The 123,147-nt window shown below is 47.6% G+C and overlaps 4 protein-coding genes and 1 pseudogene across 4 annotated transcripts; 1 reads left to right on the forward strand and 4 right to left on the reverse strand.

Moving 5' to 3' along the window:
* Positions 1 to 6,247: 6,247 nt before the first annotated feature.
* On the reverse strand, positions 6,248 to 7,207 carry LOC136497881 (uncharacterized). The gene is made up of 2 exons (XM_066493761.1): positions 7,078 to 7,207; positions 6,248 to 7,000 (listed from the first exon to the last, which is right to left on the reverse strand). The coding sequence occupies exon 2, from the start codon at positions 6,826 to 6,828 to the stop codon at positions 6,565 to 6,567; it is 264 nt and encodes an 87-aa protein (XP_066349858.1). The 5' UTR covers positions 6,829 to 7,000; positions 7,078 to 7,207; the 3' UTR covers positions 6,248 to 6,564.
* A 3,609-nt stretch (positions 7,208 to 10,816) lies between these two features.
* Positions 10,817 to 41,458, reverse strand: LOC136496969 (wall-associated receptor kinase 1-like; annotated as a pseudogene).
* A 2,370-nt stretch (positions 41,459 to 43,828) lies between these two features.
* LOC136496968 (probable inactive receptor kinase At5g67200) lies at positions 43,829 to 52,357 on the reverse strand. The gene is made up of 2 exons (XM_066492750.1): positions 50,700 to 52,357; positions 43,829 to 44,789 (listed from the first exon to the last, which is right to left on the reverse strand). The coding sequence occupies exons 1-2, from the start codon at positions 52,249 to 52,251 to the stop codon at positions 44,230 to 44,232; spliced, it is 2,112 nt and encodes a 703-aa protein (XP_066348847.1). The 5' UTR covers positions 52,252 to 52,357; the 3' UTR covers positions 43,829 to 44,229.
* Positions 52,358 to 70,201: 17,844 nt separating this feature from the next.
* Positions 70,202 to 71,904, forward strand: LOC136496982 (protein IRX15-LIKE-like). The gene has a single exon (XM_066492765.1). The coding sequence runs from the start codon at positions 70,533 to 70,535 to the stop codon at positions 71,511 to 71,513; it is 981 nt and encodes a 326-aa protein (XP_066348862.1). The 5' UTR covers positions 70,202 to 70,532; the 3' UTR covers positions 71,514 to 71,904.
* Positions 71,905 to 82,992: 11,088 nt separating this feature from the next.
* On the reverse strand, positions 82,993 to 87,160 carry LOC136497757 (oryzain alpha chain-like). Its single transcript, XM_066493612.1, has 5 exons — positions 86,601 to 87,160; positions 84,963 to 85,198; positions 84,733 to 84,873; positions 83,532 to 83,981; positions 82,993 to 83,427 (listed from the first exon to the last, which is right to left on the reverse strand). Exons 1-5 carry the CDS (start codon positions 87,058 to 87,060, stop codon positions 83,323 to 83,325), a joined length of 1,392 nt encoding a protein of 463 aa, XP_066349709.1. The 5' UTR covers positions 87,061 to 87,160; the 3' UTR covers positions 82,993 to 83,322.
* Positions 87,161 to 123,147: the final 35,987 nt, after the last annotated feature.

Consider the following 123,147-nt stretch of genomic DNA (forward strand, 5'->3'; position numbering starts at 1 on the left):
CACACAAATTATAAATCGCCTGCAGACGGCTGGGGTGAATATTAGGTGCCGTTTGGTTGGGGGTCTGTGGCCCGTTACCCGTTCACGCCGTAATATGTTTGCGCTCCTTGCTGTTTGGTTCGCATACTCAGTAACTGATAACACCGTGACCCATTACGAGCCTATGAAATATAATTACCACCCACCACCTGGCGCTAACCGATCCCGTCGCCTGGCTCCCTTGCGTGGTTGCGAAACAAACAAATCAAGGTTTCCATTGTCTGGAACCACTAGCGCCGTATACAGATCCCATTTGCATTACGTTTATATTACGGCCTTGAAACCTAGTAGTCAGGTAGCATTAGACTTTGTTCAGATGCATGTGTATCCACCGTAATCCACGTGTGTTGGCGTGTAATGAAATAGAATTTAGTTCAATTTTACTTGGACACACGTAGATTGACATGGATACATAAGCGTCCAGACACAACCTTAATGGGTAGTAGATAGGAAGGAGACAGACAGTTGCAGATTTGCAGTGCAGGGGCTATATATGGAGGAATTCATCAGATCAGATATTTGCACTGTGTCTTCCGTCCCCACAACGGCAAGGCCACCACACAAGTGACAAGTTGGTGGTGGAGACATCGGGCATCATATCAAATTCAAGCCAACCTGCTCGACAGGCAAAACCGCAAAAGCATCGACCTCGCGTGCATTCCCTGAGCAGTGAGCGCCCACCCAATCATACATTCATATACGGCACGCATGGTCGTTTCGCAGCGTTGTTCGATCTGCTTCTAGTGCCTCCATGGAGTGGATGTGCCGAGTGCCAACTGCCGACCCCTCCCGCCGCGAGGAGCCGCTCTTTCATTTTGCCTCCCTTTGGCTTTCCGGATAGATGGTGATTAATTATCCTTGAAGCCTTAACTGGGTGATCTCTTTAGACTAACAAGCTGTTCGACTGATAGTTTTTACGGCTGATAATAAGCTGGCTGATGCTATTTTGTCGTGAGAGTAAAACATTACCATGATAAGCCGGGCTGATAATAAGTTGCGTGTCTACGAGGGTCCGACTCATCATTCTGAACTACTGAAGCGTCAAACTGGTTTCTACTTTTATATGTTTTAGAGTTTTAATTTGCCTGCATTAGGTAGACAGAGCTATACCTGATCTGTGAGTTTTGCATAGAGTATATGTTTCCACTAGTATGTGCTGGTGCTTTGTCAAAGAGAAACAGTACAGTTTGTACGTGTGCGAAGCATCAAGAGATCGTAGGGGCGGTCGATAATGACGAGGAATGTTGGCCCTTTGGCTGTCGGTGAGTCTGCATCGTGCTGCATCGGCAGCATTGCTCGTCCAGTTGTGCTGCACGCGAGCCTCTTTATGACGTACTTGTTGTGTTTTAGCTAGGGCCCAGAAATTTAAGGATCTAATTTATTTATTTAGGAAGGAATTAAACAGCATCGCCCTATAAACTACGTAAAAAAAAATTAGTTTTATTATGGTGCTCGCGATTCTAAATTCTAGTTCAACTCATTTTTACCTTAACTGAAACTAAACTTCCATCAATATCAGCAATTTAGTTTGTTGGAAATAAATTAAACTGACGTCATCAAAGTTCAAATAAATATGCTATCAAGACCTATTTCATATATAGAGAATTTATTAAAGCAAATATATCGTGATGTGTTTATTATAAACAAATTTAGAGAAATATGACTTGTGGAAGTGGAATACATCTAGAAAAACACGAGTACTAATGTTAGGTCGAGACTTGAACACAACTGAGCAGCTTCCTCCAGCTAATCCAAAAGCCGAAACGCATAAATAACTGTGGCGTGCAAGTACTTAGCTGATACGTACTCCTATACCACAACATACAACTGAACTGTACTTTCTTCCCTTTTTGTTTATTAAGAAAAAAAATGAAGCGTATTAGTACAGCAAAGTACAGTACGACGAAGGAAAAAATAATGGGAATGCCGATTTTTCCTTTGTTGCCACTTGCCGATAGTACGTTGATGGTGATGGCGGTGTTGCCTCCTGCGGGGCTGCGACCTGCGAGCCGGCAATCCTTGCTGGCACGCCCTGCCCCGTTGTCAACACGCCATTCGGGGAGCCGTCGCCTTCAGTGCCGCCACAGACCTACAGGACACGCTCACCGCGCTGAAAATGGTTTCCAGCGGGTATCGTCGCGGGTTCCGAAGAAATACTGTTTGGGTGATTTATGTGAGAAAAAAATACTATTTTAATTAAAAATTTATAATCATTTACGATGAGTCACAGCCAAACGAACAGGCTGAACAATCGTCCGATGAAAGGGACGGTGACGTGCTTGGCCTGTAGAGCGTTGCGTTGCGTTGCGGTCCGCAACGCTGCCGAGTCGACGTCGAACCTGCCCGGCCGTATCCGATCATCACGGCACAGAGTTTCAGTGATTTGAAAAAGGAAACCTTCCCACGCCTAATGATGCTTCGTTGAGTGACCCGCACGTAATTACTGTCAGGACTCTGGACCCCACATTTACCAGATGGGCCTAGCGGGCCAAGGGCCAGGGGCCAGTGGGCCAGTCTGTCGGCCCTTGAACAAAGGAGACCAGCTAGCATGCGCTGATCCTAGAAAAAGGGTAACATTCTTTATTCTATCAACAACCCAGCTAGCGCCGCTTTTCCGTGAACTAACCATCTTTTTTTCCTTTTCTTGTGTTTGGTTTGCATCCTGACCAAAACCAGGCGCAATTAGTTTTTATTTGCGATGATTATTTGCCTGCCGGTGATTCCATGAGTTTTATTTTATTTTATTTACTTGCCTTCTAGTGTCTCCATACGGTGATTATTTGCCTACCGGATATGAATCGCGTGAGTGTTTTGGTCCTGTCGGGTAGATGTTGACAATCCATATGTTTTAGTTGTAATGTCTAGAAACACATTCATTATGGTAATGAATCTGAAATAAAAGCTAGGCTTGGAGCTTGTTGTCTGAGAGTTACGATAAACTTCAGTTGCCTCAAAGGCTAAAAATTTATTGCTATGCATCGAATTGAATTTATCCATGCTCTACCTTGCCTAAAACATGTATACTCGGACTTATAATATCCTAGCCCGCATGAGGCATGGCAACAATTTATTTTTTGGAAAAAAAATATTTGTTGTCAACACGCAACGCGAAGGACGACGAATGAGATTTGGATCACGATCATGATCATTGCAGGTGATATTCCAATAAATTACTTTCTCTTCCCATAATTCTCTTCCCATTTTATTCCATTTTATTTACTTGTCTTCCAGTGTCTCCATGTGGTGATTATTTACCTGCCGGTGATTCCGTGAGTGTCGGTACAGAAAGTGACCAACTAGTAAATATTTGTAGTTTTGTTGTACGTTGTAATCGGAGGTGGCCTAGCACTCAATGACAGTGGGGTTACAAAAGAGAGAGAGAGAGAGAGAGAGAGAGAGAGAGAGAGAGATGGGGTGTCCGATCGGTCTGGTCGGAAGGGCCGAGATCGACAGGAGCTATGCTATGAACGAAGTGTCCAAGTGTGTGCTTGAGGGGTTGCGAGTTATCGATCTAATGAATCTGGACTTAAAGAAGTCGACTTGGGTTAACTGCTTGTGTTTTGGAGGGAGCACATCCCCTTTTATATAAGAAGGGGATGGCTTTAAAAGTGAAAGAGAGAGAGAGTACGGACGTTTCTAAGCCTTGTTGCCCACGTCGACGGGGACAGGATAATGGTGGGCACCCGCAATACTGTTGATGTTACTGCAAAATGTCAGGTACATGTGGCAGGTTGAGCTGCTTTCTTCAAGACTGGAGGACGTTGGTACCGGCAAAAATGCTGTCTCGCCGACTGGAGGCATGGCTTTACCACATTCACCTGGTACGGTGAATTCCGGCGCCCACAATACTGTTGATGCCCAGAGGCACATGGGGGGTCTTACTGTATGGGTGTTTTGACCGGCGCCTACAATACTGTAGAGGTAAACGTTGGCGCCTACAATACTGTTTATAGCAGGGCGGTTGTAAAGTACTGTTCCACAGGGTATGGTCCCTGGTGCCGTGGTTTGACTTGCGAGCCCCGTCTTGCCTTCCTTCGTACGCCTTCTGGTTCTTTCCGAGCGGGCGTCCCCGGTTGGATGGCCCCAATCAGTTCTGGCGCGCCAGTCGGAGAATAGCGATGGGCAGGGTTTTCTATGAACCCCGGTCGGAGACACGGGGTCAGAGGCGGTCCTCGGGTTAGGCTTTCCGAGTGGAGGCCGTGCGAAGGTGGCCGGGGCCTGACGCTAGCGCTCCGATCGGAGAGGCCATTCGGAGTTGGCCTGAGCCTGAGCTAGTGCTCCAGTAGGAAAGATGGACCGAAGGCGGCCAGGGCCTGAAGCGAGTGCTCCGGTCTGTTGAATTTAGACTCTCGGGCCGGTCTAGAAGAAAAAAAAAGACCATCCTCCTAGGCCGAGCCCTGGCGTGGAAGCCGGTCTCCGAGGGACTCCGGGTTTATGAACCCACAGTGAGTTTTATTCTATTTTATTTACTTATCTTTCAGTGTCTCCATGCGGTGATTATTTGCCTGCCGAATATGGTTCGCATGAGTATTTTGGTCCTACGTAGACATTGATGATCACTATGTTTTGGTATAATATAAGAGGGAAAAGTCTACTTAACCCCACCACCTATCATACTTGGTCTACTTCATCCCCCAACTATGAAACCGTCTGTTTTACCCCCTGAACTATCTAAAACCGTCTGTTTTACCCCCTGGGCGGTTTTCAGCGGCGGTTTTGCTACAGTAACATCGAGTTTGCTACAGTAACGGTGGCTTTGCTGCAGTGCCCGTGGTTTTGAATTTCCTTCTTTTTATTTATTTTCGGCGAATTTTTGAAAAATCATAGAAAAATCATAAAATAAAAAATCTAATTTTATTGGACTCCACATGAGTAGATCTACACAGTGAATATATAATACGGTATGCTTTAGTACAATTTTTTTTGTAGCTTTAGATTAATTGAAAAATCCAATTTTGTCTGTAATTAATTAGAATTTATCTATAACTAAGTTATACATAGTCCAATGAGTACGAAATTTTTACTATAGTTCAAGCATACAATAATTAGCGTACCATAAAAATTTCACCACAATTGGACCATAGAAGCTGCAGCTATGAATTATTCCAATTAATTACAGACAAAATTAGATTTTCCAATTAATCTAAGGCTACAATAAAAATTTTGTACTAAAGTACACCGTATTATATATTCACTATGTAGATCTACTCATGTGGAGTCCAATAAAATTAGATTTTTCATTTTATGATTTTTCTATGATTTACTATGATTTTTAAAAAATTCACCGAAAATAAAAAAATTCAAAACGCAGGTACTGTAGCAAACCCGCTGTTACTGTAGCAAAACCGCCGCTAAAAAAACCCCAGGGGGTAAAACAGATGGTTTTAGATAGTTCAGGGGGTAAAACAGACGGTTTCATAGTTGGAGGGTGAAGTAGATCAAGTATGATAGGTAGAGGGTTAAGTAGACTTTTTCCAATATAAGAGACAACCCAGCTGGCGCCACTTTTCCGTGAACTAACCATCTTTTTTTTTTTTGCTTGTGTTTGGTTTGCATCCTGATCAAAACCAGGCGCAATTAGTTTTTTTTTAAAAAAAAAACAGGCGCAATTGATATAGCAAAACTAGGAATAGATGCGGCCAACAAATCGTGAAATCTGCATTGGTCGTTGGAAAGAAAATCGCGAGTGACATCCAGAGGCTACCTACGTCGTCCCCCCCCCTCCCCCCCCCCCCCCCCCCCCCACCCCCACCCCCACACACACACACACACAAAAACACTCTCTCTAAATCTTGTCCAAATCAAATTATCTTATCCTCAATTCGATTTATTACAAATAATATGCGTATTTATAATTGTATATAGAGTGAAAATATAATTCCACTCAGTATATTAATATTTGGTCAAACTTGAAAAAATGGATTAAAATTATATAGTATTTTTAGGTGAAGGTAGTACTGGTACACGTACTCGTACAAGACAATGGACAGTGGGCAATGGTGGCCACTGTCTGACTGTCATTCGACGCATGCGATTTGTACGCTTAGTTGGCGACGAATAAAACGTCCCAACGCCTGCGCAGGTAATCCTTGATCTTGTTGTTTTCTCCTTAATTGAGCGGGTACGGCATTCATAGCGTTTATGTGAACTTTGTTCATTTCTCCACAAAATATCGGCATTCTGTGGTTGCAAGAAAGAGAACAAACTAACATAACGGTAAGCTCGATGCCGATTAAAATGGGTTTGTTCTTCAGTTACAGATGAGCATTACAAAATTTACCACACGGAGCTCCTCAATGCTCAATCTTGAGATGCTAGCAAGTACAAGCTACTAAGCACCGAAAAGCAGCAAAAAGAACAGCGAAGGAAAAAAAAAAAGAAACAAACGGAGATAACAGATCCTAGCTATAGCTACACACAGGTGGAAAACGAGCCCCACACGCGCGCCGCCCTTGCAGCGGCGGCGCCGGCGGCAGGCTGTGCACGCCCGCCGCCGATACTGGCCGCTCTCGGCTCAGCAGTCTCTCAGTCCGAGAGGGTTAGCATCGTGGCGTTGCGGAGGTACTCGTCGAGGGCCCTCCGGCTGCCGCTGTCGCGTCGGTGTCGCCGGACGGTGGCGCGCAGGCGGCCCGCGTGCGAGACGAGGGCGTCGTAGAAGGCGGCGCAGGCCTCGGGCAGGTGGCGAGCCAGCGGCAGCCAGAGGTTGAGCGGCCACAGCAGCGGCGCCGACACCTGGAACACCTGCAGGAAGCCCCTCGCCGCCACGAACGCCAGCAGGTGGATCCCCATCGACGACGACTGGACCGACGGGCGACGTACGGTTCCAATCCAATCGAATCCTCGCCGCCGCACGCACGCGCACCTGTACGTCTTGCTCGCGGCAGCTAGCGACGAGACGCCGACCTGATGAGCTCAGCTGGTGGTGGACGAGAGAGAAATCCTGTGGGGGTGGGGCGCCGTCCTGCTCCTCCTCAGCTGGTCAGCTCGCTGGTTAAGTAAAGTAAAGGACGGCGACGCTCGGACGGTGCTGTCACTTACTAGCCGGTGGCGCCCGGGACGGGAAGGACGAGGAGGTTGGATTGTGCGGCCGGCGGGTGCGGCCTTCCCCAGTTGCGAGCGCCGACGAGCGACTAGTTGTTGGGTTAATAATGGGCATTTCTGTAGGCACGGGATCTTTCTTCGCGAGATCTGCAGATAAGGGTCTATGTCATGAGGGACGGACGACGGGGCGACGGATGCACTGTCACTGCAGTGCGATCACTGCTTGCGTTGCGTCCGTGGACCCCGGGTGGGGGCTACTGTGCCTGGTGGTGGGACCTACATGCTTCTTTTGCTTGCGAAAACGTCCTTTTTATTTTATTAGTAGGAAGTTTGTGTAGTGACCGGGCCAGTTGCGCCTGCATGGCCAGTCAGGGCGTTCCATAATTGAAAGCTTTCGTACGTATAGCTTGGACTTTTTGTATATTGGATGGAGGTCAGTCCCAAAAATGTGGCAGCAGTGCTCAATTGGAGGGTGTCCAAGTGCAGCTAGATAAAGGATTTCACTTTGAAGTTTCAAAGGCACAGTTCATGAGATTCCGGGACGGGACAACTTTTCTGGGCCCTGTTGGGATCGAAGGGGGGAAAGTGTATGGAAAGTTTTAAGATGTGGCAGCAGTGTTCAATTGGAGGGTGTCCAGGTAGCTGTTTGGATGAAAGGGTCTGGCGTTTCTACTCCTCTGAGTGAAAAGGTTCTGTCTCCATCATTTTTTTTTCACACGAAAAAAATGCAGACAGTGAAAGCGAAGGGAAGAATCTTCGGCCCCGTCAATATTTCCGAAAAAGATCCTGCGGCTCCGTCTCTGCTCTTAATCGAAGAGCTTTCTCACTGTTGCTCTCATCGGTCCAGTCCAAGAGAATATCGAAATCCAATGCTGCTTTCAGTAACTAATGAATGATGATCGCTCTCTGGTGAACCTGTTCGTTTCGCTAAAATTTGACTTATGCTAATGCTTGTACTAAAATGTTACGAGTGGAAAATAATGTTCGTTCGCTGAAAAGTACTGCAGACTGACAATTGCTCTAATTACGGCTTCGAGCGCTGATTTTCCTTTGACCCAAACAGCATACTTCTTTCAATCCTATTGTTTTAAAGTCCTGTAGGGTTTTACTTACTCCCTCACGTTCCTTTGTTTTAGATATTTATGTTGTATAACAAGCACTTACTTCGCAATCTTTACTCTACTGAGCAGCAGAAATCACGAGCCCTGCATCTGAGCTCCAGTTAAGTTAAGCTTCCGGCGAGCTCCGGCCTTCGCAGTTCGCAGGATCACGGCAGAATTACTGAATTAGGAAGGAAACCCTTGGTTACGGGCCCTGTTTTATGGGCTCGTTGACACTGCAACAGCTTCACAAACGCAGCTTGCTGCTTGGGCCAGTAAAAGTCTGTGTGTGGGCACAGTTTCCTAACTAGAGCCCAAAGGTCCAACATACTCGGGGGCCCATCAGCGGTCCAGAATCGGTGGTCGGTACTGTATACACAATGTGCGAGGAGCAAACGCACACTGGATGACAATTGACAAAGGAAGGCAATGGCAACGACGACGACGCTGCAACAGAAAACTAGCGACCACATGGAGTACCGACCTAGCCACTAAAATATCCTTGCGGCAAGTTTCAGAGAAACGCTGTGCAATTGCTGTCCATTTAGGAATCAGGAGGCGCCGATGTCCCATAAAAAGAGCAAAAGAAGACAGTCTTACAAGCAAGATTCAAGAAACAGAAAAGGAAAGAAAGAAGATGAGCAAAACAAGAAAAATCACAAAAGGTTATGAATCCATATTTCAAATGGTGGAAGAGATTTGTTCTTAGCCCTATGAATCCAAAGGGAAAGCTCCTTAGTGAAGGTCGCTTCGCATTCTTCCAGATTGTAACATGTGGTAATTTCTAGCAATCACTACTACAGAATGGACTTGTTGTCCCGGACGGTAACAGCATTTAGTCCCGGTTACCGCGCCGGGACAACGATTCCGGGACTAAAGGTGGAACCTTCAGTCCCGGGTCATTGAGCCGGAACTAAAGACGGACCTTTAGTCCCGGTTGGTGTTACCAACCGGGACTAAAGACCCTCCAGCCGAGCAAACCTGGTGCACCCTTTAGTCCCAGTTGGTAATCCCAACCAGGACTAAAGGTTCACCCTTTAGTCCCGGTTGGTAGGTTCCTTTTCTTTTTCTTTTTTTTTGTTTAATTTGTTTTCAGTTCAGTTACACATATTTGTTTAATATATAATATGTTTTTATGTACTTATTCTACGCTGCTAATATAAATACACACACGCATATAATTATATCTAATTACGTGATCATCTCGGCGAGCATTTCTCCACCGGACGACACCGTACTTGGCCAAGGAAGAGCTCCGATTCTACGAGGAAGGCAACACGGTCTTCCACGACCGTTGCCGCTCTCCCTCGTAGAATCAAAGATCCTCCTTGACGTCCATTACCGCTCGGCAGAGAACATGCTCGCCGAGCTGAACACGGTCCGCAAATTCAACTAGTACGGATTTTCTACAATTTTCTAACTATTTTCTAAGTTTTTTATTTCATGGAAAAATTAATTCTAAAAAATAAAAGGCATGATTTCTAAGTATTTCATTTCATGAAAAAAATAATTCTAAGTGACCTGCTCGATATCGGCGAGCTCGCGGGCGTTTAGGTTGCCGAGGATAGTAACATTTGTAGATGACATTTGTAGGTCTGAAGTTATTAAATATCCATCAAATTATAGCTCAAAAACATGTTTCAATAAATAACCATCTGTACTATTTGACCTTGCTTACGTGATCATCTCGGCCAGCATTTCTCCACCGGACGGCACCGTACTTGACCAAGGAAGAGCTCCGATTCTACGAGAAAGGGAACACGGTCTTCCACGACCGTTGCCGCTCTTCCTCGTAGAATCAAAGCTTCTCCTTGACGTCCGTTACCGCTCGGCAGAGAACATGTTGGCCGAGCTGAACACGGTCCGCAAGTTCAACTAGTACGGATTTTCTATAATTTTCTAACTATTTTCTAAGTTTTTCATTTCATGAAAAAATTAATTCTAAGATCACGTAAGCCGCCGGGGACGATGATGGCGCGTGCTCTAGCGAAGACGAGCGAGGCGTGATTTTGATGAACTAATTTAACTTTTGTTTATCCAAACATATATGCAAATCATCATGTGATTTTGAGCTAAAAATGACATATAAAATCGTAATAAAGTCCAACATATAAAGTTACACATGCATCTACATCGCAAAATGAGACAAGCTACTGATAAAACATAAGAGGATTAAGTTTGTTACCTCCAAAATCGAAGAGCAACACCAATGGAGGGGGAGAGAGCAAGAACAACAGCAAGCTGAAGAACAGAGGCAGTGAGTTTGAATGGAATGGCTCGGGCTCGGGGAGGAAGAAATGAGCTGGATTATAGGCAGGGATAATTAGTCCCGGTTAGGGGGCCAAACCGGGACTAAAGATTAATCTTTATTCCCGGGGCATAATCCAAACCGGGACTAAAAGCTTTAGTCACGGCTGGTATTACCAGCCGGGACTAAAGGTTAGTCCCGGTTGGTAATACCAGCCGGGACCAAAGATCCCTGACCCGCGGACGACCGTTGGGCAGGAACCTTTAGTCCCAGTTGGTATTACCAACCGGGACTAAAGGGTCCTTTAGTCTTGAGATTAAAAAATGTCGAGGCTAATGCCAAATTGGGACATCGTTCTAAAGTCTGTTCTCTGGTAGTGAATCCACAATCATCTTGGAATTTCAGATGATTGTATGAACTCTTTCTCCAAGCTGTATAGTCTAGTGCCTTCGTTGCCATTGCTTCCGTTATATGACAAATCTTGTATAGCATTTTGACTTGTCATCCGAGAATTGGGGAGGACCTTTGATCCTTGTAGATCTTCAAGCGTTCTCTCGACTTGCCTCATGGTAGGCCTTTCTTCACCTTTTATGCTTAAGCATGCTCTTTGTGAGCGCTGCAACCACCTTGATGTCTTCAGTATTTCCCTCTTCAACAATATGAGGATCTAGAATATCACATAAGCGATTGTCTCTCATTATTGACACAATGTGCGAAGCTAGGCTTGTAACTTCTGATGACGGAGTTGAGAAAACCGGTTTAACCCTTGTTAGAAGTTCCGCTAAGATGACACCAAAGCTATAAACATCGCTCTTTTCTGTAAGTCGACTAATATGGAAGCAGCACTATGTAAATATGCAATGGCCCTAGAAGTTTCCAGTGCAATCCTCAGTCTGTCTTTCCATGACAAAAGATTTTCACTTTGCTCATGGATATGATATGACAGAGTTCCATTTGATATAAACTCATAAACTAGTAAAGGAACTTCGCTCTCAAGGCAACAATCGAAGAGCTTCACCCTATTTCTCTGATTAGTTTGTGAAAGTATGACAACTTCATTTATGAATTGATCAATTTCCCTCTGAACTGCAATTTTAGACTTCTTGATGGCCACAATACAGAAGGGTAGGCCTGGTGCAGTGGTGAGAGCTGTCTAACTGAATCACCAGGTTGCGGGTTCGAAGCAGCCTCTTCGCAGATTTTGCGGGAGAAGGCTTGCCTTGGTTTTTTTTTCCTTTCTCAACCCCTACTCATGTGGGAGCCTCCGGCACTGGGTCTGCTCTTTTTTTTATGGCCACAATACGTTGATCAGCTAAGATGCCCTTAAAGATTATGCCATGTCCTCCGCCGCCGAGGATGCGATTATGGTCGAATTTATTGGTTGCTTGCTCTAGTTCTTGTAATCCGAAAATCTTCATATTCTCAGTTATGTCTCTGTTTGATGAGATTAAGAAGCAATCCATGGTTCCTCTTGAAAATCGTTCGTCTCAGCTTCTTGATTCTTTGTTGCTTGAGTGTATTGGTGATTTTTGCAACACCGAGAAGCGAAAACAGCAGTGGCGAATCTAGGATTTTGTCTAAGGGTATACCGTTCAAAATTTTTCGTATACAATTCGGTAGATCTATTTCAGTAATTTGGTAATAATTGTAAAATTGACAACATGATTCGGTGTATATGCACTAAATAACACAATAAGACTTAAATTCATGGATTAAGTTCAAACCATCCACTAAGTATAGTATAAATAGTTCAAATGCCATACCGATAATTGAAATAAGGCATAAAAGAGAGCCGAAGACTTACAATGCTATTCTTATGACTATTTTATTCGACGCTTTCGAAGGGACATAAATGTCTTGATTATATCATCTTCATCAACTTCAAAGAAAATATTCCGTTCAATGAAAGTGACTAGACAATCATCCAAAAGACTATCTCTCATCTTATTTCTTAACTTTATTTTCACAAAACCATTGCAGAAAATACCCTTTCAACACTTGTCCTTGACGCAGGTAGAAGCAATACCAATTTGAGGAGCTCATAAACCATATCATACAATTTGTACCTCTTTGTTTCAACAAGCTTAACTGAGAGATCAACAATATTGTCTAGACCTTTGAAGCTATCATCCTGTCTCATGCCATCAATATAATTATGTAGCTACAATTCAAGTTTCAGCAAATTACTATTCGAGAACTCTTTTGGGTAGAACTCAGCTAGTCTACGTAGCTTCTGTGCATCAAAAGAAGCAAATGACTTAGAAGGACTGAATGCCGACATACAAGACAGCAACTCCATATTAATCTCGTCAAACCGCTTTTCAAGTTCTTGACTTATTTGATCAATGATATCAATATATACTTGTTGGGTATCTTAGAATGGGGTACCCCGAGCGAACAATCAAAGGGGTCACTTAAGTCCCATAAAAAACAAAGCTGGAAGGTAAGCCGTGGACCCCTCGCCCGCCACGTCCTAGACCACCAGGCCCTCCGCCTTGCCTCGAGCCTCGCGCAGGAGGTCTCGGCGTCCTGATGCAATCTCCGCCTCGCGTGAGGCTCTCCACGGAAGGCCTCGGTAGGGAACACGATCTTCGCTTTGCGCGAGGCTCTCCACGGAAGGCCTCGGCAGGGGGTGCCTTCTCCGTATCGCGCGAGGCTTCTCACGAAAGGCCTCAGCAAGGAGTCCAATCTCTGTCCCGCGCGAGGCTCCGATCTCCATCCCGCGCGAGGCTCCACTCTCCGTCTCGCGCGAGGCCTCATTCCCCGTATCGCGCGAGACCAGCTTATCCATAGTCCATCGCCCCCGCCTCGGCCGGTCTTCCCGATAGCACGTCATGTCTCATTAATACTTCAACCACTCCCGCAATCTCAGCCGGACGATGGCTCGATGCCACAGAATGGCCGACAGGACCTGAGGTCGCATCAATGCCGTACCGGCTGGGACAGGGCACGGCGGGGATTACCAGCCACTGTGTTCTGGCCCTGTGCCCACAATCAGTGCCCACACTGCACTGTGCCCCGTGATCCCCACCTCGAAAACAATGCGACATGGACAACTTGGCCCGGGTTATCATCGCCTCCAAGCCGGCGCACCAGGTCAGCCGCCCACTTGGGGCCTCAGCACTGTGCACTAAGGTCTCGGCTATCTCGGGGTTTGTGCCCACTGAGACCTCCCACTACGGTGCAGCCTCGACACCAACCAAGCCTCGGCCTCGCGCATAATCCGTCCACACCAGCTTGCACGTCCACCGCTGCACCCACTCCGAGGCAGTCCCAGGGCTCTCACGATGCACAGGATCGGATGGGACTGGCACGCCGCCCTAGTGCTCCAAGGACGGACCACTCCGACGACCACGCCGCCACAGGAACAGGCCACAGGGCTCGGACATGCCACCCCTATTGGCACGATGTCGCACAGTTAACATATGTACTGCCCTTGTCTTCCCTTCAACTATAAAAGGAGAGGACTTGGGCCACTTAGAAAAGACGAAAAAGAGGAACACATTGTAACACACGCACACATCCTAGTCGCCTGAGAGCAACGTCTCAGACGACCCACACGACACCTTGCCGAGACCTGGGACTAGCTCCCTCTCTCCCCTAGCTTGTAACCCCCTACTACGAGCACTCCGGTGTAAGGAATACAAGATCGATCTCTCAGACTGGACGTAGGGCATCGATTGCCTGAACCAGTATAAACCTTGTGTCTCTTTGCATCACCATCCGGGATTAGGGGCACGTAGTTCTAATTCACTGGTTGATTGAGGACCCCCCGGTCCGAAACACCGACAGTTGGCACGCTAGGTAGGGGCCTCTGCGTGTCAATTTCATCATCCCAGCAGGTCCCGGATGGCAGACCCCGTACGACCATTGCGTCTCGGCACGGTGGTTTGGTTTGGGAGCCTAGAGTTCATGTCCCTAGGGCATGAGTACGACATGGTACTCCTCACTCCTCGAGCCCCACCAACCGACGATGAAGTCACGCATCGGCAGCCTAGGCGCAGGCGGCGCCCGGGCGGCCGCTCTCGCCACGCTCGCCAGGCATGACGCGAGCAAGACCACCCCGACGCTACACGAATCCGAGGCAGCACGCCGCTCCCCGCTGATATCCTACGACCAGCTGTTGGCATAGGGTCCCTGGCTGGGGACCTATCTAGCCTGAGCTTGGACAAAGAAAAATCGCTGGTGGCGCGCGGTGATGCCCAATCGTCAAGATCCGCTCCACCACTCCCTGAGGAGCCGATCCCGGTGGAGCAGAGTCGGGCGATGGCACCGTCCCCATTCCCCTTTGGGTTGAGAAATGCCGCCGCCTCTCACACCTATGCTTACACTGCCGCTCACGAGGATCCCTCGGAACGCCGCCAGCGTTTCGCCCTCGACTTTGGCACCACCGAGTCGACCCACGCCTATGCCGATTCCTCGGAGGAGGACGAGGCATGGGCTGGGGCAGATTTCTCCGGACTCTGTGACCCTAAAACCATGCGCCGCTTCTTGACCGCAAGCGATTACTGCTTCGGCTACTCCGACTCCGACGACGAAGGCACCTACGACCCCACTCGCGAGTGTTTTCACGTCGGCCTTGGGATGCCGAGAGTGGGTGAGGAGGATCAAGGGGCAGGTAGCCATTCCCCACTTCGCCCAGGTGCGGGCGCCGCCACGCCTCCACGCATTGTCTCGCCGGGTGTGGTTCACCAGCAAAAAGTTCCTGGCGTTTTACGACGACCACCACATCCGTGTGGCCTGGTCGGCCATAGGACACCCAAGGACCAATGGCCAAGTAGAGCGTGCCAATGGCATGATCCTACAAGGCCTCAAGTCGAGGATTCACAACTGGTTGAAAAAGTTTGGCAAGAAATGGCTCGGCGAACTCTCGCCGGTCATCTGGAGCCTAAGGAACACTCCAAGCCGAGCCACGAGGTTCACGCCTTTTTTCCTGGTCTATGGGGTCGAGGCCATCCTCCCCACCGACTTGGAATATGGTTCCCCGAGGCTACAAGCCTATAACGAACAAAGTAACCGCACCACCCGAGAGGACGCCCTTGATCAACTGGAGGAAGCCCGAGATGTCGCGCTACTACACTCGGCCAAATACCAGCAGAGCCTATGGCGCTATCAGGCCCAACGTGTCCGAGGCTAAAACTTGAAGGTAGGTGACCTAGTGTTGAGGCTAGCACAGAGCAACAAGGGTCGCCACAAGCTGACCCCGCCATGGGAAAGACCGTACATCATCGCCCAAGTACTGAAGCCTGGGACCTACAAGCTGGCCAACGAGAAGGGCGAAGTCTTCACCAACGCTTGGAACATAGAACAGCTACGTCACTTTTATCCCTAAATTTCCAAGCATTGTATATGTCATTTCTCGAAATACAATTAAAAAGCGTTCTTTAGTTGGTCTAATTTTTCAAGAAACCCCCCGAGCCCATCGTAGGTCTCGGCAGTACAATAACACGACAAGGGAGACTTGGCTCTGCCTTGGCAGAACCAAGCCTCCCTCGGGGGCTAGATGGGGGACTCCCCCCTAGGTCCCACGCACCATTCTTCAGTTGTTTTTCGCAAAAATTCCTACGCCAAGACTCTTGCAGGCCCTGACGAATTAGTTGTAAAAACTCTTCAGACCAAGGTCTATTTCCTAAAGCAAGAGGCCGGTAGAGTCACGAGACGGCCTACACCTCTGGGCTACGGCACTCCCTCACTACCTCTCGCTCAAGGGATGGCTTAGGCCCCAAGGGGGGTGTTTTGTAAACGAAATCTGATCAGGAGCAACAGAGGGCAGAGGCTCGGAAACATAAGAAAAATAACTAAGAAACACAAATACTTCAAAAATAAAGGCCTCGATGGCCACAAGCATTACGATACAAAAAAATAACCCCTACTCTATTTTTACATAGCCCCCGGGGCCCAGATCAAGGCTTAGGGCCTTCAGCACCGGCAGATGGTAAGGGAGGAACCACCTCCTCTTCGAAGAGCATCGCCAGCGCCGTGCCAGGGCCTTTCGCCGCCTCCATCAGCTTCGTGACCACCACGTCTGCCTCCTCGTCATCATCAGGCAGGACATACCTATCGCTGATGGACGGGAGGTCGATGCCGACGTAGTGAGAAGAGATGACGGCTAGCGCACGCTTGACACCCGTGTGTAGCGCTCCTCGAAGCTGCTCGCGCATCTGGTTGCTCAGCGCGACGGCTCCCCAGGGAGCTGCTTGACTAAACCCCCTCAACCTCTAAGGCCTCGCAGGTGGAAAGGGCAACACGCTTCAGCGCCTCGTGCTCCCCGATCTCGGTCTCGAGCACCGTCTGCACCGCGCTGGAAGCCTCGGTGGCCCGAGTAACCTCCGCCTCTGACTCTGCACCATGGAAAATGGAATAAGGTCGAGCGAGGGAGAAAACAACCTAAGTTAGGAGCGAAAACCCATGGAACTCACCCTTGGCTTTCTGCTCCCAGCGTCGGGTCTCGACCTGACAGGCCTCAGTTTTCTCCTTCCAGCGTAGGGCCTCGGCCCTGGAAGCCTCGGCCTCCTCCTTCAAGCGCTGGGCCTCGATCCGAGAAGCCTCGGCCGCCCTAGAAGCTTCACTCCCCAGCTCTGCGTCACACAAGGGAGTTAGGGAGCGAACATAAGAAAAAGAAAACAAAATGAGGGGACTAAAACTCACCCTCGACCGCCCCCTCCAAACCACAGCCTCGGTCCGCGAGGACTCAGCTGCAGCAAGGGCCTCATCCAAGGCACCTTTCGTCAGCTGGTGCGCCCTCTGTTCTGCCCCCAGCTGCCCCGCGAGATCCGTGGCCGAGGCCATAGCTTCAACGGCTCGGCCCCTGAAGGCATCCCGATCTCTGACCACGCGGGTGAGCTCCTCCTCCAACTCCTTCGCCCGCGCCGCCAGAGGGGCGAGCTGCGTCTGGGCTGTGGCCGCCTCGGCCTTCGTGTTGGCACAATGAAGGCGGAGGTCCTCTACCTTCGCGCTCCACGCCGACAGGAGCTCATTGGCGCCGGCAAGAAGGCCCTTCTGCTGCTGAAGCTGGTCCCAGACGCCCCTCTCCCGCTGGAGAAAGACCGACTTCCCAAACGACCGGGTCTCGAGCTCCTGGGGAAGCAGAATGAGGGTCATTGGTTGCAACAAAACCAGAAAAGGACAACGTCGCGCGAGAAAGGAAAACACGAACCTGGGCGACTCCGGGTAGTTCATCGGCCACCACGGACAGGGCCATCCATAGCGACCGCTCCGCCAGCTGGTGGTATTGCTCAAAGGTGCCCCAGCACCCGCCTTCGGCTGCGTCCTCAAGGGCAAATAGAGGCTCCCCCTTAGGGTCGTCCCGGCTCCGCCACAGTACCCGCGGGTGATCCCACCCGCGAGGCTCGAGCCGTTCCCGCACGAGGGCCGAGTTTCCCTCATCCAAGACCGGCACCGACTGTTCCATGACACCGGCATCCTCGGCGTCGACCACCTCCTGTGCCCGAGAAGTATCGTCGGAGGAGATCGGATAGACCTCCGCCTCCCGGGCGCTCTCTCGCAACAATGGTGACCCCTAAACCAAGGGCGCGTCTAAGGCCTCCGCCGCCTTCATCTCCGCCTCCTGGACAGATGGCCTTGCCACCATTACGATGGCCTTGGTGGCCTTAGGGGCTCCAACCTCCACCATCGTGGCCTCGGAGGACGCAGAAACAACGACCGCGGCCACTGCGGTCTCAGCGGTCTTACGTGCCCTATCCTTCGTCGCCTCAGCCTTGGAGACCCCGAGGGCCTCGGCAACCAAGGGCACGCCGACCCCATCCGACTTGTGAGCCTCGCCCCCATGGGGTGGAGGCGCTCCCTCCCTCGTCCGTGTAGGGGTTGCCTCGGCATCGGCAACCCCTCCTTGGGCGGCCGGCTCCTTCGGGTCGACCCTCGCCGACGCCGCGCCGTGTTGGATAGCGGCTTGGGCCTCTGCCACCCAGTGGGTGGAGGAGCCAGGGCTCGCCTTGAGTGCCTTAAGGGGCACCAAGGGGAGCTCATCCGCAGGCCGCTTTCGACAAAAGAAAAATAACCTATAGGGTCAGCACGAGACCAAAAAAGCGAACGAAAGGCACTATGACCCTACCAAAAATACACTTACCTTGAATGGGGCGGCAACCGCTTTGCCACGGCAAACCTCGTCCACAACGGTGGAGGCGGCGGCAGAGGCGGCACCTCTGTATCCATCGGTGCCGGTCGGTCCTCGATGGACCCCGGCGCCCCTTCGGTCCTCTGTAGGGGCGGTGGCGTCGCCTCCACCGCCGCTTGTTCCACCACGGCCGTCGAGCCCAGCGGGCTGACGGCACGCTTGCCCAACACCCGCGCCTCGGGTGTGTCGGCCTTGGCCCCAGAATCGGCAACCGCCGACCCCGGGTCCGCTTCTCCTCCCCTTCTTGGGAGTGCCGGGCTGCTTGCCAACGCCCCGAGCACCACCTCCACTACGTCAGGAAGGTGGTCCAGGCGACCTCGCCCCACCTCACCCCCGTCATCCCCGTCCGAGGCCTCCGTCGACAGCGACGTCGACGAGGATTCCTCCAGTGGGTGACCCTCCTTCCTTTGTTGACGGCGGTGCTTATCTAGCTCCTCGCGCGCGAGGAGTTGCTTCATGCGTTTCGCCGCCTTGGCGTCTTTCTGTTTTTTCTATGTGTCGGCATGCACGCGGTTGATCACCCACCACCTCACACCCTCGGGAACGGGCGGAGGAGTGGAGCGCACGTCCCTCATCCCCTGCAGGAACGATGAAACACCGCATAAGGAAACAAGGGGTAAGGGGAGATTGAGGAGGCTTAGAGGCTACAACGACACACGACTTACCAGCGAAAGGAACCCCCACGACGGCCGCATCGCGATAGGGGTCAAGTTGCCACCCCTCAGCTTCGCCTCTACCGTCTCCCCCACCCGACGAAGAATTTCCTCATCGGAAAGGGTAGAGGAGGACATCCGGGTGCCCTCAATGGGCTCACCCGGCTTCATCTCGAACAGCCGCCGATGTCGAGCCATCAGCGGTAGCACCCTCTGGTGGTGGAAGGTGGCCATGACCACAGCCATGGTGAGACTGTGGCCCCGTAGCCTCGCTAGCCCCTCCAGAAGCGGCTACAGCTTGGGCTAGTCGTCCTTCAGGACGCTGTACTTCCACCTCTCCGGGCAACTCCCCACAATCCACCCAGTGTAGGGGGGAAGTCCTCCATCGTTGTTGCGGAGGTATAACTAACTCGTGTACCACCGGCGATTGGAGGACGCGAGTTGGGCCAGGATGTAGAGGTGCAGGCGGTCCTGACGCACTTGGAGGGTGCAGCCGCCGGCTCTCATCGCCTTCCTCTTACTCGACGTGCTCGTTGGCTTGGTAGTATGCCCCGCCCGGAATAGGTGGAGCCACAACTCCCAATGGGGAGCAATCCCCAAATACCCCTCGCAGACGACAACAAAGATAGCCGCCTGGGTGATGGAGTTAGGATTGAAGTTGTGGAGCTCCACGCCGTAGTAGTACGGGAGCGCCCGCATGAACCGGTCCACCGGGACGCCGAGGCCGCGCTTGTGAAAGGAGACGAAACTCACGACATAGCCATCATGAGGCCTTGGCTCCGGCTCACCGTACTAAGCAATCCACTCTGGGGTCTGTCACTGGGCGAAGGAGTCCACCGTCGACAAGTGACTGAAGCATCTCCTCGATGACGTTCGACGGGTCCCAGGGGTCCGCCTCGACAACAATGATGTCGCCGGCCATGGGTGCGATGGAGCAATTAGGTGCGGCGGTGAGTTTTTTCTCTCTCTCTCCCATGCTCTCGCTTTTTTCTCGCTTTCTCCCTAGGCTCGCTCTTCTCTCCTCTTCTTCCTGGCACCCGATGCTCTAGCGGTGGCTCGATGGAGGCAATGCTAATGCAGGCAAGGTAAGACGAGGAGGGGCGGGACCCTTCGGGTATTTATGTAGGGAGGAGGTGAAACAAACGGGGGATGAAATCGGAGAGGTTTTCCCCCCGATCCAGCACAGTTAACCACGAACCGATTTCGTCGGCCCACGCGCCCACGCCTCCCGCATTAAATGCGAGGACAGTTATGTCCCATCCACCATGTCACGCTCGGCCACTATGGTAGCAGGCATCATTTCGCCTCCCCATGAAACCGCCTCAAAAGGTGCGCCACCCGTTGCTAAGCCAATAGGGAAGATATTCCCCGCAACCTATTCCTTTCGTATGAAGGAACCATGCTCTGAGCCTATTACGATCTAGGGGTTCGAAGGCTGGGCCCCAAAGGGTTTTGATAGCCGCCCTAGGATAACAGAGTCAGGGACGACCGTGGGTGAGCCTATATAGGGCCGAGGCCCAAGCAAGCGAAATGCTTGGAACGCCCAAAGTCATGTCCAAGATCGGTAGGAAAGTCTCCGAATGGGATCCCACCGTAGGGAGGCACCGAGCCACCGAGGCCCAGCGAATGGCCTCGGCACCCACTAGAGACATCCTCTGGTACTCTTGGAGTGTGTCTCTAGACCGCTAGCCGTCCCCTAGCGAACGAGGTTCGGGCCTCCACTCGGACTACCCGATAACAGCTCACCGGAAGTGCCACCGCTCATGCCCACCAAGGGTAGCGAGGCACATTCCACCCCTCCTTCCGAGCAAAAAGGAAGCGTGAGGGTCACACAAAAAGTCAGGGGAACCCCCGATGGCCTTCTTGTTCTATGCAGAGGCTAGGGGGCTCTTTCTGCAACCTTGCCAAGACCCAGCGACCCCGGCTCGCACTCAAAGGGGCTCGGCAAAACAAACCCTCCTTCCGAGCAAAAAGGAAGTGTGAGGGTTGTACAAAAAGACAGGGAGCTCCTGACGGCCCTCTCACCCTATGCAGAGGCTAGGGGGCTCTTCCTGCAAATACGCCGAGACCCCACAACCCAGGCTCGCGCCCAAAAGGGGCCTCGACAAACAAACCCTCATGTGCGAGGGGCGTATAAAAAGCCAGGGGAACTCCCGACGGCCCTCTCACTCCACGCAGAGGCTAGGGGCTCTTCCTACAACTTCTGCTGAGATAGACACACGTTTTTGAGCCTTGCCAACTCTCCTAAACCCTCTCTTAGTGAGTGTATGATCCAAATTGCAAAATCAATTTGTGGGTTGAGAAAGAATTTGAAAAAGAGAGCAAGCCACCACTTGAGCACTTGTGCATATTGTCAATCTCGTGATTCGCATTTGTTACTCTTGGACTCTTCGGTCCTAGATGGCTAGGCGTAGCCGGAGAGCAACCGAGAGATTGTGGTTGCTTCAGAAAGTTTGTAACGGTCGATTCCGCCGCCTCGGAATCAAATTAGTGGAAGGAGGAAAAGGAGTTGGAAAAGACTTCGGCTAGAGTGACCTTCGTGGTACCCTCTAGGGCTGACCTTCGCTGGGTCGCCCGCAGCCCCCCTCAATGGAGAGTAGGACTCAAACGAGTCCGAACTTTGGTAAAACAAATATCGTGTCTCAATTCGCATTTCATTTGATATTTGTGTTGCTCTAGCTATTCTGCAGGTTCTCTGTGTATTTTGTCATCTCCATCAGGTGCCTGCAGTTTGGTTTGAAGATAGAAATCGAAAGGAGCAAGTTCGGGGCTGATCTGCAGAAATCATGTATACCGAACACGTCCGGTATTCATACCGGACACGTTCGGTATTTCCTGCCTGCACTGAAAATATTTATTCTCTATTCTAACTTGGTGTTGCAGGGTTGTAGCTTCTAGATATATTGTTTATACCTTGTTTACTTTATGGCTAACTTGTGAGGGGTGGTAGTACTCTTAATTTGGAGTTTCCATTTTGGAACTCCCCTTTCTAATTGTTTCCGCTTTTAAAGGTGTTAATTTTCAGAAATGCCTATTCACCCCCCTCTAGGCGGCATCCTAGGTCCTTTCAATTGGTATCAGAGAAAGGTTCTCACCTGAAGCTTCACCGCCGTGAGAAAAGGATGTCGACGCCTATCGAGTTGGAGCCGGTGCTTCTCCAAAATGATGGTTCAAACTTTCTACCTTGGTCAATTCATGTACTCAATGCTTTTAGACATATTAGTCCTATTGTTGAGTATATTGTGTTTGCAAGCATACCTCTTCCTATAGTTGATTGGAGCAACTATAAGAATTTATCAAAAGAGGAAGAGATATGCGTGCAACTCAATGCTCAAGCTATTAATATCATTTTGAGTACATTGAGTGCAGAGGTTCAAGATGAGGCAATATTCAATGGACAACCACCTCCGAAGAGTGCTCATCTCATTTGGACCAAACTCGTTGAGTTATATGGAGAATCCAAATGCGATGATGCACTTGAGGTCGAGTCAATGGAAAGTATGTCCATTGTGTCTTCATGCAGCAAAGAAGCCTCACAAGACCTCATGAGCACCGAGCCAGAGCAAGAAGTGCAAGCAGCACATGACGTGCTGTCTGCCTGCACATACCGGACGTGTCCGGTATGCCTACCAGACGTGTCTGGTATGGCCGAGGCAGCAGACCAGCAAGCAGCTGTTTGCAGCGATGCTCAAGCCCGATGGCGACCAAGTGATGAGTCAACCTCAGTATCTCATGATACTCATCACTTGTGTCTCATGGCCAAGAAAAGCAAGAAGAAGAATAACAAGAAAGATCAAGAAAAGGAGAAAGCACAAGTAGATGATCAAGATAAGAGTGATGTTAAAATTGAAGACAACTACAACCTTGATCATCTCAACCATAAAGACAAGTTCATCATCATGAAGATAGTTGAAAAGAATGATGAGCTTGAAGAAGAGATTGAGAAGCAAGAGCAATCGCTTCAAAATCAAGAAAAGTTTCTCATCTCCAAATTGCAAGAGCTAAAGGCAATAAATGAGAGGTATGAAAAATTATCAATTGAGCATGCTTTAGTTACTAACTCCTCTTCTAGTGTTTCACAACTAGAGAAGGAAAACTTTGAGCTCAAGGCAAGGCTAGATGAACTATCAAGCAAGTATAATGAGCTACAAGCAAATTATGTTCATCTAAAGTGCTCTCATGAGGAAGTAGTAGAATCAAGCATCATGCTTGAGGTGGCTCATGAGGTTGTGATTACATCGGTAAAATTCTCTCAACCTCTCATACATCCGCTCACTAGTACACCATCTCAATTAAATATTTCTTGTACTAATAAATGTGCTACTCAAGCAAGCCAATCTTCGATTGAGCTAAATCTTATAGAAAACATAGAGCTCAAAGAAGAAGTGCAAAGATTAAAGAAAGATGTGATTCGGTTGAAGGGTAAGGAGAAAGCACAACCTTCTCAAGATAACTGTGATAACATGATGAAGAAGCTTGAGAAGGGTTCAAACCTTGCTTCCTCCAAAGCCCAACAAAAGAATTACATCTCAAGCAAGGCCAACACAACCAAGAGCAAGAAACATGGAAAAAGGATGTGCTATGATTGTGGATTGTATGGACATGAGTGGGCTATGTGTCCACACAAGAGTTGGGCCGACAAGGTTGAAGCCGCCAATCAAAAGGCTTCTACCAAGGAGGCCAAGCAAATGAAGAGTCATGGACAAAGTGCTTGTCTCATGAGCAAGAAAGTGGGGCATCCTACCAAGAAATGCTCAATGTACAAAGAAGCAAGAAAGAAAGCCCAAATTGCAACTAGAAGATGCTATGGGTGCAATGAGATGGGCCACAAGGTTGATGGATGTCCATACAAGCAAAACAAGCATAGAGCAAACAAAGGTCGCATATGCTATGCTTGTGGAAGAAAGGGGCATCTAAGCTATGATTGCCCAAATGGTAACATCCCTAAGCCGAACACATTTGTTTATGATAATATGCTTAGGAAGACCACAAATGGAATTAGCACTAGCAAGGTGATGTGTTCATCACAAACTAGTACTAAGGCCATTTAGGTGCCTAAGCACTTGTTGACTAACCCAAAAGGACCCAACAAGAGTTGGGTACCAAAGTGTGCTTAGGTTAATGATGTAGGTACTTGGTGATGAGATGAAGAATTCGGGGTGGTTGAGCAAGCAAATTGAAAATATTCACTCAATCTATCAATCAATTCTTATCATAATCTCATATATGGTTGACCCGAAGATAAATCAATGACCATATCGTTTACTTCATCTCTACCATTGGTAACAAGTACCTAAAAACCTTATAGGATAGCCACTTTGTGTTTAGTGCTCAATCGCTCACAAATAGGTACATTTGTGAAATAATGAAAGTGGCTAATTAATTTTACTTGAGATTTATCATATTTGCCATATGATGCCTTTATTAGCTCTCTAGTAGAGTAATTTATTTGTTGAGATGCAAGTATACAATAAATAAATATTACAGTTAAAACGAAGAATCACAAGCAGCAAATTAATTGGTTCTGTCTTGCACCTATCGGACGTGTCCGGTATTACTATCGGACATGTCCGGTATTGCATGGACCAGAACACTAATTATGTTGCAACTGAGTATTTGATCCATACATTTTTCATATATCCCTAACATACTCAGAAGCTTGTGTTTTATCAAATCTAAGTGGATTGTGAGCATCTCTTAAACTCACTTTTAAAAATGGCAATCTTATTTGGTTTATGGTCAAAATGAAAATTGGCTCTCAATTTCTTATCAGAATAAAAGCGCTTGTTGAAAGTCATTCAAAATACTTGAAGCACTTATTTAGGGGGAGCTAAATTTCTATTTTGCACCATTGTGGACTAACAAATTTATTTAGCACTCTTTGTAGTCCTTTGGATGAAAAATTGAATTTGTATCAAGCATGATTACTTGGCAATCAAGGTCAACATAAAGATTATCATGCCATGTATCTTCTTAGTGGTATTCTTGTGGGCTCAAGGCAAAGGTATGTTTTTACATACATGTATTGTAAGTGCATCTAAGGCCCTTTACATGTTAGAATGTGCATTTGTGTGACATAGGAGAGATGTTTTTCAAAACCCATAACTAAGCATGTGTAGGTGGTGTGAATTTGAAAAACTATTTGAATCTTGGTCTTTGCGACCTAGCCCTGTCATGTGGTGATTATAGCTCTCCTTGATTGTTTGATCGGCTAATCACACATGACATGGTTTTCTTAAGTCCACAATCTACTTTATCTCACTTTATCTCTCTCAAGCAAGCAAATTATAGATTATGCCATATATTTGGAAAAGAGAAAATAAATTGATGGCATTCGATAAGAAAAGTGATAGTACTCGGTTTGGATCAAGATCATACACCTTTTTGGACTGAGCAACAATAGAGAAAGGGATTGGAAGAGTGAGAACACATTATGGAATTTTTTGGGGCCAGCTCGTGTATACCGGACGTGTCCGGTATGCTACCGGACGTGTTCGGTATGAGCGGGACTATAAAAACAGAGCATACCCCTTCGGCCCAAATAGACTTGCCTCCTCCAAATCAACCAGCCAATGCCCTTCTTCCCACCTAGGGTGACCAAGGATTTCACCAAGGAAAAGAGAGAGAGGGAGATTGCATTGGAGAAGGCATGGATCAAGGATTGAAAGCACGTGGATTTTGATTTCACATCGCTCTCTCTTCTCTTCTCTTAAGGTACCCTAATCACGGACCTCGTCCGATCTACTTGGTCAATACATGATTTGAAAATTCCTTCGGTCAATATGCTGCATTGGTGATGGAGAAGCAATGTCCAAAGTTTGGTATTAATCCGTGTTGGTTTGAATCAAGGAACCCTGGTTAGGGTTGCTGGTCGCCCATACCGGACGTGTCCGGTATGCTACCGGACGTGTCCGGTATGACCCAGCAGAGCAGGCTCTCTGCTTCCTTTGATTCAATGCTATCCTAGAATTGTTTATTAGGCACAGTTTCTTCTGTATCTATGTTTTACAAACCTTGTGACAATGGTGTGTCGAGGTGATTGTAAAACCTTGGATAAAAGAATCTAGGTCTAATTACAATTCAAGAATAAGTTATGGGCATGTATCTAAAATTATTTGGAAATATTTGGATACAGGACAGCAGTCATGAGTGGACGACAGGAGCCGAGGTCCAAGCACAGGCATGATCCAGCACTTGAGAAGTACAAGAAGGCAAGACAGGATATGCATCCTGGATTTCAGCCGACCAGCAGGAGGTCCACCAGGGCTACCTCTAGTGCAGCAGCTCAGTATGCAGAGGGGTCTAGGAGCTCTTCTTCTAACACAGACACTGATGAGTTTAGAGTGGAGTCTAGAGATGAAAGAAAGAGGAAGAGCACTGATAGAGGATCAGATGGTGACAGCTCAGATGAGGAGCAGGAGATTGAGGAGGAGGAGCTAGTTCCTCCAGTTCAGCATTAGCCTGGTCAGGGGATGCACTATGGTCTTCTTGAGACACGTCTGCCCAATGTACCCTCCTATGTTCCCAGAGTTGATTACAGAGGAAAGGGTATGACCAGGAGAGCTAGAGATGAGCGAAGGGTTGATCCGAGAGGCTTACCTAAGGTTCAGTACGATCACCGCTTCCAGACAGCTTTTCACCTGGACTTCTACTCCAGTGTGATTCTCACCAGGAACCCTGTGATTGCCAGGTCTCAGTGGATTGACTGGCAGTACGTCAGAGAGTTGCAGAAGGCCTCAGTTGATCATGCCATTGCTATTTGCCAGCGCACTGGGGTTTATGAGATCATGGAGTTCCAGCATGACTGGAACACAGAGGTAGTAGCTCAGTTCTATGCTACTCTGTTTGTTGAGGAGGATGAGCGGCGGATGCACTGGATGCTTGAGGGCCAGTGGTATAGTGTTGACTATGATGTTTTTGCCGCCCACCTTGGCTTCTCAGAGGATGATCTCTAGAGGGACAGGATCCACACCGAGCAGGTGTTACCCCCTGAGCAGCTCGCATATATGTATCCTCCTGCTGGTGAGAGAGGAGCTGTGGGGAAGGTTCTAGGTCTTCACCCTACCTACAGGTACCTGGACAGGATGTTCAGGAAGACTATTGACTGCAAGGGTGGAGACAAGGGCAACATTGCTGATTACTCCAGGAACCTACTCCACAGGATGGCACCTGATGCTCGGCCCTTCAGCGTGTTTGATTTTATTTGGTTCGAGATCAGGAGTGTGGGAGAGAGGCCCCTCAAGGGCTGTGGTTTTGCTCCCTACATCATGCATATGATTGAGCAGGTGATAGGGCACACATTCGAGTATGATAAGATTCACAAGGCCCTGAAGATTATTGCAGATCTGCCTGAGATAGGGTTACCACCAGCAGGACTAGGAGGAGGAGCCGCAGCACCAGAGGCAGATGCACCTGGGAGTGGTGCACCAGCAGGAGCTTCACCTTCACCACATGCTCCTTCACATTCTACTTCACGCCGTGGCAGTCCTCCCTCGCCTATCCGCAGGCTTTTCAGCTCCATATTTGGGATGTGCCGTGACATTTAGACTAGGCAGCAAAAGGAGAGGGAGGCTAGGAGGAAGGACACTCGGACTTTGAAGCAAATTGCTTCTAATCTTGAGCTTGATCCTCCTAGGTCTCCTCTATCAGATGAGGCAGCTAGTGAGCCTGAGACTGAGGAGCAGCAGCAGGCTAGATATGATAGAGAGTATGTTGAGTTCATACAGCGACAGCAGGCACCTGAGCACCCTGACACTCTACCACTTCAGGCTCGTGTGCCTACTCACTCTCAGCCATGTCCCAGCACTACAGACGACTATGCTACAGATTGGTGGAGTGACCTGACAGGTGGTGGTGGCTTCTACGGGTCTGGTGGCTATGACCCATCTGGTACGGGTGGTTCTCGTCCAGCCGGTGTTGCACGCTCAGATGATGAGGATGCTGGTCGAGATGATGATGATGAGTGATCTCAGCTTTCCGTGACAGCTTGTAGCCCCTTTGTCCTTAGTATGTCATTGTTGGACCTTTATAGTGATAGATGACAAAGGGGGAGAGAGACTGATTAAAGCTTCAGGATAGTTTCATTTGCTTATCTTTGTACCTAAAGATATGTACTGCAGGCTATAGTTTGTTTTTGAGCTTCATTGATGTATCTTGGATTTGAGATAGATTGTATCATGTGAGAGATGAGACTTACTTATGCTTTATCTATGTATCTCTTGAGACATGATCTTTATCTATATATATCAGTGGTTTCTGGACTTGAGAAAAATTTGTAATGAGTGTTATGTGTGAATTACATGTGTCATATTTATTTTTCATAAGGACAATGCATGCTAGAATGAAAATATTTGATGTGATGCCTTTATATTTATTCTTGTATGATATATCTTGTCATATGCATCACAGTTTCTCTTTGTCACACACACATGCACCCCACGGATGCAATAATTTAGGGGGAGTCTCCTATTTGTTTTAGTATGTGCAATTGACATTTGAGGTCATTTTGTGGATTCTGATCATAAGCACATATTAAGGGGGAGCCTCTCATAAATCATTGAACCCAAAAGTTTAAATGTTTATATCATGTTATAAGCTTTAATCAAGTTGTCATCAATCACCAAAAAGGGGGAGATTGAAAGTGCATCTAGCCCTTTAGTGGGTTTGGATGATTGAATGACAACGTGATTAAAGGACTAACCCGTTTGCTAAGTGTGAACAGGTAATAGGTTATCTCACAGGTACTTAATGAAAGGCAAAATGATGTGTTGTTGTATAAACAATCTAGTTCAAGCACAAGACAATAATGCAAATGGAATTCATGTGAAGGCTTATTTCTTGTGGGATTTCCATGTACTATGTGAAAGCAAGCTTGTGATTCTTAGTTAATGAGACATGAGGGATTGCATATGGAATGGTCTCATATTTGAAGCTTGCTAAATAAAAATGAAAAAGATAACAATACATATGAATGGATAATTCAACAACAAGATGTGACTTGATGGCTTGAGATGGTGAAGATAGCAAGGAAAGGCTTCAAGGTACTAAGCAAGGGTGAAGGGCAAACGATGGCTTGGCGGCCGAAGAACCTAGCTAGGGTGAAGAAGAAAGTACTTACATTTAGTTGAGGTACTAATCAAGCTAAGATGGTCATATTAATGTGAAGAATCAAATCTATAATGAAGTATTTGATGGAAGTGACTTGATACATTTGGGATTATTCAAACTTGATGAATGGAATCAAGTCACATGCTCAAGATGGCTATGCTCAAGTGAAAAGATCAACATCAACGTGTTAGCACCCTTACTTGATGAAGATTGGAAGGGACGGCATCAATTCAAAAGAACAACTCAAGTGGTACAAATTCATATTTCCGTTTATCTTGAGTTTAATAGGTATGCCGTACTATTAAGAGGGATGCATCATGTTGATAGATAATGTTTCATAAGTGCTCAAGCCAACCCATGTGAGTTTTGAGAATTTGAGCGACAAAAGAGCTAACTGATTTGTTGCTGGTCTGGCAATACCGAACGTGTCCGGTATTCATACCGGACGTGTCTGGCATTTGTCCAGCAGCTGTAAAATTGTTGTTCTCGGGTTGGTTAGTCGGGAGTTCTGACGTAGATCGGGAGTTCCGACGGTCGGGAGTCCCGGCATGGGTCGGGAGTTCCGACGTATCGCACTTCAACTGACTTGGAGGGTTCACTGTCCTGGTCATACCGGACATGTCCGGTATGGATGACCAGAGGCCAACGGCTAGTTTTCAAAAGCCATGAGAGTCGGGAGTTCCGACGTAAGTCGGGAGTTCCGACGATCGGGAGTTCCGACATGTGTCAGGAGTTCCGACACCTCACTAACTTTAACTCAGTTACACGTTTTTCAAAATTGCTGAGGGTCGGGGGTTCCGACTTGAGTCGGGAGTTCCGACGGTTAGAAGTCCTGGCGCTCTTCGGGAGTTCCGATGCCTCACAACTTCAATGTAACTTAGTTACCATTGGCGCAGTGTGAGTCATACCGGACGTGTTCGGTATGCATACCGGACGTGTCCGGTATTGCAACGGCTATAAAATGGCTAGTTTTTCAAGGGGGCTATAAATACCCCCAAGCCTCCACCTTTGGAGGCTGCTGATTCTGCTGAGATAGACACACGTTTTTTAGCCTTGCCAACTCTCCTAAACCCTCTCTTAGTGAGTGTATGATCCAAATTGCAAAATCAATTTGTGGGTTGAGAAAGAATTTGAAAAAGAGAGCAAGCCACCACTTGAGCACTTGTGCATATTGTCAATCTCGTGATTCGCATTTGTTAATCTTGGACTCTTCAGTCCTAGACGGCTAGGCGTCGCTGGAGAGCAACCGAGAGATTGTGGTTGCTTCAGAAAGTTTGTAACGGTCGATTCCGCCGCCTCGGAATCAAATTAGTGGAAGGAGGAAAAGGAGTTGGAAAAGACTCCGGCTAGAGTGACCTTCGTGGTACCCTCTAGGGCTGACCTTCGCTGGGTCGCCCGCAGCCCCCCTCAACGGAGAGTAGGACTCGAACGAGTCCGAACTTCGGTAAAACAAATATCATGTCTCAATTCGTATTTCATTTGATATTTGTGTTGCTCTAGCTATTCTGCAGGTTCTCTATGTATTTTGTCATCTCCATCAGGTGCCTGCAGTTTGGTTTGAAGATAGAAATCGAAAGGAGCAAGTTCGGGGCCGATCTACAGAAATCGTGTATACCGGACACGTCCGTCCGGTATTCATACCGGACACGTCCGGTATTTCCTGCCTGCACTGAAAATATTTATTCTCTGTTCTAACTTGGTGTTGCAGGGTTGTAGCTTCTAGATATATTCTTTATACCTTGTTTACTTTGTGGCTAACTTATGAGGGGTGGTAGTACTCTTAATTTGGAGTTTCCATTTTGGAAACTCCCCTTTCTAATTGTTTCCGCTTTTAAAGGTGTTAATTTTCAAAAACGCCTATTCACCCCCCTCTAGGCGGCATCCTAGGTCCTTTCAGATCCCACTGTAGGGAGGCACCGAGCCACCAAGGCCCAGCGAACGGCCTCGGCACCCACTAGAGAAACCCTCTAGTACTTTTAGAGTGTGTCTCTGGACCGCTAGCCATCCCCTAGCGAACGGGGTACGGGCCTCCACTCAGACTCACCCGATAACAGCTCACCGGAAGTGTCCACGCTCGTGCCCATCGAGGGTAGCCTGGCACATTCCAACCCTCCTTCCGAGCGAAAGGAAGCGTGAGGGTCATACCTAAAGTCTAGGGGACCCCTGATGAACCTCTCGCTCTATGTGGAGGCTAGAGGGCTCTTCCTACAGCCTCGCCGAGACCCCCGCAACCCGAACTTGCGCTTATGGGCTCGGCAAATGTGATAAAAAAGCTACTCGCTTAAACACGAAAATGAAAAAAGCCCCTAGAGGAGTAACTCCACTCCTCTAGGGCCTCGGGGGCTACACCCGGTGGGTGTGCTCGCACACACCCACTGGAACCTCAAGAAACAAAACCCAACTCCTATGGGGGCGGGTATAAACCAAGCCTCAGCAAACCCTAAGAGAGAGTGCACGCACTCCCCCGGAGGCTCAGGGGCTACTATCGGGTACCTTAGAATGGGGTACCCCGAGCAAACAATTAAAGGGGTCACTTAAGTCCCATCAAAAAAACAAAGCTGGAAGGTAAGCCGTGGACCCCTCACCCGCCACGTCCTAGCCCACCAGGCCCTCTGCCTCGCCTCGAGCCTCGCGTAGGAGGTCTCGGTATCCTGACGCAATCTCCGCCTCACGCGAGGCTCTCCACGGAAGGCCTCGGCAGGAAACACGATCTCTGCTTCGCGTGAGGCTCTCCACGGAAGGCCTCGGCAGGGGGTGCCTTCTCCGTATCACGCGAGGCTTCTCACGAAAGGCCTCAGCAAGGAGTCCGATCTCTGTCCCACGCGAGGCTCCGATCTTCGTCCCATGCGAGGCTCCGCTCTCCGTCTCGCGCGAGGCCTCATTCCTTGTATCACGCGAGACAAGCTTATCCATAGTCCGTCGCCCCCGCCTCGGCCGATCTTCCTGACAGCACGTCATGTCTCATTAATACTTCAACCACTCCCGCAATCTTAGCCGGACGATGGCTCGACGCCACAGAATGGCTGACAGGACCTGAGGTCGCATCAACGCCATATCGGCTGGGACAGGGCACGGCGGGGATTATCGGCCACTGTGTTCTGGCGCTGTGCCCACGATCAGCGCCCACACTGCACTATGCCCCATGATCCCCACCTCGAAAACAACGCGACATGGATAACTTGGCTCGGGTTATCATCGCCTCCAAGCTGGCGCACCAGGTCAGCCGCCCACTCGGGGCCTCGACACTGTGCACCAAGGTCTCGGCTATCTCGGGGTTTGTGCCCACCGAGACCCCCCACTGTGGTGTAGCCTCGGCACCGACCAAGCCTCGGCCTCGTGCACAGTCCGTCCACACTGGCTTGCACGTCCACCGCCGCACCCACTCCGAGGCAGTTCCAGGGCTCTCACGACGCATAGGATCGAATGGGACTGGCACGCCGCCCCAGTGCTCCAAGGACGAACCACTCCGATGACCACGCCGCCACAGGAACAGGCCATAGGGCTCGGACATGCCACCCCTATTGACACGGTGTCGCACAGTAAACATATGTACTGCCCTTGTCTTCCCTTTAACTATAAAAGAAGAGGACTTGGGCCACTTAGAAAAGACGAAAAAGAGGAACACATTGTAACACACGTACACATCCCAGCCGCCTGAGAGCAACATCTCAGACGACCCACACGACACCTCGCCGAGACTTGGGACTAGCTCCCTCTCTCCCCTAGCTTGTAACCCCCTACTACGAGCACTCCGGTGCAAGGAATACAAGATCGATCTCTCAGACTGGACATAGGGCGTCGATTGCCTGAACTAGTATAAACCTTGTGTCTCTTTACATCGCCATCCGGGATTAGGGGCATGTAGTTCTAATTCACTGGTTGGTTGAGGACCCCCCCGGTCCAAAACACCGACAATACTTCTCTTCTAAAGTGGTCATCATTGGTTTGCTTTCGGGCACGAGCTTTCCTTGCTGATTTTTCATAAGGAACATAATCATCATCCATAGCAGGAACTTCAACACCATGTTTATCGCAAAATGAAGTGACCTTCTCAAGAAAATTATTCCAACCATCAGACCTCAATTATTGCATTCTTTTCTTTGCCACATAAAAAAGTGACATTGCATTAAGAATATCTTGGTCCCTTCTTTGCAAACACTTAGATAACTCATTTGTATATCCAAGAATAATATAAATTAAGTGTGCAAAGAAAACAAATTCAAAGTTCTCAAATGCTCCAGTCACAAAATGTATTTTGGTCCAATCATTCTTATATGCAGGATCATCCCCAAAATTGACCAGTACATCATGGATTGCTTTATACATAGTAATGATGCTACATACAGTTTTGTAATGAGATCCCCATCGAGTATCTCCAGGCCTAGGCAAACTCATCTCTTAATGTAATTCAGTTCCAGATTAAATAAATTGCACTTGCTCGATTGAACTCTCACATGCGATTATGGATCACTCACATGATACGAGTATTAAACAAAAGATCAATCTAGATCGACTCTGATGTTGGGACAAATCTTCGACCTCGCTGTGTGATGGATGATTTTATGATTTTAGCGCTAAGCAATTAGCAATTAAAGTACATATGAATTTTTTACAAAAAGTCGAAGAACAAGGATTGAATCTCACCTGAACGGCTGAACAATTCCGATCACAAATGTTGGTGCAGTCGTAGGGCAGGGTGAAGGCCGAATTGCCGAACGACGAACAGGACGAGGTCATGAGGACGACTGGACAATGACGGGCCGCGGGCGACAGCCAACGGCGGCGGACGACGTGAGTGATCCAGGCGCGCAGCCACACGGACGCGTGAATCGTGATGAAGATGATTAGACAAACCGTCGAGCGTAGAAGACTTGAAGTATACGGCGGCGCTGCCTCGATCCGTATTGGGCTATTGGCGTCTTCGTCGTCGCTGGCCACATGGGTCGTGTGCCCGCGTGGGCCTGACGCTCGCTCGCGTCCTGCCTCTCGCTCACGCTCGGCGCTCGCACGCTCGGCCTCGGCTCTCAGGTACACATCAGATGAGTGTTTTTTCTTTTTTTATATATATAAATACGTATATATACGTGCTTACTTGCTGGAATCGTAGGGTATGCCGGTGCATATCCGGCATACCCTGTAGCTCCGCCACTGAAGAACAGTAGGCTAAAACCAGCACTGCCTATTGTTAAGCCTGCAGAAAACAAATATAATGGCTGAGAAGTAGTACAGTGCTGGATGCACGAAAATTTTCAGGCAGATAACCGGCCTGTTCGCTGGTTGGTTTTTGGACTGATAAGTCCGGTTGGTGCTGGTTTGTTGTGAGAGAAAAATACTGTTGGCCGGTTGATAAGCCCTAGCTGAAATCAACAAACGAACATGCTGAACATCTAATAAGTTTTGTTGTGGTACTCCTAGATAACTATCAGTCCTTTATTTAATTAGATCGGATAGTTAGAATCATCTATTACTTTTTAGGATAAATAAAGAAAAATGAAGATCTTTTTTAGATCTAATTGATGATGTATACATAATTTATTGGATGTGATAAATCTTCTTATTTTTTGCAACTTTAGGTACAACATAATTTAGTTAGCATAAAATATGTTTTTATGCAAGTAACTCACGTTGGGCACACATGAAACTTGTCCATTAGCAAAAAAAAAAATGATCTATTTTGCATGCATGAAATTAGCAAGGAGGATAAGGGAGGATATCACGCGTTGGGCTTCTGTCTCCGTGTCGAGGGGATTCATGAATACTTATTGGTCTTATTTGCTGGTCTGAAACTTGGCTGAAACTGGCTGAAAAACACTGTTTCGGCTGAATTGTTGTGAGAGAAAAACACTGTTCCGATTGAAAAAAGAAGCCGAACAAGCCATTTTTAAGACAAGCGAACAGGGCTGTTTCTTTTTCAGTTTAATTAATTAATGAAGCAGAAAATTCAAAAAAAAGGGTTTAGATTTATTTGAAGTATTATCTTCTAATAGATAAGGGATTACCGAAGCATTACCCACATCTAACACCTTCAGCATTCAAAACATAGGTACTCTCTCCGTCCCAAAAAGAATAATGTTATGGGATGCGTGTTGATAAAACTTTCTCAAATTTAACTAGCTTTATAGAAATATTAGCAACATTCGTATCACTAAAAAATTATCATGGAAATATATTGCATGATTTATCTAACAATACTAATTATATATTATAAATGTTAATATTCTTTTTTAATATAGGTGGCTAGAGTTAAAAATATTTGACTTCTCGGTAAGTGAAAACGACATTCTCTGTGGGACGGAGGGAGTATGCATTTACATCTTTTCCTTGTTCATTACAAATAATAGTGGGCGATGTGTTGATTGGTCTAGGGAGGATATGCATGTAAGAAGAATAAATAAGGGAGTATCACCTAATATATGTCCACAAGTTGTGACAACATTTATTTTTTAAGTAGAGAAAATGGTTGTATCATCATGCTTTGATATGTTTTCGTTATAGTTATATTAAATCAAAGGCAAAAAAAAAACAACGGTTAACCTAAATATGTAACTAGTAGCGCACCTGACGTCACGCGGGCTTTGTATCGTCTTGATGTAACACTTTGAGAATTTAATAAAAATTTTCTTTATAAAAAAAACAAATTTCACACAGGACTACCACGGACTAACACTATGTTTGGATCTCATGCAGTGGCGGGCCAGTGGGTAGTCCAGATAGGTCTAAAAGGAAAAAGTTCACATTACCTCTCTTAATTTTTTTTTAGAAAGTTTGTTTTTCCTGTCTGAACTCTAAAACCGGATAAACCATCTTCCTGAACTTTTAAAACCGTTCGTTTTACCTCACTGACCGGTTACAAGTGGTTTTCAAAGGCGGTTTTGTCTTTTTTTTTTATTTCGGCTGAATCTTTTGAAAAATCATAGTAAATCACAGAAAACTCATAAAATAAAAAATCTAATTTTGTTGGACTCCACATGAGTAGATCTATACAGTGAACATATAATATGGTATGCTTTAGTATATATTTTTTATTGTATTTTTAGATTTATGCTTTTTTATAATTAATTTATAGCTGCAATTATAGAAACTTTTATCTCCCGTATCTCCTGCCACCCACTCTGAACAATCTTCTGTATTTTCGTTTCATCATGAATGGAAATGGGGTTCGACCTCGCATTGGAAAAAAATTCATAGCTACAATATCTATGGTCCAATTGTGGTGAAATTTTTATGGTGGGATAATTATTTTATGTTTGAACTCTAGTAAAAAATTATTTAGGTGTATGCTTGTTAAAAAGTATTTAGGTGTATGCTTGTTAAAAAGTTTTTAGGTGTGTGCTTTTCTATCATTAGATTTATTTAGGTTTGTGCTTGTTAAAATGTATTTATAAATCCATAACTAAGCTATACATGATCCAATGAGTATGAATTTTTTACTACAGTTCAAGCATACAATAATTAGCCCGTCATAAAAATTTCACCACAATTGGACCATAGAAACTGCAGCTATAAATTAATTACAGAAAAGCATAGATCTAAACTACAACAAAAAAATTATACTAAAGCATACCATATTATATGTTCATTATGTAGATCTACTCACGTGGAGTCTAACAAAATTAGATTATCTATTTTATGATTTTTTTAATTTAGTATGATTTTTCAAAGATTTGGTCGAAATAAAAAAAACCCGCCTTTGAAAATAGAGGTAAAACGAACGGTTTTAAAAGTTTAGAGAGGTGGTTTACCGGGTTTTAGAGTTCATGAGAAAAAAATAAACTTATGCAAAAGTTAAGAGAGGTAATATTGACTTTTTTCGGTCTGGAACTATCCTAAAATTTGGCCCAACAAATTGTTAGTACTATGCAGCCCAACAGAATTTTGGCCCAGATGCTGAGACGCCCAAGCATTTTCGGCTCCCGCTACTCCGCGTGCGACCGGAGACCGCCGGGAATCATCGGGTCCGAATACTTCCGCTGATGGCGAGCGGGAACCTGCGCAGGAACCGGGCGCGCGGGAAGTCGGGCGGGAACCGCGGCGCTGACACAGGTACGTGTACAGTACACGTAAGTTTCCTTTCTTTCTCTTTTTTCTTTTCGTGCTTCATTTTTTATTTTTATTTGTTTTTTGTTTTATGTGATTTTTTATTATTCTTTTTTATTTTTTATGTTTCTTTTTATTTCTTTTTTCTTTCCTTTTCTTATTATTTTTTATTTTCTTTCTTCAATTTATTTTTTATTTTTGTTTTTTAGTTTCATGTGATTTTTATTTTTATTTTACAACTTTTATATTTTTATTTATTTTATTTTTCTTTTTTGCTCTTACTATAATTAATTATTTTATTTGTCTTATTTTATTTTATTTTTTATATTTATTCTTTTTGTTTTCCTTTCTTTTTTCTTTTCTTTCTGTCTTTATGTTTTCTATAGATTTTTTTATTTTTATTTTTTCTATTTTACCTTACATCACATCTACCATATTTTTTGTGATGTTCATTTAGTATACATGTGATGTTCTATGATGTATTTAGTTATGTTCATGTAATATATATTTGATGTTCTATAATGTATTTCGTGATGTTCACTTAGTACACATTTAATGTTATATGATGTATTTAGTGATTTTTATGTAATATATATGCGATATTCTATAATGTATTTAGCGATGTTCTATGAGGTATTTAGTGATGTTCACTTAGTAACCATGTGATGTTCTATAGTATATTTTAGAATGTTTAAAAAGTATCCACTGTGATGTTCTTTATTTTTTTCTATTACGTGTTTTTATTTTTTTCTTCGTACTTTGCTCTAGATTTTATTATTATTTTATTTATGTTACGTATTTATTTATTTTTATGTATGTTATAATAACAATTTCATGAACCCAAAATTATACTACTGTTCTTCTAAACTGAGAATATTTTTTCTTACTAAGACGGAACATTGTTCTCTAAACCTAAAACACTATCTCTGCTCAATAAAAGAAAATAATTCGTGTTTATAAGATAAATGGATGTTAATAAAATTTTATCTAAATATCTCCATGTGAGATGTTGTTTTAAAGGATTTATTGGAAAAAAAACTCGATGGTGTAATTGGATTTTAGTTTGGATATTGGGTTATGAGTTATGACTTTTTTTAAATTCGTCGATGAAAGTGAAGAACAATATGGGTGAGGTGGGCCCTGCAGGATGGGCAGCCTGAGCCAGCCATCCGCCCGCGTGCGTGCGCGCTACCTGTACGTGTACGGGATCCTCCTTGCAGCGCGGGAAACGCCCTCGGCGCTGGGTTACGGTTCGACGATCGGACCCAACACCCCCCGGAGACCGCTGCCCCCGGCCGATTCCCCGCGGTGGCGCGGCCCCTCCCCGCCGGTAGCCGCCCGCCCGCCGCACCCCTGCCGGCCGCTACCCCCGCCCCGACGCCCCTCGTGGTGCCGTGATATTGCCATCGCGGCCTCGCCGAGCGCCAGGCCGGCACCCTCACCGCCCCGCGGCCCTGCTTGGGCGTGGCCGCGCTCCTCCAGTCCGCCGGCGCCGGGCGCGCCAAGCAGCTGGACGGGTCAGCCGGCGGCTGCCCAGTCCGCCGTGCGCTGCCCTGCCCTGGCCCCTGCTCCCTGATGAGTGGTTTGCTTCTAACTTCTGAACATGTTAGTCTTTATTTCTTGAAAACTCAATCTATTAACATGTTGGTCTTTATCCATTTCCCTTTTTTTAGTGTCCAAGAAGATCATTAACATTACTGATCTCTCCGTTCTAACATTACTGATCATTAACATTAGAGCGACTTAACAATGGTTATATATCCCTCTTAGGTGTGCACAACCTCTGTTAGGTTGTGGGGCATGTATGATAATACAAAAATAAATATGAGATGGTGACTTTTCTAATCAATTCACCCACAGAAAATAGATACCATTCATCCACTACTTATTAAAATTTTCGGCTTTAACGGAGATTGGACTATAAATTCACTAAATTGGGCTTAGGGATTGTGGATTTTGTAGTCATGTATACCAAACTTTCTTTTAGACTTTACTGTGTTGCATATGAAAATTTTGATTAGGACTACTCGTGTTTCAAATCCTGGGATCCGCCAGTGATCTCATGGTCTCAAATTTAGTTGGCTACTAAAATTTTAGATCACTTAGGACACCTGTATGATCTAATGAACTAAGAGCAACTCCAAGAATCTCTTATTATCCTTTCTAATTTATAGGAATCTTTAATATTTTTAATTAGATCTTTAAATATTGTCATCACCCATTCCATATTTCTCGCTAGTCAAAATGGCAAGCGGGGCTGGCTCTCTAGAGTGCTCACAAGATATAGAGATTAATTTTTATTCAAATAGCTCTCCTAATGATGATTTAGAGAGTATGTTTATAATTGTCTTTTCGTGAGGTTGGCTAAACAACACTTTAAACCACTTGCTTGGAACTTTAAGAGCTAAAGTTTAGTGGCTAAATTTTAGACCATAGGATCAAACAGGGCCTAAATAAAGTGTGGTGTCACGGCCGTAATTTTGGGATTCTTTTTCTAGGAATTGTTTTTATTTTCTGCCTTTTTATTAATTGTTTTATAGATTTTAAAATTCAACCGCTATGATTTATTTGAGCAATTACTTTCTAGATAATCAGAGCACCAAAGCAAAACCTTTATGTTATTTATTGAGTGGCTTCCTTATGTGGATTTTTTATGTGAAGTGATACTCACTTGGGCCATCTTTTGTACTGTTGGCTTGACTATTGAAAATTTGAAAGAATGTTAACAATATTCTGTCAACCGATTTGTATTTCGCTACTACCTAAGTGTAAGTTGTCAAAACTCAAATGAACGTAACTGCATAAAGCTTCTAGCTAGGAGTCTATTCAGGGAATCAGGGCTAACTGATTTCATGTCACTAATGCCTGGATATATCCGCTGCATCAGAGTGACTTATCCATGCCATTCTGATAACTGTACTGAAATTCTTCGAGTATAAGGAATTACCTATAAGTAATTTTGTTAATTTAGCCCTTTCTGATGCTGCATCTGGACTGCAGACTGAAGTCTTTGGATCTTTGCTCCGAGTCCCAGTTGCACAGGAGCAACTGTAACCCCCAACTGTGTTACTGCAAATTCCGTAGCACGGATACTGAAGTCGATGTTGGCATTCGTTGATATCTACAAACACCAAACACGAGTACACAATAACTGAAGATCAGTGAACAGGTAACTTGAGGTGTAATGTAAAGAAGTGAATTCTGCAGAGCTTGCGGACCTTGGCAACCATCCGCCAGGTAGGGGTTCCCTTCAAAGCCATCGCTGCAACTACAGAGGTACCCAGTAGCATTTGGTGAGTTGAAACACTGGCTGTTCCTGCTGATGCAGGCATATGATGATATGTTCTTGACCGCTTCATCACAGGGTTGATTTCCAGCAACCCAGTCAAACACAGAAGGAACTCCATTCTTGTACTTCTCTGTTAACTTTTTATCCTGGAGGTAAGAAGCCTCCAACCTGAACCAATCCTGCTCCGCTACGAAGGCATAACTGCATGGGTTAAAGTCATTTACCACATAATTATTGAAGCTCTTATCGAAGGTTATGTTTAAGGAACCAAGGTTTGGTGCAATGGCTGTCTGGCAACAGCCCATGCCAGAGCACTGGCCACTGAAGTCCACGCTCCGCTTGTCCAGGCACTAGAGATACACAGCCGGTTTGAGCCCTGTGCTTATTGTAGCCTCCCAAGAATGCAACAGTGTTGCATCCAATGGCCGTTAGCTTGTTGGCCTTGCTGGATAATGTGAAAAATGGAGAAGTGATTACCGAGACCCATCCATCTGTGCTCTCGCCGTTGGTGTAGTTACACTTAGAGGCAATCAATGTGCTGACTTGAAGCTGCCCACCTAGCAGGCTGATGTTGTACACCTGTATTCGGCTGCTCGAATTAGGCATGAAAGTGCGGTTATCCTCGCAGGAAACCTCGAACCCTTGTGTGTAATAGCAGCCAGGACCGATGCCGAAGGGGTAGGGAATGGTGAGGTTACCGCATGTTTCTCTGCAGCCAGGCCTTGCCATCTTCAACGCTGTGCTGCTCTTGATGGATGCTAACAGCAGGGTGGCGGCTGCAACGATTAGCCACGGTAACACTCGAGCCATCTCTGTGTGTTTTCTGCCTCTGCCTTTTTGTCCTACAGTATGATGCAGGTCCCCATTGGGGAAGAACTAAGCTAATATGTGCTTATATAATGGTCTCGATCTCATTCTTGCTTTTTTTTCTAATAGGATGGGACCGTGTTGCTCCAATCAGAGCAGAGACGCGGTCAGAAGAAGTGGTTTGGTGACCCAATGTGAAATTGCAATTTGCTTCAAAAGGCTCGTTCTCTGTGTTTTGCATTAGCAAAGGGAAGCCATGTTATGAACCTGCCCTTTGGTCATATGACGAAACTGAACTCTTGTAGGATATAATCTCCAGCCACATGTGAAGACGTTGATACGGTTAGCACCTTCGTTTGATTTTTCAGCAGTCTGCCTTGAAGCATCTTGCCTACCTAACTACAGTGTAGAAGAACAAATCTGTCCTTGTACCCGGGTTACATCAATCCAGCTTAACCAATAAATGTAGACTACGGGAGTCAAGCTCTGCTACGCCGTTTCGCGATGCTGCGCTGGCCAGCCTCCGACGACCATTATCGCGGCCGGAAATGGCTGAGAAATTCCACAGCAACCTTGCGTCTAGTATCGAAACATGTCATTGGTTCCGTGTTGGATTTTAATTAGGCTTGGCTTATTTTAATTTAATTAAAATCAAATAAATTTTAAAGCCCATAATAAATGTTACGCGCATTAAACTTTGGAAGAATATCTATTTTGCTCCTTCAACTATTACTCGAGGCTCAGTTTCGTCCCTAAACTTTCAAAACGATCGTTTTAGTCTTCAAACTCTACTTGTAGTAGACTCAATTTCATCCTAAAATTATGAAGACGATCGTTTTAGTCCTCAAACTCTGTATTTTGGGATCAATTTCATTTATAAATTATCAAAGTGTATTTTGTTCTTTAAACTTTTATTTTCAACTCAATTTTGTCTACGTTCTACGTGGAACGCTGCATTGTTGCACCTGGTTAGCTCCAAAACCACCCACGGTTGGAGATAGAAAAATAATATTTATCCAAAAACTCTTTCGTGGCCATTAATAATTCCAAGCTGTTATTTTTTTTTCGTTACATTATAATGGTACCATTTATATATATCCGACTAAATAATATTTATAGGGAGCAATTATAGTTGCATCGAACACTACTTATTCTTTAAGAATACATGGATATATTGAAAACAATAGAAGATCTATAATTTTGATAGTTTATGAATGAAATTGTGCCTAAAGTATAAAGTTTTCTTTTTGAATAGACAAAATTGAGTTGAAAATAAAAGTTAAATGCATTTTGATAGTTTATGGATGAAATTGAGTCCAAAATATAAAATTTGGGGATTGAAACGAACATCTTCACAGTTGTAGGATGAAATTAAGCCTAAAACTAAAGTTTGAGGACCTAAATGGCTGTTTTAAAAGTTTAGAGATAAAATTGAGCATCGAGTAATAATTGAGGGACTAAAATAGCTATTGTGCCTTAAACTTTGATGAAGGATCGAGCCAGGAGTCTAGCGAGAACGAATCGAACGGAAAACCAGAAGAAACAACTCAGCAGCCAGTCACACCGTACCTGTCTGGATGAACAAAAAGAAGACAATGGCAACGAGCAAGCGACGACGACGCTGCAACAGAAAACCAGCGACCACATGGAGTACCTGCCTTGGCGCCAAAGGCTGTGTTTAGTTCGTGAAATTTGGGAATTTGGCTACTGTAGCACTTTCGATTTTATTTGGTAATTAGTGTTCAATCATGGACTAATTAGGCTCAAAACGTTCGTCTCGCGATTTCCAACCAAACTGTGCAATTAGTTTTTTTTTCGTCTATATTTAATGCTCCACACACGTATCGTAAGATTTGATTTGATGGCTACTGTAGCACTTTTTGGGAACTAAACACAGCCAAAATATCCTTGAGGCAAGTTTCAGAGAAAAGCTGTGCATGCTGTCCATTAACCAATATTAACATATTTTACGTCACGCTAAATTTCAGCTATAGTAGGCATAATAAATTGGTAACCCACAGTTTTATAGGAATGCGTTCTGCATTGTACGAGTCCATAGTTCTTGTACGTTTTCTTACGCATGTCACATGTTTAAACATGAGATTTGTTACGGAGCTTGGAGTAAAACCGGTTCCTTCCTCATAATAACAGCAAAAAAGTAAACAACTCATAAAAATACCAAAATTTGAGCTACGATTCTGAAAGTCTTCAAAATAACTGCAAGACAACACATAATGGCACTGGAGGTCTGTAGGTCACCGTTCCTACCACTTGCAAACATGGTGCGTTTCGGCCACTGGACACATTGAAGAACGGGATTAGTCTGAGAGTAGAGAAAAAAAAAATGGTCTATTTCACCATTCCATCCTCAACGCGTCATTCCATGAAAATCCCACAATACCTGCTGGTAGTAGGATTTAAAACCAGATCTTCACTCGTCACACAGCTTTTGTGGCTCGATTACTATCATACTATGAATCCTAGTAATAAACTTTCACATAACAGACTGGTGCTAGAACTGCTGGTAGTAGAACCAGACCATAACATGCTGAGTTCCTGACAATAAGAAATCCTATAATATGTTACAGCATCCGTAGCTCAAACCACACCAAACATAGAGATCGTTATACTATTGCAGTACTCCTACGGTCCTACCCTAGAGTTCACCTTCACTTCGAATTATCCAGTCTACATCCATGCAGCAAGAACCTGCATCCAATTGATGCTGTTGCTTTGATCCATCCACCTGAGATGGACCCATACAGTACAGGCAACTAGGAGTTGCTGGTAAGATCACTGTCGTTATCGCCAGTTGCATCTGCTTCCTTCACTTCTTGAATCATCTTAAGTACTTGCCAGGCGGCAGGCCGACTTTCTGGTGAGGACCGAACGCAAGTAGCGGCTATGTCGACAATCATTGTGATGCGGTCAATGTCCACTCCTTCATCCTCTCTCGCTGACTGGACATAGGATTGAAGATTACTTGCGACCAAGACTGAGTGCTGAAGTGGTGGCTTTCCGCTAAGGAGCTCAAGGAGGAGGACACCAAAAGCATATATGTCTGACTTTGGCGTTAGCATTCTGTTGGACTTCATATTTTCTGGTGCTCTGTAAGCAGCAGCATCTTTGACTTCTGATGATTCCAGGAGGAAAGACAAGCAGTTGTCCGTAAGGCAGGCCTCAAAGTCCGAACCAAGCAGAACATTCGAAGACTTGATGTTCCCATGGACAAGCCGAGATGCTTGACAAATGTAAGCAAGACCTTGTGCAACATCTTCTGCTATCTTCAGGCATGATGTCCAGTGAAGTGGTTTTGCCCGGGATGAACTTGAACCTGCAAGTTCACAAACATTAACGGAACAATTAAGCATAATTGATAAAACATCTATTCGTACAATTTATGACACAAATATTTTATGAATGCATAAAAGCGTATTGACATATTGATATGCTCTAACTTGTGAATAGTTTTGTTTAGCTTCGCTATGCAACAAGTGTGTTATTGTTACGGCGCCTAGACTTGCTACGGAGGAAGTAGGGAGGCGAGCTCACTGGTCGGGGCCTGGAGATCCGGCGGCGAGCGGGCGCCGTGCTCGGCGCTGAACAGAGACGGCTCGGGGCTGGGAGCCCAAGGGAGATTAGATCTCAAACCCAGGCTTATCCATTCATTAGCGAATGTGTGTGCTATATAAGCAGCTTACAAACAAACTTTCCTAAATTCACTCCTTGCCAACAACTGAACGGAAACAAAGCAAATCGACTTGATCAACTAACTGGGACCGACTGACCCGGCAGGAGCCGTGGTGACCGCGCCCTGGGCGCTGCGCCGCTCGGCAAGCCTCCTTCGGTGATCAGCTCTAGCCACTGTTATGATCCCGACGGTGGTACTGTTTTCCCACCATAACATCTCTCCCCCCCTTCGGGAACAGCTCGTCCTCGAGCTGAAACAAGGGGTAGGCAGCGCGGAACGCGTCGACCGGCTCCCATGTGGCCTCTGCTGCAGGCATGCCAGCCCACTGCACCAAGATGTGCCAGGCTCCACGACATAGGCTGGAACGGAGGACGCGCTCGGGCTGTTGCAGAGCGCGTCCATGCTGTAGTGCAGGTAGTGTCGGAGTAGTTGCCGGAGGAGTGCCGATGAAGGGCTTGAGGACGCCGACATGGAAGACGTCGTGGATCCGAGCGTTCACCGGCAGTTGTAGACGATAGGCCACCGACCCGATACGTTCCAATACCTGAAAAGGGCCGGCATATTTGGGGCCAAGCTTCTTGCGGGTGGCCGAAAGCAGGGACTGGGTCGTGCGGTTGAGCAGACGAAGCCAGACCCAATCCCCGACGGCGAACTCCACAGCACGGTGATTAGCATCAGTAATGCTTGTGTGCATATTGCTGCGCCTGCAGGAGACGGTCACGGACTTCCAGCGAGGAACGCGTCGCGTCAGGGCGAGCAGATCATCGATGGCTTCGGTGTGAGCCGAGCCCTGCTCATACGGTAGCAGGGACGGAGGGGGCCTGTCGTAGACGACCTGGAACGGCGATGTGCGCAGGGCGGAGTGAAATGAGGAGTTGTAGCAGAACTCCTGCCCAGGGCAACCAGTCGAGCCATTCACGAGGACGGTCGCCGGTGATGCAGCGGAGGTACATGGCGATCACTTTGTTCACCGCTTCGGACTGGCCTGTCAGTCTGGGGATGGAAGGCAGAGCTCATGCGCAACTGTACCCCGGAAAGCCGGAACAAGTCCCGCCACACACGACCTGTGAAGACGGGGTCGCGGTCGGAGACGATCGACTCCGGAAAGCCGTGGAGTCGGACGATGTCGGCGAAAAACGCGCGAGCAACGGAGGCTGCCGTGTATGGGTGTCCCAGCGGAATGAAGTGCGCGTACTTGGATAACCTGTCCACCACGGTGAGCAGCACACTCTTACCATGTACCTTCGGCAGTGCCTCGATGAAATCCATCGAGATGTCGGCCCACACCCGGGATGGCACTGGCAATGGCTTGGAGAAGACCGGCCGGGTGCAGCGCCTCGGTCTTGTTGCGTTGGCAGGTGTAGCAGGCCCGTACGTAGTCGTGGACGACCCGACGATCATGTTCGACGAAGAAATCAGCACGGAGGCGCTGAAGGGTCTTTTGAATGCCCTCGTGCCCCACCGTGTGGGCGAGCTGGAGGATGTCGGGCAGCAGCGGAGACGCCTCGGGCACGAACACGCGTCCCTGGTGGAGAATGAGACCGTCGCGGACACGCCACGCCTCGCCGCGATCACCGTTGGCAGCGGCGTCCCTCAGTGCGCTGAGTTCAGGGGGACGCCGTGATCTCTTGGCGCAGCTCGTCGAAGAGGTGGAAGGACGGGCTGGAGGGCGCAGCGACGATGCGAATTCCAGACCTGCCGGCTGCACCCTCCAGGCTGGAAGCTGCGGCTTCCTGGCAGGCCATAGTGTCGCCATCACGACGGGACAGCGCGTCGGCGACCGTGTTCAGCCGGCCCGGTCGGTATTCCACCCTGAAATCAAAGCCAAACAATTTGCTAATCCAGTGGATGCTGGGGTATCGTGGAGAGGCGCTGGCTCCAGCATGAACTTGAGCGCGTAATGATCTGTGCGCACGATGAATGCGCGCCCCCACAAGTACGGCCGCCAGTGGCGCACTGCCTGAACCAGGCCAATGAGCTCACGCTCGTAGGCGGCGACTTTCATGTGCCGCGCCGCGAAGGGCCGGCTGAAGAATGCCTAGCAGCCCTTCTCCCTGGTGCAAGACGGCGTCGAAGCCAGACCCTGATGCGTCGCAATCCACAATGAAGTCCTTGGTGAAATCTGGAAGTTGGAGGACCGGTGCAGTAGACAGGGCGGCCTTCAGCGCCGCGAAGGCCGTGGTGGCCTCCTCTGTCCACCGGAACCCGTCCCTCTTGAGCAGCAACGTCAGCGGGGCGGCGATGGCGCCGAAATTCTTGATAAAACGGCGGTAGTATCCGGCGAAACCGAGGAAGCCGCGCAGTCCACGCGCAGAACGCGGCAGCGGCCAGGCGGTGACTGCTTCCACCTTGGCGCTGTCCATGGCCACGCCATTGGCCGAAATCACATGGCCCAAGTACTGGACCGACGAGGCTGCTAACGCGCACTTAGAACGCTTGACGTGGAGGTGGTGCGCGCGCAGGACGTCAAGGACGGCGCGGAGATGTTGGAGGTGTTCGGTCCAGGACGAGCTATAGATCAAGATGTCGTCGAAGAAGACGAGCACACACCGGCGAAGGAACGGCTGCAGGACAAAATTCATTAGCGCTTGGAACGTGGCCGGAGCGTTGGACAGGCCGAATGGCATGACCAAGAACTCGAAGTGGCCATGGTGGGTGCGGAACGCCGTCTTGGCCACGTCGTCGGGGTGGACGCGGACTTGGTGATAGCCCGAGCGGAGGTCAAGTTTGGTGAAGAAGCGTGCCCCGCGGAGCTCGTCTAAAAGCTCCTCGACGACCGGAATCGGAAACTTGTCCTTCACTGTGGCGGAGTTGAGGGCGCGGTAGTCCACGCAGAAGCACCATGACGCGTCCTGCTTCTTGACTAGCAGCACCGGTGCTGAGAACGGCGATGTACTTGAGCGTATGATGCCCTGTTTGAGCATGTCGGCGCACTGCTTCTCCAGTTCATCCTTCTGGAGTTGAGGGTACCGATAGGGCCGCACCGCCACCGGTTCTGTGTTGGCCTTGAGGTAGATGCGGTGGTCGCACGGGCGTGCCAGGGGTAGGCCGGCCGGAGAGGCGAAGACGTCATCGTACGTGCTCAGCAGCCGGCCCAGCAGTACTGGTTCGAGGCCACGCGCCGCGTGGACGCGCGCGGCGTGGAGTCGGCCCGTCGTAGGAGCGTTGGTGCGGGTGGAACCAAGCCCCTTCCAGAGGACTCGCCGGCCGTGGTGCACGAAGGACATGCATAGGTCGTCGAAATCCCAGAGGATGGGACCCAGTGCGCGCAGCCAAGAGACACCGAGCACCATGTCGTGGCAGTCCAGGGGAATGGCGAAGCAGTCCACCGTGAAGAACTCCTCTCCGATCCGCAAGGCGACGTCGCGGGCGAAGCCCTGGCACGCGACGCGGTCGCCATTTGCCACGGTGACGTGCGCGCCATGGCTGTCCCGGAAGCAGAGGCCAGCGCGGCGGGCGGCGGGAAGGCTGATGAAATTGTGCGTTGAACCGGAGTCCAGGAGCGCCCTGAACTCGTGGACACCGATCTGGACGCGGAGTTGCATAGTGTCCTCCGTTCGAATTCCTGTGATCGCCAAGAGGGAGATCAGGGGCTCCTCGGGGTCGAAGGCCGACTGGGGAGTTGTCGCGGTGGCCGGCACGGTGTCGACCTCTTCGGGTTCCTCAACTATGTAGTCCGACGCCTCGAGGAAGAACAGGCGGGCACACTTGTGACCGCGCACATAGGGCTCGTCACAATTGTAGCAGAGGCCGTGCTTGCGGCGCTCTGCCAACTTCCTCCGTAGCAAGTCTAGGCGCCGTAACAGTTATTTAGCTGGAGTATGACATTGCGTTACATAACAATGCTCATAGCCAAATCAACATAAGAAATGAATAAACCTTCTCTTGCTACTGGTTTACTACAAGTTCCTAAGCACTCACCAATATTATTCATCTGAATTAGTATAAGCATACCACTGTTACCAAAGAAACTACAACCAGAACCATAAGTACAGATGACACTATTTGTGGACCTAGTTGCAAATTTCAGATAGTACTTCAGAACAGCAACCCAGCGTTTAAGTCCTTACTTGTATGATCGCAATTTTTTTTTATAGTTCACAAGCAAAGGAAAGTAGAAAGGAGAAATCATGAACCATAAAATTACAATGGCCAGTCCACTGTAGAGGTTCAGATGATGTTTTTCATGGCCGACGGAAAATAAGTCATACCTCTGCTATTTTCTAATATTGTTAAATGATTTATCATCCCAACATCTAATGAATAAGTAATGTCATCATTATACTCTTGGCAATGAAAACTAGTCAGTAAAATGTCACACGCAACCTTGTGTTTCCCCCTTTCATGAATCTGAACAAAGCATTAGTCAGATGACTACTACATGGGACCAGTGCACTTATGAGTTATGAGCGCATGTATGTTTTATTTAGTGGATTCGCAAAGAAAAATATCAAGCAGCCAAATCATAAAGCATCACATATATGGGTTCACTAGGCATCAACATTTTGCTGCCAGATATTCATGTTGTCATCTTCTGAATTTCATTCCATAGCCATGTTGGGTGAAGAGTATCTAGTTTGAAAAGGTGAGAACAATTGACAAAAAATCTACTCATACAATTTATGACCTAAATATTCTATGAATGTATTAAAAAAGTATGGATATCTTGACATGTTCTAGCCTGTGGACATTTATTTTTGAGTTAAATGCATGAGAGGCCTTTGAACTTGTCATAGGGTGTCACTTAGGTCCCTGAACTTTGAAAATGCATTTCTGGGTACATAAACTTGTTGATTGATACACCGTAGGTCCATACTTGCCATGTGGCAGAAAATTATGCATTGAACCCCCTAAAAAATATGCGCCCTGAACAGATCAGCCCCTGAACTGAACCTCCTCCTCCCGCATGCGCTGCTCTCCAACTTCCTCCGCGCTCAGGCACACGCTGCCCTTCTGGAAGAACACGAGCCTGAACTGGTACTTCGCCAAGAACAAGCACGGCGCTTTGTTTTCGTTCCATGAATTTATATAAATGTCTAGTGTACATGAACAGTTGAATGCTATAGGTGACTAGGGACACTTAACAGTGCATGTATGCTTTGTTTAATGGGTTCTCACTTCCAATAGAAAAGCTACCAACAATCAACCAATAAAGCAACCCTTATATAGATATTAGGCCCGCTAGTGCCGTTCACATTCTGTTGCCTGGTTTTCACGTGACCCAAGTCTTCTGAATTTCAATTCGTGGTCATGTTGGAATGAAGAATGTCTACTTTAGAAAGGTAATGCCAGCCTAGACCACTAATTCCCTGTTCGGCTTACCTCATATTCGGTTTGTTCAGCTTCTTTTTTCAGTCGGAACAATATTTTTCTCTCACAATAATTCAGCTGGAATAGTATTTTTCAGCCCGTTTCATATCAGCGAACGGGGCCTAATCTAGTGGTAGTACTAGATGTAAAGGCAGGTAGTAGAATTGTTCCCAGCACCGATCAGATACTACTCTACTACAAAATTAACCACTCAGATCCAGAGCAAAGAGCACGGAACTTTACCATGGATGAGAGAGTAGAGGCTGCCATTGGGCTGGTAGTCGTACACAAGCAGCCGCTCCTCCTTAGCCTGGAAGAATGCTCGGAGTGGTACAAGGTTCGGATGGCGCAGTCGACCAACGGCATCCATGTTCTGCTCGAACGCCTCTGCTTCCAGTGCCGCTGGGCCAATCTTGGCGGCGTCCAGCCTCTTGACAATCACAACGAGCCGCCCGTCGAGCACCGCCTTGTACGTCGTCCCCACGCTCCCGCGCCCGAGCACCTCTGCCGAAGCGCGCATGAGCTGCTCGAGGCTGTAGCTCGCCGCCTCGCCGGCGCAGAATGTCAGGCACCCGCTCCGCTCCAGGCGCCGCGCCTTCTCCTCCGGCACCATAATGGCCGCCGTCTCCTCATCGGGCACGCACTCGACGTAGCCCATGTCAGCATTGTCCCTGCTCACCTCGGACGCAGGGGCGCTCTTCTTGGGGTTGGGGCTCGCGTACGACGCGGAGCTCGGGCGCCCCCGCTTGTTGCTCCTCTTCATCGCAATCATGGCACAGACAAGAAGCGCGGCGAGGACAGACCCCGCGGCGACCGCGATTGCCACCGTGGTCCTCCTCCGCCTCACTCTCTTCGCATTTGGCGCGGACGAATCCGGCATGCTCAAGTTCTCTCGCTGCGGCCCGCTGTCGCTAGCGGCAGCGCTCTGCACAGGGGCAGCGGCGGTGCCGTTGGCGCCGTCGCCTCCGTGGAAGAAGAGGAGGTGCGAGCCGCGGCACTCGCGGAGGACCACCTCGCCGCAGAGCTCGGGGTTGCCCGCGAACGCGGCGGCGCCGAGCTGCGTGATGACGGGCGTGACCGGCACGGGGCCCGAGAAGTTGTTGTAGGAGACGTTGAGCACCTTGAGCGACGACTGGTTCCATGGCGGGAGGGTGCCGCTCAAGTGGTTGGCGTCGAGGCGGAGGAGCGTGAGGTGCGGGAAGGCGGCCTCGATGCCCGGCGGGAGCGCGCCGGAGAGCCTGTTCCCGGAGAGGTCGATGGAGCGGAGGCGGCGCAGGGAGGCGAGCGAGGGCGGGAAGGGCCCCGAGAAGCGGTTCCCCGGGAGGAAGAGCGCCTTGAGGTTGGCGAGCGGGGAGAGGTCCGGGACGGGCCCGTGGAGCGCGTTGGACTTGAGGCTGAGCACGCGGAGCTCGGCGAGGCGCGAGAGCGTGCCCGGCGGGAACGTCCCGTTGAGCCCCGCCGACTCGAGCACGAGGCGGATGATCTGGCCGGAGGCCGTGCAGGTGATCCCGGGGCGGGAGCAGGGGGAGGCGGCGCGGTTGGGGAGGCCCAGACGGGAGGCCGGGTCGGCCTTGGTGAGGAACGCCGCGAGGGCCGCGGCCGAGGGCGAGACCGGCGGCGGCTTCGACGCCAGCGCCGCGGACGGGGGCACCGCGGCGGTGGCTTGGACCGGCGGCGCTGGCAGCGTCGGCTGCGAGTGCGATGCGGCGCCGGTGGCCGCGGAGGTCGTGGTGGTGGCGAGCAGCAGCGGGAGGAGGAGGATGGGGAGCAGCGGGGCGCGGTGTCGGTGCGCCATTGCGGCGCGGCGGGCGCGTACGGGGGGGTTTGGGCTCCGGGTTTAGGGAGGGGTGGTGCCGTGGCCGTGGTGGTTGGTTCCAGTGTAGCGGTGGAGTGGAGTGGGCTGCGGTGGGGGTGGCACGCCGAGATGCGAGAGGAGATCGGGTCGGGAAGGGAGGGGCCGATGGGGCGACGGGGACGGGGGTCAGAGGGTGGTCGCCGCGGCACGTGGGTGGTACGTGGAGTTTAGCGTGCTTTTTTGGCCTAGCGTACGGAGAGGCTCATTAGCGGGGACACCAACAACAAAAGCACGCACGCAGCAGCTAGCTGCTTGGCATAGGCCAATTCAAACGCAGATCACGGAGAAGATAAGACGCTGGCCGTGTACCCGCTACGGAAACTTCAGCTCCGAAACGAAATGGATCTGTCTATTTGCAACTCAGGTGATTTGACAAATCACACAAATCTAAACAAAGGCAAAAATTGAGTGAAACAGAAGATCAAATCACAGGAATTATGCATTCCATCTAAAAACAGACAGCAATTGAACTCTATTGTAACTACAAAATTAAGCCATTGTAACAAGATACTAGAACCTAAGTAAACTAGAACAAGAAAGCCAATAGTTAGAAGTACCTGAGATTCAAATATAACCAAAGAAACCATCTCAAGCTACACCTGAAAAAAAAAATCCAAAGAACACGACCAAACAAATCAAAATATACAAATTAAAAAATCAAAAAGCAAAAAATTTCTATGCATTGCAAAATCAAAAAACCTTTCTTTGGTGAACCAAACAGATCAAAACTAAAAAAAATCAAAAAGCAAAAAATTTCTATGAATTACAAAAAAAAATACTATAGCATTGATGCAAACAAACATACCATAACAAAAAACAAAATTTAAGGATGAATAAAAAAACAAGAAGACAATAAGGCATTACCATCAAATCCACTTAGTACAATAACTTACAATGAAAAATGACTATAAATCTAATAACAGAGCACTGTAACTGGATTCATTTTATCAATTATTGTAAAAATCAACTAACTAGGCCACCAAACTAAGTTACCTAGAACACCTTTTACAACATTTCTTATGATCAACTAAATCCGCAGGACCAACTACCACATGCCAAATGAAACCTCTCTGATCACTCAAGCAATTTGAGGGAATAAATCACACAAATAAAACCTCCATCTTAGCCTCCGCCAGAACATCTCTAGAACACAAGATAAAAAAAAGAAAATGGCAACAAAAAAATAGAATCAGAACAAATACTAGTTGGATGTACTTCTAATAAAAAACTAAATGAAATACTCACTGACAAAAAAAATCAACACCGGAAACGACTCTATCTCTGTCTCCTCTGCATCTAGCTCGGCCACGGCATACCAAAAGAAAAACAATGATAATACAAAAAGAGTTACATTCAAAGAAAGGTGTAATAAACTTTTTGCACCTAATACTAGTTACATCAATAATACCTAGGAATTACACATCATTAACAACTGTAAGTGTAGATGAACTCTAATGTAACTAAAAAATTAATCCATATTAATATGATAATACAAAAATCAAAACTAGAAAATCAAATAAACCTGAATGACACAAGACAAGGACTAACGGTACTAACAAGTACTAGATGTAGAAAATATATGTTCAACAAACAAAAAAATAGAAAAAGCAAAATCTGAATCAAGCAGTATAACTGAAAAATATACAGAGACAAACACTATTAAACCAAAATGACTGAAAATCAATATTAACAACAATAGAGAAATTCGCATACAAAAGTAATACTACATTACCTAAAAGTTCAAACAAAAATATGAAGGAGTGTTGTACCGGCATTTGTAGCCCTTACCTAGATCGTCACCTCCTGAAGGAGTCCCCACTTTATCTAGGAGGTGGTATAGATCTTCCCTCCTTGAACCCTTCTAGAGGTGAATAGTTCTCGCAAACAACAAACGCCTCTGTTTGACAAATCAAAAAGGACAAACAAATGTATAAGACCACATACACATTTTCCAACACAATGAATATGCATCCTTGTTACTCTATAGGGGATAGGCCGCTTGACAAAGATGTCCTAAACATGTTCAACAACTAACAACAATTTCAGAATTCTGAACATAAGTTATGTGAACCACTGAAGGTTGAGAAAGCATATAAGGAGCACGAGTATGGAACTTCTTTTGCAAGCTATAAGACTTACCAATGATTGAGTTCCGGCTACTTTTTGGCTTTGCAAATGTAACTTGTGAGAAGAACAATTTTAGCTGCATAAAGCCACAGACAAGAATAAAGTGCCCATCAGCATCTCGTCCAAACATTTACAAAAGTTAAGGGGCATAATGTGGAAAGAATAATATGGATAACATACTCATCAACCACAACTAACGAAGCTTTCATACTAATGATGGAGAATTGTACAAGAGCACAACCTCATGAAATCTGATGATACAAAGATCTACTTGCCAACCAAAGTGAACGTTACCTGGTAGTACAGGAGACTTGTATCTTTACCTCGAAATATCTTCGCGATAAATTTTCCACCAACTTTGAGTACATGAGTCATGATTGTCAATGCCTAATTGCAAGGTGGTACATAAATTAGATAGAGAACATAAGCTACCATGACAGTTCAAACTGAAGATGATAAAGCTATGCCAGAATTGACATAAAAAGCAAGGACATCTCCAGCAATTAGGTAAAGAGAGGTGATTATTCAACATAGCTAAATATGAAAATAATATACAAATATTCAAAGAAAGGAAAACAAACAAATAAACAAAAGACAAAACCCCAAAAAATCTATGAATTGGAAAAACCAATTAACTCTAATATATAGCATTGATCAAACAAACAAATCAAATTTAGGATTCTAAGGGCATTGCATGAACCAAAAAAAGTAAATATAAAAAAAAATCTATGGAATGCAAAAAATAAAAACTTTTTGAGGGCAGTGAACCAACCAAACATATCAAAGTAAAAAAAAATACAAAAAATAGATCTTTTCTATGGATTGCCGAAACAAAAAAATTTATGAGGATTGTAGAAACAAAAAGTAAGTACACTCAATTCAAATTATGACAAATACATGTGCCTAATAAACTTTTTTCACTCAGTATAGTTGACCTAGCAATTACACCAATAATACCTAGCACTTACACTAGATTAAACACTGTAGGTATAGATGAACTCTAGTGTAAATAAAAATTTAATTCGTAGTCAATATAATAGTTAATTTACCAAAACAAAACAAGATAAAAAAACACAAATAGATAATAAAAATGCCATGTAGGCAATGTAGTGTACCTGGTGGCATTGGTGAAAGCTCTAGTTTGGTTTTAGTGAATTGATAAAACCCTAAGTGCTAACCTAGTTTATCAAAGTGATCATGAGATAGGTAGCACATTCCAAGTGGTGAAGCAAATAAAGATTATGACATGATGATGGTGATGCCATGGTGATGATCAAGTGCTTGGACTTGAAAAGAAGAAAGAGAAAAATGAAAGGCTCAGGGCAAAGGTATAAGTGGTAGGAGCCATTTTATTTCGGTGATCAAGACACTTAGCGAGTGTGATCACATTTAGGTTCGATAGCCGTACTATTAAGAGGGATGAAACTCGTATCGAAATACGGTTATCAAAGTGCCACTAGATGCTCTAACTCATTGCATATGCATTTAGGATCTAGTGGAGTGCTAACACCCTTGAAAACATTTATGAAAATATGCTAACACATGTGCACAAGGTGATACACTTGGTGGTTGGCATATTTGAGCAAGGGTAAAGAAGATAGAGTTGAAAATGAGTTAGTCACGCTGGTTACAGAGTGACCAGACGCGTCTGGTATGGCGACCGGACACGTCCGGTATTAATGACCGGACTCTGGCTCAGTGGAGTGACTGGACGCTAACGTGTTACTATTTAGCATCCGGTCAATGTGATTTAGCATGATGCAGAGAGCTACCGAACGCATTCGGTCGACCAGGAAATCTCGGTCTTCAGCGCTATATTTGATTGGACTCTGGGAGCATCCTGACCAAACGCGTCCGGTCGGCCTAGAGCGGCTCTGGGAGCTCTCTAGACTCGACCGGATGCTGCGTCTCCTGCGTCCGATCCGATGTGACTAGACATGTCCGGTCGGCCCAGAGCGGCTCTAGGAGCTCTCTGAACTCGACCGGACGCTGAGCCTCCTACGTCTAGTCGTCCACACCGGGCGCGTCCGGTCGCAGTTGAGCGTGGTACTCGTGGCAGCAACAGCTACTTCATTTGAATAGGACATGTGGCGGTCAGGCAATGACCGGACACAGGCGACCGGACATGCCCGATCACCCACCAGACGCGTCGATGCACACGACCTGCGCGTTCGATCAACGCGCAATCAGCCCAATAATTGAGCCAACGACTCTATTGTTTGGGGATGTCTATAAATACCGTTTGGCCAGCTCTAGATCACTTTCTTCGACATTTGCATTGACATAGCAACCTTGTGGGCTTATCCAAAGCCCTCCCACTCATCTCCATCATTGATTCATCATCTCTGTGAGATTGTGAGTGAATCCAAGTGCATTGCTTGAGTGTTTGCATCTAGAGGCACTTAGTGTTCATGTTTTGCTACGGGATTCCCTTCTTACTCTTGGTGGTTACCGCCACCTAGATAGCTTGGAGCAGCGAGGGTCGTCGAACGGAGGTTGGTGATTGTCTCCGGCTTCGATCGTGATGATTGTAAGGGGTTCTTAACCTTTCCCTGGCGGAGAGCCAAAAGGTACTCTAATAAATTGCTCGTGGCTTATGTGATCCTCATCTTGTGTTGGTTGTGTGGCGCCCTATTAAAGGTTTGGCGTGTGATGCCAATTAGCGCGTGAACCTCCAAGTGAATGAATCGCCACAACGAGGACTAGCTTGTCGGCAAGCAAGTAAACCTTGGTAAAAAAAATCATTGTGTCATCATTTGATTCTGAGGTGATTGATCTTCGTTGATATTCATTCTTGTGATTAATTGGTTCATTCCTCGACTCAACGGTATAACCATCTTGCTCTCTCTCTTTACATTACCGCAAACTAGTTTTCAAGCTCTTTAGTGTAGCTAGTTATGAGAGTTTGTTAGTTTGGTTAGTGTGGCTCTATAGTTAGCTTTTGAGAGCACATTAAGTTAGTGTACTGATATAGTCATTGTGTGGATAGAGACTATATAAACTAGAATTGTGGTAGGTGGCTTGTAATTTTAGTAGGCTAGCGTAACACCCACTTCACCTCATATTTGTCTAACCGGTTTTCTAAGTGTTGTTATAGAATTTTTAATGGGCTATTCACCCCCTCTAGCCATTAGAATCTTTCAACTGGAAGGGAAAGTGCACCTAGAGAAACCTACAGCACAACAAACACATACCAATGTTTCAGAATAATAACAAGAGCTGCTGTCATTGTCACATTTTCTCTACAACAAGGCAAAGTACATGAGCGAACCCTAACAACAAAAAAATACAAGGAATAGAAACAAACAAAACGAGCGAACCTTGCAGCCTGATAGAATCACCTCTCACCAGTCCAAAATGACACGGCAAAGAAGACGATATGCAAATGAAATAGCCACAGAAACCACATGCGACTCCCAATTTTTTAACATGAAAGGAAATTTCACAATTACACAACTCAAGTAATGCTACATGTCCATCCTATTTTCTAAGGTAATGATGCTCAACCGACAATTCAACACTGGTTATCAGTTTATAAATGCACACATTTCACACAATCAAAGTGCTAGTTCTGATTAAACCACAAGCTTGCAAGTACAACATTCAGCTAAAACGAGGCAAGAATCATAGTTACTGCTAAGTTGTCTATCAATGTTGGTCAAAACAAGCAGTCTCAATAAGAGAGTGGGACTAAGTAACAGATACGTACAAAGACTGGGACGCCTCTTCTGTCTCGTCGTCATTCCAGAACTTCACCTACCGGAAGAAGATCTACGCGTTGCCCTTGGGCACCTCGCCACGATCTGCACCACCCCCACAAAAGGCCGCACAAAGTTTCCAACAGAATCAGCTCAGGATCGCAACGCCTAGATCGAGCGGCGGGGGATGGGATGGGATCTAGATCTTACAGTCGCAGAAGACGATGTGCTCGCTGTGCTGCGACAGAATGTAGAACTATGAGATCATCCCACCACGCCGCCGCTTCTGCTCCTCGGGGCCACATGCCCTGGTGAGCAGCACCTTCCTTCCTTCGCCTCTGCCTACGTACAACAGAAAAATGAAAACAGAACCAAAACGGCGAAAATCAAACCACAATCAGGCCTACGAAAGCGGGATCTACAATATTTGATAAAAAAATAGAAGGATAACTCACTGACGACGGTAAATTGGAGAGCCCTTCTGCCTCCGGCTCTGTCTCCGCCTCGGTGACACGCGAGAGACGAAATGAAATGGGGGAAAGGAGAAACGAACATATCAAAAGAGGCGTGTTTCCAAAAAAAAAAGAGCTGACATGTGGGACCCAAAAGTCAGAGAGAAATGAGGAGGTAGGAGACGGACGGGTGAGTCGGCAGGAGATGGACGGTGCAGATCAAAGCAGGCGCAAATCCAACGGCAAAAAAAATTCGTGTGACAAGGACAGACGAATCACACGGGCAAAGGATAGCTTTTGTGAATGAAATACAGATCAGCAAGCATACAGGTACATATACATATACAGGACTAACTACCGGTGTCCTGGCTTGCTCCGCGTGATGGCACGATATACAAGTGGTAACGAAAGACATCACGCGTATTATATGGTGTATAATATGTCCCTCATTCTTTGTACCAGCACGTGGGCAACGTTATTATAGGATGATTCGGGTAGAGTCTATTTATAGGGCATTCGATTTTTTTTTCACAGCTTCTTCTTTCTTAAACCTTACGAGCTGATGCCGCCGCCGCCCACCGCCTTGCCGTGGCACAGTAGGGTTTCGCCGGAGCTCCACCGCCACGGCCACAGCTATGGAGCTCCGATGAGCGGCCTCCTTCTCCCCCCTCCTGCCATCATGGCCAAGAGCGCCTCCGCCCCAACCTGATCTGTGCGCTTCCATCATCGTCGGAACCCTAACCACTGCCCTCTCGACCTCCCTCGAACCCTTTTAAGCCCGCCGAAGTTAGGGAAGAAGAGGAGAAGAGGCCAAAGATAAAGAAAAATAAGAGGGAGAGAAATCGAGTGTTGCGAGTGAAAGAAACACTCGATGTCATTTAGCATTTCTCTTCATATAAAAACACGGATGGAATAGTAGCCGAATGGTGGAAGTGACGGATTTGCACGGGCCACGGGGGGATGTTTGAAAAGGAGCCGTTGCCCCTTGATACCTGCAGGTCTCGCCCTCGTGCGGTAGCAGGACGCTGTGCTCCTACTTGCCACCTTTTTTAGGGATAATTGTCTGTTGGACATCTAAAGTGATGGTCCTTTGCTGGCGAACACCCACTTTAGAGCATTTTGCTAGAAGACACTCTGGTTCGGTAAAATTAGGCCACAGGACACCGCGGACCGGTTGCAACCGATTGAGGAGAGAGAACAACAGTAAAATGACATTCTTGCTCCTAACACTTTCTTCTTCCTCTCAACCTTTCTCTTTTTTTCTGTTCCTGTCCATGGTGGGGCCGTGGGGCGCACTTGAGTAGGCGGGGCCGCCGGGGCGCCACGACCACCAACCAACCGCCTCCCACCGTTGACGTTGTACGCCAACAGATAAGGACCACAGCTGTCGCCAAGCTGTGCCCGGCCCCATTGCCGGCAAATATCTTCGGCGAACTCGGCCGCCCCTCGACTATAAAAGCTTGCCATGGCTGCGGAGGCCTTGCCTTGCCCCGCGCCATGAGCTCCCACCTCCTGAGCTGAAGCCGCTGCTGTCGTCGCCGTCGCCGTGCTCTGCTCTGCTCGTTCCCTCTCCCTGGTCAGCCTCTCCCCTCTGCTTCTCTTTCCCTTACCCTGCTTCTCTTTCCTTCTATGCTCTGCTCTCCTCCACTTCGGGCGCCGTCACCGCGAGCCACCCAGTTAGCTCGCATCGGAGCTCCGACCGGCCTCGTGTCGGAGTGGAGCGCCGCCGCGCCCGCCGTCGCTTGTGCCTGACGCCGTCAGCCTCCGCGCCGCCCTCACCTCGCACTGGCCACGCGCTGCCATCGCCCTCGCCAACCATGCTGCCGTCTCCACGCTCTCCCCTGCTCCATCTCTCTCCCTCTGCTTGCTCACTCTCTTTCTTTCCCCTTTCCTTCCCCGCCTTGCTCTGCTCCTCCCGCCTAGAGCCGCTGTCGTTAGAGCTGAAGGCCGCGCCCAGGCTAGGACCACGCCGAAGCCGAGCGTGCCCTGTGCCTAACGTCGTCGTGCTCTGCCCAGGAAAGGGCGGGGCGGAGAAGCGGGCGAGGCCACGGGGGCTCGGCTCATGGCGGCAGCAGGTCAACGGGCTACAGCGACGCACGAGCTCCGAAGCAGCCTCCTCCACCACACCAAGCTACCGGGGCCGTCCTACTCCGCACCTGTCTTCGAGGCGCCGCCACCCACCTACGCCCGCGCCGGCCTGGAGAAGGGGCGCTCATTTGCTGCTCCAGGCAGAGGAAGTTGGCAGTGGGGGAAGCTGCCTCGCCGGTGACCACGCACGTCTGTGGCCGGGGATGCACGACCTCCACCGACGACGAAGCAGAGAGCATGAGCAGAGGAGGCACAGGGTCGCGGTGAGAAGAGGGGAAGAGGAAGAAGTAGATGATAGGTGGGGCCCGCGCGTCTGTGAGAGGGAGAGGGGCGGACCCAACTATGGCTCAGGGCCACCAGATGTCAAAACGAAAATTTCTCTCTCCTCAACCGACTGCAACCGGTCTACAGTGTCATATGACCTAATTTCACTAAACCAAAATGTCTTCTGACAAACTGCTTAAACAAGGTGTCCACCAAGGAACGACCATCATTTGGTACACGCTCACACGCCCAGATCAATGTGAGTTTTTACTGTACCTGACATCCGGGGACCCGGTCTGCAGTAGCGACAGGGACGGCGGGACCCACCGATTCAATCAGGCTGCGGGGCCCACGTGTCTGCTGGTAGACTGGTGGTAAATCATGTGGATGCTTTTGTCGGCAGACAGGAAATGTTGTTCCACCGCCGACGCCGAGGCCGAGCGGAGCTGTCCTGTCCTCCGCATGACGCGCGGGTAACAAGAAGTACTCGTAGGCGCAATCTGGCCTCTGGGCTGCACGTTCGCCCACAGGGCCCAAAAATGGCGCAACCATGTCACGTTCACCCCGCCGACCGGTGGGCCGCGGATCCACGGGCGCAGACAGGTCTCTCGCAGCTCCGCTCGCGCCACGCCAACATGCATGGTGTCACTGTAGCCAAACGCAGGGCTTACATATACGGCACCGACGGCGACATCGACCCTCTCCCACACACACTCACACGTCATGTATGGTTGTATTCCGTGGACCGTAGTTTCCATGCAAGATGTCCCTTCTGTCCTGGTGAACTCGGTGAAGCAAAGCAAAGCAAAGCAACAGCCGTTGAGCTGTGTTGCTGCTGCAGCCAGACTGGCGGTGCACGGCTCCGCCGCTCCGGTGAGAGGAGGTGCCGGCCTGCGGCAAATTCATGGCGCTGGCGCCCATGCACACAGGAACGGTCGGTGCACGGCTACGGATCCACGTTCCACGGTGCCCGTGTTACTGCGCATACAGCATAGGAACAGTCGTGGCCGCGTTGAACTCCCAACTCAGGGGGCAGGGAGTAGACATGGCAGTTCAGCTCTCTTCACTTCCATTTTTCTTCCTGACTGCCTGTGGCCAATGGTCAGTGACATCGGCGTAGCTACAGTCCGGGTGCTTCTGAGCTTCGATCGGAGTCATGCGGCAGGGTCCAACGTATGATTCGAATTCAAAACCCAGCGACGCGCGTCATTCTGCACAGTTTTCCGGAACAGCTAGAATCATTCGTCAGTAACATCATACTAAATGCTAACCTTGCTTTACATGTCAAGGGCATCATCATACGTAAACCTTGGCATCGAGTACTACTGTAAGTCTATGGTCTGAAGCCGTGACCAACTCTGAAGGTACATGCTGTATTTTTCTTTATATATATTGAAAGATTCATGCTGTATTGCTGCTGATGTTTTTAGCTCCCTCCTTTGGAACTTTGGACGCCACGCCTAGCTGCACTGTCTCCATTGTCACACTCTCCTGGAGCACAGCGCCTCGGCTGATTAGATCACTCGGTCTGACTCTGTCTCTGTTCCTGTTGTGTGTGGAAGAGATTACTACAGTCTAACTTAAAAAAAAAGAAAATCTAAATTAAAAAAAAACTGACCTTCACAGATGGCGGCGAGCAGCCCGCGGGCCTGGGGGGGGGGGGGGGGGGGGGGCGCCTGCGAGGGGGAGAGAGAGAGCGCGTGGGGGCCCGATGTTTTAGCTCCTATCGGCTATCGGACGGCCCCCACTGTCCTGTATGTGGCCCTGTCGGTTTCCGGGCTGCCGATATGTAGCCAGGCTATCGGTACCAACTGCCTGGACGTTGCAGCGTGATTGCCTAGGCTAGTGACCCTGCGCCATCATGATTAGGAAACAATGAGACATATATAAATAGAAGATAAAAGCAACCTGTGTTAGCTTCTAGACGACGTGAATATTAGAATATATACACATCAGAATATTATACAACTTTATTATGATTTTATTGCATTTTTTACATGACTAGATTAAATACTTCGGAAAATTTTTTGAAAGAAAAAATATCTGATCCAAATATGTTTCCCGCTGGATTAATTGATGTATTACCATTTAATAGTACAATCAAAGTGTATAACAAAATCAATTAGATGTAAGATAGAAAGTTTTCTACTATTAACTTTCTTAGGCACATGCTTCCAACCAAACAGGTCATTCTCAAGTTTGCCTGGTCAGGCAGATTTCATCAAATTTTCAGGCAACTCTCACACAACACTTTTTGCCAGGCAAGTTGTCGGTTCGAACCAAACAGGCCCTAGATGACTTCTTCTTCTACCATTCCGAGCTTCAACATCGTGCTTAGCAATAGGTGGAACTGAGGAAACGGTGGCAACGATTGGAAATGGCACAGACGGGAGCAGCATATCTGATGACCTCCAGGTATTTTACATCACTTTAAACAAAAAACAATATCAGCATGTTCTGCTCATCTACTTTTCAGCCGGCTTGTGCTTATTTCGGCTTATTCTTCCTTACAAAAATACTATTGAATCAGCCAAAATGCCACCAGCAGAACACGGCCTGTAGCACCTATTCGTTAGGTTCCTTTATCCTTCCAGGTTATTTCTTGCGCAAATAACATAGCATTTGTTGCCTCAATGTCAAACAACAAAGCGTGTTCGCCAGTCGCCGTGGTAGCATGGTACGTGTGGCCACACAACTCGGCTCCATCTTTTTCCCCGATAGTTTCGGCTTCCTTGTTTGGGCCCCTCCCTCCGTCTTGTGCCATGCCATGATGAACCGTGGAACAACGTTTTTTCTTAGCAGTCTGCCAATCCGCTGCTATGCCCTTGGCACGCGTTTCTAGCTCAGAGTCCTCTTTTATTTAGAAAAAAAAGAAACATTGTCTTGCGAGTTGACCAAAGACATATTCCGTCAATCACTCTTGGTTGCTTCTCTCTTGTCCCGAAGAACCACGTAGCACGTGATCATTTGCAGAATTTTTTTAAATAATTTTTTAAATGATAATTGCAAATCTAGAAGTTGTTATTCATTTATTGCAGCTGTCGGCCACTGGATGGCCGACAGGACCCCTGTCGCCCGCTGGAAGGCCTACAGGTCTCATGTCGGCATGTCAGCAGCCGATAAGGCTCACGTGGCAGCCGACGCCGACCTGTCAGCGCCGACGGCAGCCCTATCGGCCGCTGGAGGGCCGACATGTCCTGACGACTTTTGGTCAGCCGACAAGCCTCTCGGCAACACAGCACCCGACTACACTATTTTTATGTTGTGTTAGCACTCAATACCTTTCCCGAACACAGCCATTACCACACAAACAACTCTACCACTTTTCGAGCAGCACTAAAAATATTTGATCTCCTTTTTCCGGACATATAACATACACCATAACTTAGAGAATCTTATAAACTTAGAGAATCTTATAAACCCTAATCTACAACTAAAACTAACCCTAAAACTATACTAACTAAATATAATAAGTAATCTAACTAAACTAAATTAAACTAACTAAAAAACAAAATCAAACTAACCCTAACCCTAAAACAAACCCTAATCTACAACTAAAACTAACCCTAAAACTAGACTAACTAACTAATCTAATTAACTAAACTAACTAAATATACTAAGTAATTTAACTAAACTAAATTAAACAAACTAAAAAACTAAATCAAACTAAACTAACCCTAATACTAAACTAGCTAACTAATCTAATTAACTAAACTAACTAATAAAGTAACTAAAAAAATCTAAATTAAAAAAAAACCTACCTTCACAGCCGCCGCCGAGCAGCCCGCGGGCCGGGTGGGGGGCGCCGGCGCGTGCGAGGGGGAGAGAGGGCGCGTGTGGCTGATGTTTTAGCTCCTGTTGGCACTGTGCTGTCTATCGGCTATCCGCCGCCCGACAGGCGCCCCCGCTTCCTGTCGGCTATCCGCTGGCCGATATGGGGGCGTATCGGCTATCGGGACGCCGACAAGCCCCCCCACTGCCCAATGGTCCGTGACATCGGCGTAGCTACAGTCCGGGTGCTTCTGAGCTGCCATCGGAGTCATGCGGCAGGGTCCAACGGATGATTCGAATTCAAAACCCAGCGACGCGCGTTATTCTGCACAGTTTTCTGGAACAGCTAGAATCATTCGTCAGTAACATCATACTAAATGCTAACCTTGCTTTAGATGTCAAGGACATCATCATGCTGTATTTTTCTTTATATATATTGAAAGATTCATGCTGTATTGCTGCTGATGTTTTTGGCTCCCTCCTTTGGAACTTTGGACACCACGCCTAGCTGCACTGTCTCCATTGTCACACTCTCCTGGAGCACAGCGCCTCGGCTGATTAGATCACTCGGTCTGGCTCTGTCTCTGTCTCTGTTCCTATTGTGTGTGGAAAAGACTACTACAGTCTAACTAAAAAAAGAAAATCTAAATATAAAAAAAAAACTTACCTTCACAGCCGCCGCCGAGCAGATAGCGATGAGCAGCCCGCGGGCCGGGTGGGGGGCGGCGGCGCCTGCAAGGGGGACAAAGAGCGCGCGTGGGGGACTGATGTTTTAGATCTTATTGTCTATCGGGTGTGGCCCTGTCGGTTTCTGGGCTGCCGATATGTAAATCGACTGCCTGGACGTTGCAGCGTGATTGCCTGGGCCAGTGACCCTGCGCCATCATGATTAGGAGACAAGGAGACATATATAAATAGAAGATAAAGCAACGTGTGTTAGCTTCTAGACAACGCGAATATTAGAATATATACACATCAGAATATTATACAACTTTATCTTGATTTTCTTGCATTTTTTTACATGACTAGATTAAATACTTCGGAAAAAAATTGAAAGAAAAAATATCTGATCCAAATATGTTTCTCGCTAGATTAATTGATGTATTACCATTTAATAGTACAATCAAAGTGTATAACAAAATCAATTAGATGTAAGTTAGGCCTCGTTCGGCTGCTAGAGTTTTGGCTGAAACTGGCTGAAAAACACTGTTCTGGCTGAATTGGTGTGAAAGAAAAACACTGTTCTGACTGGAAAAAGAAGCCGAACAAGCCGAATATGGGGTAAGCCGAACGGGGCAGAAAGTTTTCTACTATTAACTTTCTCAGGCACAGGCTTCCAACCAAACAGGCCATTCTCAAGTTTGCCTGGTCAGGCAGATTTTATCAAATTTTCAGGCAACTCCCAGACAACACTTTTTGCCAGGCAAGTTGTCCAGGCTTCGAACCAAACAGGCCCTAGTTGACTTCTTTTACCATTCCGAGCTTCAACGTCGTGCTTAGGAATAGGTGGAACTGAGGAAACGGTGGCAACGATTGGAAATCGCACAGACGGGAGCAACATATCTGATGACCTCTAGGTATTTTACATCACTTTAAACAAAAAACAATATCACCATGTTTTGCTCATCTACTTTTCAGCCGGCTTGTGCTTATTTCGGTTTATTCTTTCTCACAGAAACACTATTAAATCAGTCGAAATGCCACCAGCAGAACACGGCCTGCAACACCTATTCGTTAGGTTCCTTTATCCTTCCAAGTTATTTCTTGTGCAAATAACATAGCCTTTGTTGCCTCAACGTCAAACAACAAAGCGCGTTCGCCAGTCGCCGTGGTAGCATGGTACGTGTGGCCACACAACTCGGCTCCATCTGTTCCCCCCATAGTTCTAGCTTCCTTGTTTGGGCCCCTCCCTCCGTCTTGTGCCATGCCATGATGAACCGTGGAACAACACTTTTTTTCTAAGCAGTTTGGCAATCCACTGCTGTGCCCTTGGCACGTGTTTCCAGCTCAGAGTCCTCTTTTATTTAGAAAAAAAGAAACATTGTCTTGCCAGTTGATCAAAGACATATTCCGTCAATCACTCTTGGTTGCTTCTCTCTTGCCCCGAAGAACCGCGTAGCACGTGATCATTTGCAGAAATTGTTTTAAATAATTTTTTTAAATGATAATTGCAAATCTAGAAGTTGTTATTCATTTATTGTAGCTGTCGGCCACTGGACGACCGACAGGACCCTGTCGGCCGTTGGAAGGCCTACAGGTCCAATGTCAGCATGTCAGCAGCCGATAAGGCTCAAGTGACAGCCGACGCCGACCTGTCAGCGCCGACGGCAGCCCTGCCGGCCGCTGGAGGGCCGACATGTCCTGTCGGCTTTTGGTCAGCCGACATGCCCCTCGACAACACAGCACCCGACTACACTATTTTTATATTGTCTTAGTAGTCAATACCTTTCTCCAACATAATCATTACCACGCAAACAACTTTACCACTTTTCGAGTGGCACTAAAAATATTTGATCTCCTTTTTCCGGACATATAACATACACCATAACTTAGAGAATCTTACAAACTTAGAGAATCTTACAAACCCTAATCTACAACTAAAACTAACCCTAAAACTACACTAACTAATCTAATTAACTAAACTAACTAAATATACTAAGTAATCTAACTAAACTAAATTAAACTAACTAAAAAAACAAAATCAAACTAAACTAACCCTAACCCTAAAACAAACCTTAATCTACAACTAAAACTGACCCTAAAAAAGACCATAAAACTAAACTAACTAACTAATCTAATTAACTAAACTAACTAAATATACTAAGGCCTCGTTTGGCAGGGCTTCACTTCACTAGTGAAGCCATTTTTTTTTGCTTCAGCTCCACGAACAGTTCCACCGGTGGAGCTGAAGCGGTTTTGGTAAATCGTTTGGCAAAATGGCTTCCCTGTGAGAGCATGTTTTTAGGGGCCTGGAGGAGGAGCCGGGAGAAGCCACTTTTTTTTTGGCTCCATCCCACCCCAAATCATTGTGAGAGCATGTTTTTAGAGGCTTCACAAGTGAAGCTATTTTACTTTACCCCGTTTGGTAGAAAACGGCTCCTGAAGCCGGTGGAAAAGCCCTGCCAAACGGGGCCTAAGTAATCTAACTAAACTAAATTAAACTAACTAAAAAAACTAAACTAACCCTAACCCTAAAACAAACCCTAATCTACAACTAAACTAACCCTAAAACTAAACTAACTAACTAATCTAATTAACTAAACTAACTAATAAAGTAACTAAAAATGAAATCTAAATTAAAAAAAACTTACCTTCACATCCGCCGCCGAGCAGACGGCGGCGAGCAGCCCGCGGGCCGGGTGGGGGGTGCCGGCGCCTGCGAGGGGGAGAGAGCGCGCGTGGGGGCTTGATGTTTTAGCATGCCCTGTTCGCTTGGCTGATAAGCCATGGTTGAAAGCATTGCTGGCTGATTTGTTGTTTGAGAAAAATACTGTTTGTTGACTGAAAAAATATGGCTTTATAAGGCAAGCGAACAGGGCGAACAATGGAGCTGCACTTGGCACTGACCTGTGTTGCTGTTACTGCTGTTGTTCATGTCCTTAACAGGCAGCAGCAATTTTTTTTGCTAATTTTCCCACTGGGCAGTTCCACAAAGAAACGACTGAAGAACGTTGCGGGTCAAAAAATAAACCTTTGATCATCTGGAAAGGAAGGAAAGCGACGATGCAACCAACTCTAAGCTAGCACTAACAATTCACTATGAGTGAGTCATTACTCATTCCCCTGTTTCCCCGTACGTCGTCCGTTGCTTGATCGTGCGGCAAACCGGCAAGCATGTGATTCAAATCGTAGCACCTGCTGGACCTGGACCACGGCCTAGAGAATTCATGTCTATTCTTTAATGCATGTGATGGAATAGTGCCGCCTGAATCCACATGTGATTGAGCACCTGCTTAATGACTAGCGTGTGGAAGCAGCAGCAGCGATCGGATCAGCGGCGCAAGTAAGTAGTTATGCTTTGCTGGGCCTTTCGGGCTTGCCGGCCCAACTTCAGCGAAGGCAAGGCCTGTTCTAGAATGCGGCCTGTTGGACCATGAGATTCCTCGGCTTTTCCCTGGCCGTCACGGCGAAGTCCGGAAGCACGCACGGGCACGGCACATGATTTTGAAATGTAGTCCACGGGAATTTTGAACGTTACATAATCCCAAAGCAGATATGGCCTATGGAGCTCTGCGGCGAAGTGTTGGAAGATTTATCTGCAGGGGTTAGCACTGCAATCGTCTGAACGTCAGCTGAGAAATGACTGCTCAATTGGACTGTTTGTCGTCTGAACTTCAACAGATCATGGCATCTTGGCTTTGCACGGATCACAAGTCCAAATCCATTCAGAACCAAATCTCTTTATACATTCTAACAGACGGAGGAGCACCTAGTAAAAGGAAGGAAATGTGCTTTGAAAATGTAAATTCCTTCTGCGTTTTTCTGCCGTTTACGTGGTCCAAATGAATCAGCTAATGATATATTTGTTCTGGTTGTTCTCTTCCGAGTTTTGCACGGTGCTATCTCATCAGAGACACAATTGGGTGGGATGGGTCCCCTACCTCTTGTGCTGAGTGCTTAACTCCTGGCAAAGTTGGCTTTCTAAATTCTAATTACCTGGGGACACAAGGATGAATTAGTTTGTTCATATTTGCAGGTTCCTCATGCGTGCATGGGGCATCTGGAATATTTGCAGCGAGATTGACATTGAAAGGAAGTTCCTTGAAATTCTCCGGCTGAAGTGCTCTTATTTGGCATCTATTCTAGGCAGAAATGGAGCATCATCCTTCTCAAAGAAAAAGACCGGGGGGAATTTCAAGCCTCAGTGATGAAGACACTGACTTGGCGGAGCTGAGTCCACACCTAGCATCATCCTGCTTTCAGACGGACGTTGGGTAGGTTTGATGTAGTAATTGGACACCTGTTTCTTTTGTCTTGGTCCCGCTCTCCTACAGCCACATGTACGTCGGACTGGATCCACATGCTTTCCATAAAAGCAAACATCTTTTCTTTAAAAGAGAAAAACAAAAACGAAAACGAAAAGAAAAGAAAAGAAAAGGACCAGGCGCCGACGCCTCTCATCTTGTAATACCTCTATAAAATATTAGTTTCAGAGTTATCAAAATAATACATTTCATGACTAATTTAATGATACTAACATTAACCATCAAAAATATTAGTTTTAGTTTTTTTAATATGTTTGTTGAATCTGAAGCTGATTGACTCATCGACCGAAAACTACATTTTTTTAACATTAATGCTTGAGTGAGTAGTGGGCAGTCATCGTGGGGGCGTGGGGCACCTGCGTTCCATCTCCATAATTCCATACCACCGCCATAACCATGACTCCATGCGTCTCGCAGACTCGCACGACGTACTCCTGTTTACAGGCGACAGGACCACTGTACATCCTCCAGAAGTTGATTTGATTTGATCCGCACCGCACGAACAACGTGCCGGTAGATGGTTTCTTTAAAGTTGTACTTAGCCAACAAACGAGGCAAGCACCGGGCAACAACAGCTGCTAATCAGCCGCTGACACCATAATTACGACGCCCTCTTTCCTTCGTCGTCCTCCGCTGCCTTGGTGGCTCGTTCCTGCTCCTCCTTACTCTACCTGACCAGCTCCCCAGCTGGGACAGAGTCCACGACGACGACCTTTCTTTCCCCCCTCTGCCTGTCTCCGGATCCTCCCCTGCGCGCTCCAGAAAAATCAGATCGACCGAGTCGCCGTGAAGCCGCCGAGAGAGCACAGAGCAAAACAGCGAGCGACGCAGGCAGCATGAAGTCTATGGGCACCCGCGACAAGCTCGCGGCGGCGTCGGGCCACCGCCGCGTCCTCTTCGTCGTCTTCGCCTTCTGCTTCGCCTTCGCCACCTTCCTCACCTTCCTCCACACCACCTCCCACTTCACGACCGCGCCGAGCTCCGGCTCCGCCACGGGGTCCGCCGCGGCCTCAACCACCACCTCCGTCTCCAGCGGCAACAGCGGCGGCCAAGCAGGGTCCGAGTCCGGGCTGCCGCTGCCGGTGTTCGAGGCGCTGGTCCACTTCGCGTCGATCTCGAACGCGACGCACCGGATGTCGGACACGGACATCCGCGCCATCTCCGCGGTCCTCCGCGCGCGCGCGCCCTGCAACCTGCTGGTGTTCGGGCTGGGCGCGGAGTCCCCGCTGTGGCTGGCGCTGAACCACGGCGGGCGGACCGTGTTCCTGGAGGAGAACGAGTTCTACGTCAAGTACCTGGAGCCGCGGCACCCGGGGATGGAGGCGTACGACGTGTCCTACACCACCAAGGTGCGGGACTTCCGGGACCTGCTGGCTGCGGCGCGGGCGGCGCGGCGGAAGGAGTGCCGCCCCGTGCAGAACCTGCTCTTCTCCGAGTGCCGCCTCGCCATCAACGACCTGCCCAACGACCTCTACGACGTGCCCTGGGACGTGGTGCTCATCGACGGGCCGTCCGGGTGGAACCCCAACTCGCCCGGCCGGATGCCATCCATCTTCACCACCGCCGTGCTAGCGCGCTCCGGCGCCACCGCCGCCAAGGGCCGCCCCACCGACGTGCTGGTGCACGACTTCCAGTTCGAGGTGGAGCAGGTGCTCAGCAGGGAGTTTCTGTGCGACGAGAACCGCGTCGCCGGCAGCGGCACCCCGTCGCTCGGCCACTTCGTCATCCAAGGGGGCGGGGCCGGCGACGCCTTCTGCGCCGGACAGGAGGACGCTGGCTCGTCGGGGGAGAAGACGCGCCGCCGCCGCCGCAAGTAAATTTTACTTGTCAGTCTCTTTTGCCACGGAGACGGAAAAGTATAGCCGCCAGCCACCTCCCTTCCTGGCTACGCTAGCTAATCTTCTGCGCTCCTCCTCACCCAGCTGTTTTTTTTTTTTGTAATTTTTTCTTGCATATATACGTATGTTTGTTGTTTTGTTACTGGGGGCTAGAACTGTACGAACAACCCTGGTCATATGATTGCCTCCATCACCCCAAAAAAAAAAAGGAAAAAAGAAAAGGAGACGAGACGAGAAGTGATGTAGCAACAACCCTGAAAATATATATACTAGCTAGGAGCTTTACACATCACTCTTCACATTACATTGACAGAGAAAAGGATGTGACCATGCAATGGCAAATCTGACGGTTTGTACGAACGATTTGGTAGCTGCTTGCTGCTGTTGGTGCCTTGGTGGTGGCGGTGAGACGGCGATTGCCGAACGGGATCCAGGTCCAGGATGAACAAGGAACGAGCAACGGAGTTGGATCTCGTCTCAGTCCAGTGGCTTTTCTTTTCCCCCCGTCCGGTTGCGATCGCCAGGCGGTAAAGCGGCTTCTTCGTCTCACTCGCCCGCCCCGATCTGATGCGCTGCGCTGCGCATGTGTTGGTTCGTTTGGGATCAGCGAGCATCGTCGCATCGGTGATGAGTCACCAGGGATCTGTGACGCCCGCGCGCCGCTCGCTTGTTGTCCGTGCGGCCGCCGGCGGTTTCGTTAAAAGTTGGCCGTCTTTTTACAGCAACGTGCATGTGATCGGACCGCCCAACCACTCGTGCTCATCGGCTCATCCCTTGCCTGCCTGAAATGGGGAACCTGTGTCGCCGAAGCGGCCACGAGCTGACACCGACCCCCCACTCTACTCCTTCCTCTTGCGTCCTGTGGTCTTGCCTACCCTCGCACAGCCACAGTCGCACGCTCTGACGAAAACAAGCGAAACTGGCATCGCACGTTAACGCCGACCAAGCGTTAAAGGACCTTTTCGAGCTTGATGACCACGTCGTGCCCTGTTCTGCATTGCTTGTCTCAGATCAGATGTGCTGCTGCTTGTCTCCTCCCGTGTGCCGTCTGCCGTGGCTAACTGGCTATGGCCTAAGGCTAGGTTTTCTCCTATCCTATGGTTGTAGGATTAGACTGGCTCGAACAACTCGTATAGGACAATTATAATTTGGATAATGGCACGGCGTTACAGGCTGCCCCACCGGCGGCCACCCATTTGGTGCTGGTGACTCTTTTAGGCAAGCTCGGCCCGGTGAGTCGGCGACATTCCAACTAACCTCTCCAACTCCAACGCCTAACGTCGACAGTTTTCTGCCTACCTGGTTAAGAAATGGAATTGAGAATTCCGTAGTAGTGACAGAGGTCAGAAACTACCGGCCTATGATAACCGAGTTTGTTGGATGGCCAAATTCTTACACAAAGTACGTGATGTGTACTAGTGTTAATGTGTTATGAAGATGATTTCAGTGTAGAGGATTAACTAGTACTGCCTCTGTCATTAAAGATATATAATTATAATTCTGTCTTTACTCAAATTATTTAAAGTTTAACCAAATTTATAAAAAAAACATCGCTATTGAAATATATTACATGAAAAAAAATTAATAACAGTATTTGACATCACAAATATCGATACTTTACATATATAGTATAAATTTAATCAAACTTAACATGCTTTAACTCACTATTATTTTTAAAACTATAATCATTTATTGATGGAGTGAGTACTCTTGTGCCATTAATAACCAATATACAATATACACCGTTCATATTCGTCGTTACCGGCTGAGTTTCCCATTTACAAGTTTGCAGACGCGCACAAAAAAACCCAGTTTCATTTAGAAATGGACGTGCCCGATTTGTGCGGACATGGGACAAAGTACCGCTACCACCACGTTTTACTGCATCCAGGTTGTCAGTCTTGAACAGTTAACTCGGTCATGTTCGGCATGCGTACCGAGCTCAATTTTCAGCTTCATTTGGTCAGGAAGCACCACATCATGAACTTGTGTAGTACAACTATCACAACAGGTACCCCATTAAATGGATTTAGGGCCTGTTTGGTTCACCTAGTAGCTACTAAATTTAGTAGCTTTTAGTCACTTTAGTAACTTTTCAACCAAACACTACGACTAAAAGCTACTAAAAGGGCTTTAGTCATCTCTAGTAACTCTGGAGTTACTAAAAGTGACTAAACCGTTTAGTAGCTCCTAAAGTTTAGTAGCTCGAACCAAACACCCTCTTAGTCCGTCTTCAGCTGGCCCTTTTTTTTTTTGGCTGAACTGCAGCTATGGCTAAATCATCCAACCAATAAGCTACAGCCGGCAGCAGCAGCCAGCCAGCTGGTGATCAGAACCAAGATTCAAATGACAGTCAAGCAATTCAAATTTTGGCACCAACCCAACATAAATACAAAAGTTGGCGCCAAATGACAACCAAGTCAAACAACAGTAAATGACAGTTCCAACACACAACCTCCACTAGCATTTTCTTAAGAGCTACTAACAGTGGATTAGAACTACAAATCACTATTACATTACACCTAAGAGGTCCATACAAGCTATTACAATTACAGACCCATACAGAGTTCTGAATTACATGTACAGACATCACATACTACATAGGTCCAAAGTCGTGCAGTGCAAATTACAGTACCATTACAACATTATCTACATAGGCGTGACTGGAACATGTACAAAAATTGTAACCATTCAAGCAAGCTACACATTGGAGAACAAGAAGAAGAGAGGCATATACCAAAACCTCCATCTGCACCCTTCTCTTTGTGCCATCGTCAACTCTAACCACACCATGGTCTTACTACTACACCGTCACCTGCATTATCACGCAATCGAATAGCAATGAAATCTGTGCACATATATTGTTGAACTTGTATCACAACTTCAACAATGCAACACCCGAAATTGCCATACCTGCCAACTACCCTATCAAGATACCAAAGGCGATCCAATCTCGCACATCAGACATATCATCACTAGCATTTCCTGCCACCTATGCGCCGGCGTCGTAATCTGCATCTCTTTGGCAGATCCTCTATGAAGCCCTTCCTTCGTCGTGTTCCAACTCCCAATTGTGCAGCGCAAAGCATGCAATGATAAGCTTTGTTTGCTTTGCTCTCTCAAAATACGAATCTAGGGTGAGAATGTGCCACTTGCCTTTGAGTCGCCCAAATGCCCGTTCGATGACATTGCGCATACTTGAATGCCGGAAGTTAAATTGCTCCCCATAACCTGTAGGAGTTGCGCTGTCCCTGAACTCATCAAGATGGTACCTTGCATTTCGATAAGGGCCCAAATATTCCTTTTTCACAGCGTATCCCGAGTCGACCAAATAGTACTTTCCTGCAAAACAACATATATCTCCTACATTACTTACACACATATCACAGCAAGTATCCAAGTAATCACGTACAGCTAAAAAGCTAACCTTCTAGTGGGTGCGGATAAGTTGGTGTCTCCAAACACTCTGTCAGCACCGACATGTCATGACTGGCCCCCGCCCTCCCCGCACCGAAATATGTGAACCGCATGCCCATGTCGCATATGGCTAACACATTGTAGCTTGTATAGCCTTTCCTATTTATGAAGTCCAATTTTGACTGACGACTAACAAGAGCTCAAATGTGAGTCCCATCTAGAGCCCCTATGCTCCCATCAAAGTAAGGTGCATACGGCAATAGGTCTCCATGTACTTTTCTAAAGTCCGAATCCTTGGGACAAATAACATACTGTGCCAATGAGAACATGCAATTCACAACATGACCCATCTTCCTACTGACTATGTCCAAGGACAGGTTAAATCTCTCCCTAACCTGTCTATACGGCTGTCGACATGCACAAATCTAGGCAAACATAGCTAAAGCTTCCCTGGACCCAAGTTCTTATGTACTTTTGATGTCATGATCTCTCACTGAGGTATCATGCAACCTAAGGAATGTGTCCGGATACATACAGAAGTTGTCATAGCACTTAAGTTGGTTGCGCAAATTCAATTCAACCCATTGCGCACCTGTGGGCTCGGGCAAAGGGATATGAGGATTCACGTGAACAGATTCATTAGCATGCAGCGCCTCTGCATACGCTGCAACCGCGGCTCCAAGCGCCGCCAACTGGAGAACGACATAGTTGTCATCACTTGAACTATCGTTCTCGCTGCAGTCATCAATGCTGCGCATCCTGCAAAGATCAAATGAGTTAGTGACTTCTCAAATTAAACAGCAGCAACAGGCAGTTCTTCGACAACAAGAAATGGAAACGAGAAATTATTGTAGACAGTGGCTTCTGATCAGACAATTGCACTCTTCATAAACAAAATCCAAATGCTATAGAGAAAAGTATTTACATTTGAGCAGACAATTGCACCATCCTTATTCATTATGTACCAAACACAGTATACAAGCACTAGCAGTAGCTATTTTAATTTAATAAAGTAAAGGGCTATGCATTTATTTGGCTACTGCAATACTGCACCACCTCATTCAAGTAAAGATTTATGATGCCAGCCTATGATTTACAAACTACGCACAAGGTTGCCTTTTAAGGATGGTTCTATCATGGCCATATCTTATTTTATATACTGCAACTGATCAGCCCAAGCAGAAGCAGCCCATCAGCCAGCAACATAGCAGCCGAACACAACCTTAATCCATTGTAATTTTATATCTGTTTCTGTTATTGGCGAGAAGGGAACTAACCCAATGAGAATATATACAGATTGCTCGTGATCCAAGGACACTATACGTATATAAATTGTACACAATCATCTCCAGGCAATAATCAGTCATACGAATTATTAGTTTGCTGTGAAATAAGGACAATAGACTTTACATTTTTTCCCTGGAGAAAGAAAAAAATAAAAGTTGAGTTTGTTCGAACAAGGAAGGAGCCAGAAAGCAAGTCCAACTTTTCAATCATTCCTGTCAAGCTTAGCTTCAAGTCTTTAACGGTAGCTCGATCTTGATATGAGCGAAACCGAGTCAAATTCTCAGTCATAATTTTTGCTTATACGATCACTATTAAATAGTAAATGTTATATTATGGTAGTTTCGGTGTAGCTGAGCAAAACATTTGTTTCAGAAAAACAAACAAAGGAAGTTAGCGTCCAAAATTGTCTTCCAACCCTTACGACACTTGAAATTATTATGGTGGGCTATTACATATGTCGCGTTTACTAGTAATGATGGTGTGTCTAACGAAAAAACAAGCGAATGAAGTTAAGCAGCATTTAAGAGAGGAGCGTGTCAACTTAAACTTTTTCTCTGTGTTCGATAGGGTTTCCAATCACCTAATTTTCCAAGTTTGGTTCAACCTAACCTTTCCTTACCTGGTTAAATCCCTTGTAATGATGATATTAACATATCATGGAAAAGACTTTCAAGTCTAACTGTTTTGGGTAATCCACCAATAAAACCGGGAAAGTTTTCTTTGCCCCTAAGGGCATGTGCCCTTATGCGTGCGCGCCATTAGATGCGTGCTCGTGAGGGCACATGCCCTTAGGGGCAAATTTTTCGCGTTCCCAACAACCCTACTTGATTAGGAAGAAGCTTTGCTTCATTCCTAGATTGTTAAAGCTTTATGCTAAATCAAAGATGTCCATTTTGAATGAGTCTATAGAAAAATGTATTCATCTACAAATTTTACTATTATTACAAATTGAAGGCTCTTTTTTGAGCCTCCACTATCTCACGAGACAGCTGGAGAAAGACATAAAACCTAGAAATTATAAATAAAAAAACTAGCAAGGTGTCCCGCGCTAATAGCGCAGCTACACCCGTTAGTAATATCTCATTTAGTATTAAATTTTAATTTTATGAAAATATAAGTATTTTTACTTTTATAAAAGTTGTTCCCTTTAGGTAATTCAAAATTAAAATGGTATAAATTATTACAATGTGATTTAAGTCATATATAAGTATATTAGAAGAAATATAATTGTATTAGATATATACACAGATATATGTTTTTTTAATATGATATGGGGTTATCACTCCACGATAATATTTATTAATTGTATTAGATATTAGGGCTCCATCCAACATATATAGAATTTTAGATATGATTACCCTGGTGCTGTACATTTTTTCAGCCCCTCCCGCCCTTCTTTTAATACGTTGGTCTTGTCCGATAGTTCTGCTGTTGGATCTGCGTTGCCAACTCCTTTGGGCCCCGTTTAGTTCGCTGGTAGATTTGGCCGCCGCCGGAATCTGTAACACTGTAGTACACTGTAGCGTTTCGTTTGTATTGGGTAATAATTGTCCAATCGTTGACTAATTAGACTCAAAACGTTCGTCTCGTAAAGTACAATCAAACTGTGCAATTAGTTTTTTATTTCGTTAATATTTAGTACTCCATGCATGTACCGTAAATTTGATGTGACAGAGAATCTTCTTTTTGTATAGTACCAAAATTGGGAATTTGGTGGAACTAAACAAGGGTTTGCATTACTAGGCCTTGTTTAGATTGCAAATTTTTGCAATCTGGATACTGTAGCACGTTTCGTTTGTATTTGACAAACTTTGTCCGATCATGGACTAACTAGGCTCAAAAGATTCGTCTCGTGATTTACAACCAAATTGTGCAATTAGTTATTTTTTTACCTACATTTAATGCTCCATGCATGCGTCCAAAAATTGATGTGATAGAGAGAGAATGAAAAAACTTTGGAATTTTGAGATAATCTAAACAAGGCCCTAGTGACTAATCATCTTCGCTTATAGCCTGACCTTTTTGTATCCGTATTGACTGATGAAGTAGTTTTTAATCCGTTGTCCTTGGACTAACTGCTTCAGATGGATCTTTCAGCAGTTGAGGATTCATCCAATGTTGACGTTGGTTGTGTGATTGATGTTATGGCAGATACGAAAGCCGTCAGGGTTTCACTGCAACAGCAATCAAATGGCCCTGGCATTCGTACAGGAGAAGATGACAAAGTACCGCTACCACCACGCCTTGCTGCATTCAGCTTTACAGTCTTGAACAGTTAACTCGGTCCCGTTGGGCATGCGCACCGAGGCGAGCTCAGCGCCCAGTTGGTTTGGCTGGTAAACAGTGCTTTTTAAGCTCATAAATAATATTTTTCTCTCATAACAAATCAGTCAACAATACTTTTAATCATGGCTTATTAGTCAAGCGAACATGACATAGGGTGCTTGAATCATGATAAGTTTAGGAGGTGTCACATGGGGTGTCGCATGTGATGTTCGGATACTAATAAAAAAATAAATAGAATTCGTCAGTAATCCGTAAAATGAATTTATCAAGCCTAATTAACCCGCCATTAGCACATATTTACTGTAGCACCACATTATCAAATCATGGACTAATTAAGTTTAAAAAATTCGTCTCGTAAAACCGTCTCAATCTATGCATTTAGTTTAGTAAATAGTTTATATTTAATACTCCATGCATGTGTCAAACATTCAATGGGATAACGACTAAAGTCCACATCGTGAACTTGTGGTACTAAAATTGTCCTACTTTCACGACACGTATCCTATTAAATAGACCTAATCCAAAATGAGAATATATACAGATTGCTCGTGATCTAAGGAAACTATACAGTAGTATATACGTATATAAAGAGTACACATGGGATGATATAAAAATAGGAGGTATCAATGTGAAAGTACTTAGAGGTACTAAATAGACGGAGACAGTACCAAAATTAGATGAGATAAGTACCAAAATATGTGGGGGCAATTTATTTATTTATTTTTTATTTTTTCAGTTATGGAATTTTAGCATCATCGTTGAAGGGCAAGGATGGAATTTTCCATCCCATCCCTGTGAACCAATCGCTCGCATCTGAGTCCAATTATTCTTTCTCCCCTTTGCCTGCCGACGGCCGACGGCGCCGCCACTTTTGAGCCCCTACCGGCCGCCTGCAGGCTGCAGCTCGTGTCCATCGTGCCCCTATGCTGCAGCTTCATGGGTCAGGTTAAGCTGCGAAATCGCTGGCCCAGCCTCACTGACGCAGATAGGCGGCCTCGAGCGCGAAGATGAGAATGCGCCTCCACCGAGCGCACCGCGAGGCGGTTCGCGGGCTGGGGACACACCAGCACGCCGCACCTCCACGACCTACTCCCCTTCGAGGCGCCCTGCGTGCTCACCAATACGCTCGAGTTCAACGACAAGGACGGCAGGGAGGTCACGGCGACCTCGCACACGAAGAGCTGCTGCCTGTTGGAGCCGCCACTCAAAGCAACCGCCAACCGCAGGTTGGCCGCGTCGACTTGAGTAGCCTCGCGACGCGGATGCGAGCACCCTGTCCCTGATGCGGAGCTGGACGTCGTCGCCCGGGACGAGGTCCCGGACCAGCAGACCGGGAGCATCCGTGGGGAGCAAGGCCGCGTCTCGCAGCATGGCAGCGCCGTGGGACCGGATCGGCTGCAGCGCATCCAGCGCGCGCTCCGTGTTGGCCTCTTGCCAGACCCTGACGGCGGCGTTGACCACGAGCATGAGGAAGATGACAAGCTGCTCCATAAGATGGCGGCAGGATGCTACCGAACGGCGAGCGCACCCACGTTGCCGCCACCCCTCGCCGTCGGAACCGTCAGCGGGGCGCGAGCTCTGGTCACGGGCGGGGGTTGCGGCGGGATGCTATGCCTCGTCGTCCTTGTACGGCGAAGTGGACAGCGAATTTACAAAAAACACCCTCAATATTACAAATTATATTTAATAAATAATGTTTTATCAATTAGTTTAGTAAAAAATAGAAAAATTCAAAGCACCTGGAAGTACCGAGGTACTTTTCCAACCGTGGTAAAAGATCTATACGAACTATTAGTTTGGTGTGAAATAAGGACAATAGACTTTACATTCTTTTATTTACTCTGGAGAAAGAAAAAATAAAAGCCAGTTTCTTCGAACGCGGAAGGACGAAGGAGTTGTGACGCTTCCATGGGTCAACGAGTCATGATGATATCAGTAGGCATGGACTATAGTAAGCGCATGTGTCTGTCCGTGAGCTACTGAAAACAACACATGATTCTTTGGAGGGCCGGGTGTTCTGAACCGTATTTTAATGGAATCCCATCTGTGCCAACTTCGATAGATTTTATACTGTACAACACACAACTCCGTCCTTCCGCGTTCGAACAAACTGGCTTTTATTTTTTTCTTTCTCCAGGGTAAAAAGAATGTAAAGTATATTGTCCTTATTTCACACCAAACTAATAGTTCGCATGACTGATTACTGCCTGGAGATGATTATGTACTCTTTATACATGTATATACTCATATATATTAGTTTTATAATTAGTTTATATTTAATATTTTATGTATAAATCTAAATATTCGATAAACTTTTGCCCAAGGAAAGAAACACAGCCTACCTAGGAATAGCTGGAGGCTTCGGTGGTTATAGGATTGAACTCGAATACTAGGCCATATTTAGTTTCCATCAAACTCCTAATTTTATCACTATACAAAAAGAAGATTCCTTATCATATCAAACTTACGGTACATATATGGAGTACTAAATGTAGATGACATCTAAAACTAATTGCACAGTTTGGTTGAACTTTGCGAGACGAATCTTTTAAGCCTAATTAGTCAATGTTTGGACAATAAATTACAAATACAAACAAAATTGCTACAGTGTTTGCCGTCACATCAAACACTATACAAATGCCGATTCCGGCGCCAACTAAACGTGGCCCTACTCGATTAGCGAATAGCGATGCGAGTTTTAGCACTGTGCTCCTACTCTCTGCATGTTTGACGCGCATAAAATCGTCGTTCGTTCCTTGACTCTTGCAGTTGCAGGGTGCTTCTGCATCGTATCGTACCGACGAGATGGACAGCCTTGAGTCCGTTGTCAAGAACTGTAAACAACTGCATCACGGATCTGATCACATGGGATGGGATATCGTATCGAGAAAACTGCCAGCCCAGAAAACCGGCGCATGTTTGTAAGCGTGGAGTCAAAGACAATATTACTCTCCCGTTCGCGTGCCCTTAAACCCGACTTGATCCGCTTCTTTTTTTTTATCCGGAACAGTATTTTTCTCTCACAAATTCCTCCAGCATTCCTCCAAACCATCCAAATTCCTTCATAATTCCTCCCAGCGAACAGGCCCAATACAGAGTAGTACTCCATATGAATAGAATACCTAGGGTGTCACAGGCCAAATAAAGAACGTGGAACAGCTAATGCTCGCGGGCGCGAGCGCGCGAGCTCGCCGAGGGAATGGAACAACAAACGGCCTGTTCGTCGTTTGGCTCAAGTCATGGTTGTAAATACCGTTGGTTGATTTATTATGAGAAAAAATACTATTCGTTGGTTGAAAAAATTTGGCTTATAAGCCAAACGAACAGAACGAAAAATTGAGCGATTGTCACCACTTAATAGTTGAAGCGTTCATAGTGCACTCTATATACTCTTATAAAATTAAATTGCACTAGATGCTTTCTCTCTTCGTACAAAGTGTCCACATCATTTTTCACTAAGTATCCCACTAACTTCCAATTTTTTCATGCAAGCTATCCCTTATTAATTACAAAAAATGTCAATATCATCTCAATTATGTGCAATACTTTTAATCTCTAATCTATAACCATGTCATCCCTTATTAATTACAAAAAATATCCACACCATCTCTATTATGTGCAATACTTTTAATCTTTAGTCTATTAACGTAAATCCATTTATATATGCTATTTGTTTTATCATCTATTCTTCTATAATGTGATCAAATATTCTATTGGTCTTCTTTTACTAGCTTACTGATTTTTTTTACTAGATTCGATACAATAAAATAACATACAAGTCAAATTCATATATATACACACAATATACAGATTTATTTTTAAGAAAATCCTATGACAACGCGCGGGGTATACTTCTAGTTTTATTAATTCCTAATAACACCCAAGAATGTGGATACAACTATAAAAGAGAAATCCTAAAAAAGTTTAAACAATTGTGGCGTGTGCAGCAGATCAATCTGACTGGAGAGGGACGGGCGCCCGTGCGGCCGTGGAACAGAAAGACAGATATGGGCTTTCCATAAGGCCTGGCTCTACAAGGAAAAAAGAGTTAGAAAAGGCCTCAACACATATATGGGCTTTCCATAAGGCCTGGCTCTACAAGTAAAAAAGAGTTGGAAAAGGCCTCAACAGTTGGTTGGCCTCTTGGATTCGGGTAGTTCGTGCAGTCGTCCTGGTATCTGCTGCTTTGAATCGTAGTTCACTGATGCAACCTAAGCTAGAGTTATCAACACACAGCCGCACAGGTGAGGTGAGGGGGCCTGGCGCACAGAAACAAACGTACCAACGCCATGGACAAAGAACTGAAAGCACCAACGCCATGGACAAGGAACTGAAAGCACATACACATGATTAGCGTAACATCAAGCTGAGAACTGGGGCCGAGCAATCTATTCTCCACTTCGTCTCTAAAAGAGACTTTTCCCTGTGTGCCAGAGGATATCATCGACACATAATAGGGCGCGTCGAAGAAATGAATATAGCATAACATTGCTGATTGTTCCAATATCGATTTCCATTACATCAAATATCAATCACAGTTCTGCCGAACTGCGCCGAGGAGCTTAGCAGAGCTAGCTGAATTTTACATTGTATGCGAAAGCAAATTTGCCAGAGTTCCATAAACAACCGAACCCATTTTTTCAGGCTTATGTACAGGAGTACCTACTATAGGAATATAGGTAAACAGCGACCGCCGAGCCATGCTTTCAGTCATCGATGAGCGACCAGGTGATCATTTTGCATGCAGGGGCTCTAATCACCCTGGCTGCTGACGGCCTTAATGCCATGCTGCGTTTTCTCATGCGCTGCTCTTCATGCCATCGGCTGTGTTGCCAGAGAAAGCCCAGTGCGGCTTGGCCAGGGTGCGCTTCGTAGCCTTCACTGACAGTGGGCTGTTCTTGCCCTGTTCGTCAAGCAGCGAATTTGCCAGTTAGAATCAGATGAAATTTACAACGATTTCATAGCTAACTGAAGAAAAAAAGACAATGAAATGATCCGAGCATTTACCATGAGGCAGGTTCCCTGCTGTACGTTGCAGATGGGGTAGTCATGGGGGCAGCAGCTGTAGTGATCGTCACAGCAGGTGGCGCCCTCGAGCGGGCAGCAGCCCCAGGCGAAGCAGTACTTGCCATACTCGTAGATGCAGCAGCAGGTGGTGCTCTCAGGGCACGAGTAGTAGTTGTCGCAGACGCTGGGCTCTGGGGTGGGAGAAGGGGGGGTAGGGCCAGGGTTCGGGGGGTTGGCGCCCTCCTTCAGGGGGTACGATGGTTCAACAGCGATACCGCACTTGCCGCTAGACGCCTTGATGTTGCGCTCCATCCTGATGTAACCGGACTCGCCCCAGCTGCTGCCCCATGAGTTCTTAACGATCCAGTAGTCCTTGCCATTCTCTGTGCCATAGCCGACGGCCGTGACACCATGGTCCAACGCTGTTCCGCACTTTCCAGTGAAGATACCCTGAGACCAGGAAATGTTAGTCATCAGTACAAGGCAGATGATTCATGGAGTTGATGACACAAATAGTAACAACAACGAAGGATGAGATTAAAAAAAAGATGGAGTAGGTGTGGGTATCTGCAATTTTGTGGCCAATGCATTTGTCTGAAAAAGCCTATTTAACTTATGACAAGGGAAAACATTTTCAGAATCTTCTGCCCAGTTTTTGCTGGAAGTGGATGATAGCTCACACCACTCTTACCAAAGCACATCTTTCCGAAAGCCCTCACAAAAACACATCAAAACTGTGTACCATTAAAAATGCTTCACAAGAAGTGGCAGTATAGTCTTTGAGAAAAACAAAGGAGCATGATTCATGCAAAGTGGTGGGGCACCGAAGCACTATTGTATTGCAAAAGTTGCTAATATGTAGTCTGAATTGTACTAAACTAAGCCAGGGGTATGAACAAGGTATCATAATTGATGTAGCAGTTGCAACTTGCAGAGTGACAACAGAATCATTCCTTCTGGAGAAAATAATCTTGAGTAAAGCGATATGATGGGGACAATTTTAAAGCAATTAGGTGACTCAACCTAACATGTGCATGTCTTGTTCAAGGCAGATGGTCTTTATTTCTTTTACGGTGATGGAGATATAATCAACTAATCGCTACCTACTGATAGTCAAATACTAGATGATTCCATAAATTCATCTCTGAATTTAACCAAATGGTCCACAGATGAAATTAGCAGCAAGGTTAGTGTCAATTACCGAGCTGTAGAGCTGAAATGCACTGCCACTAGCCTCAATAGCAACACTGACGGGCTGGTTTGCAACTGCCTTCTGCAGACTCTTCTCACTGTTCACTGGTACATCTTCATAGCTGTCAATAGTAACAACCTTCGCGTTTTTCTGCAATGAACCCAACACACATAACCAGCAGTAAGAAAAAATGACGCTGGTCTTTGGAAAATCAAGGGAAACCATGAAGCCAAAAATACCTTGTTGGCATCACACCGGCCGTCCGTGCCCTTGTAAGGGTAATCTGCCTCCGTGTCGATTCCGCCATTGTTGATGATGAACTCAAACGCATAGTCCATCAGACCTCCATTGCACCCCTCGTTGTATGAAGTGTCACAGTCAACAAGCTCCTGCTCAGACAAGGAGATCAAGTCGCCCGTAACAATCTGGTTGATGCCTTCCACAGCTGCTATTGTTGAGAAAGCCCAGCAACTCCCTGGAAGAGATAAACATAGATCATATTTCAATGTCAATAACTCAATATGTCATCAATATCATTGTTTAGTCCTGCACATCAATTAAATTAAAAAAGGCAGCCAAATCAAAAGAGTGAAAGCTACCCACAATAGAGTGGAAAATATCTTTATGGGCGTAGCATATTTTATTTAAGAGAAGAATTTTGTGGTGATGAATAGGATGCCGAGGGGGAGAGGCGACCAATAGGAACGTGAAACGGTCACAAGAGCCGTGATGAAAGTCGTTTCCAAGAGGCTAATATCTGGAATCATGAAGTGAGCTTGTCCAGAGGAGAAAAGGAGCTTATTGGTCCAGCCACCTTGTCAGCTAGACAGCGACTGCTATTAGTGTAGTCATATTTTTTCTTGGTTGCGCCTTCCAGCAGGGGCACTGCCTCACTGGAGTTCACAAGGAGCAAGGTGATGTCCATGTTCTTTCCTTCTTCTTCTTTTTTTGATAAGAGGTGATGTCCGCCTACCCCAACTTGCTTGGGACTGAAATGCTACCGTTGTTGTTGTTGTTGTTGTTGTTGTTGATAAGAGGTGATGTCCATGTTCGATGAACCTACTTACATAGTATATGTCCCCTTTCATGCAAGACACAGGACCAAGTTATTGTAAATCAGATAAGAGCAAATGAGCAATATATATACAAATATAAGGAGGAAAATGGCTAGATAAGGTTTGCAAGTAAAAAATCTTATAAAATTAGGGCACGTTTAGTTGGCAAAATTTTTTGGTTTCGGCTACTGTAGCACTTTCGTTTGTATTTGGCAATTAGTGTCTAATTATGGACTAATTAGGTTCGAAAGTTTCGTCTCGTAATTCCTCACCCAACTGTGCAATTAGTTTTGTTTTTCGTCTATATTTAGTACTCCATGCATGTGCCGCAAGATTCGATGTGACACTTTGGTGTGAAATTTTTTGGAATCAAAACAAAGCTGTACCCAAAAAGAATAATTTTATTTTAAGTAGTTTTATTTGTTAGCGAATCTATCTATGGAGTTCGAATTCAAAAGCATAAGTACTAATCTATATGCGTGCCATCTCTGCAACCTCCCACCCATTTTGGGGGGCACGACTAACGAATTGCAGAAGCTGAAGCTTGCCGCTGAGCGTTGACCTTCAGGTAGAACCGTAGAAGAGACAAATCCCCTACTCTCTTTTTGTTCATGTGGATAAAATAAAAACTACTGCCAGTTGTGGTGAACAACAGAGTTTACAGTTTTTTCGGGCCAAAAAAAGAAAACACGCCCGAAGAACCTTCCCATGTTCTATCTAGAATTATTAAGCATATCAGCTATCAGAAGCAGGAAAGTAAAAAAAAGGGGGGGGGGGGGGGGGGGGGGGGGGGGGAGCGAAGATTGGTATATGGAAGCTTACCGCAGCTGCCCTGGTCCTTGACCTCCGCGACGGCGCCCTTGGTCCTCCAGTCGACGGACTCCGGCAGGCCCTCGTTGTCGGCGGCGTGGTACCTGGTGCTGAGCTTCCTCTCCCTCTGCGGCTTGGTCCTGACGCCGAGGTAGGTGGCGCGGTACTCCTCGTTGGTGAGGTCGGCGAAGCGGTTGAGGCCGAGGCGGAAGGAGTGGACGCCCGCGTCGGCGGCGGCGTTGTGCTCGTCGATGTAGCGGAGGTTGTCCCTGAACACCTGGTACCGCCTCTCCTCCTCGCCGATGGCGTTGTAGGTCCGGCCGTGCGTCGCCATCCACTCCGCGTACATCCGCCGCGTCTCCTCCTCGCTCCGCTCCCCGTAGGAGATGATCGACATGTCCGCCGCCGCGGCGAGCGACACGAGCAGCAGCAGCAGCAGCGCCGCCGCCAGCGATGTGGTGGAGGCGCCCATCTCCGCCGCGCTACAGGAAGTCTAGCTAGCTAGGGAGAGGAGGGCGCAGAGCAGATGGATGAGAGGATGACAGGATGCTGGAGGCCCTTCTTTTTCTTTCCGTGACGGGCTGGTATCGGGGTCGCTTTATACAAGTGGGGGCGGGGGAGTGGTGGGCCCAGATTCCGTGATACCTTTGGGTTTTTCTTTTTTTTTCCCCGTCGCTTGGATATTTTTAAAGTGTTGTTTAATTGGCTATTTTAAAGTGTTGTTTAATTCATTCACATTTTCTACGGAACCAGTCGCCAGTACTCCTACGACATTTTGGGTTGGTTTTTTATTGGTCGTGGAGGTGGCGCGGACGGGGACAGGTTGGATTGGATATTTGGATTGAAGGCGACCGATAATTTCTTTTTCTTTTTTTCGTGACGTGTTACTGTGAATGCGTGCAGTAGCCTACCTACCGGTCCAAATGGTAATCCCGGATTAGCTAGTTTTTTTTTAATCGAGACCATGTGCGAGGAGGAGGGGGGGGGGGGGGGGGGGGGGGGGGGGGGGTTGACGGGGTGGTAACGTGGAGGTGGATGATTTTGACTGGAATGCTCGGTGTACTCTTTATTACTGCATTGTTTGTTTAGTTTTAATCGGCGCCCGCCACAGCAGCCGCTGAGCGCTACGGTTTTTTTTAGTCATGAAACATTGTTTTTCTCTTCAGCATAAACATCAATAATTTTCAAATTTCAGCATAAGCGAGCATGATAATGTCAGTGGCCTGGATTAGCTGAACGACCTCCGGCAGGATGGGGAGTATCTTCTTGATCAGAGAAAGAAGACGACGCGCGCGTTACGGTTCCGTAATGGTTGGTACACGCCTCTTGCGTCCTGCATTGGCGCTCCTACTGAATGAACGAGCGATAGAAAAAATTCACGAGTGGAGAGCCGTGTTCTGGTATGGCACTGGCACGCAGTGGAAGTAGCTTGCACACATTTGAGATTTGAGAGTGCCCACGCACTGCCACCGGCAAAGTAGTAGGAGTAGTTGGCATGAACGGCGGGCAGGAGGGCCAAGTAGCAAGGAACCCAACGAGCAACGAGTGGACAGCGTGGTGTTGCTGGATGGACGGGGCAGGGTCGCAGGAGCAGAGCCGCAGACGGCAGTCGGGCAGGGCGAGGATTCCTCCACCGCCGTGGTCCAGTCCCGCCGTGGTCCTCCACCGCCCGCATGCTGTACGCCAGCTCGTAGGTCTCGTTTGAATCCTTGGATTCTGAGAATTTGGATAGAAAAAATTCTAAAATTCTAGTATCTTATCCAAATCATATAGATTTTAGAGGAATTTTAACTCATAAATTTTTTGAATGCCAAAATCTAATAAAATTATTGTGATTCCTTTTATTCGGATTCTCAAATCTCATGGGATCCAAACGGCACCCTAGTGATGTCGGTGTGTAGACATAACAGGCACGCTCGTGGCCGTTCGCGTCGTGGGGGCGCTTGCATTGCATTTGTACGACGATATTATTATTAAGGATGGCAACGGGGATGTATCTGTCGGGTATCGCCGGAACGTTCTCTTCCCCGCTATTGAGAATTCATTCTGTCCCCGTCCCCGTTAACTGTCTCGGGTATAGTTGCCCATCTCTGTACCCGTCGGGCATCGGTCGGATAACAGATATCCGATGGGTACTGCATACCCGATAAACAAGGACACTTAGGGTCACAGCTTTGCAATCGGAGACGTTTCTTCTTCACCCGGGTATAAGTGTCGGAGTCTCAAAGATGTCGAGGAGAAGGAGCGAGGTTGCGAGGAGGACGAGCAAAGGTGACAGAGAGACCGAACTGAGGAAGCGAGGGGCACGAGCGCTCGTGAGCCAGCCATGCTTGTGCTGCTGGAGGAGATGGTGAGGAAAAATTGAACTAGGATCCTAGAACACACAAACTATATATATATGATTGTTTAGATTTGGGCCAAAATACCTATGTTAAGTTTCTTTGGGCCTAATACTCGCATAACAGCTCAAATAATCAGGTTCCCCAACGGGTAACGGGGACGGATAAACATGGAACGTTTCCGTATCCGCTATACCCGTTGGGGATGGATTATTGCCTATTTAGATGCCCGTGGGTAAAGATATGATCCCATCCCCGTCCCCTAATGGATCAAATACCCATCGGGTATCGGGTATCGGGGCACGTTGCCATCTTTAATTATTATACGAGGGTCGATGTACCACCGGCGCATCAATGTTTTGGTCCCTGCTTTTAATGGGGGCATGGAACACGAGTTTTTGAACAACATTTGTGCTGAAAGTTTTCTAGATAATAGAAAAAAAATATTCGACCAGACATGAGTCACCCGCGGAGGACGCTTGTGAGGACACATATATGTGTCCCACGATGTAACACTGCTTGCCACCGTCTCAGTGACCCCCTTCCTGAGCATCTTTCGATCGCTCCCCACGCCGCAATGAGCCGGTAACCCTCGTCCTGACCTCTCGCTCGCGAGGCCCCGGTCGACCCAATAGACCGGCTCCTAGGCAAGGCCGGGCGCCCACGCACAAACCTAATAGGAACCGAGAAACCCGTTCGCTCAGGACCAGGGGAGCGAAAGGAAGGGGGGCTCATGCCGTCATCTCTCTTTTTTTCTCGCATCGTGCCGAGTCTACGATCATCCTCCGCCATCCTGACGTTCCAACGGATCGCGCACATTTTAACCTCATAGGCCAGCCCTTAGGCTAAGATACGCATTCGTGGGCACAGACCCGGGGGATGAAGCACATTCCAATTCGAATGGAAAGCAAGTAAAAGAACGGTGAAATGACGAGTGAACGCGCCAATTGCATTCTAGGCGCAAAGACCCCGAACACCAATACACCATCCGTCGTTGAATGAGAGAGCTGTTTCAAGCTTCTCCACGTATACCCGCAGTAGGATGGAACGGCGAACTATTTCCCAAACTCCTCACCACAACGAGACGCCTCTCAGACCAAGCCTCCCAGACCAGCTCCAGGGCAAAGTTGGACACTCACGCGGATAGGGAGTGAAAGGAAACAAAGCGTCGCTCTGCCCGAGCGGGTGAAAACGGGGAAAATCAAAGCCTGCGCCCTCTGCTCGCCTTTTCCCCTTGCATCAAATCGGATCGACGACCTAACCCCGATGCCTCAACCACAACGTCGGGCCGCATAATGCTCAGCTCAACGGGCTAGCCCCCAGGCTAAAACATGCACCCACACTCATAAGGCTGATGGAGAAGGAGCATATTCCAACCTGAACAAGAGGAACATAGGCGGCAACGTGACGAGATGGGATCACACGTCTGCAACACCGCATGTGGGAGCAGCAAGCTCCACGACAACCAAGCAGCCCTTAGCGCACGTAACGCTCGAGTAAGTCGGTCCGCCCCGAGCCGGAAGCGCACAGTCGCTCGCGGCCGACCCCGCTCATTTAGGAAAAGAAGACCGAGCGAACGACCCCAGCAAGAATAAATCCCGCACGACGAGCTCAATGAGGTCTGAGCCAGCAGACGTGACTCACCTGCAGAGCATTCGTGCTTGCTCGAACAACCGTGGCAGGCGCATCATCTAGCCAAACAAAATCGTTAGAAACTCCTCAAGGCCCCAAGAAGCACGACCCATCAAGAACGCCAGGCGCCCTAGGGCACACTCAAATTGCGTATCAGGGCAACAACACCCGGTCCGCGATAACCGCTCCCCCGGAGAGAGGCCCAGTGGGAACCGACAAACACGCCACCCTCCTTGATCACGGCGGATGGGCATGAATCCCCATAGCCAGATGATGGCTCAATGATGAGCCTAGCCGAACAAAATGATTTGCGAGAATCGGCAACGCAGAGATCGACCAACACTGCCCTACGTCCTAGGTCTCAGACCTATGGCCCGCTCTGGAAACTCGCAAACTGTTAGGGGTCTAAGACCTCTTCGGGAGAGATCGATGAAGCAAAGAGGCCAGGGTAACGCGCAATGAAAAGCCCAAAGCGTGATCGTGGCTTAGTCACGTGAAAAAAATAAGAAAGGTCCAAAAACCTACGAGCTAGGGCACGGTCGCAAAAAATCCTCGTGACCTTGCAAACCGAAGGTCGGGGAAACGATTCCTCGAATATATGTATATATATGTATATATACCTAGGCGCTGACCCCACGAGGACCAGTGTCGGTCCCGCCTTGATCACAAACCCTAGTACACAGCCCACTGATAAGGCACGATAGCCATATACTACAACGGCAGGATGCCCTAACAAGACAAATTGTGATGGCCACTCGACTCATTGAATACGACAGCCCACAAGGGGTCGAGCAACAAGACTCAAGCATGCCACGACCACAAGCCCACACTCCTAGTGAACACGCACGTCAATGCTTTCCCGATCACTTCCCGATCACAAAAACGCTCGTGGGCTACTATCGGGGCTATGACCCTAGGGTGTCTCAAGGCACCGATTAGTTGGCAGGCCATGCAGCTCGTGACTCATTAGATTAACAATGGCCCTAACGACCAAGGCCTAGCTAGGATGAGCACGCCAAACCCATGCCTAGCCATGACCCTTTTTCCTACCTTAGCCGCATGGAAGATGCGCGACCTCTCCCCTGTCATGACCCCTGGGTAGGACAGGGAGAGGTCGAGCACCGCTTAGTATGCTTGCTTTGACAGATGCAGGCGTGCTGCGTTGACCCCACAAGGACCGATGTGATAGTGGTCACCTCGGTATGGTCAGACACCATCCCTATGCCACGTCGCACCAACGAGACAACTCCGCACAATGGTGGCAACGGGTATGAAACCCACCGTCCAAATAACGACCAACAGGACACGCGTATGATCCCACCCACTATGGGATGGGATCCATGGCAAGGATCTCAACCAAGAGGCCTCCTTGGCTGGCAGAGCTCTCTGATCCCAATGATCTAGGTCGTCGCCCTTAGCCTCACGAAGTGACTAGACAAACAACAACCCAGGGTGGCTACCTACTATGGGTACGGTGCCTCAGGAAACCTAGAGACAACGGCGAAGACCATGACGGATGCCGCTTCACATAGGATAGCTGACGAACTATCACCATGGCTATAGTGCTGCCACGACCAGCACAGTAGCACCATGTCAGCCCTGCCGCGCCGTGGCCACAAGACCATGACGATAGCCACGCCTAGGCGAGTATTAGAAGACGGTGTAGCTTGCAAGCCAAGTTAGCTAGGACCTTCCTCAGGCTCTCGACCCTTCGGTCAGGAGAACCTCTTCTTTGTAATGAGCCCTGGCTCCAAACTCTATATAAGGGCAGCTAGGGCTCCAACCTCAACACATTCTCATTGATTGTCCTCTACCACTCCATCCATTCTCCATAGAAGTAGGGCTCTTGGAGCTTCTCTTTAGGCTGCCCCTCGGCTAGCATAGGTTCTACCATCTCTTTCACCATTCTTGCACCCTCCATTGTAAGAACTTCAAAGCATTCAAGTGAGGAACACGCACTCGATCTTCTCTGAGACTAGACATAGGACTCTAGCTTGAACCAGTATAAATCCTTATGTCTATTGGACGCTACCATCGTCTTCATAGAGCGGCGCGGCAATCGTATAAGTTTACTAGTCCGATTTATGAAACACCGACTGCCGGGTTCATAAACCTAGGGTCCCTCATGGACTGGCTTCCTAGCAAAGGCTCGGCCTAGCAGACGACATCATGAACAACGCACAACTCCTATGCTAGCCCAAAACTACCTGAATGATAGGCCAGAAGAGTGATCCGTCTCTTGAAAGGTCCTAATGGCTAGAGGGGGTGAATAGCCTATTAAAAATTCTACAACAATACTTAACAAACCAGTTAGACAAATATGAGGCGAAGTAAGTGTTGCGCTAGCCTACTAAAGTAGCAAGCCACCTACCATAATTCTAGTTTATATAGTTTCTATCCACACAATAGCTATGTCGCTACACTAAGTTAGTGTGCTCTTAAAGGCTAACTAAAGAGCCACACTAACCAAACTAACAAGCTCTCACAACTAGCTACACTAAAGAGCTTGACAACTAGTTTGCGGTAATGTAAAGAGAGTGAGCAATTTGTTTATACCGCTGTGTCGAGAAAGGAGCTAATCAATCATAAGAATGAATACCAATGAAGACCAATCACCTCAGAATCAAATAATAACACAATGATTTTTTACCGATGTTCACTTGCTTACCGGTAAGCTAGTCCTCGTTGTGGCGATTCACTCACTTGGAAGTTCATGAGCTAACTGGCATCACACGCCAAACCCTCAATAGGGTGCCGCACAACTAACACAAGATGAGGATCACACAAGCCATGAGCAATCTACTAGAGTACCTTTTGGCTCTTCGCCGAGGAAAGGTCAAGAATCCCTCACAATCATCATGATCAGAGTCGGAGACAATCACCACTCTCCGCTCGATGATCCTCGCTGCTCCAAACCATCTAGGTGGCGGCAACCACCAAGAGTAACAAGCGAATCCCGCAGCGAAACACGAACACCAAGTGCCTCTAGATACAAACACTCAAGCAATGCACTAGGATTCTCTCCCAATCTCACAAAGATAATGAATCAATGATGGAGATGAGTGGGAGGGCTTTGGCTAAGCTCATAAGGTTGCTATGTCAATGCAAATGGCCAAGAGAGTGAGATTGAGCCGGCCATGGGGCTTAAATAGAAGACCTTATGAAATAGAGCCATTGTACCCCTTCACTGGGTACAACACGGGGTGACCGGACGCTCTGGTCATATTGACCGGACGTTGGACCTCAGCGTCCGATCACGCGATACATGCCACGTGTCCCCTCTCTTCAAATATTGATCGCCTGATCTCAACAGTCAATTGATGACCGGACACAACAGCTCAAAGTGACCGGACGCTGAACCCCAGTGTCCGGTTGTTTCCAGTAAGGATCCAGAGATGACTTTTCATGACCGAACGCATCCGGTCAAGCTCGATTGGACACACCTAGCATCCGGTCACACGTCGACTCCCCTATGCGCTGCCACATCAACTGGACCAGACACACCCTGTCAGTGTCCGATCACCAAGTGACCCAGCATCTGGTCACTGACCGACACCAAAACCAAACTAGAGCTTTTACCTCTCCGATTAGAAGGCCTGGCCAAGGAAGAACAGTGCTCGCCTCCAACTCTGGCTCGCCTCTCTGACCAGAAGGCCTCACTTCCAACTTCGGGCCGTCTCTCTGACCGGAAGGCCTGGCCAAACGCCGCTTCCAACTCTGACCCGCGTCTCCGACCAGGGATGCACTAAACCTCTGCTTACAGCTCTTCTCCAATGGGCCTAGTTAGAGCCAACTAGGACCAACCAACTGGGGACGCCCGCTCGGTGAGGACCAGGAAATGGGCGGAGCAAGTAAAGCAGGACGCTCAAGTCAATAGCAATACCGAGGACCGTACCCTATACACCTACAGGACAGTACCAACAAGGCATGGTAGAATGGCACCCTGCAACCTTCTAGGCATGTCAGAACCCCAACAGTGTTGAGGGCATCGACATTTACCCTACAGTGTTGCGGGCGCCATCAATTCCCATACTAGGCAAACACGGTAAGGCCTCCCACATGCATTTGGGCATCCACAGTGTTGTGGGCAGTCAACATTTACAGTACCTAGTGACCACTGGTGTAAAACCTCCCACGTGCGTCTGACATCAATAGTACTGTGGGCGCCTATAATCATCCTAGTACTCGACAACTTGGGCAACAAGACTTAGTAGCATATGTACTCTCTCTCTCTCTCTCACTTGTAAGGACCGTCCCCTTCATCTATAAAAGAGGATGCGCTCTCTCCCAACAAGGACTGACTCTCGATCAACTCCAGATCCATCAGTTCACTACGCATCGATTCACCCTCTGCTAGCTTTAGACACTCTAAAGCTACGCAGAGCGCACGCTCGAATACTTAGCACATAGCGGAGCTCCCATCACTCTCGGCCCTTCAGACCAGAGTCCGACTGGACCTCTTGCACCCCACCTTTCTCCCTCTCATCTGTACCCCACAACAAACTTTGAGCACATAGACTCAGGAATAAAGTCACCGATCGACTCAAACTAGACATAGGGCACGTTGCCTGAACCAGTATAAACCCTGTGTCATTGAGTACTAGGCCACATTCGAATCACAACAGTATGGCAAAACTATAAATATTTACAGTGTTGGTCACTTTCTGCACCGACAGTTGGCGCCGTTCGTGGGAAAGACTGCTGTACATTCACTACTTTTTGGTCATCGGATGGCCCACCTTTCCGCCACCTTCGCCATGGCGGGCTCAGGCAATATGACTCGCTTCGGCTCACTAGAGTTCCCCTGCACTCCCACCTATTGGGATGTGGGGGCCTCCCATCTTCGAGTTGTCCATAGGCCTTCCTATTCGGAAGCTTGGACTTTATCGCCGACCAGCTCGGCATACTACACCTCCAGCGAGGAGGCACCCATCTCGGCGCCTGTTGGAGGGGCGCCCTCTGTTAGCTCCGGGACTCCTGATGACTTCAACGATGAGGCACCCGTGCTTCATTTCGAGCAAATGCTTTGCTCAAACCTCGCTGTGAGTAATGTATGTGCTCTTATTTACTCGCTATTTACTATCTTCCGTTGATTATCTGAAGGGACCACGTTGTCCGCACCATAACCACTGTACGATCGGTTCCCCTATGGCCTCACATCCCCCATGGACGCGTATGCTCGAGGGCTCCAAAGGACGCTGGCGCCACCCCCTCTCATATCCGAATTTGTGGGAATGGCGAGTTATGCTCCCACCACTTTCCATGAACTCCTGGATGATGAGGTTGAGAGCAACGGCTCTAGCATTGTTGACATGGCACCTAGCCACCATCCGTCCTGGGAGTGTGCTATGGTGGACGCTCTGGGATAGTCGTCGGTGGTAGTGGAGTCCTTGCAGACTCACACCCCTCTAGTCCCTTGTGCTCGTAGAAGAGCACGGTGAGGAGCTACTACAACGACGGTAGAACCAACTGCCACCTGCACCAGCGTGCTCGGTGCATCATGTTGCGCCCTATGCGGGTAACCCGGCGAGCGACGCCTAGGGTCACGCCCGCTAGGTCTAGCGCGACATCATAGATGAGGGGAACGATCCCCCATAGTTCGCTTGTGCTAGCCAGAACATCGCCGCTATGGCAATGCTTCCGTGTGATGTTTCCGAGCCTGTCGACCCCCTAGAGCGGGTGGTCCACTAGAACCTCTAGGCTCTAGTGAAAGCCACCGCCGTTCAACGGGCAGAAAGCTCTGCATCGTGACTTCGACTTACGGCCTCTCTCCCCACCAGGGGAGTGGGGACGCACCAGACGGATCGCTCCATCCACTCACCACTAAAGCCGCCAAGCATGGCCCAGGAGGTCGTAGCTACGTCGTGGTCCATCCCAGTGCCTGCTCCACATCGACCACCAGTACACGAACGGCTTGGTTCGAACCAAGACGCTCGTAGCATCATCAGCAATCAGCATTAGGCCCGGCATGATGATGACAGTCCGTCGAGCGATGGTGAGGGCAGGCGACATAGGCCCTAGATGGACCATCGAGGGGAGCAGAGAAATGCGCCCCAGGCATGGTCGCTGGCTAGACGACCAGAGTCCTAGCCCAGATGGCCCTGGGACCATGGGCCTTTGGCCGACATATCCAAAGAGCGCCATTCCCACAACACTTCCGACCGCCCACCAACATCACCAAGTACACCTGGGGAGACAAACCCTAGTATATGGCTCGAAGATTTTCGGCTCGCCTACCGAGCCGAGAGGGGTGGATGATGACCATTTCATCATTCAATATCTCCCCATCTGCGTGGGGGAACATGTTCAGGCATGGCTTGAATTCCTACCGCACGACATCATCCGTGTCGCACCTAGTTTTAAAGATAAAATCAGATACACACTATATGTGAGCCCAGGAAGTCAAATCTCACATACAGCCATAAATAAGGGTAATATCAATATACAATGCTTAAATACATAATGTATTAGTATAAAGAATATAACCTCAGAGTATAGACATTGGAAAGACAACTCCGATCTTTAGGCGAAGACTCCAAATCCATAGTGACGACTGACTAGGTTGACAATAAGCCTAACTCCTCCAGACTAGCAATTTAGTACCCATCCAGGGATTTTCATTGGATGTAAAGCAAGTGTAAGCTCACCATGCTTAGCAAGTATATCAAAGGGATCTATGAGGCTTAAAAGGCTTGACACTGTTTTACTACGGTTCGCAATTTTAGTTGATCAAGTTTTAGCATCCTGTATCACTACTTTAGTGAACAATCCCAATTCCCAAGTGATATTAAAGTATAGTCAAGTTTATCTCAATTCCCAACCATCCACCATCCACAGTAACCACTAATCTTGAAGGATCCAGACCGCTCGTATCTATGAGCACGACTGTTATAACAGGTCAAATATTTCTGTAGAAATTATACATCTTTACCCACCGAGCTATGATTTCCAATGCCAGGGTTTGCAAAGCCCACTACACCTCTACCTAGGAAGTGTGGCAGGGTTTCACTATGTTACCCTTAGCTAGTCACACTAACAAGTCATAGCTACTAAGGAGTGGCACGCGTGGGCAACGCAGCACAATACACACATCCTAGCAGAAAAAGGAAAGATACTCTCTTACCCTTACTGGAAGTTACAGACAAGCTAGTACAATCTAGTTAACAGGTTAAAATCAGAGCCATATGACACTCGGGGTTATACAGAACCTCCTAGGTTGCCGCTTCAGGATTAAGTCCTTATGGAGAGGCACTAGAGTACTCAATCATATACTCTAGCCCCCTATCTGTTGCTGAAAAGCTTCATGTTATCACATTACATAATATCTTTAGTCATGTTTAACTATTATTCATTGTTCAGCGCTAACAGCATCTATCCAAAATGCATACCCAAACCCTAGGTAACAAGGATATGTGGTACAAGTATTCATCTAGGTAAAGTCCTTAAGGGTATATCAAATTAGACACATGCATGAATATGAAGTGTAATAATTCATAGGTACAAGGGGCCTTTGGTACACTTGCCTTAAATACTGATCCTTCGGTAAGCTTTAATCTTCAACGTCTTCTTCTTCTTCTGGATCACCACGTATATCTTACCGACTCGACGTAATCGTAGAACACCACACAACATCCATACACATACATGCAAAGGATACAATTGCATCTATATCAGAACAATACATTAATCATAGAAAAATAAGTAAAGAGTTTAAAATACGATTCTATGTATTGCTATGAACACACAGTCGCGAGAGGCACGCTCATCGGAGCTATGGATGAAAAGATACATCTACCGGAAGATTTTGCTTATAAAACAATATACTAAAAGAGTGGGATCGTCGATACAATCACAGGAATGCAAGAATCACCGATAACAAAACTATCATTAAAAAGAAACGACTATCGAGATTTTATATTACAAAAGAGAGAAAAAGCCTATATGTCTAATTTATTTTAATTGAGCAAAACTATATAAAGCATATTAATTCAGATTACATAAAATCATATTTTATTTTAAAAGCCGAGTTGAACTAGTCATATTTTATACATAAACATGCACGTATCATTTAATCAAATTAACTTTAACTTTGCAATGAAAAAATGCATGTGAAAGCATCTTAAATGACTTTATATAAATCATGTTGAAACTAAGCAAATTATAATTAATAAATACATATTTAAGTTGACATTAATTAACAAGTAATTATAAAAGGTGGATATTGTCCTAGTTTGCTGTTATTTAGAAACAAGTTTACGTAATCATTAATCAAATTAATATTTAAATTATAATATTATGAACATGTGACGTGATAAACGTTGCTACTAACGCGTACCTTACATTGGCACGATCTAACAAGACTAAGAACGAAGTTAACCCTATGTAGTTGCTTTTAATTAAAAGCTATTGAATAAATATAAATTAAATTAATACCTTATATTAAAATTTAGAAACATTTGTTATATTGGATGACGCTGCTAACACGTATCACACATTACGATGAGACTCGCGTAATTGAATCGAAATTAAAAACCTAAATTGATTTTCTTAAACAACGATTAATTAATTATAACACAATTAATATTAAAAAATAAATTCATAAACATGTGACATATAAACTAGTAACTCTACTGCGTAGATCTCGACGATACGAAACTAATGCAACTAGAACGGACTGAAACGGAGCTAAAACAATTAAACAGCGAGAATTAAAAGAAGCAGTGGCGATTTCGTAAATATCATCATCTTCTACCTTGGTTCAGTACATATGTGGCCATGGCAGCCATGGTAGGTTGCTGCTGCTGCTCGTGCGGAGGGGACTGATGTGGGGCAGGGGCCTCGGACGTGGGGGCTGGCAACCGCGCACGCACGCCTCGCCCAAGCGGCAGCGGCGGTGGCTGCTGCTGGCCGGCCGAAGCGGCCACAGGAAGCAATGGTGGCCGTCCTGCTCGCTTGCAAATAGGCGCGGGGCGGCGCGGCGCAGGGCCACGGGGCTACGCGGGTCGACGGTGACGGCGGGGTCGAGCGCAGGCGTGCACTGGTGAAGACCGGAGAGGAGGGCGCGGGTCCTACGTCCGGAGACAGAAGAATAGATGACCCATTCATGGTGGTTGACACCGGAACGCGACGATTTGGCCGGAAAAGCTCGCCGAAGAGTCCGCTGAAAACCTAGCTTTTTCGAACTTCGACGTTCGATCTGCGGCGATAGGAGTGGCGGCTCGCAAAACTGGGCTGTACTTTCAGAAACAGAGCGTCGAGGGCTACACCGGCATATATATACGCATGGTTCGGAGATTTTGGAAATACATGATATTTTAGGAAATAATTGATTTTCAGAATTAAAATAATTATAGAAAATCAGGAATTACTATTTAGGCTTCGAAAAATATCTCTGAGCTCCAAAAAAATACTAGAAAAAATTCTAGGGATAGATGGAAGAATAAGAAACACAACCAAAGTGGTTTTAGCTCCCGAAAAAGACTTTTGAATTGATCGAGGAAAAAGACAAAACTCTAAGAAATAGGAATTTAATCCCAAAAAAGATTGAAAAGATTCCCAAAAAGAGAGACATCGTTCGAACGCATCTTAAAACTTTTTTGAAGCCTTTGGATTTTAAAAACAAAGCATCTTATCTAACTTTTGTTTTTGCAAGTTTTCAAATTCTTTTTAAATCACTACTTGAAAATAATATTTTGAAGATTGAGATTTGAATTTATTTTCCAAACCACTCATCATCAAAGTATCAATGCAACAGCATGTATGCGCAAACATGTTGCTACCCTTATGTTGGATTTTAATTTAAAGAAAATTTTCTTTTACCTATGTTTTTATGAGCACAAAATAATTAACAAAAACCATTTTACTCTTTTTAGAAAGTAGCTAATTTTAGGGTGTTACAATCCACGACTGGGCAGACCTCAAGAGTATCTTTGTCGAAAATTTCCAGGGGACATGTCTGCCCTAGTAACTCCTGGGACCTCAAGAGCTGCCAGCAGGAGCCCGGCGAGTCCATGTGAGATTATATCCGTAGGTTCTCCCAACGATGCAACTCCCTCCCTGATGTCATCGACTGCGGACGTCAATAGCGCATTTCTCTCTAGGACAACCTGCGAGTCCCTGATCCATAAGCTTGGCTGTCTAAAGCCCCATACCACCCATGACCTTCTCAACATTGCCACCAACCATGCCTCAGCGAGGAGGTGGTCAGAGCAGTCTTCAACGGAGGCTGGGACAAAGGCAAGGCCAAGCGCAACGACCAAGACGAGGGCCCCTCCATGTAGAGGGGCAAGAAGAACAAAAAGGATCGGCACCTGATCGGCCAACACCACGTTGGTCGCCGTAGCTGATCGCTGCGAACAAGCAACCCCAGCAGGGCCTACCTGACCACTTCAACAAGCTCATGGATAGCCCGTGCATCAACCACGCCTACCCCATCAAACACCTCTACAAGGACTGTGAGCTCCTCAAATGTTTCCTGCGATAAGCTGGTGGGCCAAAAGAAGGAGACAGCAAAGAGGCGACAGCCAAGAAAGGAGGCATAGCGAGCAAGCATGGGATAGCTTCCCTGACCCCAAGGAATGCATCATGATCTTCGAGGGATCCGACGCCATCTGCTTCAAGCGCCAGCACAAGGTACTCTATAGAGAGGCATGCGCCACCGAGACGGCCATCCCCTCTTTCCTTAGATGGTCAGAATCTCTAATCACCTTTGATCAGAGGGACCATCCCTCCCACATCGCCAGATAGAGATGCTACCCACTCATCGTTGACCCCATCATCTGCAAGAAGCACCTCACCAAGGTGCTAATGGACGGAGGCAGTAGCCTCAACATCCTCTACGTCAACACCCTCGACGCCATGCGCATCCCTAGTCGGAAGTCCGCTCTGTGGGCTCTCCCTTCCATGGCATGATCCTAGGAGCACAGGCGTACATGCTCGAGTAGATTAACCTACCCATCACGTTTGGCAACTGAGCCAACTTCCATTCGGAGATCCTCACCTTTGAGGTGGTGGACTTCCTAGGGTGCTACCATGCCATCCTAGGGCAGCTATGCTATGCCAAGTTCATGGCTATCCCCAACTACACCTACCTCAAGCTAAAGATGCCAGGACCAAACAGCGTCATCACTGTGGGTAGCGCCTTCTTGCTTGCCTTCACATGCGACCGCGAGCATTTCGAGCTCGCCACCACCGTCATCAACTTGTCCGAGCTCCCACGCCTCATGGAGTCATCGACCCCAGCAGTCCTAGACTGCAACAAACTAATCTCCTCGATGGCCTTCCACCCACTCAAGAAAACCAAGGTGGTGGGGATCGACCCCACTAACCAACCAAGACGGTGCGGATCAGGACCCAGCTCCCAACCAAATAGGAATGCGAGCTCATTGACTTCCTGTGCGCTAATCACGATGTCTTCGCATGTAAGCCATCTGACATGCTGGGCATACCATGGGACATCACCGAGCACACACTACACCTCATCCTAGGCTTGAAGCCCACCAAAAAATGCCCGTGTTGCTTCGACGATGAGAGGCGTAGGGCCATAAGCAAAGAGATCGCCAAACTCCTAGCAGACGGATTCATCAAGGAGGTATACCACTCCGACTGGCTTGCCAATCCTATTCTTGTAAAAAAGAAGACCAGGAAATAGAGAATGTGCGTTGATTATACTGGCCTCAACAAAATGTGTTCGAAGGATCACTTTCCTTTGCTGCGCATAGACTAGATAGTCGACTACACCTCAGGATGCAAGATCCTCTCCTTTCTGGATGCCTACTCAGGCTATCACCAGATCATGATGAAAGAGTCCGATCAACTCGCAACCTCATTCATCACCCCGTATGGTTTGTGCTGCTATGTAACCATACCTTTTGGCCTAAAGAACGCTAGCACCACTTATCAGCGGTGATTGCAATAATGCTTCGCCGATCAGATCGACCCGCTTGACCAAGCTGATCAAGTCGACCGACCAAAACCAACCATCGCCGTCTATATTGATGACACAGTGGTCAAAATGGCTCAAGCTTGCGCAAACTTGGCCGTGACATTCGTGAACCTCTGAATGTTCAACATCAAGATGAATCCCAAAAAATGTGTTTTGAGGGTTTCAAAGGGGAAGCTACTTGGATACATTATGTCCAAGCGCGACATCAAGGCAAAACCCAAAAGATCATAGCCATCTCCAACATGGGCCCTATACGCAACATCAAGGGCATACAAAGGCTCACCTGCTGCCCTGAGCCGATTCATCTCCTGATTCGGTGAACGGGGGATGCCACTCTACAAGCTCCTCAAAAAGATGGACGCCTTCGTCTGGACTAAGGAAGCTCAGCAGGCTCTAGAGAGCCTCAAAGCATCACTGACATTGGCCCCAATCCTCATCACTCCCAAATGGGGAGAACCCCTCCTCCTCTATGTCATAGCGAGCAACCATGTGGTGAGCGCCACCCTAGTCGTCGAAAGGGAGGAGCCAGGACACCACCTTAAGGTCCAGTGACATGTATACTTCATCGGAGAGGTACTCACTGACCCCAAGGTCTAGTACCCCTAGGTGTAGAAACTCCTATACGCCATGCTGATGGTGACTCGAAAGCTCCTGCACTACTTCACCTGACCACAAAGTCGTGGTCATCACTTCATACCTGCTCGGAGACATTGTCCACAACCGCGACACCTGCGGGATGGATCTTCAAGTGGGCACTCGAACTCATGGGCCATGACATCAGGTATATCCCTCGTACCGCTATTAAGTCTCAGGCTCTCGAGGATTTTGTCAGCCGAATGGACAGAGGTCCAGCTACCGACCCTGGACGTCACCCACGAGTACATGGACAATATACTTTGATGGGTCCATAATGGCGCCCGGCTCAGGGGCTAGGAGTAGTTCTAATCTCTCTAGATGGGAGTAGGCTTTGCTATGCCATCCATCTCCATTTCTTAGCCTCAAATAATGTCATGGAATATGAGGCCCTCAATAATGGGTTGCGCATCGTCATCGAGCTCGGCGCTACGTGACTCTATGTCCACGGTGACATGGAGTTAGTCATTGACAAAGTCATGAAGGAGTCCTCCTACAAAAACCCCCTCATGGCAACATACTGCCAGGAGGTGCGCAAGCTCAAAAACAAATTCTAGGGGATCAAGTTGCATTACATCCCCCGAAAGGACAATGATGCCGCTAATTTTCTCGGAAAATTGGCCGCCAGGTAGGATCCATCTCCGAGTGGGATCTTCATCAACGATCTCCATGAGCCATCCACCCACATCCTAGAAGGTCTAATCTAGACACACCCTGACGCCAAGCCGGTGCTCGGGGGCTCTGACCCTAATGCCTCCATAACAACGTCGCCCGCCGACATCGTCGTGTTGGCACTCGATCAAACCAACTAGTGAGCGCCGCTACTTGCCTACCTCCTCGAGGAGGTTCTCCCACCCAAAAGGACTAAAGCTTGATGGATCACTCAACATGCCAAGACCTTTGTTGTGCTCAATGATGAACTCTACAAACAAAGTCCATCGCGGGTGCTCATGAAGTGCATCCCTACCAACAAGGAAAAACAACTCCTCCTCGAGGTCCATGCCGGGATCTGTGGACATCACGTGGTCCCGAGGTCGCTGGTCAAAAATGCCTTTCACTAAGGTTTTTACTGGACCACCTGCACTATGAGATGTAGAGGAGGTCATCTGTAGGTGTGAGGGATGCCAATTCTACGCTCGACAAACTCATTTGCCAGGCACACGAGCTTCAAACCATCCCCATCACCTAGTTGTTCGCGGTTTGGGGCCTCAACATGGTAGGGCCCCTCAAAAAGGGCCTAGACTAGCTTCACTCACCTACTCGTAGTGATCGACAAGTTCACCAAGTAGATAGAGGCCAAGCCCATCACCAACATCCACTTAGAAGAGGCGGTCAAATTCTTCCTCAACATCATCTACCGGTTTAGCGTCCCTAACTGTATCATCACTGACCATAGAACTAACTTCACTGGAAGAAAGGTCCTCGTACTTCAGTGATGGATATGGCATCAGGATCGACTGGGCCTCGGTCGAACATCCACGTACTAACGGTCAGATCAAGCGTGCCAATGGCATGGTCCTCCATAGACTTAAGCCACGCATCTTTGACTGACTCAACAAGTATGCCGGGCGATGGATTGTAGAGATCCTAGCAATCCTATGGAGCCTGAGAATGACCCAAACCGATCCACAGGGTTCACACCCTTCTTCCTAGCCTACGGAGCTAAAGCAGTGCTGCCCTCCTGACCTCGAACCATGGCGCCCCAAGAGTGAAGGCTTTCGACCATGACCGGGTCATAGAGGCTTAGCAAGATGCTGTCAACCTACTCGAGGAGGCCTATGAGACTGATCGTCATCCTGCTCCGCTCGCTACCAACAAACTCTCCATAGGTACCATGAAAGAAAGATCAAGGGGAGGATCCTCGAAGTCAGTGATCTCGTACTCTAGAGGACCCAATCAACAAAGGAGAAACACAAACTCTCTCCACCATGGGAAGGTCCCTATATGGTGACCGAGGTGATCCGACCGAAGCGCCTACCGACTGAAGGATGATAACGGCAACGTTCTCACCAACACTTAGAATATTGAATAGCTACTGTCGTTTTTCCCTAAATTTGGTCTTACCGCTTTTATTCAACACTTGCTCCTGTAAAGCACCCCAGCCTGAACACTTTTAGCCCAGGTCGCTTGGGAGCTCCATGAGGGTACAATACTACCTATCTTTTTTACTATCACATGGTAAAAACTTTTTGCCCGAACGAAAGTGCATTGTCCGAATGAAAGGGCATTCCATTCCTTTGATTACCCTATGTGACTTTGTTTTTACTCCTGACCGAGCGCACCCCGCCACTGACCTATGATTATGAGCAACCGAACCTCGCAGGCCACGCTCAGGTTCTTAAAGTTGTAGCCTATGGAACGAACGGGCAGGTGCAAAAAAGAAAGGATAAAAACAAAGCTATGCTAGGATAAAAACAAGGAATGGATAGTGATTCTATCACAAAGCAGAACTGATGTATTCATTGATACAAAAACTCTTCGCATGGGGGCTCCCCCATGAACTTAACGGTTACATTTGTTGACTACTTCTACTCTGAATGCTACTGTGGCCGCTCGGCGCATCGATTGATGCCTAAAGGTGAGGCCATGGCACATGCCACCAGGCATAACCATCAACACGAGGGCCCCACCTAGTTCCGCTCCCTTGACTTCAATGAGCAGCAACGGGTACCTCAAGGGCATCACACCCATAGATGCTCAGCAGAAGAGCATGGAGCTCCAGATCTTCTCATGCAGTCGAGGCAGCTCCTGGACAGGGACACTGCATGCTAAAGTATGGCCATCGTGGCTAGATGATGTCTCATCAAACTTTATGAACTGGCCAACCTGAGCAGCTGCAAGGGCGTACCCCCCCCCCACCAGCATAGTCCTGAGTGGCTTCCCCACCTGACAAGACTCGCCTAGAGAAGATTTGTCGAAAGGAGTCCACATGTGGCTCCATCCCGACGAAGGCCTTATAGATGGTGATGAAGCCGGTGACATGCAATACCCTCTAGTGCGCCACCTCCTTTGGTGGAAGCAGTCCCTTCTCGGTGAAGGCGACCAGCACCACCTCATCTATATTGGATGACCTCCAACTCAACATTGCACTCCGGATTTACAATTGGTTCTGTAAGTTCTCCTTTCCCTCTCCCTTTCCCTATTTAAGGAGATGTAGTAGTTGAAGAAGGGCAAAGGATTGGGGCAAAAGTGCCCCAACTCGTCGCATCCATAACATCCTCTTTTTCTTTGCTCATTTCTTTGATTGGTGAAGATGATATCTTGAATTTGGATGGGTGCACACTTGACATTGAGCCTTTGGATCATCTTCTCCACCTTGTTGATAAGTTTGATTGATTCTTCATCAAGGTCGGAGGTGGAGGAGGAAGATTGATCATCATCACTTGAATCTTCATCATTATCATCATCCTCATCATCATCTTCTTCTTCTTCTTCTTCTTCTTCTTCTTCTTCACTTGAGGAGCTTGAGCTTGAGCTTATCTCAACTTGCTTGCCCTTCATCTTCTTTTTTCTTGCCACATGCAAGAGCTTTACCTTTGCGTGATGAAGAGGCTTCTTCTTGACCCATCTTGCGTGACATTTCAAATGCCACTATCTTGCCTAATGACTATGGTTAGGGTCATGGTGCTCAAGTCCTCCATATTGTGAAGGATGGTGATGATGCTTGCATATTTCTTTTGTGGTAGCATGGAGATGATCTTCCTCACGATGTCCACATCATCTAGCTTTGTTAATACTATAGAATGGAGCTTATTGATAATTAGATTCAAATGAGAATACATATCCCGAACAAGCTCATCATCATTTCATTTTGAAGGAATCATAGTTTTGTTTAGCTAGACAATGTTTTTGCTCATGAACATTACTTGTGCCATCATGTAGCTCTTGAAGTTTTAACCAAATTTCATGTGCCGTATTTAAAGTGAACACTTGGTTAAATATATCCATGCTAAATGATTCAAACAAGTAATTTTTTGCTCTAGCATTGAAATGAATTTCCTTCTCATCACTCTTTGTGAGTTTATCAGGGATTCTTAATGGGTTTCATCCCGTCTCGAGTGACTCTCCAAACTCTCAAATCAACCTGCCTCACGGTAGCAAGCCATTCTAGCTCTATAATAGGGGAAGTTAGTGCCATCAAAGTATAGAGGCCTAGAGGTATCCATCCCAACCACTCTAAATAGCGTCGGCTCAAAGGCGATTAAGCCAAAGGTCCAAATTGAGCCAACCGGCTCTGATACCAATTGAAGGGGACCAGTGACGCCTAAGAGGGGGGGGGTGAATTAGGCAACTTAAAATTCTAACTCTAAACTATAGCCTCTTTTTCTAACCTTAGCAAAACCTATGCAAAATATAAACTATCTAAATGTGCAACTATAGTTTTGCTAGTGTGTTGCTATCTCTACCGCAAAAGGAGTAACACAATCAATATAAATGCAGAAGATAAAGAGCAAGATAGAGATATGCAAACTCCTATTGATGACTCTAGGTATTTTTACTGAGGTGTTGAGAAGCGCGCAAGCTTTCTCCTAGTCCTCATTGGAGCCCCTCGCAAGGAATCCCTTGCAAGGGCCAAGCTCCTAGTCGGGTAACTCCGTGGATAGCCTCGGGCCTTCCCCACGCGCAAGTGGGTCTCCGACAGTGTCTTCCAGCAAGCCTCTCCTAGATGCTCCCCGCTGTCTTCACCATCAAGCATCCGACTAAAATGTCACGGGCCTTGTTTCCCTCCGGTACACGGTGGTGGCCACACCACAAACATGGTTGGTGTGATCTTGCAAGACTACAAGCCTCTCCGATGTACAACAATGGTGCTCGCATGCACCGAGTGGTAAGAGGTATGCAAACCTCACTAAACACTAGGTCTAAACCTAGAGCAAGCGCATAAGCGGTGGTCTAATCAACCTAAGCACTTTCGTAAAGTACCTACGCTAATCACCTAATAAAACACTAAGCACTATGCGAGTGGAGATCACTAAAATGGTGTATCAACACCCTTGATATGTTTCCTTAGCCCCACACTACTCATTGACCGATTGGGGGTTGTATTTATAAGCCCCACTGAGAATGTAGTCGTTGGGGATGAAATCCCACTTTTCTGCTACTAACCGGACGCTGGAGTTATCCTAATCGGAACGCGTCCAGGTCGTCCTGACCATTGGAGTCCATGAACAACTGATCAGACATTGTCAGTGTCCGATCACATGCCACCGGACGTGTTTCGGTCGCAATTTTGTCCGCTCTAGAACCTCTCTATACTCGATCAGACTCTGCTGTCCTACGTCCTGATCGATCTACCGCCAGCGTCAGGTCTAGCGTCTGATCGCGCCTATTGCCGAGCCTCTTGATCGGAGCATTCGATCACTTTCCTCCAGCGTCTGGTCACTATTGTAAGCTCATTTCTTCACGATCTTACGTACGGCTTGGTTCCTATCTTCATGCTTAGATTTTGCTTGATATCTTAGGTCTTCTCTTGTGCCTCTAAGGTCTTGCTTATGGTGTTGATCATCACGTTGTATTCGTCCAAGTCACGTCTTGCATCCTATTGAACTACAAAATAATCACTTGCAAATTCATTAGTCCAATTTGGTTGTGTTGGTCATCAAACACCAAAATCCAAAGTAAATAGGACTAGGGTCCATTTTCCTTACACCTTGGAAAAGCCCAACGACGCAGGTCTCTATCAAGGAGAGACCAACGAGCATCCTAAGTCGATCGCACGGCTTAGGCGAGCGCCGACAAATAGGTAAAGAGTAGAGGGACACCCCATGTGGGCCATGCGAACTCTGTCACAAACAACGAGTGCGGATCCAGGTCGAACATATCCAATAAGAGCTCCTCAAACCCCGTCACTCGAGTCATCAAGGTAACATTACCAACCCCCACTATTTCTTTATATGAACATTCATTCATCCATGCACGCATTCATTCATTACATACATCCAAAGCATCGCATATGCAGTTAAATGCATCACAACACTCCGTGGTGCATCACGCAGCAGTAGTTGCCTCATTCAAACATGAGCAACGACCGACCGAGGTTTGAAGGTCAGCCCACAAAGGGCTCGAGGCCACCTCGCGTCAAACAGAGCCAGGGGAAAAACATAGATGAGCCCCGAGCGGCCCTCGCCCAGTCTGCCCCAAAGCAGACTGGGTCATCTCAACCTTCTTGTTTGATCCTAACCTCTAGCCATGCCCACAGAATCTCCATCGAGCGGAGGCCAGCGGGCCACTCGGGTCGATCTCTGGAATGACCTTGGCATCTGCCGGGTTGTGGGTTAAGGAGCAGTGGAATGCCAAATGAGGGCTATGCTGACCCCGTCACGAACAACGGACCCGGATTTCACTCGAATGTGGCCGTTAGCGAGCTCATCGAGCGTGTCACTTGAGCCATCGAGGCAAGTGACATTAGCTCAACTCCTCCAGTTGCTAAAACCAAGGACGATGAATGCACGAAACTCAACTAGCCCCTACCAAGCCCAACAAGGCTCAGGGGCTCAAGACGCCCAACACCTCAGCTATGCTTGGGACCGTGACTCTAACCCGCTCGATCCCTAAAAATGCCTCGGCTGTGCCCGATGCCAAGATCCGCGAGTCCGTCTTGCCCGATCCCTAAACTGCCTAGGGCTATGCCTGATGTCGAGATCCATGAGTCTATCTCGCCCAATCCCTAAAAATGCCTTAGCTACACCCGATGCTAGGATCCATGAGTCCATCTCGCTCGATCCCTAAACTACCTTGGCTACGCCCGATGCCAGGATTCATGAGTCCGTCCGTCTCGCTCGATCCCTAAAAATGCCTTGGCTACGCCCGATGCTAGGATCCATGAGTCTGTCTCACCCGATCCCTAAACTGCCTCGGCTACACCCGACGCCAGGATCCGCGAGTCTATCTGTCTCGCATGATCCCTAAAACTACCTCAGTTGCGCCAGACGCCAGGATCCGCGAGTCCGTCTCACTCGATCTCTAAACTGCCTTGGCTACGCTCAATGCCAGGATCCATGAGTTCGTCTCACTTGATCCCTAAATGGCCTCGGATGCACCCAACGCCGGGATCTGTGACTCCAACTCGCCTGATCCCTCGGTGCGCTCGATGCCTAGATCTGTGACTCCGACTCGCCTAATCCCACGACGCGCCTGATGCCTAGATCCATGACTCTGACTCACCCAATTCCATGGCATGCCTGACGCCTAGATCCACAACTCTGACTCGCCTGATCCCACGGCGGGCCCAATGCCTGGATCCATGAGACCATCTTTCCTGATCCTAAAAATGCCTCGGCTGCGCTCGATGCTAGGATCCACGAGTCCATCTGTCTTGCTCGATACCTAAAAATGCCTCAGCTGCGCCCAATGCTAGGATCTGTGAGTCCATCTCACCTGATCCCTAGACTGCCTCAGCTACGCCTGACGCCATGATTCATGAGTACGTCTCGCCTGATCCCTAAATTGCCTCGGCTACACCCGATGCTAGGATCCACGAGTCTGTCTCGCCTAATCCCTAAACTGCCTTAGCTACACCCGACAGTAGGATCCATGAGTCTATCTCGCCCGATCCCTAAACTGCCTCGGCCACACCTGACGCTAGGATTCGCAAGTCCATCTCGTCTGATCCCTAAACTGCCTCGGCTATACCCGATGGTAGGATCCACCAGTTCATCTCGCCCGATCCCTAAACTGCCTCGGCTGCACCTGACACTAGGATCCGTGACTTTATCTCGCCCGATCCCTAAAAATGCCTTGGCTGCACCCGATGCCAGGACCTGCGAGTTTGTCTCATCCAATCCCTAAACTGCCTCAGCTGCGCCCGATGCCAGGATCTGCGAATCCATCTCGCCCGATCCCTAAACTGCCTCGGCTACACCTGATGCAAGGATCCACGAGTCCGTCTCACCTGATCCCTAAACTGCCTTAGCTACGCCCGATGCTAGGATCTGCGATTCCATCTCGCCCGATCCCTAAACTGCCTCGGCTTCACTCGACGCCAGGATCCATGAGTCCATCTCACCTGATCCCTAAAGTGCCTCGACTGTGCCTGATGCTAGGATCCATGAGTCCATCTCGCCCGATCCCTGAACTGCCTTGACGGCGCCTAACACCAGGATCCGCAACTTTATCTCGCCCGATCCCTAAAAATGCCTCGGCTGCACCTGATGCTAGGATCCGCGAGTCTGTCTCATCTGATCCCTAAACTGCCTCAGCTGCGCCTGATACCAGGATCTACGAGTCCGTCTCGCCTGATCCCTAAACTGCCTCAGCTACGCCCGATGCTAGGATCCACGAGTTCGTCTCGCCCGATCCCTAAACTGCCTCAGCTACGCCCGATGCTAGGATCCACGATTCCATCTTGCTCGATCCCTAAACTGCCTCGGCTTCGCTCGACGCCAGGATCCATGAGTCCATCTCACCTGATCCCTAAAGTGCCTCGACTACGCCCGACGCTAGGATCCACGAGTCCGTCTCACCCAATCCCTAAAACTGCCTCGGCTGCGCCCGACGCCAGGGTCCGTGACTCCATCTCGCCCTGATCCCTAAACTGCCTTGGCTATGCCCGATGCTAGGATCCATAACTCTAGTCTCATCCGATCCCTAAAAAATGCCTCGCACATGCCCACTAACAAAACCCCCCGACGATTCTGCCCGAATCGTCCAGGGGCTTGGGGGCTACACCCGCGGGTGCGCTCGCGCACAACCGCTGATGAAACAAAACTTCCCCCATTAGCAACACGAAACCCCCTAGATGATTCTACCCAAATTGCCCAGGGGCTACACCCGTGGGTGCGCTCGCGTGTACCCGATGTTAAGACAAAAATCCCCTAGACGATTCTACCTGAATTGCCCTGAGGGCTCAGTGATATAGCCTAGGCTTGATCTTCCAAAAGGTACGATAGCGTCGATTGGTGGAGACTCGACGTTCACGATCTAGGCTTCGAACCAAGACTGATTTGGACCCCCGCAACTGTTACACCACTGCTCCTGTTGGTTATCAACCATGCAGCGAGGCGTGTAGGGTGAAGTGGAGGTGGAGGCAAAGCTCATGAGGTAGGTGGATTGGCGTGGAGTGGTGCGATGGGTGACTGCCCTCATCCACGGTCGAGCTCGGCCTTAATGGCATGGTGGAGGGAAACTCCAAAATTGGAGCTTGATAGGGCTCGGTTAGGACCATACGTGGACTTGGCGTGTAGCAAGGTTCCTTAATTGACATCTGGCATAAGTAATTGTATAGAGATCGACTAGGTGCTATAGGATCAGCTTCGACACGACGCAACCATGTCTGCCTGCCTTCAATGGCGATGACGGCTCGATGCCGACGGTTTCCATTTAATGGAAGATGATAAGGGCAAGATGGTAACCGGCTGCACGTGTGGCGCAGAGCGAGGCTAGCAATGCGTGGAAACTCTACGTCGCCTTGGGGAGCGACTGGTCGCTACCAAGGACACGCACGCGTGTGGGTGTCGCAACTGCGCTACTGGACAACGCGGCACCAGGGTAGAACGTACGCGTTGCTATGGTTACAGGCTCGACCATGTGCTACTGCAACACCACAAGCGGGACAATGATGAGGCAGTGGTAGCAGCGCATCATGGCGGCAGGACAACCAGGCATAGGTGAGCAGTGGGCGCGGCGGCTCGCGGTTGGCGGCTAGCGGCGTGCCCACCGTGGCCAGGCTACGGCAGTAGCAACCGGCCAGTGTGGCCACGTGCGCGCGCGCCCAGCGCACCGACGCCACGACGTCGGGGCTGGATGGCATGGTGACCTCGCCCAACATGAGAAGACGGCCTGAGTTCATGTTATGCATAGATTTTAAAGCGTTCGAGACGTCTAAAACGTTGATCCAATCCCCAAACCACTTTTGCTATACCTTAGAGGGTATATTAGGCTACTAAAACTTGCCATAATACTATACTCCTTAACCTAATTTCTCTACAAACATTGCTAAACATCACAATGCCTAACCTTCCAAAAGTTTAGGAAATTTTCTAAGTGTTAAATGGATTTCTATTTCTAGTTGCACTTTTAAGCTATTGAATATAGTACTTAACAACATTATCTCTCAACACCAAGTATTTCATTGTCATCTACAAATCTCACATTTCAAACTTTATTAAGGTGTCACATATATGTTTTATAGCGTTTTTGATCAATAAAAATTAGTTAACATCCCTACTTGCTAACTTTATAAATCACGAATTAACTTTTTGTTTTACATCTTTATGACTCGTTTAAGTTACAATTCTTTACCTATTCATCACACCACATGCAATATCACTTAAGTATGATGCTCATGACATGATTTAGTAAGTGATTCACTGTGCAACACCAAGGGTGTTATAGCAGGTACCCCTCACAATCACTTCTTCGGAGCACCGCACAATCTTCTCGCGGGCTTCGACGGAGATCACGCCACCAAGCCATCTAGGAGGTGGCAACCTCCAAGAGTAACAAGCACCACTGGCTTGCAACTCGATCATCTAGTGCCACTCGATGTAATCTCACAATGCAATCGCACTAGAATCGCACTAACACTCGATCGGATGATCACTATCAAGCGTATATGAGTTAGAGGGCTTCCAAGCACACCTACATAAGCCACCAAGGCTTAAGGGGGCTCAGCAACCAGCCCAAGGCTGGCCACCACTTCTATCTATAGCCTCATGGGCTAAACTAGCCATTACCCCTTCACTAGGCTGAAATTGCTACGACCGAACGCGCTGATCATGATGACTGGACGCGTTAGGCCCTATGTCCGGTCACTTCCGGCTGTCCACATGTCCCTACCTTTCAACATTGCCCGTTCGATCCCAATGGTCGACTCTACGCGCCAACGGTCAAAGAATAACCGAACGCACCAGAGCCACGATCAGATGCTGCCACTCCGCGTCAGATCGCGCACGCCAGCTCTCGACCAGCACTTGACCGGACGCGCCTCCAAGACATGACCTAACGCTCCACCGCTAGAGTCCAGTCATTTCTAGAGAGCTCCCTGAGCCTCTATTTATGACCAAACGTGTCAGATCCAACACGACTGGACGCAGGCCAGCGTCCGATCCCTTCAGCCTCCGCACGCCAAGTCCAACGCCGCCACGTCATCTATCATCAGCAACGACTGAATGTGGCCCCTGTGGGTCAGGTCACCTCAACGCTCCAACATCCAATCACTTGAATGAGACCGCGCCCTACTATTGCTACTGACCAGACGCACAGGTCCCCTCGGAGCCAGCGTCCAGTCACCTCCAGTGACTTCTTTTCGCCTCCTTTTCTTCACCGAGTTGATCCATTTCAACTCCAACTTGTTCTCCTTTTGCAAATGTGCCAATACTACCAAGTGTACAACAACTTGTGCAGGTGTGTTAGCATTTTCATAAATATTTTTCAAGGGGTTAATCACTTAATTCACCGCGCCACTCGATCCTAACATATATGCAAACTTAGATCGCTCAAGTGGCACTTAGATGACCGATATGCAAACAAGTTTGCTCATCTTGATAGTACGGCCATCTATCCTAAACCCAGTCATAAACTTCTCTACACACCTATGACCGGTGAAATGAAATGCCCTATAGGTTATACCTTTGCCTTGCGAATTCCATTCCATCTTCTTTGATGTTGATGCAACACATGCACCAACCTTGATCAACAAATGATATGATCCACTTCATATCATCACATGGCCTTGTTGGTTCATTGATCTTGACCTCACTTGCTTTTCACCATTGCCTTCGTCCATCGGCGGCAAGTCTTGCTCAAGCTTCACCACCACACGGTCCATCGCTCCAAAGCCTCCAACTTGCCCTTCACGCTTGCAACCGGTCCATCAAGTCAAGTCTTATCTTTATTGTCGACAAAAGATGCTCGACAATCCTCTAAGGGGTATCCCATGAAGGTAGATTGATCGGTGGAGGTGCGCGTAATCAAGAACCGGATGGTGACACAAGGCATAGGAACAGCGATTTAGACAGGTTCGGGCCGTCTGATCGACGTAATACCCTATATCTTGTGTCTTTGGTGTATTATATTGAATATGAGATGTATGGAAATGACCCCTACCTCTCCTTATATACTCTGGAGGGGTAGGGTTACAAGGAAAGTATCCTATTTGGTACTATACAATATCTTGCGGTGCACGTCAAGCAGTGTCGTGCACGCCTTGATCTTGTGGGCTAGGCCATCTCTGATGGTGCGGCCCATGTCTTGTCTTATGGATATCGGGGGTCATATCCTCATGGCTAGTCCCCGAGCGCCTTGTATCCTTTGTGCAACGTCATCTTGAGCTTGTCCGAGCAGATATGAACAAAGCCAAGCAGCCAAACTCATGGTCCAACCACCGTGATGAGTTATAGAGCAGTTGTGAACTGTCGTCGAGCAGCGTGAACCATCGTCGAGTAGTGTGCACCATCGCCGAGCAGTGCAAACCATCATCGAGTAGTTGTGAACCATCGTCGAGCAGTATATCCCAAGTACGGCTTGCCACAAGGATGTAAGGTGCTCAAGTTCAAAATCTAAAAATTCTTCCACTTAGGAGAAGTGTAGCCACTTAGACTCCGTCAATAAGGAGGGTAAATCAAGAAATAAGCACTACATTCACCGCCAGGTGAAGTGTAGCCACTTAGTCCCTGAGCCTGCTGGAAGATAAAGAATGAATCTTATAGCAGGGTCAAAGAAAAGAAGTCTGAAAGCTTACCAACGTCATCTAACATGCGCATATCAAGACCCCAGACGTGCTACCTAAAATCAGCATCCTAATCCGAACAGCATGGAGCAGCTTGATAGCACATCGATAAGACGTAGCAAGATCCGACCACCAAGGGTGTTCGAGCACCGAGGAGTCCCTGGCGTAACTGGCGATGTCCGAGCACCAAGGAGTCACCAGCATAGCTGGCGATGTTCGAGCACCGAGGAGTCCCTAGTGTAGCTAACATTGTCCGAGCACCGAGGAGTCCTCGGCGTCGCTGGTGATATCTGAGCATCGAGGAGTCTCCGGCGTAGCTGGCGACGTCTGAGCACCGAGGAGTCCCCGGCGTAGCTGGCAACGTTCGGGCACCGAGGAGTCCCCGGCGTAGCTGGCGATGTCCGAGCACCGAGGAGTCCCCGTGCGTAGCTAGCGGTCCGACCAGTTGATCGGTGGAAAAGTCTGAGCGCCAGGTGGTCCGATCACCTAGACGATGATCCTGCAATGCAAATATATAGAACGGGTAGTACATGATGTAAAAATATATGAACTCTAGGCAAGAAATAAGCAATGGTGATAAAATAGCGTATGCGCTCGGCGATCAGTTGGTGTGAAGATGTATTTATATTTAATACAAACCGCTCGGCCAGTTAGTGTGTAGCTGAGTCTCCAGCTCTAGCTAGCCTGTTAACCATAACGCAGAGTGCAGAGCCCATGTGCGTGTAGGAAGAACAAAGCGTTGCTAAGGAGCCGCTGTCGACCACCCATAACGGAGAGGGCAGATGCTCGTGCACATGTAGGGAGGAGCCAGAGACAGGGCCGTCTCTGGAGGCGTCCGAGCATCAACATGACTATTCGGGGGTTCGCCTTAGACTTAGCTGTATGTCATCTTTAAGATGGTATACATGAAAGAAAATTGTTTGGAGAGCAAACATGGAGAAAACAGCTCGGAGAAACATTATGGCGATATACGAAGATTTAAGAATATTTAGAAAAATATTAAAGCATGACTTAGCTTTAGATAGAATGTCTGGTCAGCGGCGTATGGCGTTATCTGGTCGGCGACGTGGGCAGCTCGCTTACCGGCTTGCTTGATGGCTGGAAAGAAGTTGATCTCATGTTGAAGTAGGACGAACGTAGTCGGAGCTTGGCGGTGTTAATCCACGTACAAAAATGTGCGCCATGGTTGTCGAAGGATGTCGACGCGATCCGTCGAGTTGCCGCAAAGGATGTTGATCTTGAGTTACGCCATCTGGTTCGCTAGGGATCAGCGCGCATGAGCCCCATGGTGGGCGCCAACTGTCGATAAAAGATGCTCGGCAGTCCTCCGAAGGGTATCCACGAAGGTAGATTGATCGGTGGAGGTGCGCGTAATCAAGAACCGGATGGTGACACAAGGCGCAGGGACAGCGATTTAGACAGGTTCGGGCCATCTGATCGACGTAATACCCTACGTCCTGTGTCTTTGGTGTATTATATTGAATATGAGATGTATGGAGATGACCCCTACCTCTCTTTATATACTCTGGAGGGGTAGAGTTATAAGGAAAGTATCCTATTTGGTAATATACAATATCTTGCGGTGCACGTCAACCAGTGTCATGCACACCTTGATCTTGTGGGTTGGGCCACCTCGGATGGTGCGGCCCATGTCTTGTCTTATGGATACCGGAGGTCATATCCCCATATTTATCTTCTCCACCTTAGTCACATGACTCCATGTCATGTCTCATATGCAATAATGAGCTCCTTCATCACATGTGTGAGCCTTACAACATATCCAAGCTATTTCACCTCCATGGCGTAGGTTGCTCACACATGATGTACTTGTGGACTAATCACATGTGTATCTCACTCAAACACATATTAATCAACCTAAGTTTGTCATTCAATTACCAAAACCAAACAAGCACCTTTCACTCACCGCGGGGCGTGGATGCCGTGCGAGGGCCATGAGCGTCGGGAGGAGGATGCAACGCGGGGTGTTAGGCGTGGTGCCGCCTCCGCGTTTGTGGGATGGGCCACCAGCCGCCGCGGTCCTGGACGCAGCTAGCCGCTGCACGCGAGGCGTAGCCACGGGATCTCCTCCGCGAGCGTGTTAGGGAACGCCAGCCGCCGGGCAGGAGGCCCGGCCATGGGGCCGCCTCCATGAGTGCAGAAGGGGCCACCAGCCGCCGTGGTCCTGGACGCAGCTAGCCACTGCACCGAGGCGTAGCCACGGGATCGACTCCACGGGCGTGTTAGGGGACGCCAGCCACCGGGCAGGAGGCCCGGCCATGGGGCCGCCTCCGTGAGTGTGGGAGGAGCTGCCGGGCCAGGGCCGCAGCCATGGGCACGAGGCCGTGCGGGGCCACTGGCCGTCGGGAGGCAGGCCGGCCGCGGCGTGAGACCGTTGGTGTGGGTCGCCGCCTGTCATGGGGAGCGAGAAAATGGAATCGACGATATGGAAGGTATGAATCATTGCAGTTAGCTCTCGAAATCGCAATATCTCGATTTAGTGGAGGCCGATTCCTTGTCCTCCCATCACAGCAACAGCGTCGTCGAACTTCTTTTCAGTCGATTTTCTTCATCGGAGTGAAGAACACCATGGCTTGTTCTTGTTTTCGTCTACCATCGCCACGAACTGCTCGTCGGCCTTTCTTCTCAGGGAAGAACAGCGTGCGCGATAACGTGTGAGAAACTAGAGAGCGAGACCAAGCGAGTGATGCAAATAATTGTATGTTATATTTCATTGAACAGTGTTGTGTGTGTGTGTGTGTGTATATATATATATATATATATATATATATATATATATATATATATATATATATATAGGGAGAGGCTATTCAGTAGCCGGCTACAGAATAAGTTATTCTGTAGCCACCTCTATTTACCATAATTTTATATACTAATTTACCGTAATGTCAATACATATTTACGATAGTTGGGTTACTATAACACACGGGGATATTTACCATAACGTTATATTAAACCACTTAGTAAGGAGTTACTATAATCTCGTAAATTAACATAGTAATTATCGTAACTCAAAGTTGCTACAGAATAAATTATTCTGTAGCTAGCTACAGGATAGTAGTTCTATATATATATATATATATATATATATATATATATATATATAGAGAGAGAGAGAGCCCACGTGGGTGGTTACAAGTGTGAAAAGAGAGAGGGGTTGAAAAGACACCCCGGGATTATTCCCTAAGTGATCATAAATAATAATTCTCAACGGAAACAAAAAAAAACGTTGCCGGCCGCACCCTTGCGGTAAAAATATTGAGAAAAAGACAATATCTATTTTTATTTTATCTGAATAATAATAGCGAAAATGAAATATCAATCGAGTCGTCGGAATCTCGACGAGGCATCGCGGCGGCCATAGGTTGGCTGATGCGTGGAGCCCCCGCACACCGGAACCGTGAGGAGATAAACATTGTCCCCGGGGAAAACGAGAGCCGTGAGGAGACGACCATCGCCAGTCAGCGAACCAGGCAATCACGCCACCGTAGTACTAGTACCGAACCCCATTCCCCCGCTGATTATTGGCCTTGGCCCCCCGCCTGCGTGTCATGTGCGAATTTGTTTTCTAGCACTAGTGACTAGCCTAAAAAAAAGAGTTTGTTTTTTTTAAACGTTTTATTTATCCCGATGAGGCGATGATAATATATATGGTCAATAGTAGTTGCCCTTGGTTTTGCTCATTTCATAACTTGGGGGTTGCGTTTGTGATAAGCCTTCAGCGGCTGAAGCATGGCTTATCAGTAGCTGGATGGATTACGGATAGACCATCGCAACCAGTAGTGCGTACTAGTAGCTGTTTTCTGCTAGATATTTATATTATTCCCGGAATAAACACTCATTTGACGTCCCTGTCGACTTGAGAAACAAGATAGCACTACTACCACTGCCGTAGACACTTGAAACAGGGCTTGGCAACGTGAAGGGCAGCCAACGACACGCAGCGGCAGTGCCTGTCACGGCAGTCGGGGTGGTAGGGCCGCCGTGCCGCCTGCGCGAGCCAGTGGTCGCAACCTCAGCGACCGCTCGCTCCATCTACCCCCGCTGCCGCCATACGGGGCTAGTACCAGTACCACCACGATTTTTTTTAATTTTAATATTTTTTTGAAACTAATTTTAAATCTAACACGTTCGATTTTTTTTAAAACTAACACTTTTGGTCGCGTCTATTGTCCTGGCGCGGCCAAATATCTGTGCCGCGCCATGCATGGTGGCGTGACACAGGACTGACGTGGCGGCGACCAGGAGCGATGACCGCTGACGGAGCAGGGCCTGCCGCGCCACCCATCTTGGCGCGGCAGTGCCGCGCCAGGGATCATGGCGCGTCTGGGCCAAATAAAACCCCACGGCCGAGCTCCCGACCACACGCACCCCTGCCCGCCCGCCCGCGCCACCAGCCAGCCGACGCGCCCCGCCGCCGGCCATCGCCCGCCTCCAGCGCCCGCGCCTGCCCGCGCCCACGCCGCTCCCGCCTCCAGCGCCCTCGCCGGCCGCGCCCGGCCACTCGGGCGGCCCTCGCCCTCACAGCACCCGCACCGGCCGCGCCACGAACCTCGGCGCGTCGAGGCCGCCCGCTCCTAAGGTACCACCCTCTCGGTTTAATGTTATTATGGTTATTATTGTTTTAGTATAATTAGTTTGTGATATACGTATGTAGTTTTTAGTTTTTATGTTAGGATTTTGGGTTTAGGGATTGATTAGGTATTTGTTATTTAGTTTGTAGTTACTGATTTAGTTAGGGATTGTAGCGATGCGGTTGTCACTGTTAGATCCGGTTATTATTTAGTTTATAGTTAGTTATTTAGTTAGGGATTGTAGCGAGCCGGTCGAGGGATCGTATTCCATTCAAATGTTTCGATCGTAGGTTCATCCCGCCGTGGTCGTAACGCTGAGCGTAACTGGCTCCCTCGCTTCTTGGTTGGCTTTGTCGTACTACGATCGGTCGATCGCTAGCCTCTATCCACGTCCCTAGCACATGACCATCGGGTTTTATCTCTTTTGCGCGCTTGTTTATCCTATCCTTGTGCCGATTTATTTTGGGTTAGAGTGAATATTTTACTTTGCAATGCTATATAATGTTAATTTAAGTACTCTAACGCTTTGTTTATCAATTTGTAACAGGATGGTCCATCCCACGCAGCACCCGTTGTACCCTATTCTTGAGGTGGAGTACGACGACCAGCACCGATCACACATCTTGAGTGACAATGACGCAGAGGTGGCCTTGCCTCCTTTGAGGCCCCGCACGCACACCAAGGCGCACCAGTGGGACGAGCGTTACGCGTCGTACATACGGCGTGCCGGCTTCCTCGAGCTTGTCCGTGTTGTCAACCACGGTCTTCCGCCCCTTGACCCAGCACTACATACCGCAGCTGTAGACATGTGCGAGTGCATTCTTTGTACGTAAACTTTCTTGTAACAAATTTGAGGCAACTAACAGTCGTTCTATTCTTATAATAGGTGGAGGCCTGAGACCCACACGTTCCACCTACCTTGTGGCGAGATGACCTTGACGTTGCAGGACGTGAAGACTATTTTAGGCCTTCGGTTGTGGGGACTTTCAGTGACAGGGATAGTTGACAACGATCACTGGAGTGGCTCAGTTTACTGGATTTGTTCCACCAGACGACGAGGCTTCCAAGAAAAATAAATGAGAAATTCAAGCCTATTTAATATTTGCATCGCTTTCCTGCAGCCATCGGATCTCATTTTCTTTGGTAAATTTCAGAAAAACTTCTGGTGTTTCGTCATCCTGGATCACAGAGCGCTTTGATTACTTGGACCCACAGGCTGAGGAGGCTCAGATCGACAGGTTTGCTCGAGTGTGGCTCTGGCACTTTCTTGGTGCTTTCCTCTTTGCAGACGCCTCGGGCAACACCATCAGCTGGATCTTCCTTGACATACTACTCCAGCCGTGGGAGAACATAGCGGCATACAGCTGGGGCAGCGCTGTCCTGGTATGGACGTATCGACAGCTATGTGTTGCCTGCCGTCGCACCTCAAGGTATGCGAACCTTGGGGGTTGCTCGTACCTACTCTAGGTTTGGTGTTGGGAACGATGGCCCGTTGGGAGACCCCTTAATATGGGTTTACCGGTAAGTACTTGGGTTCATTATATTCTTCGATATGGTTACATATGATGAGTTTATTAATGGCTAATTCATTATCGTGTTCAATGCAGCAATGGAACGGGTAGGATACACTCCCTACAACTCTGTTTATCTGGACGGAATCAAAGTTAGTTAGAGGGAATGCGAGGCGCAAGTACAAGGATTACACGGACGGTCTCGACGTCCTGACACAGCACCAGGTTACACTCTTTTTACTATCATACCTGTGTCTTGTTCGATCTACACTATATCACAGTCTAACTCAATTACAAAATGTTTAGGTGCATTGGTGTTCTTGGGATGCTCCGAAGTTCCAGAACTATCTTAGTCCTATCACTAGGGACGAGTCAGAGGAGTATCGCTGCAACGTCCCTCTTATTTTCTTCCACGTGGTCGAGATTCACTACCCTGTCAGGGTCTGCAGATAGTTTGGAAGAATGACAGGCTACCCACCACCGCTTTACTCCACCAACCAAGTATTGCACGGGTGCGTTACTTATTAATAACAGAGCTACAATCCAGAGGTGTGTGTGGTAGAACTAACATCGTTTTGTTGCAGGTTTGACCGCAGGAAGAGGTACAAGACCAAGGATTGGCGTGTGACACACATCGCGTACATCCACTTGTGGGAGACCAGGGAATGGCAGCCGGTCCATGCGGGTCCTCCACACGACCAGCACACCTTCGACGAGTACCTGTGCTGGCTTCACAGGTCTACGAGGACACATATCAAGCCCCTGTACACTGAGGAGGTGATTGACGAGGACTCAGAGGAAGATATGATTGAAGATGTGTACGACGTTGCCACTAGAGAGGACACACAGCTACAAAGAGCCCCGCTACAAAGATACATGGTAAGATACTTGAATGGTACAATTTGTTATCCATTTAGTATTAATTATGTATACTAAAAATGTTCAACTACGTTTCTAAACCCAGGCGACACAATTGTCGAGACTGTCCAACGAAGCAGCGTACCGGCTTCACGAGTCTAGAGGGCAGAGGTCAGGCGTTCTCGAGGCTTTTGTGGAGGTAAACATAAACTAGTCTGTTCCGAAATTGTTTCTTTAGTGTATATGCGTTTGTGAAATGCGCTAACTTTAACGTCTATTTATGCAGAAGGTGAAGAAGAGCTGCAGGAAGCTAGCTCAAAAGTTGAGCTGCATGGACACTCTTTATGAGGAACCGTCACTCTCAGCGCAGTCGGGTGGTACGT

Source organism: Miscanthus floridulus, chromosome 12 (genome assembly GCF_019320115.1).
Source record: "Miscanthus floridulus cultivar M001 chromosome 12, ASM1932011v1, whole genome shotgun sequence".
NCBI lineage: Eukaryota > Viridiplantae > Streptophyta > Magnoliopsida > Poales > Poaceae > Miscanthus > Miscanthus floridulus.

Bases quoted from the DNA above. Each gene is read 5' to 3' on its own strand.
- LOC136497881 (XM_066493761.1), bottom strand. From the start codon at position 6,828: ATGGGGATCCACCTGCTGGCGTTCGTGGCGGCGAGGGGCTTCCTGCAG.
- LOC136496968 (XM_066492750.1), bottom strand. From the start codon at position 52,251: ATGGCGCACCGACACCGCGCCCCGCTGCTCCCCATCCTCCTCCTCCCG. The intron at 44,790-50,699 runs GTAAAGTTCCGT...GTGAACTTGCAG, and splicing joins CCTCTACTCTCTCATCCATG to GTTCAAGTTCATCCCGGGCA.
- LOC136496982 (XM_066492765.1), top strand. From the start codon at position 70,533: ATGAAGTCTATGGGCACCCGCGACAAGCTCGCGGCGGCGTCGGGCCAC.
- LOC136497757 (XM_066493612.1), bottom strand. From the start codon at position 87,060: ATGGGCGCCTCCACCACATCGCTGGCGGCGGCGCTGCTGCTGCTGCTG. The intron at 83,982-84,732 runs GTAATTGACACT...TCCTGGTCTCAG, and splicing joins CATTTCAGCTCTACAGCTCG to GGTATCTTCACTGGAAAGTG. The intron at 83,428-83,531 runs GTAAATGCTCGG...CTTGACGAACAG, and splicing joins AGCAGGGAACCTGCCTCATG to GGCAAGAACAGCCCACTGTC.